The sequence below is a fragment of the Cimex lectularius genome, unplaced genomic scaffold, assembly GCF_000648675.2.
Source record: "Cimex lectularius strain Harlan isolate CLEC.00 unplaced genomic scaffold, Clec_2.1 scaffold99, whole genome shotgun sequence".
Taxonomy (NCBI): Eukaryota; Metazoa; Arthropoda; class Insecta; order Hemiptera; family Cimicidae; genus Cimex; species Cimex lectularius.
Window position 1 is genome coordinate 1,074,235 of NW_019392713.1, and position 144,179 is coordinate 1,218,413.

Consider the following 144,179-nt stretch of genomic DNA (forward strand, 5'->3'; position numbering starts at 1 on the left):
CAAGGTTCTCTTTAGAAATGGAACAGGGGTCCAACATTCAACTCGCCTGTCCAAGTAGTGGCTCATGCCAACTTGCTCCCTGTAAGGGGCCAAGGCACGGTACTTTTCGATCAGCATACTGAGCAACCTTTCTCTACAAACCAATCACCTGCGCAGGTTTTGACCCAAAAGGAGGTGTTTGTATCAGACGAGTATAGCTGATCCTCAATCTTTATTAATCTTGCATAGTGGCAATAATCATAATGAATTTCTACTGAGATGCTATTATTGCTAATTAAAAAAACTTATTGTTGAAAAAATGAAAAGAAAGATCTTTAATTGCTTCCACATGTTCTTTGAGGAAGCCATAGCTTGACTCAACAAGAATAATTTTTTAAAAGTAGTAACTCACACCCCAACAAACATAACCCTTTCTGTACAAGTCTTAATTTTGTTTCTAAATACCTTAAAGCATTAATGTGAAAAACTGTAGAATAAGTTTAAGTTTCTCTGGATGATGATAAATTGGTAATTTGGTCATTACTGATCATCCTTATCTGACTATGCTAGATTTTTTGGTCTGTTCATCGCATTTCAGTATTTTCAAAAATTTCAGTGTGGTCCATTGCCATAATCTAAATTTTCTTTGATTTTTAGACTCTAGTTTTACTTTTACAATATGATTTCAGGCCCTCTTATCATTTTTAGGTTAACACATAGTTCTGTTTTGTTTTTGTTAACTTTAATTTTAACTTTTTGTACATAAAGAATACAACGAAGTAAGGATGAACAACCATCACGGTATCACCAGTAAGTTAGAGATCAGGGATGCGGTCATCAAACAAGCAAGTTTTATAACTTAGCTTTCAACCCTAACCCTAATCATTGTGACGAAGCCCTGATGACCTCAATAAAGATTGAAAGCTTGGCATAAGTTACAAAACTTACTTGCATGATGTCTGCATCCCTGATCTCTAACTTAATTGTCATCAATAATACACTTCAGTTGAGCAAAGAAGTAATCGACAAAAATAACATGTTACTTGTAGTGAGATATCGCATTCACTAATGTTCCTAATTAAATTTTTGACTTATTGGTCGGTAGTTTTCATGATTTATGCTTGTCTGTTTTTTGTTTTGAAGTCATCACAAGAATGGCGTGTTTCCATTGTTTAGGAAAATAAATCACTCGCAAAATTGTGTTGTAGATCTAGATAAAAAAACAAGGGATTCACTTTTTATAAAAAATTGGTTCTACTCACATATTTGTTGTTTACAACTACCGGATTTCCAGCTTAAATCTCATCATCAGGTTGAAAGGATTTACAAGCACTTCTCTCAACATTAATTATAAGATTTACCTGCTGATCCCAGCGAACACGACACTCCAATGAGAAGCTGGTTTGTATTGGCGTTCAATTTTAAACGTGCGAAAAACATGAATTTCAACAAAACTAAATATTACATTAATAAATACTGTAAGAAAATAATTTTAAATTGGTGATTAATTTGTATGTTTTTATTAATTAATTAAAATTAATAATAAAAAAGTTGCATCACATTTGTTATCGAGCTCATGCCCGCAACGTTTTTGCCGATATAAAAATGTGGAACTTAAAACACGTAATTAAATCATATTATTCAGAAATAGGGTTCTATTATTAATTATTAGGTTTGTTTGACTTTATTGACAAAGCGATGTATTTGCAGTATTATAAAATGTTATTCAATAAAAAATATGCATGTTATGGTGAAAAACAGTATTTATTTACATCACATTATTAGTATTTATACATTAAAGAGTTTATTTTTCAAGTGGTGCATAATTAAGAAGTTTCTCAATAAGATCAACATGTCCAAGCAGCATTCTCCTGCAACAGTATCTTTTCAGTCCAAGGGCATCAAGGGCATCACTGAAAAATCAAATATGACGTTATATTTTTCATTTTAATTGGAAAAATAAATCTAGTATATACCCTTCAGTATATTCTGCCTGAAGAAGTCCGAGATATGATTCCCACTTGTTGCCAATCACTTTACCACATGTAAAGCATCTAACTGGAATAATCATCTCTTAAATCTGAAAACATTAAATACAAATTAAATCCATTATATTTAGTGGTCTGATTGACCAAATTACTTCTTTCGATTAATTAATTTACATTTTTATGTAAGGTTTTGGTTGAAATGAAAAAAGCTAGTGTCACAAACAGGATTCGAACCCACCAAAAGTCGTAAAAATGTTAATTAAATATAAATTTTAATGAATAATTTTGACCTAAATATATATATACGGTGAAAAACAGCCCCAGAATATTAGAAGTCACAGATTGTAAAAATAGAATGAAATGTAATTTAAAAGCAACCTCACTAAAAATTTTCTGGTAAAAGCTTGGCATGTTGCTTGATTCACTTTTTATATTTTACAAAATTTACACAAGTGAATGAAATACTCACCCCTTCTCAATTATTCCTATTATGCTCAAGGTTGTAAAGATCGATTGATTGCACTTAAGTCAAATTTTCTATTGAGACCCTTGATTTAGCAACTAACACAATGTTGTAACCAAGGGGCTTGGATTGCCCTATGACACGAATCTTCCCACCTGACCAAGCAGAGGGTCCAGCGAGGCCTAGCTGTTCCCACCTGGAGACTGGACAGTCCAGGCCCAATCCGCTACTAATCATCATGAGAGGTGTACTAATTAGTTAAATATACCTTACCTTATTATCTTATTCTGTTATTTTCTATTTTCCTTGTTTAACTATTTTTCTTGCTGTTACACGAACCTTACCTTGCCTTAGCAGCATTAAACCTTAAGCATTAATTCTTATCTTTTATGACTTAAACGAAGCCTTTTTATATTTTCTCATTTCTCGTTTCTTTGGTCTATGCCTGGTGGGCAAGTTTGGTAAAATTAATTTAGTTTTCTTTTTAAAGTTATTCCTTAGTCTCGGTATATAATCGAGAATTAATTGTGTCGTGTTGAGAGCATTAGTGAAATATTAGACGACACACAACAATAACATATCCATACAAAAAACACATTTTGAGTGAGTATAAATACTTTAATTAAACCTAAAATTTCTATATTGTGTACATCTATGTATAAATTCATTTTCGCATCTTAATTGTATAATTTAAACAATGTTTATAAATTCCAGGCCCTGAAGATGATCTCAATAAAGATCGAAATGTTGGCACGAAAAAGAAATTGTTTTTCTAAACCTACAACACACCAAACTGCATCTCACGATCTCCAAATAATCATTTACGAACTGACACTAAACACCACACATTTCTACACTAGACGAACGAAGAACATGGGATTCTGTCAACAGATTTCAACTAAATATGGACACCAAGCAAAGAGTATTCTGAAGGACTTAGCCAGCAATGAAAAGAAACTTGTATCGGCTATCAATCAGAGAACCTTTTTGTTGAAATGCAGGCAATACAAGGCCCTGAACCTCAATAAAGAAAATGGTTTTGTAAACCTACATTACTCCAAATTGCATCTCACAATTTCTAAATCTAAAAAATAAATAAATAAAAAAAAAAAAAAACCTGAACATGCCGCTTTAACTTTGATTTTTATTTATGTTTTTTAACTACGTATCCAGATCTCTCAATTCAGAGATCTTAATTAATGATTCTTATGATATCTAAATAATAATTTATAATAACAACTAATGATCATAGAGTGTAAACATGGATCATATCTGGTATTTATTTTTTGATTTTATTTTTTTTCATATTCAATTATATTCTCATAAATATTGCTTACATCCATCCTGTCTATTTGTATATTAGAGTTGTTTTTGTTTAATTTTATGTATAACTTTTTTTTAAACGTTCGTCTGCTTGGCACTGTTTCCTTGTCAATATTGAATTGGTAGGTGTTTTGATTCATGGATATGATGTGATAACCCAATACCTTGTCTACTTTGATTTTTGGAATCTAGTTTGTTGTCCTATTTGGGCATCCACTCTTTGTAGCATTTCTCCTATATATTGCACTTTCCAGTCAAATGAAACCTAACGCCAAATAGTAATAATTATGTAGAGGAATAAATTAATAACACTTTAGTACTAACAATAATTTTATGATAGTTAAATATTAATATTCTCATCATCAGGTGACCAGGTCATTTCATGTGGGTCGTGCAACGACGTTTGGCCCTGTGAATTCCTAACAGAATTATGTACAAAACTTGACGAAACGTCCCTACAATAATCATTTTTAATAATGGACACCATTGTGATTCTTAGCAGATGTAATTGCTGAAGTAGAATCCTTCTCACACACAATAAAATTCTTACCCCATAATCACCGATGTTAAACCCTGTTGAACATGCCTTTTCAAAAATTAAAACAAGTGCGAGAAAGATTAGACCGACATTGCAAGTGAACTTGCAGAGATCTTCAGCTGCAGTGTCAACTCAGTGTTACAAGTACTGACTGCACAATTACACTTTGGAGTTAATGTTAAAACTACCGGCAGCTGTTGCAGGAAGATCTCTACATTAATCTTCATATTGGAATTATAACATTTAAATGTATAAATTATTAACATTTTAATTACTTTTGCCTTTTTATAAAATGCCCACATTTTTGGTTTTCATTTGCTTGAAGTAAGGTTTTATCTGCTTGAAAAAAAGTTTCATTTGCTTGGAAAAAGATTTTATTTGCTTGAGAAAAAAGTTTCAACTGTTTGAAAAAACGTTTCATTTGACTGGAAAATGCTATTTTTTCTCAATTTTTGCAATTTATCTTGTAGATTACATGTGCTTAGTTTTCCACCTTTTCTTAAATTTTCACGTTTGAGTGTAATTGTGATATTTTGTTACAATATTTATGAATCAGAATTTTCGGAGCAAATGTACTAAATATCATATGGTGAAGTTCATTGATATTTTTATATTTATGACTTCACATTCCACAACCCGTTTAAGTTTTTATTCATAATTATTCAGAAATCATGAGATGCGGTCTGGTGTGACATAGGTTTAAAAAAAAACATTTTTCTTTATCGTGCCAACATTTCGATCTTTATTGAGATCATTTTCAGGGCTCAAAGTGTATGTGTTTGTGGAGTGGGCATGAAACACAAGAATGACACGATTACGCAGAAAACATACACCTGAAGATTATCTCAATAAAGACCAAAACGTTGACACGATAAACGTTTTTCTAAAACCTATGTCACACCAGACTGCATCTCATGATCTCAGAATAATCATTAACTAACCATCACTGAACTCACACATTTTTATTCATAGATATTCCGATTTTTGATAGCACTATTTTGTGTTCCCCCGATAATATCCAGACATTCCATAAGTCCACTCCACAACCCAGCAATGCCACTGTTTAGACGTAATCAATTCTCTTGTGTTCAAACATGCTCGGGTGCTTTTCTTGATGTGGCTCAAGTATCAATAATCAAGGAATTAGAGGTAACAGTGCATTGGCAGAAAATAAATGTAGTAGAATCGTTAATAAATTGTGTTTTTATATTAAGCCGCAATTTACTTACAACTGGAATAAACGGGGGTCAAAATGGGAAGTTTGTGGCACGGACGATCGACTTCACGATAGCTCAAGTGGTAGAATAGCTGCGTATTTAGCCGAAAGTCGTGGGTTCGAATCCCGCCTATGTCACGACTTTTTCATTTCAAAAAAATTGTGTATAATTAATTGAGAAATAAAATTTACTCACCCAAAATATACTATAATTGTTGATCTTCTAAGAAATAAAAACCATCAAATAGTTTCGGTGAAACCTCCTTCGTTTGTTAGAAAACAGAAGCACGTTTGTCGTTCGTTTTCGGTCGATCCGCTTATGGCAGGACGGTCTGTTATTGATTGTCCGGTTGCGCAGGCGTCGCCCTCTCGCGGCCGTCGGCTCAGTCTAATCACGGCAGCCCTCGGACTCGGACCCCGCGCCTTCCACCTCACGTCAGTCCAGTTCGAAAGCCGCCGCTGTCACCACGGTGCCATGCCAGCCTCGGCCCTCGTCCCCCTGTGATACGCCGCACGCGAATTTCCCCCTTGAGGGATTTTCAACGGATTGCCACAAGTTTTTCTCGAATTTGAATTCGAGGGATGGCGGACAAAGCGCAGAAGGGACACTGCAAGAAAAACAAGCATTCACAGTCCCAGGATGCGAGCGATGCTGAATCTGAATTATCGCCGGTAAGTTTTTTTTCTCCTCATTTGAACGATTTACCAGAAAAGACAACCGTGCCATTTTCAATATTTGTTAAAGCCAACAAAAGAGTCCATTCAACAACCAAAATATGATGGACAAAAATTTTACATAATATTGGAAACAAGAACGTCAGAAAAGTTACCAAACTTCTCAAAACCATACAATAATGGCGGATTTGTTAACACAGAAAGAAACTATATTTCCATATATTTTGCAAGACGGAAATCAATTTTATGAATGAATCAATACATTAATCTTCATTCCAGAGCCTGTTTGAAGTTTATTTCGAACAGGAAGTACTCTAGAAATATCAGGATGAAAACGCGAAGACTGGAGAATTATCACAATTCATAAGAAGTTACCTAGGATATACAGGTTGCAGGCCTGATACTAGTTTTATGGTAACTAAATCAAATCGATACGTACTTACATTCCGCACATTATACATTTATTATACTTAGGGTATATAGAAATCTTCATTCACAGCTGTTTGCAGTTTTTGTCCAAAAGGATTCTCGAAGTGTCTGCATTAAAACACTGAGATTGAATAATTATCATATATGATAAGAAAGCTAGTTAGGATATACATGTTGCAGGCCAGAAACAAGTTTTATGATAACTAAATCAAATCGATACATACATTCTATACATTTTTATACTTGGGGCATATAATAATCTTCATTCACAGCTGTTTGCTGTTTCTGTCCAAAAGTACTGTCGAAATGCCGGGATGAAAACGCGAAGAATGAAGAATTATGACAATTGATATCAAAGCTGCCTAGGATACACAGGTTGCAGGCCAGAAACAAGTTTTATGATTAATAAATCAAACTGATACATTCATTATACATGTGTTATACATGGCATACAATTTTATTGACAACTTGGCATAAATACTGCGTGCAAAGTATCCTCATGTGGGTGACAGGAATACCATAGACTTAAAATAAAGTTTTATGATAACTAAATCAAATCAATATATATATATATATATTCCATACATTATTGTATTCATACAGAAATCTACATTCACAGCTGTTTGTAGTTTTTGTCAAAAAGGACTCTCGAAATGTTTGGATTAAAACACGAAGATTGAAGAATTATTACAATTGATAAGAAAGCTACCTAGGATAAACAGGTTGCAGGCCAGAAACAAGTTTTATGATTAATAAATCATCCCTGACCATTAATATATCAAATCGATACATTCATACATTCCATACATTATACATTTATTGTACTTAGGGTATACAGAAAACTTTATCCCCAGCCTGTTTCAGGTTTTTTCTAACACGAAGTACTTTCAAAATGTCACGATGAAAGCCATGAAAAATGAAAAATTCTTACAATTGATAAGATACATTCATACTTACATTCCATACATTATAAATTTATTATATTTAGGACATACAGAAATCTTCATTCACAGCTGTTTGTAGTTTTTGTCCAAAAGGACTCGAAATGACAGGATTAAAACACAAAGATTGAAGAATTATCACAATAGATAAGAAAGCTGGGTAGGATATACATCTTGCAGACTAGAAAGAAGTTTTATGATTAATAAATCACCCCTAACAATTAATAAATTAAACCGATACATAGTACATTCTATACATTTATTATACTTAGGGTATATAGGAATCATCATTCACTGCTGTTTGCCGTTTTTGTCCAAAAGGACTATCGAAACTTCAGGATTAAAACGCGAAGGATGAAGAATTGTCACATTTGATAAGAAAGCTAGCTAGGATATACAGGTTGCAGGTCAGAAACTTAGCCATAGTTTTATGATAACTAAATCAAATCGATACGTACATACATATATTATAAATTTATTCACTCACTATTTATTTAAAACTTCATTCACAGTTTGGTGTAATTTTTGTCAGGATACGCAAGTTGCTAGGATGAAAACTATGCGCTTAGAATTCTTCGAATTGTTAAGAAAAATAATAAGTAAGTAATAACGAAGTATTCTCCTGTTGGTAGGATGAAAACAGTGTGCTAAGAATTTTAAAAATTGATAAGATAAGTAGGAAGTAACTACTTTCTTCACGAGAGAAATTAGTTTTATCGGTTAATAAATACATTCTACATTTATTACACTTTACGTAAACATTTGTTGATAGTTTGGTGTAGAATTTTTGTGGACGAATTATTCGCGTGTGGGTAAGATGAAAACCATGGACTTAGAATTCTTACAATTGATAAGAAAGATAGGAAAAAACACATTCCGTTAGCCAGAAACTAGTTTTGTTATTGAAGTACGGATAAATTCAACACTTATACATTGTATAATTTATGCATATGTATGTAAAACCTTTTGTTTTTATTGATGAAGAATAGGATGAAGAATTTTTACAATTGATGAGAAAGAAGGGATAAATTCTATTTTGCAAGACGAAAATTCTTTATTATTAATAAATCTTTACATAAATACAATACCTGCGTTATATATTTATTTATCTATTCTTATATGAGGAGATAGTGTTAGTAGGAAGAAAATCATGCACTTATAATTGATAAGAAAGGTAGGAAGGAACCACAATTTGCAGGATAAAATTAGTTTTCTGAGTAATCTATATATTAAAAAATTATACATATATAAAAAATTATATACGAGTAATTTTTTATAATTATAATATATATATAAAGTTTTTTTTTAATGATGAAGTATTATTGTGTTGATAGGATGAAGGCCATGTACCAAGAATTTTAATAAATGATAAGAAAGATAATGAGAAACTACATTTGGCATGAAATAAACAGGTTTTATTATTAATATGTCACTCAATACATACGGTTATTCCATAGATTTTATGTATATTACAATTTATGCAAATACATATATAAAAGTTTCAGATTAACATATTATATAATTATAAAAGAGCAAAACTATTGCGAGAGCATAAAGGTTGCAGATATATATTGTATTGAACAAAATTTCTCATTCCAGTTCAGCTTGTTTCCTAGTTAAATATCGATAGGAAAAATAGTTTTACGTATAAATCACCATATCTGGTAAAAAAAGCCTGTACATATACACACACACCCACGCACAAACCCTAAAAAAATATTGATCAATAAAACGTGGAGACTATTACAAAATATATGAATAAATTCAAGGCCTTTTAACGATAAAAACGTGGAAACAAGCTTGCCATATTTTGTTTTTCATGAAGTCAACGCATTAATTCGGTTTTTGGTAAAGTGTGATAATTTTTAAATCACCGAAGAAGAATTGATAAGATAACTGATTTTAGTACAGAATACTATAAACAAAGCAGTTTACAGAGAGATTCATATACTAATAAAATGTAAAAGATATTAACTACTAACTATAATTAAAAGAACATTTTCGTTTGTTGAATTAGAATACGTAATAAAAATATAATTCAACCCACAATAGTTCACCTTGTTTAAAGAATTCTGATTCAAGGATACAGGAAGAGCTGATGTGGTGAAAATTGTCAAATTTTATCGCATACAATTTAGTAGGTTCTCACCAAACTGGTCTAATTGTTTTAAAATAAAATGTTGCTATAATGATAACATATTATAAGTAAAAATGGCAAGAAAAACCCAAATCTGCCTAGACTCCTATAGAGTCCTTAAATTTAGCTATCTGTAGAGGATGTACGTTAAAGTATAAGTATAAACGAAGAGATTTGACAAGGATATTAGAAGGAGTCGGCAAATTAACAATTATTTAGGGAAAAAATTAAAGAAGAAGAGAACACACGCAAACACACACAGACACAAATATTTCACATATAAAGCAAAATTCGACATTGCACGAAGTTTTATCATTATTACGACACAGTATATTTGATGGGCACACAAGAGCTACTGTTTAGTAAGGAAATGCAGATTTTACTGACAGGGCATTTGTATGATAATGACATGGTAACAACAATTTTCATAATATTGAGAGAAGGTAGGCCAACTTGGTACAAAACACAAATTTTCTATTCTATAATTTTGGTAAAATTTGAAATATTGCTTTGAAAGGAATGGCCAACAATAAAAATTTAAATAAAGCTTCATAATATTATGTACATATATAGAATTGTTTTATTAGTTTGTTGGCTTAGTCGTACGAGCAAGTATATATTTATGAACCCAATATTTCAAGTGGAAAATTCATTAATGGGTTACTTTGACCAAAAAGGAAGATAAGTATGTTAAATTGGTGTTTTGCTTTATATTGGACATGATATTAATAATTCTTAATCAATGGTACGATTTAAAGTTTAATTTTGTATAAGATCGCTTGTCGGCCTTTTCAAAGTGTAGTATCTGTTCTTGTCAACTTAATCTCTGGTACGACTTCCATAAGGATAGTCCAGTAGATTAAACTGATTTTTGGAAAAAAAATTGTACATGTGATCGCTTGAGAATGAAAAGGGAAGGTTGGACGGAAACTCGAAATATTTAAAACCAAACATTTTTGTATTTGAACTATGTTGTTTATGATGATGAGAAGGATACGAGAAAGCAGGGATATACCTAAACACTTTAGCCTTTTTTAGCCTGTAATTTTTCTAGTTTCTTAGTTCATTAGTTCATTTAATAGTTAATTGTCTCGATCCATCTTTTAAGAAGTAGTAGGTCTTCTTGTCTTGCTTAGACGTCATTGCTGCAATTCTTTTTCCCCGGTCTTCTTGGTACCCTAGGTCACGTCCTTCCTTACATTGAGCGGTTGCAATTGGATAATTACATGACATTATTTTTCTATTAGGGAAAATATATTGAAAACCCCCGCTATCATGCCAAGTTATAGGACAGCGTTCTTTTTACTCATATTCATGTACCTGTCGTCCAAACAATAATTACCTTCTTGGCAGAAGATTTTAATGGTTCGCATTGCATAAAAAATTGAATGTTTCATCTCTGATGTATTCCAGCACCATCAACATGTTTGTCGCATTGTGCAGTTCCGTTATATCGGGGCGAGTTGTCGTAAGCCTCAGAAACTTGTTCTGGACAGCCTGCAGCCTGGTGAAATTAGTCTTGTATGTAAGACTCCAATAGGGGCACGCATACATGACTACCACCTTGTGGTCGGTTGGTTTTCTTGGAAATTATAGAATAGTTAAACTATGAAAAACAATAGAAGTACTCGGAAAACAACTATTAATCATGATGAGTGACGTCAAAAATCATAATTTTTTCATAATTTTGTGCCGAAGTTTATTCATAAATAAATATTTGAAAAATGCATAATTGAAATAAAATAAAAACCTAGATGCCCAAAAGAGTGGCAATAAGGATTTTATGAACGAATCAAACGAACCATCAGTCTTATTGAGCAGTAGATGCAAAAATAAATAAAATAAAGCCAATGACAGTAGTGAAAACACAAAAACGCTGTACTTCGCATAATTTTGTCAGCATCAGTGCAGAATAAATTGATGTAACCATGAATATTCAAGGATGGTAGGATCTAAGGAAATACATAATCTTCCCTAGCCCCACCCCCAAAAAACAAAACAAAAAAGCTTCCTTTTTAAATTTGAGACTATCTAAACGAAAATACAGAATCACGAACAAAATTTGAAACAGAAGCGATTCCAAAGTACTTAATACATTTTTCCTTTTGAAATACAATTATTGTCATGTCAAGCAAATAGGAAATTTATTTAAAAAAGCCTGTCGTTCCCAAGATTAAGGTTAACCAATAGGGAGTTAAGAAATAACAAATAGACAAAATTATCTATTTTTATAATTGAAGGGAAGGATGCTTTCGAAAACAATTCCTTGTCTTGTTATTCAATACCCGTTTCAACGTACAAACAAGTTGTTTTGTTACAAATAATGATATGAGATTAAATAATTTCGGAGGATATCACGCTTTAAAACGAAACAAATTCGATTTATATTGTAATTTGTCCCGACAAATCAATCCGAAATGTCATCAGTACGGATCCATCGTTACAGATTTTCCTCAGTCAGTGGCGTAACGAAACGATCTGGCAATGATTACACCACTTATACCAATTACTGTGCTCATTGAACGGTTTAGTGTATGCGATTGTTCTTCGGACGCCGGTCATATCCGAACAAGGCCCAGACGTCAAATTTACAACGATCTAACTATGAGTTAAGAGTTCCGTTTAAGAAACGGATGCACCGTTTATTTTTCCTGCTTGATAAGGCCAATTCCGGGGCAATCTATGAAAATACCTAGTAAAGTTGTCTTCGACGGGCTTGATATGCGTGTTTTATGATCGTTATCACCGTAAAACCATAGCCCCGTGCTATTTGCCAAAGGAGCCTCTTTAAAGATTTCTTTCTACCCTAAGAGAAATATTCATACAACTATCATGATTTTTTTTAAAAATAACCATAAGTCTATTCATTAGAGTCAAATTTAACCAAATTTACCTGCACCTTTGGTGCTTCGAAGGCATTCAGAAACTGTTGTGCAAAGGAAGTCTCAACTTGTTCCAAAACCATGGCTTCAAAAATTCTAGTGCTACTGTTTGATTACCCCTTTTTTCTTTTCTCGACGGATGGATCATCATCGCCATCAGACCAATCTCTAACCAAGTTTACTATGTCTGGCACCCCAAAAGTTAGTCCACTTCTCTTTTTTTTTTTTGTGGGCCTATTATGAGATGTAGGAGTGTGTTATCCTTCTGATATCCTATATCCCAAGTATAGATTATGGGCCTATATTTGATCTTGCAGATCCTTCTCTAGCCAGTTCGTCTGCTTTGTCATTACTCAGAACCCTTTTGTGTACTGGCACCCATGTTCTCAGGTCGTTGTTTTCCCAGGTTGAAGATTTTGGATACATTCATTGTATATTTTGGGTGTAACAATTTTTACGTCCTAGCGCTTTCATGGCTGCTTGGCTGTCTGATCTTATGAGGGTTTTTGTCAGTGTAACTTCTTTTAAGATTTTCTAAGGTACAAACCTTTGTAACATGTAATTCAGGTTGAAAAACCGAAGTGTATTTCACTAATGATGATGAGCTTGATGATTGATCGAATTTTGGGTTTGCGTCATTACGCACGCCCAGTGCAGGCAAGCACACATGATCCAGTTACATAGTTTGTTTTGGAGTCATCTGTATAGCTTAAACGTTTTTTTAAAACAAAAATTTCAAAAATTGGGACGAAACCTAGGAGATTGTTTTATGGAGGCTACGATAATGCGTCCTTGTCCGATTGGTGATATTTTTTCCGACGCGAAGGACGCCCGTGGCCTTCTTTGACGGCCTTTCGTGAAATGTTTCGATCTACTTTTTCAACAAGAAATGTGTGAATCGAAACTTTTAATAATTTGTAATACTAATAACACCGAAAAAACTTTCAAAGTTATTAAAAAAATTAAGCAATAAAAAATAAATAGGTTTAAAAAAAACAGACATGTTTACTACAGGCTATATTTCTATCTTTTATATTTTAATCTTTAAAATGTATACGCGTATACATCAAACTATACTCGAAATAGCTCGCACCTGTAGGAATAAGTCAGTTGACAAAATTAAATAAATCATTTCGTTTGGGCAAAAACCAAATTTACTTACATCGGCTATCAGCAATAGCCATAACAACGTATTTTATTATTAGCACGTACAAAACAAATTTTCACAAAATTTTTATTATTAAAATTTCAATCTGACATCGGGAAGTCGGCGAATTTAAACGTTCCATTTACAAGGTTATATAATGGCAAGAATATAATGGCAAGATAACGGTCCCCTATTCTCGCAGTTTCCTTCCATGACATACATTATTATTATTATTATTGTCGTGTAATATGTTAGGATGAAATCAATATAATTGCAAACTGTTATCGGATTGCTTGTAAAATTACCTAATTGCCCTTGGAATCCCAACCAATTGGAAAGGTATGAATAAAAGAAAGACTACTTGTTTTGAACAAACTATATTAGAGGATTAGTTAGGTTTCTAGAAAAGCCTTTTGAATAAATAACACCTTTAAAATAAACATTTGGTCATATATTTTAAGAAAACTCAATTTCAAAAAATAATTGCTCAATAATTAACCTTACATAAAAAATATATCTATTTCTTCCAGCTCAAACAAAAAAACAAAGCAACAATATTAATCTTGAACTTTTAATTTAAAACAGACTCGGATATTTTTTTAAAGTACGAAAAGCACTTGATTCTTTAATGCCAGTATTTTGTAGTAAAATTAATTTATTCATTATTTCACCAAAGCTTTTGAGCTCTTACTTTGGCTAATGAAAGTATTGAACTTTTTTCAATCGGCGCCATAAAATTTGAAATTTGCATAATTTTTTTAATAAGAAAACCATTTTAATGTCCAGGCGATTATCAAACGTTAAAAAACCTCATTAAAAGTGAGTTAAATTATGAATGTGCTTCTTTTTTTATTATATAAAGCCTCGGATAAGTTGATTACAATATTAAACAATAGACGTTCTCAAAAGTGGAAGAGTTCACGGCTAACTGTCAGCCTTGGGATGGCTCGGAAAATAGACGAGTTAATTACCCAAGGGGAATAATTTCGTCCTTACAGGGAAAAATTACAAGAAGGTGGAAGGAAAGGCTACCGCCGTCAAGGTTTTATATTCTCCTTTTATTTATACTTGGCTTATTAATTATTTTATTGTTCTTCCACCGTATTGTAACTCACGATTCGTATTTCCTCCGGTAAATTGTCGAGTATAACTGAAAATGTGGCTTACATCCGGGAAAACGAGCTAAAAATTAAGTTTGATTTATTGCAGGTTACTTACAAGGATATCTATTTTAAAGTTAGTAATTGAGAGTTGTTCATTTTAGGTTATTACTTTAAACACAATTATTGACTTGAGTTTAGAGGAATAGAACAACTCTCAGAAATAACAAAAATGCTTTTTTCTACGTTAGGTGAGGGTGAGTTGAGAAAGGGTGAAAGTGAGAGATGGAATTTTTTGACGTTTCGAGAATTTACACCCATCATCAGAATCTGTTGAAAGATGTCAATTTCCATTTTTCCATTCTAGATTATCCTGAGTTAAATAGTTTTTTATTTTATTCTTTAGGTTATTCCCTTGCGTTTAAAGGTATTACATTATAATTTTTATTATGTAACATGGGTGTAAATTCCCGAAACGTCCAAAAAATTTAAAGTAAAAAATATATTATTTTTAAAAAAACCACAAGGAAAAGTTAAAAAAGGAACAAATTTAAAATTGCAATCTACAAAAATAAGTAGTTAATTTCTATTCGCCTAAAAAAAAGATTCCTTAAAAAAAAATTCTCTATTTCACATTCTTGTAATCAAGTTTGATCAGGACCAAAAATACAATTTTTGGTTTTGTGGCAATTCAATTAGGACAAAAAACCCACAATTTAACGCAGAAATTAAGCTTAATATATTTTATAATTGTGAAATTCTTTAATGGAAAAAAATTATTAAAATAATTACAATCCATGTCGGTTTGAAAAATATTATCGTTTTAAGGTAAAAGTAATTGGTAAATTTATATTTGATTTTTATAATTGGAGAGAAAGGTACTTTCCAAAACATCCGTTTTCTTCAGAATCCTTTTAAAAAAGCAATTTATTTCAAATAATATCAAAAATGACTGATATCTGTGATGACTTTATCAAAGATATCGCTTTTAGAGCGAGTCATTTTCTTTAACAAAAATTGAAAAGTCATCTGTATAAATCAATGGGAGCTGAATTTCTTCAGTCACTGGCGTAACGAAACGATCATCTGGCAATGATTATGCCACTTAGATCAATTATTGTGCTCAGTGAACTGTTTAGTGAATCTAGCCTATAAGGCCCGATGATAGATTTGTCTCACTTTTTGCCAGACGACGAAATATTATAATTGGGGGAAGAAGATTTTTTTAGACGAAGTATAACATGTTCACGTTTCTGCTTCGCGACGTTCAGAAATTTCATGATTTGACAATTACTCTTTACAAAATTATACAAATGACAGGTTTTTGTGTTATAAAACAATATTTCCATTTGGCGTCTTACTTGTTGTTTTAAATTGATGTTTATTTTACACTTATTCTACGAATGATTATTTGTTTTTAATCTATAAGGTTTTTAATTTTATGTTCTATTTTCAAATTTAAAAAAATTGACCAGGTACATTTCCATACTGCAGAACGCTTCATGTAAAATAGTTGAATTTGTTCATCAGAAACGATTATTCTTTGAAATGTCTTTTTCAACCTGACACAATAAATTAAATTTCGTGCTGCAAACACTGATCAGGGGGTAGTCACCCTCTTACAATAAATTAGACGAGAAACTACCATTTAAACCACGCAACTATCAATCATATTTCAAGGGATGCAGAACAATCAATTATACATTTATCACACATACATTTTGCATACATACTCTCACACACACACACACACACTCGCATCCTCGCTCACGCTCTCTCTTTATCTTTCTACCCACCTCTCTCCCCCCACTCTCACTCTCACCAACAGAGTCTGCATAAATAGTATATATAATATATAATGTATAACATGACGTACATTATGGGTACTTACAAAGGTACAAGGGACCTAACTTTGCATGGTTAAATAAAACGTTCAATCAGTCAATCAATCTCTTCGTCTTTCTATCTATCTGTCTTTATCCCTTTCTCTACCTCCTTTTATCGCTCTTTCGCTCTCTCTTTCTCTCTCTCTCTCTTTCTCTCTCCCCTCTCACACTCTTTCTCTTACTCTCTCTTTTTCTCTTCATCTCTCCATCTCTAACACTCTATCTCTCTCCTACTCTCTCATCATCCTATGATTTAATTTTATTACCTCCTTTTTACGCTTTCAGCTTCTCTCTATCTCTCTCTCTCTTTCTATTTATTTATTTATTTCTCTACATTCTTTTTTCGCTCTCAGTTTCTTCCTTTTTTCTGTTTCTCCCTTTCTATACATGTTGTATGTCCCGCTAACGTTTACTTTTTTAATCTTTTCTGTCATTCATAGTCTTACAGTTTACCTGTCTCTCTCTCTCTCTCTCTCTCTCCTCTCTCTCTCTCTCCTCTCTCTCTTTCTCCCTTTCCCAACCTCCTTATATTGCTCTCAGTCTCTCTCTCCCCTCTTCTTTCATTGCTCCTCTCCCTCTAAAAAAATAATATGTATTTGCATTATACATGTATTTTGAATTATGTAAACTTTAATACGAATGCTCGTTGAATACAAGAAAGGGCCATCAGACCTAATTTTGCGAGCTTTTATATATCAAATGTTCGATTCAACTCTATTTTCCTCTCTTTTCAAAATATTTATCCTGGTATAGTATATTTCAAGCTGAACAAAAGGTTTCGCTCAGATCCAAAGGATATTTATTTTATTTTTTTAAATTTTATTCCCTACCACTTATCCACTTACATTTATCCACGGAATAACACGTTAAAATAACCCTTTCCCTTTCTCGCCATAATAAAGCTCTTATAACTAGCCAAAGTGAATAAAAGTTCAAGAGAGGGTGAATAGGAAATGAAAGGTGGCGGGTACGGGGCTGGAAAATGACTCAGAGATCAATACTTAGAGGTTTTATAATTACGAATGTGAGGACAATGGTATTTCGCCTCTGCAAACTAGCCTCTGCCGTTCCATTATCCTTCCCTTCTGTTCGGAGCCTCATTCCGGTGGTAAGTGGTTGCATTCCGATAGGGGATTATTTCCAGGATAGGAGGGTCAGATTTAGGGTTGGGTTTGATGGGAGATATTATTTGATGAAATCCTACTTACGAGAGGTGTTTTTTTTTAGGTACACTGTTTTACGTTTCTAGCCATTATTAAAAACAACAGAGAGGACTAAGAAAACGATTTTTAATTAGGTTTTAATACTACCATACTTATTTCTACAATGTTCTGTGTCATACTAAAATTAAAATAATTAATTTTTAATCGAATTCTATCAGTCTTTTCTTGTATGCCAGCTCGCTGATTGTCATTGTTGTTATATTTTGAAAGTTTATTTTTAGGATTAGATTGAAATACCGAAACGATTGTGTTCGTTGACCCTTTGATCTCTTGAGCAATTCCTTGTCCAGGTGGTTACGAATAATCAAAATAATTATGCATATTCATTTTACTTATTTTAACATGTTTTGATTACAATTTTATCACTAACTGAGGAAAAATTATGATATTCAAAGCAAAGAAAGATTATGTAAAATCCCTTCTCATTCAGTAGTTGGAGTAAAATATGGGTTTATATCACCATCATCCATTAAACAATAAATATATCAATAATGCTGCTGATATACATTATTTAGCATACGTTGAAAAATTAATATTTTTCCGGAAATTATTTGCTTTCGTAATACTTTATACATTTACATACAATGGGAATGTCCAATCCATTATTTAAACGTAATATTAACTTTTCTTTTGAGCTGTTGAAATAATTATTTGATGTTTATCTGTAAAAAAAGTTTATATCAGGAGGTTCAACGAATCAGTATTTCGATTTTTAATAATCAAAAAAGAATCTTTTGAAATAGAAATGTATTTGTATTAATGTAAAAATTATTGCACTAAGGCTTGAATGCTATGGGTTAATTTCCTTGTCACCCCACGCTATTTTGTTTTCCATAAAATGTCATAGAAGGAGACATACGCTTTGAAATTTATGTTGCCCCTGGCCTTCTAATATATCAATATCTTACAGAAGCTGGGGCACCAGAAAGTGAAGTAAATGTTAAGTTAAATTAGTAATTAAAAATTTCTCGTATCATTAAAAAGCCAACAGGAATTGTTGGCAAATCTGCAGAATTACATATGTATCTTTCACGATTGCGTGCTTTATTTGCAGCCTCTAAAACAGTTCGGATAAGGTTTTATAGACCAATACTAAAGCAATTGATCGTCTTCTTTGTTTTTTCATAGTATATCGAAAATTTATTCTGTTCCAGAGAGAAGACAAGACTTAAATTCGTAATTATAACAACAGGTTACTTTTCTGCCCAAAAATATTTTCATAACGTTCTCAGTACCACTTGTATCACACTAGGCCACCTTTAGAACTCAATTAACTGGAATTTAATCTTATCCTTAATCCAATATAAGCCCAATTATTCCGATCCACTTGTTTTTTTTACAAATGTTTAACGTGGCAAGTCAAGTTGTATCGTGTTTTTCACCTCTGACTCATTCACGTTTGGCCCAAATGACAAGGCTTTTTCGGATAACATTTTATTTGAGTCCTGCTTTCTTCTTTATTATTTAATGTACACAGTAAAAATATTGTAAAAGTATGTAGAAGAAATAGTATACGAATAATGTATTAATATATAAATGAAATAGTTATTGAGACAGTAAATAATAAAATGAAACAAGGTACACAGTATGAATAATTACACATACTAAATTTGAGAATATCTTCTAGTAATCCTGTAAGTATGAATGGTAATAATACGCTAATGACCAAAGGATAGTTTTAGAGAGAAGAACGTTTTGTTTACTTCTGAGCTTTTGGGTTCCTGTAGTGCTTTTAATGTATTGATACAAAACTGGTTCTAATATTGTATATTTAACCAAGTAACTCAGAGGCCACTTATGTTCAGTATAGTTCATTAAAAATTAATGAAAGTATTGAGTTCTTAAATAATTTTAGATTCACTAGTTTTCGTGGTCCGCTTGACCAATTAATATCTTTCAATTAATTAAGGTTTTTAGTTGAGACAAAAAAGTCAGTGTCACGAGCGGGATTGGAAGTTAGTGCCCGAGTGGATCGAGGTCACGATAGCTCAAGTGGTAGAGCAGCGGCGTATCTAGCCGAAGATCGTGGGTTCGAATACCGCTCGTGACACAGACTTTTTTATGTCAACTAAAAACCTTAATTAATTGAAAAATAATTGTAAATGGAAACTTAAGGAATAAGTGTTTTTATGTCAATTTTACAAGCATTGGGAGTATTTTTCTTAACATACATTGGGAAATTATCCTTTGCAATTTGACATGTATTTATAGAACGAACAAAAAAGTAGGCATTACTAATTAAATAAACTAATTTTATCATTGATGAAGCCTAAATTGTTTAAAATTAAAGTAAATTATTTCTGGGAGTGTATTATGTACATAGAGTATTTTATACGTAATTAAAGCGCCCAGAAGAGACAGGCTGTCATAAATTTAAATGACATTAAGCGTTATAGAGCTGTGAGGGCGTGAAATGACCTTAGCTGTTAAAATGCCCTTTAAATATTTAGGGTTTTCTGTGTAAGAACCATCAATGATTTTTAACCAAAGCGCTCACACAAAGACACACATTTAAGGCGCGGCTTAGGCGAGAGAAAATTTTACATATTAACAGAAATAAATTAAATGGCATGTTCGCCAGGTGGGTTGACCCGAATGAATCCATGTACTTTAAATGGTAATTTCTACCGAGCCGAAGTCTTGATGGTGGTAATTTCGATGACTGACGTCAACTCCTATTTTCCATCAAGCCACCCTATTCGCCACGGGCCGGGCATATTCTTGGTATGAATTTTGAATACACGAGGAGGAAGGAGATCGTTCTTGTTCCCAGGGCGTCAAATCATGAATAAAGCATACGCTAAGAGTTGTTGCTTGTATTTCAAGTCGAGCGACGATAGAATATTTCATTGAAATTCTTTCGTAAATAAACTTTAGAAAATCACATAAGAAGTTGCTTGTTCGAAAAAAGAATCAATTGACTTATCTAATGAGTGAAATTCAGGAAATACTGTAGAATGATCTTTAACATTTAAGTATTCACGAAAAAAGGAATTTGAGTTCTGGGAATTGAAACATACATCTCTACATTTCTGATAGCTAGACAGTATTTAAAATACAGGAATACTAGGAGAAAAAGAGTCGCATTACATTTCAGGGCTTGCCTGGTAGATTTAAACAAAGCTTTTGAGCTTTTACTAGATTGGGCTTTCCTGTTGGGCAGTTTTGTAATTTTTTCGCCATTACTTAGTTACAAGACATCTAACTTTTAATTTTGGTAATGTGTAATAATTAATTAAAGTTGTGGTAAGATATTAATACCATAAGTAAATAGAAACCTATACTAGATATCAGATCGTAGAAAATAGAGCAAATAAAAATGAAATACTAGAGAGACCAACCCACATGGATAGGCAACCCGTGATGATGATGATATAAAATACCAAAACGCGGTTGACACATGGGCACCTACTTTTGGGCCAAAGCCCGCGCAGGTGCCCCTTATGCAGAGAAAGGTTGCTCGATGTGTCCCACATAATAGAGGCGTGTCATGCCTTGGCTCCATACAGAGAGCGTGTAGGCATGCCGCCGGACTTAAGAAGAGTTCTCGAACACGGTAGCGAGTTTCAGAGTCCCCTGTTCCGCTTTTTAGGGGAAATTGGGGTTTTTTACTGTATATAATAAGTCTTATGTGTTGTGTCTATATGTTTTGTCTGAGTGCATGTATTTATTAGCGTGAGGCGAGGGGTGAGGGTGAAAAATTACGTCATCATCGCCCCTCGAACGTTGAGAGCGTAAGAGTGTGTGTTCGGGGTCGATGGCGGAATATTTATAAAAGTACTCCATCGACCCCAATCTAGATTAGTTTAAGTATAGGAAATGAGTGTACTGTATGGATGTATTTATGTGTATGAATGTGTTTATTTGTATGAATGTAGTGTTTGCAAGGTAAATAGAATATATACTTAGTTGGGGGCTGAAGTGACCTAGATATCGGAAGCCCGAGTCAAAAAAAAAAAAAAAAAAAAAAAATAGAAACATTTTGATACATTAATATGTAAAAACTTCTAACACAATATTTTTCACGATATACATATCTCAATGCTTTCACATCAAAGGCAAAAATACACCAAATTTTACCACGTTGTAAGTTAATAGTGGAAACAATTTGATCAATTCGCAATATTTTATTCTCTCTCTATTTACATCTATTATTTACATTTTATTTAGAAAGCGTAAACAACATTAAAAAAATTGAAAATGTATTATAGAGCCTAATTAATAGGATTGTTACAAACTAACAGAACTACTATTGATTATGATGAAGCTTATAGATTTTTTAATCTACTTTTCCTACTCGAAGTTATAGTTGAAGGTTGTATATTGTGTTCTTAAATTATTAGAAAGGGAGTTTTTTTCGTAATTTTAGTAGCCAAACCCATTTTTTTAATAATGTACTCCTGCACTGTAACACATCAATGCTCAGTCACAAACCCACATTATATTATGACTGTTGAGAATTTAGTGAGTAATAAATAAATATTGTGTAATTTATGAAAACTAATGAAATTTATATTTTGACATAAAAAATTCATTGTTTCACACTTTGTTCGCAGCAGCTTGAAATGTATATTTCTGTAATAAATATTTTTTTAAAATATGATTCCTTCACTCTTTGCACCAGGAAATTCTTTTTACTTCGGTCATTACTCTTAAAATACGGCCGCTGGCTGCTTTACATTTTCCTAATATATTCAAAATGGAGTCGGTCCACGTTTAAAATGCTATATTGGCCTCAAAAGGAAAATACGCATTTTGATGAATTTTTGCGTTTTTGCAAAAAATACTCTTTTCTTAATGTAACCTTTTACCTTCTTAATAAAATACTTTCCACATTTTCTCAATGAGCGACGCAGTGAATTAGATAATTTTGGCTTACCTGCGATGCCCGAGGGATTATGAACCTGTTTATTAGAGGTAAGGCAAACCAAAATGTAACGGCCAAATTACATTTTTCATTTCTCCCATCCATGTAAAGGTGAATGGTTGAAAAAAATGTTCGCTAAATCATGTATATATTAAACGATCGGAAAAAAAGTATTACATTACTTACATTAAAATCAATTCTAATTTAACCTTAATCTGAGTTGTGCAGATTTTATCATATTAAAATTGAAGTTAATAATGGTAGTTTTGGGTTCGATTCTCAGCATTAGGAATTTTATTCGATGTCTCGGGGATAAATATTTTTCCAAAGTAACATAAAGTTTAACCGCTCGTCCACAAAACCTGGACAATAAGTTGTTTGTCAATAATAATAATAATTTATAAAAAATCTGTGGTTTTACATATGGGTTAACCCTGTATTCTGTCGTACCGCGACACATTGTAATGCAATTCGTATTTACACCGTAATTTATGAAGTTGGTTAATTTCAAAATTATGTTAACCATGTCATAATTTTATTGCAATATCTTTGTATCTTCACTTTAATTTAAATTATATTTGAATATAATTCGCTCGAAGGAAAAGTTTAGTTTATATTTAGGCCGACAAAATCCAATTTATGGTTTTAAAAATTTGGATACGCCAAATCGCGTTTTAATTTTTTCTTAAACAAATCGTCTTTGCCCTCCGTTTCCCCTATTTGGAAAATAATGGTCCGTTAAGTGCTTAACGTCCGTTATAAAGGCGAAATTGTTCCTCCCGTCGTCAACAAAGATCATAATGTTCTCGAACAAAAATAAAAATTTCAACTAGCCTAGTTTTGGAGGATTGAAGTGTTTCGGTGGTTTAACGACTGGGTATACAGAAGACCGGGTTTGCTGAAGAGGTTGAAGTTTTATCACTTTGTGGATACAGAGTATGGAATCGTTCCAAGAAATAGTCATGCGTTTTGATCCTCATTCCAATAGTAACATCGCTGTGCAGAATCGCTTGACATTTTTGCAGAAAGCTTTTTCTTTTCAACGCTGATTTAATAAGCAATAATGTTTAAAATAATTGTTCGTTAGTATCTCACGTTTAAATACTATTTTAAAACCATAACCCCGTATTTATGCCGAATCTTGTACTAAAATATCAAACGTAAACTATTCTTATCATTTCGTGACCTATCGTGTTTTCCGTAGGTAAACATTCAAAACAATTTTGGCCGTTTTGAAATCGATAATTATTAGAAATTCTACACCGAAGAGACCTCTTGTCTAATTAGAATATTGTCTGTAAATTTCACCTGGCGAAAATGCTTTTTATAATAATTTCTTGCAGCAACAATAGAAATTAAAAAAAAATATTGGTCAGCGTTTAAACTGAGTTTGAACCTTTGAAGGACGAAAAAGACATGATTGTTAAAAACAATATTCATTTCTTTGTATTTGTTTTCTCCACAAGCTTTGATTCTCTGTTGAATCAACAAGGCGACAATTATTCAAATTTGCTTAAGCGTTTTTCATTTGTTTAATAAATATCGACGTGGCTTAGGCAATGACGATGATTAAAGGATCGTCAATTCAAAAGGGAATCAATCACAAATCGAAATGAACTTTCTTAACGTTTGTTTTGAAGAAAAGTTAATAAATGTACAAAAAGTATATTTATTAAAAAAAATTATAGTCTTACATTTGGTCAAAAAATTTAATAACTTTTTGACGTACTCGTCATGTCTGATTTATTCTCGCTTGTTTCACGTTGCACTCCAACTTATTTCGACCTGTTGAGGAGACAAAACTAAAGGTAAAACTAGTGAGAATAGGTGGCCCCAAAAAAATGAAAATCAGAAAATCATCGATCAACCAATACCATCAAAGTCATTGATTTATTAGTAAACATTAAAGAAAACCAGTAGCAATTTTCGTTAACATTATTTTTAATTAGTTAACGTTCTCTTTTAATAAATGACCGTGATGAGAAAAAAATTGTCAAAAACGTCTATAGACAATGACGGTGATTAAAGGATCGTCATTTCAGAAGGGAAAACAAATCGAAAACAACCTTATTAACGTTTATTTTTGATGAAAAGTTAATAAATGCTTGAAATTGTATTTATTAATAAAAATTTACAACTTTTACTTTCTGTCAATTTATTTAGTAACTAAATGTCGAACAGATTGACAGTGATCCCTTTCTGGATCAAGGTATGATCTTGAAGAAAAAAGCAAATTCAGATGTTACTGCCGAGCTTTCGACTTATTTTAAAGTCATCATTAGGGCAAAACGATCTTAAATATGTCTACAGATTGACATATTTAAATTTCCTTAAAAATGTACTCACCAAAGACTGTAACGGTATTTTTTTTTAATTAATTTTAATTTATTAACTTACTTATTACTTTTTCCTTTCAAAATTAATAAAATTTTTATAAATTGAATTTAAGCACAATTATTATTTTCCATTTTAGTACAACTTTTTTAAATTCTTCTTCTGATTAATTGAGACACTTCGTCAATTATTGCAACGTTGGATAAATTCAATTTTTCCTTATCCTTGAGTTTTGTATGTAAAGAGCTAATTTTATTCTTATTTTTGTAACAACAATTAATGTCGAGTATGTGTTTCTTTATCAAATATTTTAACTTGGGCGAAATCACTGGGACGGACGCTATACTCTTGAACTGGAAATGCTTGTTCATATCGGTTTTACACCCTTCATTAACTTCCTTGAATCTGTTAACCAATTTTTTTGGGTAGTTGTTATTTATTAAAATTCGGAAAGATCGCTTTAACTTTACTCTAGAAGCATGTCCTGCTTCGCACCAAAACTCTATGTACCAAATTAGTAGCACGATTCAGTTTTTGACCGAAAGAGTGAGAAGAAAAATAATTGAAGTATCTGACAGAATTGATTTCTTTAGTATACCACCTATGCCATCAAGGTACCCGCCGTCTAGATTTGGGAATAGAGCCATTATTTTCAACTTCATACGTGAATTGTATTTTTTCCTCATAATTACTAAAAAGTTTAAGAAAATTGTCAAAATTATCCTTCGGAAAAATCAAAAACAAGTCGTCAACATACTTACGAATGAGCTTAATATTATAAGTGACCTTATCGAAAAACTGGTCAATCAAATCTCGCTTTAGGATCTCTTTTGGGAGATAAAACGCCTCCCATCGCCACACCATGAACATGCAAGTATATTTTGTTATCTTATTTAAAATAGCCATTCATACCTGAGAATATCACTAGATCAATGAACAGATCAAGCGGCACATTGATACATTCTCACACGTTTTTCCAGCGTTTGTGTATGAGGTATATTACTATATTCAATGGGATTGAAGTAAAGAAGGATTTAATCGAAAGAAACCAGAAGATCCTCTTCATCTACATTAATAATCTTTATCTTTACTATGAACTCAATGAAATTATTGACATTGCATTTATCCTCCCACAAGGCTTGACATTTGGTTTTAACCCATTTCGAAAGATTGTGAAACAGTGATCGAATTCCACAGACAAATAGGTCTTAGAGGTAAGCTTACTTTATGTGCTTTAGGTAATCCATATATTTTAAGGATTTAACTCAATTCAGTTGTGGATTTTTAGTCTTAAGCTTTTATTCTTGACGATGCAACTATTTTCTAAAGTTTGTCGACCAATCTATTGGCCGGCAATACTGTTACAGCCTTACCAGTGTTAAGTTGTTCAAGAAAATTAGATGTAATAGACTTAAATATGTCAATCTGTAGGCATATATAAGATTGTTTTGCCCTGATGATGACCTTAAAATAGGCTTGGTAGTAAGAACTAAATTTACTTTTTTTTTCAAGACCATTCCTTGATCTAGTGTTCGTGAGTGAAAATGGTCCCTACCAATTCTAACAATGAATCTATTTTTGGGCCCGTCTACTCTCGCTAGTTTTACACTCGTATAATATAAATGTATAATGGCTGTGTTGGACATGAAGACGAAATAACAGGTACCGGTGAGAATAGATGGACCCAAAAAGGTGTAGATCAGTTCAACTTGAGTTCATCCAAGCGCAGACCAACCAACACCACCAGTCAATAATGTCTTAAAAAAATATTGAAGTAAAACAGTAATAATTTTCGTGAATATTATTTTTTTAATTAATTTGGTTGGTTCTTTTTAACGAAAAAATGACATAGTACGACTGTATTCTAGAATTATTTTTAAAAGGAAAAAAAATCTGAACAGTTCAGCAAGTAAAGTCCTAAGGGTTAGTGCGCTCCCTCTCAAAACAACTCTTGTATTGTGGCCATTATAAAAACCCATCCTTCCGTAAAGTTTAGCCGAGGGCTTACGTTTCGTCCCATTTGTAGAAAGGAAAATCGGTAACGGATCCGATCTTTTGTATAAAGCGATTCTTTTCAATTTGCGTTGTGTTTTAAAATTGGATTTAAGAAAAAAATCTGTTGGAGGACGGTAGAAACGATGTTGTAACCTTCATGGATATATATTTTTTCTTCCACAGGTGAGGTTGTTCTCACTAGGTCATGGCTGGCTAGTGCATCTCTTTCTGTACTCTATAATTTTATAAACCATCATAAAGGTCAAGGTAATTTTGACACCAAAACCGTATTAGTTTTACGCTGGAATGAATGTCTTAATTAAATTCAATCAAACCGATTTCGCCATGGTGAAGATCCTTGTCCGTTACCCCTCTTGTCGTAGTCATTTTTCATACAATTTGATACATTCGAAATGCCCGTTTGGGTTATATTGTAGAATTTCCTTCCCAGATAAACAATAGGAGACCTTTTATGCCAGTTGACGTCCTGTTTAGGAATTTGGCACACTTGGTACGTTAGAAACTTGGACATAGGTGAATGACAATCGTGAATTGTGAAAGTGACAGCACCTTAATTGGTCCTTTATTGCTTATTTATTCAAAAGTAAAAGTTGGAGGAACTGTACGCTTCGATGTATGTACAGAGCTGGGGAAAACGCGGATCAGGAAATAAATTAGAAAGACAGACCCTATGCTTTGTCCTTCACTGATTGGAAAATTGGATAATGTGTAAATAAGACTCTTTCCCTCTCATTCTCTCTCTCTCTCTCTCTCTCTCTCTCTCTCTCTCTCTCTCTCTCTCTCTCNTCTATCTACCTTTCCTTTCTCTTATAAAATTATGAAAATCCAAACATATTTATAAAAAAAACATTTAAAAGCTTTTTTTTCGTTTGGTTATGTTCAATCATACTCTGTACAACATCAATAATATTTCAAAATAAATGTATAAAATATAAATATTATTTAGATATGCATACATAAATTATATTTGTATTATACGTATTTCGAACTATGCAAACTTTATTTGTATGTACGAATGCTCGTTAAATGAAGAAAGGTCCATGAGATCTAATTTTTAGGTTTTATAAATAAAAGGTTCAATTCAATTCTATCTCTCTCCCTTTCTTTCTCTGTTATTTTTCCTCTTTCTCTGTCTCTCTGTCCTTCTCTCCCCCTCTGTCTTCGTTTTCTCCTTTTCACTTGTCTTTCTTTCTCTGTTTTTCTCTCTCTCCCTTTTTCCGGTTTCTTTGTCTATGTGTGCCTCTCTCTTTATCTCTTTTTCTTTATGTCTTTCGTTGTTTATGTCTTTTTACTCTCTTTTTTGTTCTTTCCCTCTTTTATGTCTCTGTCTCCCTTCCTTCTCTGCTGTCTGTTTCTCTCTCTATCATTATATTGTCTTAAATTTGTACAAAAAATAAAAATAAAAGTTCAATTCAATTCTCTCTCATTCTTTTTCGCTTTTTCTTTCTCTCTCCCTTTCTTTGAGATAGTTCCTTTCTCTTTCCCTCTATCCCTTTTTCTTTCTATTTCTTCTTTGTTTCAGCCTCTCTTTCTCCATCTGTCTCTGTGGATTTTTCTTAATTTTTAGGAGGTATAAATGTTAATCATGCACACATAATACAAAAACACGTTTATTGTTATTTTTTTACTTTTTTACAATTTATTAAATCGTTAAAGAAAGTCCTGATATGTATTTCTATTTATGTCGGCATAAATACAGAATGAGTGTGGAATAGTGGGCCAAAAACAATACACGGGATAAAAACCAACTCCGTTCAGATTGTTTCGGGAAGTTGGTTCGTAACTTACAATAGGATTAATGGGCTCTCTCCGAACAGGCTCAACATTTTCAAATCGATAAAGGTGCAATTAGGATTGCATTTTAATGGGGGGTTATATGAAGCCAATCGGATTTATTTTCGTACTAGGGGGCGATTTGTTCATTCGCCGCTTTATTAACGTAAAAGCCTTCCCAGTTACATTCATGCTTTATGGGGCGATGAATAATTCAGGCTGGGGAAGATGACGGCCGGGATAAGATCACTTCGGATGTGGGAGTACCCCATAATGTCAACATGAAAAAGACGTACGTAGACTAGGGGAAAAAGTACGAAGGAAACAATGTATCTATGTCCGACAGGATGTCCCATGGGTGAGCCGGTGCTCAGATACAATCAGAAGATTGTTTGAAAAAGAAATGGTGAGAACTTGTAATAATTCTTTATTATTGACCTTCCATTTAAACAAATATGTTTAGTTTTATGTTCAAACCAATTTTGGCATGGCACATCTCACTGGAACAATTGAGTATATAGTAAAAATTTTAAATGCAAAAGGAATCCAGTATGGATTCTGTAGGCCATACTTCATTTTCATTCTACCTTCCTTTATTTATTTTTTATTGCTGAGTGATTAATAACAGAGAGTTTTACTCTCTCTTTTCCCTTCAATCGCACTCACTCCCCTGTCCATTTTTATATCCGTTTGTCTCTTTCTCTCTCACTCGCTCCCTCCCACCCACCCTCTCTCTTTCTTTCTGTCTGTTTCTATCTTTCTCTTTCCCTTTCCCTGTTCCCCTCTCTCACTCTCTCGCTCTCTTTCTTTTTCTGTTTTTATCTTTCGGTCTTCCCGCTCTCCATCTCAATCCTCTCCATGTTCCCCGTTTACTCTCACTCTTTACGTTCGGCTGTCTTATATAGTAATATTAAAAAGTTTTGTTATAATTACACTATGGCCGGCTAAATTATTAAATCAGACTTACGACAAGAATCTCGATAGTTAACGCTTAAAATTGATGCCTGGGTCAACTAACGCCTTGTAACAATGAAGATCAAGAGTCAACACATTCTTCCCTTTACCAATTTCCGGGAATATTCCGTTTCTCGATCTATTTATACCACGCTTTTTTATTACCGAGTTTTATTTGTAGAACTGTTCGATATCAAATGAAATGCATTGGGACCGAGGTGCGTACGTATTCGTTTTGGGCCAAGCGGATTTGAAAAATCTGGCGCGAGTCCTTGGTGAGTGAGATATGATGCGGGAGGCCGGAATTGAACCCATGTAGGCCCATCAGTGCGTCATCATCGGCACTCTTGCCTTCTGGTATCTCATGTGCTCCTGGTAGTTAAAGGCAGATTTCATCGATTTTCTTATTCGATCCAAGGATCCACGTGGAGGGGGCACCGGGCTGCAAGTTGAAACGTTGGGGTAGGGCAGTAAGGTCGTTGCAGCCGTTGAGGCAATCAGTGTGCGTTTTTAAGTTTTAACCTCACTTGATGGCAAAGTGGTATTTCAAGATTTTACGCTACCCCGGAATCTCATTTTGAAATAAATCCTACCTGATTTACTAGTTCTACTGGTTATTAGCTCTGTAAATTCCGAGTCCTCTCCTTTTTTGAGAATTTCATCTATCAAATTAAAAGAGGCTAATGAATCCAATTAACTTTTCTCAAAAAAGTAAATCCAGGCATTTTTGTATGAATCGTATAACCGTATTGAGTTTTAAGAATCTCTACCAAATCAATCTACTATGAATGACCGAAATCATTTCTGATTTGACGCAACGTCCTCTTACATTCAGATAGAATCTTTAAATGATGAAACCACATTAAGCCACATTTTCTTTTAAACGAAACGAATCAGAACATTAGCATTTGTGTCAAAAAGTCTTTAACACCCGTACTAATTTCGTTAGCCCACGGTCTAATTAGTAACACAGACGCGTGTAGTTTCACAAATGAAACCGTGCACGTTTCAGACGGACAGTTTCACTGGCTGACTACGTTAGTCTAGTAATTTTAGTATCGATTTGAGGGCATAAATCGTTAAAACATTTATTGAATAATTCAGACTTCAGTGCACTGTTGTACAATTTATAAAAATACCTCGAAAATTGCAATATATGGGGTGTTTCTTGAACAGACGCCGATACTTCAGGTTATACATGTCAAATTGGACCAAAAAGTTTCTCTTGTCCAAAGTCTGATTCTCATTAGTGTTCGAGATATTTCACCTTTCAGGGACTTCAACATTTCACAACTTTATTACAGAAAATCCCTTGTCACTCATAAAATGCTATTTCTACTGGATTACACCAATGGAAAAAGCATCGTAAATCATAAGGCTGTGATTCATTTGTTTCTTTGTTGTAACTTAAGCAAACAAAATACACAATCTCTTAAAATGTTAATTATATTTATTTTCATTTTTTACTTTTATGATGTTCTGGACATTTCATATAATTTTTTGAAGCTTTTTGTTTTTTCTTAGATTCAATTTTGTATCAGAGAGTACTTTTTGTTTACTTATGTTTTTTCATAAAGCTTCAAAAACTTAAATCAAATGTTCAAAATTTACACCTTCTTGAGAATGCAAGCTGCCACCGTTTCCAGACAGATTTTATTGCTATATTTGTGTATTTTTTATTACTTTCATTATTTTTTACTAGAAGTTTCAAATTTTTAATGAAGTTGACATGAAGCCAACGTACACCGGCAATTCCGTAAAAGATTACGGTTTTTGAAACCATTTTTAACCGAAACGACGAAAGTACTTTGTAGATCAACAAAAGATGAATGGTGAGAATGTGTCTTTAATTGGCATTTTACCGGAAGTTTTTTAAAAATTGAAATATGAATAATTAATATTAACGACTAATTTAGTATGTTCGGGTTGAATTGTAATAAACTTAGAAAAGCGGAACAAGTAATAAGGCCATGAAGAAGTTGAACTTAAAAAAGACAACAATAATTCTTCGTTCTTCACCTATACATTTGTCGGGGTAGAAATATAATAAAACGTGGACCGAGGAAAATCCATTTATTATATAATTAATCACAATGTTTTATCGATCAGAAGCATACATATTAAGTGAACTTTTGGATTCAATTATCTTTTATACAATAAATAACAAAACATTATTTATTGTAAAAATTTAAAATATATTATAAAATAGCTGTATTTTCAGTTGAACGAAATTTCTTATCAATGCATTAATTTAAACTTTTCTGAATGTAAGGAAAAATAATTCAGTTAGTATGTCGCAATATTTTTCTGTGATAATAATTTTAATTTTTTAATCTCAACTATTACAAATATTATACTTTACACAAATATTATAAATCAATTTAAATCATTACTTTGGTTAAATAGGAGCAACTAAAAAACAAATCTGTATGGAAATAATTTTAAGATTCTTTAACTTTTTTAACGAGTGTTCTTTTCTATTAATAAAACGTTATTAATTAATTTATTTTACTTTCGATTTTGTATTTTGTCGGGAAGCCTTGGCACATTTGCAATTAAAGGTGTATCTTCTAACTATTCAAAAACGATATTTGCTTAGACAAAGTGTTGTTTAAAATTAAAACTATTTGTATAATAAAGTGATTTCTGCCAAAATTCATAACCCTATAAAAACCCAATAAAAATAAAATGGCCAAGAAAGGATGTACCCATCGCCTTGGGAACGACATTGTTTATTTGGACCACGGTTCCGACCCGGTTTCCTCCCCAAGGTCCCTGCCTGCATACAGCAACGTGTCCAACATACGCAATCCCGAGAAACGTTAATCGCCCTGGTTTAAGTACTGTTTAAGATGTTAAACCCAGCAGGAAAAAGGGTTAAATCATTCTGCAAATCTTTCAACTCGATCATTGGCTAAGGTTTAGTAGTAATGGAGGGGAATTAAATTTATGTAACTTCTATGTAACGTCATCTCGCCCTTGAAAACGACTTTTAAATATTAACTCGTCAACAACAATGGAAATTTCAATAACTTATTAGCGCCATTTGAAAAAGCATTTTATTCCTCTAGAATTTTGAAAGATGTTTTCTTTTAATATAAGACTCATTGTCAACGTTTTTCCTCAATGTGGCAGGTTTGGGAATTACAGTCTCAATTTAATTGTTTAAAAAATAACGTTTTATTATTTTAAATAATTATTTATTGGTGAAATTTCCCGGTGAGGTCTGAAGGGTGACAAACCTGTTTGGTCTCAGGCCTTCCTCGACTGCCTATCCTCTCTTGTTTTTTTTACTTGGTCTTTATAAATTTCTAATTAGCTACTGTAGAAAGTTAAAACATAGCTGTAACCTTTCCATTCCCAACGATTTTATTGTTTTATTTAAAAAATGTAACCTGTATGATATTCAGAAAGATTTGATTTATTAATCCGACTTTCTTTCTAGTTTGAAAAGAGCCTTTATAAATTATCGACTCTGTTCAATAGTGAAAAGGCGAACAGAACAAATAAAGTTTCGAATCGTTTCGTACTATCTTCCCCCATCCTGATAATTAACAGTGAAAGCAACGGAGTATTGACAGAATAGATAGTTTTTTTACGTGTTCGGTAAAAGTTGGTTGTATTGGCTGGAATCGACAGGTCATTTCCCTGGCAGCATGAATGATTTTTGTACCTCATTCTTAATATCGGGTTGTCCGGAAAATAATGCAGGATTTTAAGTTTTCATTAAAAAAAATCTATATAAAATATTCTGTTTACGTTTACAGGATTACTCATTTGTATGAATGTCAACACTTATTAATCCTCTTCCAAATGATATTGTTTGTTTACCTCTGTAGCATTCCGCTACTTGGAAATAATTCAGTCATCCTTATAATGTCAAAGCGAGAATTTCGTACGATTTTCTTTTACGAGTTTAAACTCGGCCGAAGCGGAGCCCAAACGGCTAGAAACATTAACCAAGTCTGGGGCGAGGGTTGTGTTAATGAGTGCACTGTGCAAAGGTGGTTTAAAAAATTTCGGGAGGGAGATTTCAGCCTTGAAGATGAAGAAGGTCGTGGAAGGCCTTCCTCTCTTAATGATGATGTTCTGCGATCAGTGGTGGAAGAAAACCCCAAAACAACTGTTCGAGAACTTGCAGAGCAACTCAAAGTCAGTAAAACGACCGTCGCTGACCACCTCAAGGCGATTGGAAAAGTGAAAAAACTCGAAAATTGGGTTCCACACTCATTAAACGATCGCCAAAAAAATCAGCGCTTTGATGTTTGTGCATCACTTCTTTGTCGAAACAAAAATGACCCATTTCTGGCCAGAATTGTTACATGTGACGAAAAGTGGATTCTCTACGATAACACTAGACGTTCTGGACAGTGGCTCGACAAAGGAGAAGCTCCAATACATTTTCCAAAGCCCCCAACTCATCAAAAAAAGGTAATGGTTACGGTATGGTGGGCTTCATTTGGTTTAATACACTACAGCTTCTTAAATCCTGGCGAAACCATCAATGCTGAATCATACTGTAACCAAATTAATACCATGCATCAGAAATTGGCAGTAATGAAGCCCTCTTTGGTCAATCGGAAAGGGCCCATTTTGTTGCATGACAACGCTCGACCACATGTGTCACGTGTAACGTCACAAAAATTATTGGAGCTTGGCTATGAAACTTTGCCTCACCCACCCTACTCTCCGGACCTCTCGCCTACTGACTACCATTTTTTTAGACACCTGGACCACTACTTACAACACATAATATTCAAAAATCAAACGGAACTGGAAAATGCATTTATTGACTTTATCAATTCTAAAAATTCTGAATTCTACTCAGACGGAATTAATAAGTTACCAACACGTTGGGAGAAATGTATTGAGAGTATGGGAAATTATTTTGATTAAAGAACATTGCTTTAAAGTAACTAGTTTCTTTTTTTTTGTTTAATACCAAAATCCTGCATTATTTTCCGGACAACCCAATAGATTTCCTACTCTAGATATAGAAATCTTTAGAAAGTATATTTTTTTACCCGCTGTCGGTATGGGATTTCACCTTATATTGTATTTTATATGAATAACGTTTTTTTTAAACTATAAAATGCTCAACGTAAAAGGAAAGAAAACTTGGCTCTACCATGTAGACTACTGACCTGAATTAGCTTGAAATAGTTTCCGACTTGAGGAGAGTGCATGAGTAGTTTTTACATATTAAACTCGTTGCTCTCGTTTATAAAATCGCGTCCATCGCTCCTCCCAATCTTTATTAGGGCAGAAAATTGAATACCTTATGGACAAGGACTACTTCCTGCTTGTCATTATCTTTTCTGCTACCGAAATAATAATAATAAGCTAACTAATCGCTACTTTGATTAATGTGTTCTTACATTTAGATAGTTGTACAATCTGTATGTATAAGCAGTACACATAATTTCTTTCACACGATTCGTTCGATTTTATTCAAAATTTAAATCACTCTCGAATGTTAAAAGTTGCGTTATGATCTTGAGAAGAGAATATTTGTTTAAGAAAAACAGGGGAGAAATTAACTTTACACAAAAATTATAAATCAATTCACTAGTTTTCGAGGTCCGCTTGACCAATTAATATCATTCAATTAATTTAAATTGACAGTAATACTTTCGTTCTTTCTGTCTTTCTCTCCCTCTACCTCCCCCTCACTCTCACTCCCTCCTCCCTCCTTCCTTTGCTCTCCTCACAACTCCTCTCTCACTCTCTTCTCTCTATTTATTTACTTATATGAGACATCGCTCTATGTCGGTCTGACTTTCTTTCTTTACCCCTCTCCCTCCCTCCCTCAAACTCTCTCTCTCTCTCTCCCTCTCTCTCTCTCCCTCCCTCTCCCTCTCCCTCTCCCTCTCCCTCTCTCTCCCTCCCTCCTCTCTCTCAAGCAAACAATGTGTAACAAAAGGAAGGAGTAGCATCATAAATCATATATTCAAAAATATAAGGTTTGCTCATGCCTGCGGGAAATCTTTGTTTATTATTGTGTCCTTGCATTAAATCGTTCTATAATCAAGCTTTTTTCGAATTCAACGTGTTCGAACTTTAAAAAAAAAAAAACTACTCAAAACAATAATGATGCGTTGCCGATCGCATCCTACTTCGAAAATGGGAATTGATTAGTAATACGATTCCCTTATTTCAACTGTCTGCAATTTGGAAAAATATTACGTCCTCAGTGTATTCATGGCATGACCTCATCTTTTGTCCATTCTCTCAAAAGAACGGGAATGTTCATAACGCCTCCTTGTCTTCAAGAGGGCAATTTCCATGTAAGTGGTTTTTAAGTATAAAACTTAAAATAAAAAACTTAAACACCTCCACATCCGAAGACTCAACTGTTTAATTCGGTGCCTTTTGTTCGTCAAAATGTTGTGGTTTGGGAACAACGCCCACTTTTCAACTTTACAAAAGAACAACAACTGCCCAGTCACGTCATTTTCATACAACCGTGGTTAATCCACTTGGAGTAATCTTTTTTATTAATCTAATTTTGTTTCTTTTGTTGTATTTAACTATTGCAAAACTATTCTAAAAACTCGAAGGAAAATATGACGTGGTCACTATGACATGGAAAAGTGATCTGAATGATATTTCAACACGGCAAACACATAAAAATATTAAGCAACTATTTAAAAATAATTGTCTGTAATTTTATTTACTCTTATATTGGAAATTTAAAGCGTTTCTCTCTCTCTCTCTCTCTCTCTCTCTCTCTCTCTCTCTCTCTCTCTCTCTCTCTCTCTCTTTTATTGTAGTAATTTTATGTACAATATTTATTCCTGTAGTAGAGCTGCCTTAATAATTTAAAGCAGTGACAATATAGCGTTCGAAGTGAGGGATCTTATTCCTAATTAAGCATAATGACTTTTTTTTTCAATCAAAGTTTGAATTTTGACATCGATATTCTCCATATCAGGTACGATTGTTTGCGTAAGTGGCCAGCAAGAATGGTACTTGTAAAAGAAATGTTGAGGTAATCCATGATGGAGCCCACACGATCAAACGGTCATCTATTAGCTTTTTTATGTCCATTGAATGCTCCAATCGCGTTATGGGAGAACGGTTTTTCTAATGAGATAGCCAAGGCCTTTTCTCCCACACTATTTTTTACATATTTTTAAAAAAAATTAGTTTTCGTAATAGCATTATGTAAGAGATCCAAAGATTTTTTGTATTTGTGAAAACTGACTTTCCAATCCGGAAATACTTTTTAATAACATGAAGGATTTGGCGGGATTACTATTTTCGAATGCCGTAATATTTGACTTCTTCAGCGGTCTTCGGGTTTACAACATTCTTCAAAAGGGACACTTAACACCTGTCCCATTCTCAAGGATTTTACTAACAAGGCGAGTTTTTCGACCAACAACGAAACCTATTACAGTAACATAACAAAAGGTTGATTCAAACTAACGTCTGTCATACATATGACATATTGACAATTCATGCCAGGATGACTTTCTTCGTTTTTCATAAGTAGAAGAAGGTTTCACAGAAGAAGGTGTGTGTCTGGATGCAGAGATAAAGCATGTTAAGAATAAAGACACTTTCTTTCTTTTTTGTTGTCATGGGTGAAAAAAACTCCATGCCAGCTTATAACATTTCTAAATAATTAAATATTACTGTTTTGACAAGAATACTTTATTAATTATTAATCAAAACAGCAACGTAACTTAAAAGAAGATAAGTTTCAATGACAATTCATATAGCTGTGCTGGAGAATCACGACCAAAATTGTCGATAACGACCAAATTACATTTTCAAATTTAAATTGTGACATTTTTCCGCGTTGTCTGATAGACGGTGAACGTGTAATGTAGCTGCCACCGATAATTTTGGTTTTTTCTATCCTCGATGCGTTGGTCGGTCATTATCTAAATGTTCGACAACGACCGAAGTAAAATTTAATAACCAAAGATCAAATTTAAATTGTGAGATTCTTCCGTGCTCTCTGCATGGTTATATACCTGCAATTTGGTCGTTACGGATCTTCTAACTGTCCTAGCCGTGTTGTTCTGTCATGATCAAAACGATAGGTAACGACTAAATTACAATAACATATTGAAATTGAAGGTGAACCTGCGATTTGGCTTAATTTTGGTCATTAGCGATATTTTTGGCCTGTCTTTGCTATACTGTTGTGACAAAATGATCCATAGCGACGAAAAGTTACAATATCAAATTAAAATTACACAATACTTCTTACTTACTATGAATACGATTATTTGAAGCTGGGTCGTTTTCTTAGCGCCTTTTGTCAAATTTAGGCGAAGGATATAAGCAGGGAGAGGCAAGGCATAAGAAGCAAGTGCAAGGAGATGTCTCAATGAGTTAATGAAACAAATATTTTCTTTTTAATTTTTCCTAGCGATACTGAAATTTACAGTTAATTCAGTATATATTTTAAACGTGCTTGAAATTTAAATTTAAGTTTTTTCAATTTTCGACTATTTAAACTGATTCCTTTCATTTAAGAAAATGGGTCAAGTGTAAAAGAATTAATTTTTATTTTTTTAAAAGTTTTTTTGTCTTTAAGCTAGTAAAAAGCTTTCAAAATAAAAAACGTTATACTTTTTTGTAAAATGAATTTAACTTATTAAAAGATTTTTTTCTTTGTCAAAATCTCAAGCCTAAAGTTAAATTTGAAAGGCCCTCTTTACGATCTTCGCACCCCGACCACTATTGGCCCATTGTGCTCTTCGTTAAGCTTAAGCTACATTACTAAATGTCAAAGCTTTGTTAAGGGCTGTCGTGAATACCTCCATGCCTAGGCTTTTCCTCTCCAAGGAGTAAGTATCTCAGCCTGCATAGACCTTCGCACCATCAGTAGACATGTTCTGCTGTTCCTTCTTCTTACAGACAATCACCGTCTTGTTTCTGCTACTCCGACCGTGCCTAGTCTGCAATTCTCTTTCATTCTAATCCTAACACGTCCTAGTTCATGAGCTTTAACGAACTTTTTCGCCTGGAATAATAATTTATAATAAGTAAATTATTTAGTTTTTTTTATTATTATTATATTATATTATATTTCTTGGTTTTCTTATTTAAGCATTTTTTAAGAAAGCCAAGAAACCTTGAGTAGAAGATTTTACAATTTTATTCCAGAGATTTCATGGATATTTACATTTTTTAACAATAAGGAACTACTAAATTATAATAATTTCTAGTTATTACATTTGGCATTTCCCAGGTTTCAAGATATTTATTTATATTTTATTTGTTGGTTAGCGGGTCGTTCAAGCAAATACTGTAACAAGATAGGTCTTAAGATAGATCCCTGTTGATGATTAAATCTATTGAAAATTTGCATATTGCACACAAAGCATGTTTGTCTGTAAGAATTTATCATGAACATCCTTGGTCCTGAACTTGGAAGGCATTTATAATTATTGACCATTTAAAACAGTTAGATTAAACGACCCTCGTCGTTATAAAGATAGGAAGCCCCTAAACATTTTTAAAAGGCGGCTTTGTGGATGGGTGGCTATCTATTTAGAAGTGGTGGTCGTAAAAGAATCAGCTTATCAGAAGAACTCAATACGAGGAGTAACTAGTAGGATGAAATTTATGTAAATATAATTAAGTTCTTTTCCTTTCGTTTCACAATCGGACAACCCAACTTTTTTCGCTTTCCAAGTATATTTATACACTTTAGTATGTATATATAAAGTATATATTGTATATACTACAAATATATAGTATATATATATATGGTAAGTGTATAAATATTTATATATAAGAATATGCATCGTATTTTATATATTTTAAACGTTGTGTGAAAGAGTCCGATTTTATTTCTCCATGTTACGAAAAAGACCAAAAGCAGGATTGTTCCCTCACTCCCTGAAACTGGTAACTGGCGTAGGAAGCTATTTGCTGATGAAACGTCAAGGAAATCGTTTGCGTTGGGAAATGTTCTCAAAATCCAAGGGCGATGAAGCCGTTTATTCATCTAATACAATACAAAACCATTACCAAATTAGCCGCATCTTTGAAGATTTAATGTCTAAATTTAGGCGGATAAGCCTAAGAATGCATGTTTAAAAAAAGTTCATATCTTTAAGCTGATAAAAAGCAGTGATTGAATCTGTTATAAAAAAAAATATATTGAAGTTAGTAAAACCTGTGGGATCGATAAGTTAAAACGGTCACTATCAAGCTAACCCCCCCCCCCGATTGTCAGCAAAGTGCCATATGACAAGGAAGGGCGCAGATGGGTCAAATCGAAACAGAAGGGCCGACGATCCCTTCGTCGCCACGTGGCCTTTGAAATTGTTCTTACACCTGGGGGGGGGGTTAAAATCCAAGGAACAGATGACCATTTTTAAATTTCGCTTTGATAAATACGTTCGCTTTTCATCGTCCTCGATAAAAATTGAAACGGTCCAAGGGATTTTACGTAGTTAAATATTAGATTAACGAGTTTTGAAGAAAATTAACTTCGACACAGCCCAATTACTCAATTATATCCGGTCCAAGAGGGGGAATATAAGTCACTGAATCCAATTATGCTGTTATTGTTCGTGATTCGTTTTAAATCACGTACTCATTTTAGACAAAAACGTATAATGCGGTCGCGATAATGACACTTCCGAGTCAGATAGATCATTTAATTGAGTGTATTTTGTTTTCCGATTTGCTTTCACTATTTTAAAATTATGTGGGACCCACTTACGGGGTGGCGTCGTGTTACTGATTTCTGTTGGGAACACCGACAATACGGGTTGATCGTGTTTGACAGTTTGATATCGTTTTGGGATATCAGACGTTGATCGTATCAGGCATTATTTAACTTGAAAAATTTATAGGTTGATGAAAAATAGTCTAGGTAGAAAGCAATGTGTGTATGTATTCCTTAATTAAATACAGTCCTTCTTACTATACATATATATATACTTTTAGTTTATTCGGTTTAGCCGCCTTAATAAGCATTGTACATGAAGTACGTACAGATCTTCAAAGCTCCTCGGAGCCAAGGTAGCGATGACTGCCTTCATTCCAATATTTTTTCCGTCTTGATTTCCAAACACTTTCTTCTTTCCAAAAATTGTTCCCCATGTTTTTCCAACTGTAGGCATTCCAATATTACATGAGAAGGATTTGATGGACAGTCATAAGTTGGGATATTGTGGGACGGGTTTAACCCAATTGTCATATTCCTTCCCTAAAGGCCACGGTCAGAGTTTAAACCAAAAAAAGTTGACTTTGATTTAAAACTAGTATTCCTCATTTATATTTACAATTATACAAACACACATTGTTTCATCTCGGTGAAAATTATCCCTCATACGGTTTCCGAAGCCTAACAAACCTCATAACCTTCCATCATCACATCACCCTATAGTTTATTGCCTATAATGGGCAAAATTCTAGAAAAACTTCTGCTTAAGCACATTCTTCCTATCATTTATCAGGGAAAACGTTCATCAAAGGACCATTGCACCAACTAACGGCAGAAATACTGAACCTAGGACGTGTTAGGACTAAAATGATAATAGGACGCCTGACTGGACATTACCGACTCCGGAAGAATATTTAAGCAAATACAAGAAGCAGATATTGCCAGAATGAAGAGGAAACAACGGAATATGTCCCCTGTTGGTGCGAAGGAACCAAGAATACCCACCAGAGCACTTAACGAGAGCTCGAGATAAAAAAGGAGATTGCACAATAGCATTGATTGCGGTGCGTAAGGCCTTAAAGAGTATCCTTTTAAACTTAACCTGAGTCTTCATTCCCGCCTACTTATTCCTGACCACCACATTGAGTACAGACGTTCTCATTCCACTATTCAGCAGTGCCAGCTTCTTCTCTGAAACTTAAGAGAGTCCACCCCGTGTATTCCATCTGATGGCACCGGAGCGTCTCTGGAAGCTTAAGAAAATCTTTCCTTTGACCTAGGGATAAAATACTTCTTAACCAACAGGCACATCAGTGACTCCTATCTAGCCTCATCAATACCCAAAAAATTATTTTAGCATCCGTACTCGACACATTATACACATAGGCATTTCTACCTTTCCCGTACAAGGTTCCAAATCGATTGGCGTAGTTGTGTGAAAATTAACACACGTAAGAAGAGTAGTATTAAAAGAGTTCTGTCTTTCAATTTTTAAAAAATATTCATAGTGCATTTTGTAGTATTAGTTATTACAGGTAATGCCGTGACAGTTTGATAAACTTGACGGTCGTGACAATCTCGTAAACGGACTCACGATATAATCACGTATGACGATTTGCTTAATATTTTCCCGCTTGTGTTTTCAGAGAATATCTTCGATATTTTTTTCTTTAGTGAAAAAGTTCATAGAAATTTCCAACCTTCAGGTCCAGATCTAATCCATCCATGAAAGTGAAACTGGGCTTGGAGACAACCGCAAGGACGCAACGGGCTAGTGATTCCGTTAGCGAAAAATCTTTTATTTTTTATGTTATTACAATACGACAGTTATTACAATACCACCGCAACATTATGGTATCCTGCGGTCGTGACGCTTGTCTGATGAAACGTCAAATTACGACAAGTAGGGTCTGAAAATTCTGTTCATTCGCGACAACTTCACCGGGTCTTTGAAAAAGTCGGTGAAAGATGCGATTGCCACGGATCGGCTTCGGGATTATTCACGGAAGGTCATATTTCTTCTCCCGGCTGCAGGGAGGACATGCGGAACTGGGTCTACGTCTGACGTGAATAATAAAACTCGTGGGGCTTCCTTGATATTGCCCAATTCGCATTCACTGATTCAATTCGGTTTCAAATTTAATTGATAATACTTTCTCGGATGCGCGGAGAATAAATTACATCCTAGAAATCTCGTCCTGTATAAAATAGTAATAAAGGGTGTTCGGCTACTCGTGTTACAAACTATGCCAGTAGATTCTATATTCAAAATGGAACCAAAAAGTCCTAAACTTTGGTCCGAAACTCAACATTTTCGGAGTTATTCCCTTTTTTCTGATTTTTTAAGATTTCACGACCTTACTTAAAATAAACAATAACTCCAAAACTGAATGATTTTGGACAAATCTGTTGATATCATTCAAAATTACGTTCAATTTCCAATGAGATATGCTCAGTGCTAAACTTGTAAACGTTAGTGAAATAAGCGTTTTTGTAGCCAAAACTTTGAAAAATAATGTTTTGTTCAATGTTGAAAAACTTACTATGGCGATTCTAAACTACTATTTCCAAACCTAAGGTCCAGCAAATTTCAGATAACGTACTCTATTTAATATCCTTTTTAGTGGTGTAATTACTCTTTTAATTACTTTTTCAAAGAAGAAGAAATTGATGAAAGAAAGGTAAAAACTTAAAAACTTGTATAGAGCAATTGTTTACTTATTTACAAACTCGACTGCCACTTTGATTAAAGGATTATTGTATTATTATTCCCTAAAAAAACCAGTTTTGAGATTCAAAACGGTTTTAGTTCATGCATGCAAAATTTCCTTAAATTTTTACATTCGTTTTTTAATTTTCCACCTTACCAATTCGTCAACCACGGTTTTCATCTTTCCTTCATCAATTTCTTCATCTTTGAAAAAAGTAATTAAAAAATCAATTACACCACTAAAAGGGATATTAAATGTAGTGCGTTATCTGAAGTTTGCTGGACTTTAGGTTTGGAAAATGTAGTTTAGAATCACCACAGTAAGTTTTTCAACATTGAACAAAAAATTATTTTTCAAAGTTCTGGCTACTAAAACGCTTATTTCATTAATGTTTACAAGTTTAGTATTGAGCTCATCTTATTGGAAATTTTACGTCGTTTTCAATGGTATCAACGGATCAACGGAAGGTTTTAGGTGAAATCATAAAAATCAGAAAAAGGGGAATAACTCCGAAACTGTTCCGAGATTCGGACCAGCTAAGTAGGACTTTTTGGTTCCATTTTGAATGTAGAATCTACTGGCAAAGTTTGTAACGCGAGTAGCCGAGCACACTGCATTTTTCTACTAATATTGCATTTTCTTGCCTTTTATAAAATATGTATTAAAAGTTTTACTTAATCACTTTCAGAGATAAGCCAACAGGGTAGTTAAGTCAAAAATGTTAATTCATTAATTACGTCCAAACAACAGTTCAAAACACACGACTACCTACTTGATTTTCTATGCTAGGAGCTTTTAAAGGGAACAAATTCCTGGTTCTGAACGCCTAAACCGTATTGTTTTTGTTGATCGCTCAGTCGCTAAATAAAAATCGGTAGCCGCAGTAATTAAGTGGGAGCATGGAAATCGGCAGGGCTTTTAGTTTCTCTTTCGATTACCTCTCACGAAAGACCTTTAGAAGGACGATGTGGGTGCCTTGCCCACCTTGCACCGGCTTGAGTCACTGAACGGGACCCAGGCCCCCAATACATTCCTTAAGTCCTTATAAAGCAAAGATCAAATTCCCCTTCGTACGAGAGGTGACTTAAACGTATAAAAAGTTATAACTTCGAAGAATTGATTGACATTTGTAATCGACTTAAACGTATGTTGACAACTTGGCACTTTCTCCTCGTCATTATTATTATGTTGTTTTTGGAATTTGACGGTTATTTAAAAATCACGACTAAAGAACTCAAAGGAACTAAATATAAGTAACGTTGCATGGATATATACATTGGAGTTGATCACTATCATCGACTTCTTACTACAGTAACCGTCGTCGGTCACGTATATGCAACAATGCTAAATGCTAACGTTGAAAATAAATCTTCCCCGTCCCACTAGTTAACTTTCACTCTAATAAATTCGCAGAAATAAATTATTTAAAAAAATATAATAAATCTTCCATAGAACTCTATCGCTTTGGGAGTAAGTAAATTTGTCAAATTAATGATTAAACTAGCTATCTTTTAATCCTAATAATCTTGAGTTAGCATGACAACCACATAATACAATTACTCACTTTACTTTAAAATTACAGCTTCAATATATATAAGATATTGAGGTGACCTATTTCCCTAGTGAAAAGGATTGTAAAAACTCATTTTCTAATCATTTGAACATCTTTTAACCAAAGGGCCCCATTTTTTTATCACTCTACTTTATATTTTATCCTATACAACGGAAAAATCTATCAATCGAAAATAGCTTGAAAAGGACGGATTTAGTTAATAGTCTTGTTCAGACACTCAGACACTTCAAAACGTCAAATAATCAACCTTTTTTTTCCAGTTACTCTACTTCTCATTTTTGCTATGAAAATTTACATCCCGTTAGATCTAATTCACGCGCCGTCTTCTCGATCCAGCGGGATAGAAATCTTGACAAACAAATCCTGTTTGCTGTGGGGCGCGAGGCGTTAACTTAGAAGCAAAACTGGAAGTGAAACCGCTCAAGACCCACCGTTTAGCACTTCCTTTCCTGGATTATGTAAGAAGCCGGCCCGAAAACTTGTCACCAAAAGTCTTCCTTGGAATTATGCACAACTTTCTTCCAATTACAGCCAATGATTTATTATCTTTATAAATTTTAGAAAAGCCTAAATTTCTTATTCATTTTTGTCATGTATCCTCTGAAAAATCACTGATTATCCGCATTTCCGCATTGGTTATTGGTATTCCAACAATCTTTTAGATTTTGATTCGATTGAAATCACCCACAATAACATCCACAAGCTATACAAATAGAAAAATAATACTTTTTTCCCGATAATTATGTCGACGAAGAAATTATTTTAATGGAATCTTCAAAACAAATAAAATCTCGACTGCTCTCTAAAACTGCAGTACCAGTTTTGAAATTTATGCAGGTAAAGAAGTTGCTTTCATTTGGAAGCCTTGAAAAAAAAAATCTATATTGCTGTTCCCACCCCAGGATATTTCTGGTCCCATATATTTTTATTGAAATGACAATAGTAAAAGAAAGTACTTCAATTAGAATCCTAAAAAATAAACAAAAAACCGCTACTGTTGCCCTTATTAATGAATTTATATTGAAATGACTGCAGTACAAGTGCTTTAATTACAATCTTCAAAAATTAAAAAAAAACCGCTATTGTTGCCCTAAAAACACATAGTTCCCATATTTTTTATTGAAGTGAATTTACATAGAATTTTTTGAAATGACCGTAATAAAAGAAAGTACTTTAATTAGAATCCTCAAAAATAAACAAAAACCGCTATTGTTGCCCTTAAAAGCATAGATCCCATATTTTTTTTATTGAAATGAATTTACATTGAATTTTTTGAAATGATCGTAGTAAAAGAAAGTACTTTAATTAGAATCCTCAAAAATTAACAAAAACCGCTACTATTGCTGCCCTTAAAACTGCATAAAACACATTTTTTTTATTGAGAAGACAATAGTAAAAGAAAACACTTTAATTTAAAAAAATTAAAAAACTGCTTTTGCTGTTAAAACAGATCCCATAATTTCCGCCGAAGTTAATGTAATAAAAGAAATATTGATTGGAATCCTTGAAACAAGGATAAAAACACTAACATAAAAACTTTTTTAGATTTCACACTTTTTACTGAAATGAAAATTTAAGAAAAGAAAATATTTTAAAAATACTTTAATTAGAATCCTAAAAACTGTAAACAAATTTTTACTGTTCCTCTACAAATTGCCTGGATCTCAAAGTTATTGCTGAAATGAAAATAGAAAAAAATTTAATTAGAAGCCTAAAAACAAGCAAAAAATCCCAACTATAGCCTAAAAATTGCCTAGAATGAAAGTTAAAAAAAAAACGAAAACAGTTACTTTATCTGAATATTTATTGAATATTGATCTCATATTTTTTGCTGATATAAATGTAGTAAAATAAAAAAAATAAAAATTAGAATCCTACAAAGTAAATTGAAAAAGGTTGACCAAAAAAATCGCAAAAATTCTATCAATTTCGCAGAAAAGTGCGCTGCAAAATGAAAACAAAGTTCGATTGTTGGTTCCTTTTGTGTTAAAAGGGAAATTTACTGAAATTAGCATTCTCCAACTCACATAAAAATCAGTTAATGGTTACTTCATTATTTTTTTTTAAAAATAGATCTACAAAAGACATTTCTGTATAATTTACTTGAACATCCTCAAAGTTATGTAAATGTCATAAAAATAAAATAGTTCTTTGTAACTGTTTAATTGTAGCTTTTGAGTTTTTTAAAAGATGCGAATTTAGACTAACGTACAATCTCAAAAGACATTTCACGTTCACTAAGTGCCCTAAAAACGCTAGTAAAGTTTGTAGAAAACTGAGCTGACAATGAAATTGTCGGTCTAAAAACTGGCTCAAGAACTTTTGTTGCAAAGGATATTGCCAAAGTGATTGCTCCAATTTGTATTGCTTAAGTCGTTGCAGGTGCATTTTTATTGTTGTAAGCACACTCCAGTTAAGGAAATTCAAAGTGACAAGGAGCCATATTTCATTGTTGCTTGATTGTGGGAAACGTCAGTCCTCGGTTTAGCCCTGGGAATTTCTGGCCCGTGAATACAGTCATCCCGTTTACATTTCAGTATTCAATTGCTGTCCCTGACGGTTCATCTAGTTTAATTTCGACAACTTTTATGAAGTTTTTATCCTTAAGGATCTGGAACCTATTGTGTAATGACATTAGAAACTAGAAAAAGTTTTATTAAGTTACCAATGATTAGTGACAAGAAGACCAAGTAACCAGACATTACAAAAGCGGCGACCAGGATTTTATTTTTATAATTTTAACAAGGGAATTTCGAATAAACACCAATTCTTTGAAATGTATCTAATTATGCACAAAACGATTATGATTAATCAGTGTTAACAAATGAAAATCTTAAGTGACAAAGAATGAATATGTTAATGTATTAGAATTATTTTTTATCAAATATTGTACATTAATGATATATATTTTTTTTTTCAGGTGAGTGGATGTTTTAATACATAATGAGTTAAGCATATTGCCGAAGCCAGATTATGAAAAATTGAAGGTAATAGTAAAATATAATTATACAAAATTGGCCGTTCTTATTCTTATCTCGTGACTTTTGTTGTACTTGGTTTCTCATAAAATTTGAAATGTATGGTGCCAAAAGTCCAATTGTAAAAGTTTATATAGTATGAAGATTCACCAGTGAATGATAATTTTTTTCAATTAAATAAAACCTTTATTTTGACCTGCTCCCCTTAAAGATTACTCAACCGATTTCAGAGGGCAAAAAATTATTGATACTCTAGTCATCTGGAATTAATCGTTAAATTATATAAAATAATATGCTAAATAGGGAGACTAAAATTAGCAATATATCAATCTGATACACCACGTGAATTATCCCGTTTATTGGATACGCATTATTATTTTTATTGGATACGCTTAGAGGTAAAGTTTAATTAACACGATTATTAAAATAAAATAATTCAAAAATATTGTTTTTTCTAATAAAAATTAATTAAGCGAAATCCGTTTGTTGCTATTCTACCAAAGGAAGACAGCAAAAAATAGATCTAATTTCATGTTTTAGGCTTACAAGTTATCAAATCATTGCCACTCAGACCCAATTAGTAATCATCACAAATCACAAATATTTGCAGCGTGTTCATGTTTGTTAAATATTAATTGTATTTACAATATTTAATCAATATAAGGTACGAGAGAGAGAGAGAGAGAGAGAGAGAGAGAGAGAGAGAGCGGAGAGAGAGAGAGAGAGTGTGTAAAAGAGATTGTGAGAGAAGAACAGCAATTGACACACAGAAATAAACCAAGGACAGATGGATATGATAGAGACAGAATGGAGAAAGCAAGAGTCAGGGGTACAGGGTGTACTAAAGAAAAAAGAGTAACAAAAAAAGCGAGAGTTGGATAAAAAGGGAGATTGATAATTGATAGGAAGAAGTTGTTACAAAGAAAGATAAGAGATTGATAGATAATTTTGTATTTAAAAATCAGGGATAAGGCCAATTTGAAATAAAATAAAGCATTCATTTCCTTGGTCCAAGTTTCAAGAAATTTAGCTCATTCATCAGGATTTGGAACCTATTGTTAATTAAATTCACTAATTTCGTGGTCCGCTTGACCAATTAATATATTACAATTAAATAAGGTTTTTAGTTGAGATAAAAAAGTCAATGGCACGAGCGGGATTTGAACCCACGATCTTCGGCTTGATACGCCGCTGCTCTACCACTTGAGCTCGTTCCACTCGGACACTAACTTCCCTGAAAAATGTTCAATGTTTAACAAATAATTTTCAATAAATTTCCTTCAGGGGAGAGGGAGAGAGATAAAAAGAAAGGGAGATAGATAGATAGAAAGATAGATAGAGATAGATAGATAGATAGATAGATAGATAGAGAGAGAGAGAGTGAGAGAGAGAGAGAGAGAGAGAGAGAGAGAGTGAAAGAAAGAAAGAAAAAGAACCAGAAAGAGAGAAAAAGAGAGAGGGTGAGAGTGTGGGTGTGTAAACGAGTTAATAATCAAATTAATGAGAGAAGAAAAGAATATGATTTAGAAAATTAATGAAAGCAGAAGTTGGATAGAAATAATGATGATGATAATGTTAGCTATGTTACGTCTCGACGTCCCGTGGACCGTAACGTGGGGTGTAACGAAGAAAGTCTTTGGGAGAAAGATGCCAATAGTAAAACAAAGATAAATAAGTATAATCGTGAAAGAAAAAGGTTGTGACACAGAAAAACAAAGAATAGCCGCGTAGGATAGAGAAATAGTGTGGGGTAAAGGATAAATGAAGATAGAGAATGATGAAAAATGTAGGTGAAGGTGCTGGTACTCAGAAATACAAGGAAAAATAAGTTCATTAGAGGAATAGACAATGGCAGGGCGAAGGAGAGAAAGAGTCAGTTCGGTCATTCCATCTTCATGTTTTAATCATAGGATCCAGTGATCTTTCTTTCTACAAAAATCTTCCTTATATTGCTTGAACGTTTGATTTTGTAGTGGGACAAACAGGCGGTAACAGTTTCCGGTTCGCAATCAGATTTTGGAACAATCCTTTTTCCGTCCCAGGCCTTGACCGAGAGAACTAATCGTTAGCGCACTGTTACAAAACCGATGCAGCCAGTGATAAAGTACTGGGGGCCTAAATTTAGGCCGGATTCGGGACTCGTTGAAGAAAGATTTGGCAACAATCTCACTGCCCTCGATTCGCAGATTAGCGTCTGGCCGTTGAAAATAGTCGAATAGGAAAAACTGTTCCCATTCTGCATATACCACAGGCAATGTTTCGAATAAGCAGTGAAACGCAGTCCTATTCATGTCCACCAAAATAAACGGATTTATATCAGGGGGTGTAACCCACGTACAAGTCCGATCGATTCGGCCTTTTCGGCCACCTCTTCGTTTCTGTAAGGTAAGCTGCAAAGCTCTTTTTGAAAATTTAGTTCCTATCTAAAAAGTGAAAAGTGGTTTATGAATAACTAGCTTTTTAACCCGGCTTTGCCCAGGGGGATAATAAAAAGTGTTATTTAACGTACTATTTTCAGTATGCATATATTGCAAGATAGGGGCATATATATATATATATATATATATATATATATAAAATAAATGAACACAATAATTGAATGTTTGATATCCATGATTGTATTTAGTTATGATATTAGATATTTATGTACGCAATAATAATTTTGTTTTGGATTACATTGTATCAAATTGTAATCCATTGCAATGCTCTTGGATATACATTTTTCTGCTGATTCCATTTGGCATACAGGGATGCCTGTTTTTAGATGGCCCGGTTGAATTTCTCTTGAACCAATGACACTATTTAAAATAAGCCTAGTTTAAAATATTTTACCTTTTTTTGTAGAAAAATTATACAAGGTACTTCAGGCCCAGTGCAACTTCAAAATTCCAAATACTACCCTTTACATCCTGTCACACCATTATGACGGATTTTTTACGCTATAAACAATAGTGCAATCGGATTTTAAATTGGTTAAAAAGTGGCAAAGTTATGGCAAAAAGTAAAAAAAAAAGTCATTTGGTGTGCTATTTATTAACCACATTTCATCTTCCAACCGCCTGCCTTGCGTAAAGATGCAAAGATTTGCTATTTCTAACCAGCCTTCACCGGTGGTCAGAGCGATAGAGTCAGGGGAGATGGATTGACAAGCATTTTCTATCCTTTGCTGGAGTTCTTCAACTGAGGGTGCTGAGGTATGATTGGCGTAGACACTGCTTTTTATTAAATGGCCTCACAAAAAATAGTCATTTGGAGTTAAATCGGGTGACTGAGGAGGACAGCAGAGCGGGCCACGAGGTCCTAAAAAGAAGGAGTCTAGGAAGTACTGAGATCTGAAGGAAGGGGAGAGCAAGGAAAGATCCGAATACAGACTAGACACCCGGGACCCCGGGGGGGTGACGAACTCGAATTTGCCCCAGCAGTTCATGATGCCTTCAGGCGCCTGCTGTGCCCCTCCGAGAGACCTCCATGCCACACAACTGTAATCGTAGAAGGGAAAGATAAGAGAAGAACTAGGAGTTTACGGTTGGTGAAGGGTAAGACATCGAGATAGATATATTGATAGAGTGATAGATTAACAGAGAGAGAGAGAGAGAGAAATGTGGATAGTGAGAGGGCGGGAGAGAGATGGGAAGAAGATAAAGGTTGACAGAATGAGAGAGTTAGATGGGAACGGAGAATGAATGAATGAATGCGGTTTTATTTAATGCCGCAGAATTTGGTCAAAGACTGATTACTGGTAAGAGACAACAGGACCGATGGAATCGGTTGAGGGAGGCTATACGGCGGCGGGAAATGTTGGAAATGTGGGGGTGCCAGGAGATTTTGGTCGAGGATAATCTCTACGTTTTTGACGAAGGAACGAAAGGAGATGGGCTGGTTATTATTTTATAGTGAGAGAAAGGATATTGGGAAGAGATTTGAGGATGCGATGATTACGGCCAAGGGCATAGATGGATTGGGATTGAGGGAATTTTTATGGGTCTATTCGTTATTAAAATAAGGCCATTCTGGATCTTTAGGATGGCCAATTTAGCTCTGAGGAATGGAAGGATAGGTGAATTTTGGAGTCGTCTGCATAAAGGTGGTAATTACAGTTCTGGATGGAGTCGGAGAGGTCGTTAATGTACATACTAAAAAGGATCGGAGATATGCTAGAGCCTTGGGGAACACCAGAATTTAATGGGAGGAAGGAGGCTGTACGTCCGTTGGGATAGTGACGGCTTGCAGACGATCGGGGAAATAGGAATGGAACGAACGGACAGTATTATTGAAGAAGGAATAGGATTCGAGTTTGGACAGGAGTGATGAGATGGAATCAAAGGCTTTGTAAAAGTCAAGGAGAATTAACATAGCTCTCCGTTGGTCCATTGCGGTGTGGATGTTATATGCTCATTTTATAGTATAGGCCCGATACTAATAAAAATCAAGTGTGAAAGTTTCATCGAAATTTCAGTAATTTCGTTTTAGCATTAACACACATACAAAAACTCACTTTTTTATATATAGAAGATTGGTAGATGTTGTGTGCTTTTCGGCTTTTATTTCACAAGGGTGAGTCATCGTGTTATCACGGCGTTCGTAGGCTGAAGTATAATTGTTAGTCGTTGCTATCGTGTGTCTCTTCGTAAAAAAGCCATAGTGCTTACGTGCTATCTTTATAATCGGTTATTTTATAATTGAGCCCGCTCATCTTTTAAGACCGAAAGGCGTAGTGTAACTTTTACTCAATTCAGTTTTCACTGTGTAATGTTTTTCTATTGTTAAATCCGTGAATGGTCGTGATGAATGAAATTATGTTGTTCTTTGAAGGTACTTTGAAGCTTGACCAATCGGATTTATTTACTTCCAAAAAAAAAAAAAAAAAAAAAAAACTTCCAAAAAAAAAAAAAAAAAAAAAAAATTCAAAACAGAACGGTACATATTAAATAAAATCGAATGTGATTTTTTAGTTGTCCTATCAACCGAACTAATTACATTATTATGCGAAGTATGGTTAATTGGAAAAATTAGTTTCACGAGCGGGACTCGAACCCAAGACGTCCGGATTTAATAAAATATTTATAAATAATAAAATGAACTATGTGTTTTTATATGTCAATGATATATAAAACGATACTGGTAGTTTGCGAGTTTTTTGAACATCAGCCTGATTGTAATCCGAGTTTAATCATTGCAAATCAAACATACTTGGTTATTTTTTCTATTACCCACAATTTTAGCATCTATAGAACTTAAAAATGACTTTTTTAAACACAATTTAAAAGGTATTTTAAAGCTTGTAAGTATTAGAATTAGTTCAACTACCTGGGTAAACTAAACCTTTGGAGCAATCACGCAAAATCAGAATTAATTAATATTAATCAGTCGTTGCGGTTGGTCCATGGGTATAATTAATGTAAACACATTAACGCTAATTGGTTTCTGTAAATTAGAGAAAAAGCTTAGCGTTTGTGTGGCCGGGTAAGTCGAGCTTTAAGCACGTTACCTGCTTTGGTTGCGCTTCCATCCCAATAAATCAACTTCACACACGCCGGACTTTCTACAAGTATCGGATATCCTTTGCTGCCAAGGTTCATATTGCCCCAGGGCCAATTGGATCCTGTGGGAATCGGTTTCAGAAATTGACCCTCCCTCCGCAATAAAGCTCGGGGTATTTACGCGAATGGAAATCAGCCTAGGAAACTGGGAATTGGAGAAATCCGCAAATTCAAATTGACAAATTATTAGTTACCGTGCATGGGTATTAAGTGCGCCTTTCACGTTAAGCGTCAAAACAATACTCAAAATTCTAATCAATCGAGCAAATCAATTAAATCTATGGCGAATTCGCCTACTGGTTTGATAAAGAAGAAATGTAATAAAAAGTTAAAATATTAGCGAGGTCAGCCGCTGGAGGATTCCTAGGAATTGTACGGAATGTTAAAGTCTAAGCCCTTTCACGAAAGAAGTATCACGGTCATTATGAGTTCTATGATTGAATATGTATATGTATATGGGTGTTTGCTATTTCTTCTATATCGTCCCATCAGTTTACTTCTAATTTTTGTAAACTCCAAATCAGTAAATATAATCCCCTACCGTCAATTTGGATTTGGCGCCTCCATTTTACTGCTCAACAGTGCCACGTGTTGTGGGCATCATCACATGCTCACTTGAGAAGAAGAATGCTAGTTGGAGTCTTTCCCGGTATCGAACAGTCTTTCTGGTACTTGGGTAGGTCTAGAAACTTAGAGTGCCCTCTACCCACGTCCTCCTCCTTGACTCTTTACTTGGCATGTTCAACACCCCAAAATCACAAAACTTTCACCTCCCATCGTATCACTCTACCCCAATCTGTAATAACCTAAAACGTCATCCATTATTTTGGGTAGTATCTAGATAAGCGACTGACCTGGAATTCCCATACACGACTCTAATGGGCAGAACTGAACCGACGGTTCACATTACTTAAAATACTACCTACCAGCCAATTGATCTAAACTTTCCCTCGCAAAAGAATCGTGTCCAACTCACTCGGAGTTGGAACTCACTCACTGAAACCTATGGACATACGACATAGAATTATGGGGTTCAGCCAAAACTCTATCAGAATCCAATGACTCATCTCTATTACTCATGAGCGTAGTATTTGTCTCATCTTTTTCAAGGATAATCCATTTCCCCAAAACCATTTATGCCGGTCATTTATCAGAGATCAAGCTAAGAACCGATGCTTCTAAATAGTGAGGAATTATTAGCAGAAAGTCCTATAAGATGAGCTGGTAGTCTGAAAAGTCTCTTGTATTACAAAAAATAATTGCTTATGAAGTTGATGAGGATGACGGTATACTATAGAGCAAGGGTTTTGTATTTCTGTAGCATTGCAGTCTCTTAGCTTATTCCTTATTTTATTTACTAGTTCCTTAGTTCTAATTCAGTTCAATCGACTCAATCCTTCTCTTAAGAATAATTGAGCTGCTGCACTTTTTTCCCTGGGTCTTCTGGATACCCTAGGTTATGTCCCTATTTAGTGCTAGCGTTCATTCGAAGATAATATGGTTGGCAGTTTCTTCCTCCTCGTGCTTAATCTAAAATGGAGTCCTAATTTTACATAACCATGAAGTGTAGGTGTTTTCTCAGGTGCCAGTGAACGGCATATAATGCTATTACTCGCCAGAATTTTACCCTCTGTAGTTGTAACAATATACTACATATTGCAACTCTACAAGTTCTACTCTCTTAATATTTTTGTGGACCTAATATTTTTGTGTAGGACTGTATTTGTCCTTGTTATATAGATTCTGGTTATACAGTCTTGCAGATCCTCTGGTTAGTTTCTGCTTTTTCATTATTCAGCTGTGTCCTGTAGAATATATACTACCTACTGTTTTCATGCACAGCGACTTTTCAACACCTTAGTATTGTAAGAGCGTCCTTGTATTGTCTCCTAGTGGTCCTGGGTTCATACCTTGGCGTTGTCCTTGAATTTTTCTCCGATAATTGGTATGCTGATGTTATTATGTACGATTGTACATAATTGTCTGGTAGATTGAAGTCATGTAAAATGGTCTGACAATTCTCAGCAACACCTAACAGGTATTAGTCACAAAAGCCTTATTGTGGGATTGAAATTACTTTACTTTAGCTTATATGTTTATATCGAAAACACCTGAGGTGAAAGACAAATTGCAACCTATTGCATAATCTTAGTCGCCCTCGTCGGTATGTTTGCTCCTTTTTTTTTTTTACTTTTAACTCTTGTGCTTTAGCCTTCAGCTCACAAATTGCGATAGAATCAACTTTCACGTATTTTCGTTACCATTTTTGTCAAAGACCATATTGGCCGTTCAATCCCGACTCTTCTTTCCGAGATCTGACCCCCCGTGAGTCTAACCGGTGAACTTTTACGGTTAAATTGTTCTCTCTGAGGTCCCGCCGGCAAACGATTCGTTCTGTTCGTTCTAATCCAAAAACGGATGCTAGGGTAATTGACTCGGTCCTCCCGAGTTCCCAGGCGGCTCGACACGCGAATAACCGGGAGGACTTGACATTTAAGTCGCATTCTCTGGAATACAATCGTATCGCGTTTCCCAAGGAGAATTTTTTCCCGTATAGATAAAGGAAGAGGTTAATTCAGATTGGGTCGACTTTGAAAAAAAAAAAAATCATTTAATAATGAAACAGACGAGGAAAATTAAACCGTGCTCCTTCGCTTTAATTGGATAAATGAAACTGCTTTTTTTTTACTTAACGGGTTTATCTGAACAATCTGTTGTCTTAGAAATCAACTTAATTATTTACTTAATTATTATGCACCTTTAAATCCACATGTCTGCTATCGTCTCATACTTCTTCATCCTTAAAGAAAATGAAAATTTATATTCTAAAGGAACGAATAATTTTAAAACATTACCCCCAGATTGCTTTTTCTAAGTAGATCTGGAGGGTAAGTGCTTCGGCTTATCTCTTATCTTCCTCAGAATTTTCTCTTTCGACCTCTGGGATATATTAAGGTGTAGTCACTAGGCCCTGAAATATTTGCAAAAACAGGACAACACATACTCAATTAACGAACAGATAAGTCTCCCTTTGGGAATGGTGATAACGCGTCAGCCAGTATCAGAAAACTCAAAAACCAAATGGGCCCTCCTATTTAACTCGGAACGGACCATCCAATAAAAAAGCCGTTTATGGTGTACGCATTAATACTTGGCCTGAAATTGAACTTGAATGGTTCATCATTATTATTATTATCAGTCCCACTGTCGTAAAACAATGGCAAATCTCACTGAAACTATTTAAGTTGAGCTCAAGGCAAAAATTCATATTTATCAGAGAAAAGTACGGATTTTATCCAAGCTGGAAGCAGCAGGAACATGTGGATACTGGAATATTTATAACCTTGTCGAGAAGGGGATATAAACCCGAGAGTTGTTCGGCCATTTACATTGCAATTAAGTCATAGGAGATTACGAAAAAACTGAAACCTATTTTGAACGATTTATGCCATAGATGGATATTGATAAAATCTACAAAAATTAATTGACACGAGAAAGATTAGGCGATTCGAAGACAAGAGCTATTATTTACTTCTATAAAATGGGTAGAATGAGTTATTTTCTCTAATTTAAATTTTAAAAACTGGTTTACACAAGAATAAAAATCATATCCATACTTATTCAACATCCAACATAACCAGGTTTTTTCCAATGTTTCCAATTGAATAGGGAGTTCCCCAAATTGGAATTTAACCTCTCAGCTTTTCACCATAAGATTTTGTAAATGTAGATCTTTACATATTTGCAAGATAAAAGTAAAAAACAAAAAATTACAATAAAAATCATTATTGATTGATCTTCCTGCTTCTTAAAGTGGGTGTAAAACGTGGTTTAAACTGCAGTACTAAAAATGTTTGTGACGTTTAATAGGCTACTATCAAAAATCTATGATTACCAACCTTTCTAAATTATTTAAATCTGAATTATACATAATTGAAGTACCCAAATGCTAATTGGTACAATCACACCATGAGACAATAATGACAATTTTTATTCTTATATCATCTCTACAAAATATTGCCTATATATTTTAAGACTGTACGTGACATCTTAAACTATTTGCTAAATAGTTCTATGCTGAATTGTATCAAATTACATAATCAAATGCTTTTAAAATTTCCCTTCTTGAATTGAACCAGGCTCAGGTAAACTTTTTCCAATCCCCACAGTCTCAATAGGGATCATTTCCAATAAAGCAACTGTCAAACCACCAGTTATGACATTCGATATTTAACACCTACAATTGCATTTATCCTCGGTCCAGTCCATGACATAACCCGATAATCGGCCATCACGATGATACAAGCAATTTTCTTCAAGCCAAAGAGACTGTGATATGTAAAACCTTTCAGGCGTACAATTAAATCTGTGAGTAACCTAGCAGTAAAGTTGAAAATGACGACATATTATTAGATTAATGCTCGTTGATGGGATCAGCGGCTTAACGCTGGACTTAACCACAGATGAGAAAGCTCAGAAGAATACTTATAATAGTGTACTCAGTTGTTGAATACTTACTGATCTTGACATATTTACAAAAAAAATCTTTTTTAAAGTTCATAATACATAGATTGAGGTATTAAAACAAGAAATAAACCTATATATTTTAAATTTATAAATAATATTTATCTAAAATTTTAAAATATTTATTACCGAGATATAGTGCTATCTAGTCAGATTGTAGTTTACTTATGTACAAACCTTAGAAAGAAGACATTTCGTACTTTACTGTTCAATTAAAGAAAAATCCAGACTCAATATAAACATTCCAATACATTAATTCATATAACTAAAATAATTTTTACTAATATGACAATGCTAAAAATTGTAAAGGCCCCGTATGTCTATATGCAATCAACTATTCCGTAAAACCGTAAAACTTCAACATAAAAACAACCATACGAAACATTGTAATTCAAAATTTTACAACAAAATATGAAACGAAAAGATCAATCGATGAAAACACAAAAATAATAAACTTAATTTTCAATAAAGAACTACTAGCAATAAAAATAGTATAGATAGGAACAACGCTGAGCCGGTATACTTTAATTCAACTCGTTCAAAACAAAAATTGCAAAAACTATATAATGGCGATGCCAATTTTATCGGTGAAACACGACGTCTTGAAAGAACAATTATTTGTCCTGCTGGAATAATGACCCAAGATCCAAGTACGCAAAACACCTCGGACCATCACAACCTCTTCCTGAACAAATAGATCCTCGTTTTTCCACGGGCGTTAGAAAAAACAAAACCACTAATTAAAAAAATGAAAATTGGCCTACATATAGGTGCCCCTTTGTAATGAATGAGTCCTAGTTTGAATAAGACAAGAATGATAGTCATTGGATACTATAAAAGTCATACAGGGCTCCCCAAAGTCAAGAACACAGCAAAATATAATAGCAAATCCAACAAAAATTTCGACTTCACCACTCAGAGAAAGCTCCTGCGTCATAAACACAACATAGCATTCGACAAAGGTAACATATGAATACAAACCTCCAAAACCTGAAAAACATAACAACCTGACTATACCTTCTCCTTAAATGAATTTTTACTCACATTTTATTCTTTTTCAACGATCCGTATTTTAAGCATTTAAGATCGTCATCTATGGGTAGTAGGTAGTAGGTAATGCAAGGAGGAGAAAGAAACGGCCACCCATATCTTCCAATCCGAAGGACCCATTCGATAAACACAACCTAGGATACCAAGAAGACCACTGTAAAAAGAATTACTGCAATAACAGTCAATGACCTGCTACTATTAATACAAGAAGTCGAGTCAACTGAACTATAGAACTAGGAAAAGGACAATAAACCAAATAACTGCGATGCTTGCGGAATGGCAAACCTTGCTTCCTAGTATCCTCATTCATGTAAAGGTCATCGACCAGCTGTTATTCAACAATAATTTGGTAGGATAGGGTATATGGTCCAATGAATGTTCTGTTGTTGATGCTACGCTAAGCTTTCGGTGGTTGATTTCACCTTCTTCAGGGGTTTACATTCTGACTTTGTTTGTGATAATAGCTTGTAATAAGTGCCATTTATTTATTAAAAACATTGTATTTCGTCTAAGAAATGACAAAAAGAGAGAAAAAATATCTATACATGTTGATAAAAGAAAACGATTTTTAACACTGACAGAGAATCTAGCCCTGAAGAAGGTGAAATAAAACACCGAAAGCGTAGTTTGAACACCAGAACATTCATTGGACCACATCCCCGATCCTACCAAATATATAGTATCTTCATTGTCATCATCATCTTCATACATTAAATAGACTACATTCACAAACATAGAAAAAAGAAAATAATGTTAGGCTTAAAAAGCGGCAAATGCCGTGAGGAAAGTTGTGAGACAAAAGAACCAATAAAGAGGGAGAACAGAAAATCCAATTAGTAGGAGACCATGAGGAAATAAATAAACGGAAACTTGATCCAATCGAAGTGTACAGAGCGCACATGTAACAGAAGAAAACGTAGGAATCTCAGGCAAGATGATCGACCAGCTGTGTAACATTGAATTTTGGTATCAGGATAGACATAAACACAAAAAAACAACTTATAAACATTAAATAGACTAAATTTTCTCATATACAAATGAAAAAAGGCAAACAATAATTAATTTAATTAATTCAATTTAAAAATAACAACCATAGAATCAGGTTCTTAGACCAACAAAGACTGAACTCTACAAAAATGGTGCACAACACGAAGCCCTTGAGGGTATAAGAAAAGAACACGGGACAAACTATTAAGGACAGATAAAAAACACCGTTCATTAACGCACGTTACACGCTGGTGTCGCGGGTTATGTATGGAGGAATGTAGATTGAATACAGTAGCAAGGTGAGGTGGATATCTGTGATATTTCGCCGTCAGTTTTGTTCCAGGTACCGTCAACACATCTAAAAGGAAGGTATTCTTGAATTTTAGAATAGTCTTGTCGCCTTCTACAGTGGGTTGTCGATGGTTGTCAGAAACTGTATCTGGAGTATCTCTTGTTATAGTTTTCGTTTTCTTCTTTCGTCGTTAAAAACGTCTCTTGAGTGATGGATACCTCGAACAGTGCCAAACTTGTGTTGGATACAATGAATCGATTTAGTTTCAAATTATCCTTAGGCAATGAGAATTAAGATGGAATGGAGTAAATGTTTGTTTAATAGAAATAAATAGTTCGGCCATTTACGGTCGTTTTACTCTATCAGCGGTGTTATGGCCTGTCAAACGAGTTTCAGCTTCTCGCCATCGTCGGGGCAAACTGCAGATTCATCACCCCAAGAAATAGTAAGGGGAAATATATTTTACAGTAGAAAGAGTGGTTTGATATAGCGGTGGGATATTGTGGGCCTCAGCTTTAATACTCTGTTTAGGAGGTTGATGATATCAGGCGACAATAAATGTTATTGTGGCTTGATATCATCACCCACCTAAACGGAGTATTAGAAAGAGTGGTTTTTATGTTTATTTAATAGACAGGGGTCAATTGTTTTCTAGGACCATGATTTTCTTGCGTTTACCCTGAACCCAAGCCCACCAACGTGTCGTCCAATTGGGAAAAAAAGAAAGTAAAATTTTCAGCACGTCCAGTTAAAACTTTTTTCTCCGTCATGTTTATGCAAAGGCGTAATGTTATTAATTGGATTGGTGGGGATTTTCCTCCGTGGGATGTGAGGGGATCGTGTGAGCGGAAACAGGCCTGTTATTGTTTTGGCTCCCACCCACGGCATAGTCCTGCCGCGGATTCGGTTGAACAGAGTCGCGGGATGAGCTCTCAGGGAAAACAGCAAGAAGCCCAAAACCAGCCGGCGACCTTCGTCAGGACGGGTACACCCAGGCCGAGGCGGTACCAGAGGAACCAGTTCGCCCTTAGGGTCGGTTCGGGAAGGGCGCAGAAATACAGAAAATTTTTGGTGAGTTTCAACTCTATGAAATCTTAGAAATGATAAATGGTGGAGTGAGTGAGTTGTTCAATCTTTTTAAAAGATAGGTCCTCTGCACAGTTAGTTGTTTTCAAAAATCCGGATTTCAAGCTTATAGCTCATTATCAGAGTCAAGGATTTACATTAAATCAATTTATTCTTTATCACATTGAATTATTATTATTTAATATGTATTACATTATTCATTACATTAAATTCTTTAAACCTGATAATGAGCTATAAGCGTAAAATCGAGATCGTTGAATACAATTAACGGTCAGTTGGATTTAAAATTCACTTTTCTCCTTAAAATTAGTACTTCAAAACCAATAGGCAATCAATTTGTATTGGCAAAGGCAAAAAGTGGAAGGTCCAATCTTTCTCTCTTAGAAGCTAGTCTACAGGGTGTTCTTTTTCGCTGGCCCGGCTGAAATTCACTTGAACGAATGTCGCTATCAAAAAACAAAAAATACCTGTTTAATATTTTTTCGTGTAGTTTCAATTTTTCCCTTTTTTGGAGAAGAATTACTTCAGGCCCAGTTCAACTTCAAAATTGCAAATATGACCGTAAACATCCTGACAAATAATTGTAAAGTATTTTTCACGCTGAAAACCATGGTGCAATAGGATTTTAAATTAGTAAAAAAAAAATACATGGCAAAAAGATAGCAGCGTAATTACGACGAGAAGCTGAATACTTCACTGTATGTTCTCGAAAATCCGATTTGCTCTCCCCGAAATGTTGGAACGGTTTTAGGTTTTAAAAAAAATAAAATCAGAAATGACTCCAGACTTACAATTTTATGCCGTATTGCTCCCATCTTGATCAGGGACTTCGGGACTCTAATTATGACAAGCGTCTAACGTTCCTTGCATAAATCTCGATTTGGGAGGTTGAAGAAAACATTCTTCCATACTTCCTATGGACTGAAAAATCCAAGATCACCTCTGATAGCATACTAAACCGTTGGAATTTTCTTAGAACGAGGGCAGCGGAAAATCCGAGAATTTCTAACTCTTGTCATCATCAGGTGGCTCGCAGTATCAACGTATGTTTGTACTTTTAATTGGGCCTTATTTCTACCTCAATTTTTTGGTGGAGGTTTTACCAATTATTAGATGATGTTCTTCTGAAACAAAGACAAAGAATGATTCTCCAGCTTGATGGATGCCCTTCACACAATTCTTTGCAGGTGGATAGGACTTCGGAATAGGTGATGGCCTGATGTGTTTGCCTCTTCGGTCATCCAGTTTAACTACACGTGACCATTTTCAGTGAGTCCATTTAAAAAACAGTGTCTACCTAATCATAACCCAGCAACCTCAGTTGAGGAACTACGGCAAAGGATAGAAAATACTTGTAAATCCATCTCCCCAGACTCTATCGCTCTGAGCAATGGTGAAGAATGGTTAAAAATAGAAAAGCTTTGCATCTTTACGCAAGGCAGCCAGTTCGAACATGAAATGTGACTAATAAATAGCAAATCAAATGACCTATGTCATTTTTCGCCCATTTAAAATCCAATTGCGCCATTGTTTTCAGAGTAAAACCTTTAAAGTGATGTGTCAGGATGTGTAGGATCATACTTGAAATTTTGAAGTCGAACCGGGCCTGAGGTACCCTGTATAATTTTTCTCTAATAAAAGACAAAAATTTGAGTCTAAATTGAAAATGTTAAACATTTTTTTATATGTAGCATCATTTGGTCAAGAGAAATTCAACCGGGACATCTAAAAAGGACACCCTGTATAAAGGCTTTTTGAATTTCAATAAATCCAGTAGTTTTAGTCGCTAATTGAAAGATATTTAGTTTTTATTAATTACTTTTTAAGGGAACTAAACCAAGGGACGTAAGTCATATTTGTCCCCTACAAGAAGAAATTACATGTATTTTTTTGCACAATGAGTTGAAGCGTGTATCATAAAATAAAAGCACTGGCCGAGTTGTTCATATGAAAATGATCCGGTCGGAGCGACGTCAAAGACCCCATGAAAAGGACGAGGACTGCGTAACCCAGGTGTCAATTAACCCCGCATCTCGGAGGTTTCTCGTATGTAAACAAGTGTCCACCGTGGCTCATTGCAAACCAATCAAAGCCTTTGTGCCCCGGGTCTTTCTCAACGGACGCTCCTCCATATGAACCGAGATGGACATGATACAATTGATTATCGATGGTCAAATTACTCGCTTACCAAATTGCGAAACTTTGTTCCCTTACTTACTTTTTTACTATTACATACTCACAACTAAACAGTTACGTGCTGGTGAATAGTCACGACCTAGGTTCAGCCTTCAAACTACAATAAAAAAACTAAATTCAGACTTGAGCAGGAAAAACTATGTCACGTGAAAGTTTGCAGGGAACCTAGCTTTAAATAAAATCGAATGAAATTAGTCGAAACCATTAAGTCATATCAATTGATATCTCTAATGAACTACCCAACGCCCATTTTACATCACCAGCATTTCAATTATCTGGCTTAACCTCGCACAAGTAATTAAGAACCCCATCAAATCCTGTCATTGTGAGTAGCAGTTAATTTTGAATGGCGACAATAATTTCCTAAATTGTATTTTAATAACAACTTTTCTACATTTGACTGACCCAAAAACCCAAATAAAAAGTAAAAATTAAACTAATTCATGTCATAAAATAGAGAGATTACGTTCAAATACTAGTTTTCTATCCTAATTTATTTAATATATTTATATTATATTATTTTCAATTATAAAAAGGTCACTGCCGAGATTCGAACCCAGAACTGCTAACATATCAAAATACGAGTCGGATCTAACTACTCAGCTTCATTTAGTCCCAAACCCAAATATACTTGCCTGATAAAACAAATTCATCCTTTAAATAAACTTTCTTTATTCAAATTTACGGAAAAATTGATTATAATTATGTTTGCCAAATGGGTAACTGATATTTCTAAATTTTCTGTAGATTGGAGTTGGGAACCTGAAATTTCGTTGTTTCTCGATGATTTCTGTTTGACTATCCTCTTTTTTGACATAAGATTTGTCTTGGAGTGCTGGGTTCTGAATGATTCGGCAATTATTGAATTTTTCGCGAAAGATGATGAAAAAATGCATTTGACTTATCACAAAAAGCACAAATTAACGGAACCGAATGGTTTTATCAATTTAATGTGAAAAAAAGATTACTTATTGTATCGACCTGAATTAGCATCAAAGGCCAAAGAAATAGAAAGTTCAGTGAAAATCGCCATAATATTTATTAAAAAGAAAAATGAATTCTTCTACTCAGGAATAAGAAAGTCAATTAAAATGTGAACTATCATCGCGCCCCTTTGTAGAAACTGTGGGATAATTATAGCTTTATTTACTTTTTTCGTGGAATATTGTCCAGTTGTTTGTGGTTTTGAATATAGAACGTATTTACATATCAGACGGGTGATAGTTATATGTTACAATACATTTAAAAAAAATAGTCTTGGGAAAAGTGAAAGGAATACATTTAGAGTAGATTCTATCTGTCACATAAGAACTAGTAAGCAGGAATATTGAATTCTGTAGAGACAAACTTTCACAGTTTTTACGAGATCCGGTTTAAATTTGGAAAAAGCCTTTCTATCTAGGTTTTTGAAGATTGTAAAAACCTTGAAAGCCGCATTCCTCTGGTCTTACGTTAACTTTGGCTATGTTGAGGCTCTGAGGCTCTGTTAAACTTTTATTTTCTATAAAAATCCATTGTGTTCCATTTTTTTACCTCGATTGCTAATAATCTAGTGAAGATCAAGTAGATTGACAAGCATTGTTACATGAAGTTGAAGGGCCAACATAAAAATAAAAAGGAAAAAGTTCAAAGCCGCCTTTGCCTTGTCACCAGCCTTGAAGAGATTTTTCCGCTTAACATTACAGGCATATTTGAATCTTCCGAGTCACTATGGGTGGGTAAATAGAATTAGGGACTTATTGTGCTTCAAGAATGTATAATGAATGCAATTCGCCGACAATAAATATACTTTTGGAAAAAAAATCCGATTGCCCGAAAAACATTGTCAAGTCGATTTTCGTGGATTAAAAATAAAGCTGGGCTGATTAAAGGTTTATCTATCAACGTGCATATTTGATCCTTATTAAAATAATTTCACTTATGAACTATCTCGTCGGATCATTGTCATACTAGTATGAGGAGTGCACTAAGTCGAAAATAATAAAGGTCCCCCCCTTCGGATCGCTATTCTTAAACATAGAGGGTTAACTCCAGCTGTTAGGCATAAAATTTCATTATCGAAGGGATGAAATCTACCTCCATCTCTCAGATTATTTATAATTGAAATTATGAAGCCGAATATCTTAAAAAATATATTGTTGAAATGTTTTTATCACGTCAAATAAACATTTTAATGTCCTCTTTTTATGGCAGGCGAAGTTTACCGTGGATATTATTTGCTGTATGTTATAACCCGGTGTAAGCATCAAACAAAGTTATCTCTGAAATGCGATAACCTAACTAGAGAGGTCTGCTTTTCGACGTAGCATTTGAAGGGCAAATAATATCCCTGGAAAAGGCGATAAAGCCCTTATTTAAACAACCTTGGCAAAAATTAAAGACGAGAGTTGACCGAGGCCGGTTTTGTTTTTACTCCCTGTCCCATCTTCTCATATTTTACGCCGGAAATTCCAATCTAAAGTCGAATGCTTGCCAAGTCTTTGATTCTACGTATTCACAAAGGGTCAAGCTATCCTGATATTTTATAAATTATGTTGAAGATCTTGAAAGATAGACAAAGATAAATAGTCTCTATTCACACCTATCTTTTGCGTATTTCTTAGCATTAATTACAACTTATAAATCCTCCACTGCGGTAGAATTCCCGTCAGATGTTACTACATATTTAACTGTTGACATCTATAATTAAACAACTCAGCTTGTAGTTCGAATCCGTTTCAAAAAATTTAAGGGGATAAAATATTACCGACCGGTACAACCTGGTAAAAATTAGTGCTTCTTATCGACCAGCACAATCAGACTAATTAAATTTTATCCGCCGCGTGACAATCGCTTTTTCTGTTGGAATTAAAAGGACCTGCGTTATCTTTTACATCAGTAATTATAAATGAATCATCAATCATGAAAAATAAATTTCAACCAACAAATAATCAAGTAATAATGTTGGAGGCAAACATTAGTAATTGTGAGGTCGTCGCAAAACCGAAACTCGCCTTAGACCGAAATGATCGGAAACGAAAAAATGCACACATGCGCATGCACAAATTGACACAATGATCATTTCCTAGGTAAGGTAGGCGGCCAACTTCCAACATTAAGATCCCACTGCCTCAAAAGATTGTCGGAATATTTGTTTAACTTTTGCATTTCAGTCACCCATTAATTATTAGTTAATATTGAATTAGAAATTATGAATTGGTCTATTAATTTTCCCTCATATGAATAATTTAAAGTGGCAATAAACAAAAATGTAAACCACACGAGCAAAACGTAAATTTACTCATGTTATCTCAAATAGCAAATTGTCGGAAAGCAACACATGTACAAGAGTCAACAGGGTACACATTCAGTCCCAGGATAATTTAAAAAATTTAATCCTTTATTCCTATAAGAGGTCTGGTTGAAAACAAACCATAAAGTAATATAAACTGTTTAAACCTTTATAGGAGTAAAATTTTGTAATTTTACCAGTCCCCGATCGTCACAATGCTTTGTGCTGCTTTATGCCGAAGTCAAGAATAAAGCGGGAGACGGCGGGCCAAGTCGGTGGGGACGATCAATCTAATGTATTTCAGGGTTTATTTAACCGATTTGCTAAACCCCCCCCCCCATATACAGGGTTTTGTGCAAAACGTCTTTTTTGGCATGTTCCCTTAGGATGGGTATTAATTGTTGGTTAGTTGATTGCAATTTCATGCAGATTCATCCCAAGAGAGTGAATTATGTAACGATAGCTCTAACCAATTACGAAACGCGCCTCCTCTAATGTGACAGAAGTTTATTTTCAATTTTCCTCGAGAATAATACATGAAGGAGTTGACATGTCGATCAAATAAAAAGTGAACAGTTACTGATTTCTAAGTAATCGTGGAAAAATAAAATATGCCAGTGATTTAACGGCAGCCGAAATAATGTCCCGGCAATTCACGTACACATCGGCGCTGATGATTCAGCTTTCACTCGGTGGTTGAAGAAAGCTGATCTAACCGCTGAAGGCACACATTGCGTAAAGTCCGCGGACTTGCATAAACCTATAACTCTATTCCAACACGCGAAACCGCAAATCTGGCCAGTATGCCGTGCTGTACACCGTGTACCATGTACACGCGGATAGATTTGTTTTGTTGCGAAACGGCAATAAAAACCTCGCCCGAAATAACACCGGCCTCCGCGCTCAGGCCGGCCGCAATCGTTATTTTTTACCTCATAATTCGTCTCAAGCTCAACTCTGAACTCATGGTGCTTATAAATAGGTGAAGTTCGGGTTATTCCTGAACTCCGCGGCGCCTGCATACCTCGAGGAACAAGTTGCCGATGTTTTTGAACACCGGGATTTCCAAATAAGCCGATGTGAGTCACGTCGAATAAAAATGCTCAGTAAACGTTAACTAATTGGTTGATTATAAGATTATATTGCCTTGTCACTCTCTCNTCTCTCTCTCTCTCTCTCTCTCTCTCTCTCTCTCTCTCTCTCTCTCACACACACACACACACACACAAAAAATTTATCACTGTATTGTCAGTATGTCTATCTGTTTGTCTCGCTCTTCTTTTCTTCTCTCTCTCTCTCTCTCTCTCTCTCTCTCTCTCTCTTTTTCCTGCTCTTTCTTTCTCGCTCTCTTTCCTGCTCTTTCTTTCTCGCTCTCTATCTATCATCAGTTCAGTTTCTCTCTCTCATTCATTCACTCACGCATTCAACCTTTGTTTTCATTCTCATATTCATTCACTCTCTCAAACACACTCAATTCCCTCTGTCCCTGAAGTTTGCCCAATTGCCGACCCTGAAGAAGAGGCTTTTACTTATTTATTAATTATATATGTATATAGTTTGTATGTATGCATATCGTGTAATGTGCAATGTGTTTAAGTTTTTACTTTGTATGTATAAGTAACAAAAAACTGATATTTTATAACTATTTATACAAGTTATAACTATCTAAATGATTATGTCCCTATGTCTCTATAGATCCCCTGAAGAAGGCAATAAAACTTGTCGAAAGCTTGGGCGTTGATATAATAACATTGTATGCTTGAAGACCACAATCCGAATCCCAATCAACATCGTATGAAGGCTGGTTGATCGCACAACAAACATTATTATAATAAGAAAAGTTAAGATAACGACTACTTCCTTTTCTTTCTTACAATAAGACATACTATTATCAAATTTTGACTATATCTTGTTTCCACTTTATATTAAGTTTTGTTGCTAGTCATGTTTAACAATAAATAAATACTGAATCAACTTTGCCTTTTTATATATTTAAAAAAAATCAAAATCAAATATTAATATTTGATCATCACAAGATTATTTTTTGGGAAAATAAATTATAATCGTAGGATATCTTTCTTTTTTTCTTGCCAGCCCAAGACGTAGGATGCAATAACGTATTACGTAAGAAGAAAATTGTTGACAACTGTGTGAAAGTTTGTCGGAGCATTGCCTAATTCTTGTGTCCATAAACTTTTACGATATGAACTTGTAAGCTTATCTTAACACGGCTGTTTGACGACCTTTCTTTATGCTTGGCTGCTGCAATAAAATAGAACAATGCTCATCGTCGAATGCTTACTGACGTCCTTTTACTGTCGATTATAGTAAAACTGCCTTTATATGATGACGGCGGAAGGGTTAAACGTAAAGTTGGATAGATTGATATTTGATAGATCATTGATATTTGGTCTTTAAAACCGACGAAAGGGGGGAAATATCGTTTAATCATAACACTCTCTATACAATATGACGTTTTCATACTTCAGTTTGATTTGAGACTGTTTTCTATAAATATACAAAATTTCGATTATTTAATACATTCAATAGCTTAAAAGATTACCTAATTCGATTCTTCGACTTGGGGGAGCTTTAGGAGGTGATATTATAGTTCTTTTATTAACATAATTGACAGTATGGCTGGATAAACAATTTCATTTTGTGAAAAGAAACCATTTCGGGGAGTTGGCATGGTTTGGTTAGTCTTAGAGTTAGGTATGGGTTAGATTAAGTTAAAGCAAGATAGAGTTAATTTTAGGGTCATTATATATTACGGGTTAGATTATATATTCACGAGTCCAACCAAAATAGTCAAATCTAAACCATCAGAATGTTGATTGGATGGGGGTTGGATCAGTATACTGAAGCCATGCTATGATTTTATAGGTTAGGTAGGTTTAGCGATAGTTTTAGCGACGGATTAGGTTACATATCTACTCCATGATTTAGCCGTGAACTGGAGAAAATATGCGATTTTATTATATTCAAGCCTTCCTCAAGAATAAGGCGACTAAGTGCATAATTAACATAGCATATGCCTTTATTTGAAGAATACTCCCTGAAAACTCGTCCGAGAAACCCAACGTTAACGCATCATCTATGACAGGAATTTACTTTACTTACTTTACTCACTTGAAACTGTTATGTAAAACTATGGTTCAATTTTTCAAAAGGGAAAATTGAAATAAACCAATATAAATAATATTAAGGTTACAGCTATTAATATAACTAGTTAACCAAACTATTATCTACTATTAAGTGATTTTTATTAAAAATTGGTTAACACATGCTAAATTCAGACATTTTTCGGTCTTTATGTTCCCCTTTCGTACATAAAGTTTAATGGAAAAAGGACGATCTTCCTATTGCAAAACCATTTCCTAATAATCACTAGAAAACTGATTTTACGTGAAGTACATGTCAAATTTAATAGGTTTCGTCGTGGATATAAGATTTATATGACAAAGGAACAACTTCCGCCCACGATCGGAACTTTAAATTTACTTTTTAATTCAAATATTTATACTATTATTATGTTTTTATATCAGTTCCAGATAAACAAATAAAAGCGTTGAAATTCACAAGAAATGAACAAAAGGTAAAAAAACTGTGGTTTGATGTTGAATATAATTAATTTAAATGATACACACATTAGAAGTTACAAGTTGTATTGACTGAGTAGAAAAAGTTTTGAAAAAGCTAATTTAAACTCAAGTTTACCTTTTTAGCAATACAAGAAAATTAGGAGATTAAAATAGTAATAATAACTATGACGTGCTATAATGACAATTCATTGTTTTGTTTTAGGTGAGTTAACATCCGGCAAAAGAAAACTAACAACCGTAAGTAGGGCACTAACGGTGCGGAACAAACATGAATCGTATTGAAGAGGTTTTTTCACGAGCCATACCGGCTAATAGTCCGTTTTAATCCATATCTTGATCATAAACGATCATTAGATGGTAAGATGATGGCCCTAGCGTCATCAGAATAACAATTTAAAAAGGGCAGGGGCGGGGGAATTTGTAAATTTTTGTTTTACACCTTGTACACGAAAATGACAGCGTAGGCGAATAAATTTGTAAAGTTTTATCATTTCGTGAATCTGGCACACTCACACGGCCTCCCTCAGTCTACCTTTATGGGAAAGTTCTTTCTGTTTTCCCCCTGTTTCAATTTTCATAACAAAACACCGAAGTAAGAGCGGGAGAAAGTTGGCGACAAGTCGTGACATTACTGTTCGGAATGGAAAACAAATTGTGTTCAAATAAAAAACACATTTTTCCATTGTCCCAAATTGCCGAATGGTGACATCTTATAAAGAAATTACCTCCAACATTAAATCGGTGAGATTTCCTAATAAAAATATTTTCGCTCTTGAGTTTATTATTGTCAAAATCCATTATGACTCAGAACAAATATCCATTGCGTATTTAAGCGTGTCGACTTCATTTTAGAAACAAGGCGTTAATATTAATGATTAAGAATCTGTATGACAACAGCTTAAAGCAAATAATTTTAAGAATATTAAATAAGATAAATATAATCAGAATATCAAAACTATATGTATCACTGGGTTTCTTAAGAATCAGGATACTTAAATTTAATAAATAGAACCATTGAACAAGACCTAACATCTCTACCGCTCTCCTTTCCACCAAAACCATTCAATGAAGTATCCCATATCAATAGCCTGGTTTCGGCCTGATCACCGCAAAAATCCATCGCCATCTACCTAAAAAAGCTGTAATTTTCATTACCTACCTTTATAATTCCGTCCTTAGAACAACATTTTCCCTCATCCGAATGATCCCAAAGTCTAAAAAATCACCATCCTCCTACCGACCAATAAGTCTGTTGCCTATAATGGGCAAAATCCAAGAAAAACTCCCGCTTAAAAAATATTAAACATATTTTCCTTGTCTTTCATTCTTATAACCTTATCCCTGACCACCAGTTTTGTGTTCAGACGTGTTTCATGTTCAGCAGTGCCATCGCTTTGTAGACATCGCTACCGCTCTTGAGCAAAAGGAGAGCTGTTCCGATGTATCCTAGATGTGAAACAAGCCTTCGATCAGGTACGGCACTCGGGTCTCCTCTGGAAGCTTAAGAAAGTCCTCCCTTTCACATACTACCTCATCCTAAAATCCTACTTATCCGGCAGATACTTTCAAGTCATCAGTGGCCATTCTCTATCAGCCGAGTATCGCACAGATGCAGGAGTACCACAAGGAATATCTTAAGACCCATCCTCTATATTGTATATACCGCAGACATTCCTACTCTTATCCGCCATCCTTTGCTCCCGTAAAGACCCTGTCATTTCAAGCAGAAACCTACAAAGCCATGTCATACACCCTTGAGCAGTGTTCAATCAGTGGAAGATGACAACATACAAAAATGTCACTTTCACTGTTCAGAGAATTCACTGCTCCCATCTATTACAATAGTATACCTCTCTCGCCAGCTAATGTAATCCGCTACCTTTGGCTATACATTGATAGCCGATTTACATGGAACCGTCACACTCGATTAAAAAGACAAGAGATTAACAGACGATTTAGACTTCTCAAAAGATTGCTGGATAAACGGTCAAAACTGAGTTTACTATGCAATATGTCCTTGAAGTAGTGAAAACCGGTACAAGAAGTTTGAATTATCCAATCACATAAATCCTCATATCAGAAACCTTTCATCCCGCACTAAACGACAGTGAATGGGATTACTGTTCATATATAAGAGTAGTTACTCTTTTTTCTGTTTTATGTGTAGTTTTTGTTATTTTGATTTGTTTTATACTTTAAATGCTGTTAAATTTACTTAAGCGCAACAATTGATGCAGGTGTAAATAAATAAAGAAAATACAAAAATTTAAACTTAAAACAAAAGATCAATTAAAGTTTACAATTCGGAAGTTCTTTGCGAAAACGAAACTTACAACATTCCACCGATCATTAAAGAGCTTTTGAAAACGAATGGCCACTTTGATACAGGGGTTTATTTATCGTATTTTGAATATCACGAAAGGAATCTTTGCTTCGAGATTAGAAAAGAAAAATTCCAAAGCACCATAAGAAAACTCTTGCAAGACAATAATAAATATCCGTGTGAAGTTGTAATTTACATCCTATTTAGGTCTTCATCTGATTTCGAGGGAAATGTTCAATCTTTTCCTTGCCAAAGGATCTGCATCGAACAGATGAGATCATACCAAATAATAACAGTAGTAGCTAGGTTGACACACGGACACTTACTTTAGATCCAACGCGCATCGCATTTTGAGAAAGGTTGCTCGATTTGTCCCAGTTAATTCAATTTTCATTCCTTGGCTCTATCAAAAGAGCAAATAGGAAGCCGCCAGTTATAAAAATTGTATTTGAGCACGAGTCTTTGGTTCCTTTTTTTCCAATATTTAGCGGAAACAGGGCAGTTATTTTGTAAACAGTATTTATGTGCTTTCTTTTGTGTACACTGAATGTATTTATGTGCATGTATTTATTATTATGTATGTGACGAGAATATGTATGTGAATATAGTGTGAGAAGGTCGAAGGTTGAAATTGGGGTGAAATCGCCTATTAATTAGATTAGTTATATAGTATGTATAAACGGGGTGTGAAATATCGAATACTCCATTACCCTACTTGACCGAGGTATGACCCCGGATTACTAAAACACCGGCAACCCGAGAGAAGTCATAAGCTCAATTTTGTATATATTTGAATGTATGTGCAGAATTTAGTTTATATAAATCAATCAATTAATCGTTGCTGAACTGTTAGGACTTAACATCTCGACTTCACTGAATTGCCATTAATGGTTGATTTGTACACATTCTAGTTGCTGTGCTTAGTAATTAAGCTTAATTTTTTCGAGTTGTTTTGTATTTGGAGAGGGCAAAGTGCAAATCAAGTACGAAGAATCCTAGGGAATTTACATTATTCTTCTTATTTAGAGGAATCGTTCTGAATTTAAAAGAACTATTATGACGAACAGACAAAGCGGAAGTAATCAAGACGAAATTACAACTTAGGGTATATTAAACGTCTAGGTGGTTGGAAGTCTTTACGTATTTCGCCTGATTTCTGTTTATGATTCTCTTTCAAAGAGGATAGGTAAAGATGCATAGAACATTGCTTCTAACAGGCCGAGGAATGCACATGATTGCAAATGAACAAATTCTGGAATGTTCGTGGTACGGGATTCGATGAGATTTTCAGCGATTTGTTTAAACCTAACAACCACTTTCTAAAAACGAAACAGGGTTAAGAGAAAAACTTAGAACCCACATTTTTCCTCCGTTTCACGGATAAATTGAGTTGTGGATATGTATTCATTACCAAACTTAAACCGTCCTAACCCAACCCAATCTAATTTCGGTTAATTAAAAAATGTTTTCCCCACACAAACATGTTAAAAATAAAATAGATTGAGCTAGAATTGGATATCAACGAACAACATAGACATTTTGTCACCATATTGAAGGCATGTTTAGTTGTAAATAATGTAAAAAAAGAAATACTATGGGTTTTATTAACAATAGTAATTTTCAGGGAACGCTAGTCAAATAAAGGTATATTTTTATGACTTATATGCACTTAGCCATCTTTTTCTTGAAGAACGTCTGAATATAATTAATAAAATTCGCTTCACGGGAAGACATTAAATCAGGAGTAACGTAACATTAACCTTAAACCTAACCCTACCTAACCTAACAATACTCCTACCTAATCTAACCTAACCATTCATAACCTAACACGAATCCCCATCTAATGTAATTTGTGTTAAAAAGTGTGTCTGTCCCACTGGTACTGATACATACAAAAAATAAAATGCTTAATTTGGTGGGCAATCCAACAAGTACGTAACAATGAATCACCCCAACATAATCTAACTCGTCCCAAACCTACCTTTACCCATCCCTAACCCTAACCTATCCCGACACATACCTTCCCCTAGTAATGCAAAATTAAATCAATAACGTACTCAACTGAATAAAGACCCAGAATATCACCTTTTACAACTCTTCTATTAGAATTTATTTATATCATCTTTTAAGCTAAACTTGTTGTATTTAAATAATTCAAATTTTACCCTTCATACATTAATTAAAAATAATGAAGATGGAAATGATTTGAAAAACGAAACAGCGTTTAAAAAACCTTCGCACTCCACTTAACGGAAAAAACATTGAGTCATGTATATCTAAACTAACCCATCTCTAAGAAGAACCCTAAACTTACTTAACCTAACAATTTATAATCTAACCTCACCTAACCTAATCATTCATGGCCTAACACAACCCGACCTAATTCGTGTTAATTAAAAAATGAGCCCAGCTCAGAAACATATTATACATGTTTAAAAAAATACGTTCAAGTTGACCGAAAAGATTCAGCTACAGTTGGGTACGAACAAACAAATATCCAACTTTTGTCACAATATCGGAGACACATTCAGTTGTTAAAAATGTACAAGGAAGACCCTTTTAGTCACGAATGCTTTACCCCCTAAGGAAAGTGAATGTATAAATAATAAAATCGATGAAGGTTCTCATCTGAATTCCACTAAGTTTTCTTTATTATAACGAATTCGGCGGGTATTCCATCAATTTTTATTGATAAAACAAGAAGAATTTTTTTTTGGCCTTACTATTTCAGTACTGGCCACAGTTATGTCGTTAGGTAGGAGTGTCAAGAAAAGACCGGGCGGAGCCGACCCGGCAGCATCGTACGAATCGGCGGAAAAAGCGGGCTGGTCCTTTCTTAAATAAATTCAATATATGCAATTACTTTCCGTACGGTGATCCCTACGGAGACGTGGATAAAAACCATTTACATCGAAATATCTACGGAAAAGTTCACGTCTCCTAGACCACCGGAGCTATACATGCTCAGGGAGCCCTCCTCCACCTCCCGCCCGACAGCACAACCGCACCGACACCCCACAGACCTCACCTAACACTCCCTCCCAATATCTCTCTAAATTTACATTTTCAGTAAAGGCCGTTTACCGATCTTGTTATGTAAGTAGATTGCATTGATGCACAAAATTCACTATATACATGTAAACCTTTTCATCTTTCATTTGTAACAGTTTTCATCTTTCGTTTTCTATCTACAGTTGAACTAACCTAATAATAATAGTACAATCCCTCTTTGACCATTTGACATTGTGAAACCAGGGCTCTTCGTTTATATTGGGATTAATGGAAGTAAAGAAAGCTAGGAGTGTCAGTGTTATATACACGCCATTTTTCTATCATTTGGGATCTGATTATACTCCGTGCATCAACGTCTATGTCCCTTCAGTGATGGCTCGTTTCACCAGACTATGAAACACTGAATTACCCTCTATACCTGAATGGCCCCGAACCCAAAGAAAGCGGATGTCAATGTTTTTAGTTTGTTTAATTTCCCATACATTTTGGGCTACCCATATTACTAAATGATTTATATCAGACTTAAGTTATGGTTCCCTAAGCTTTGTAACGGGAATACCAACACACGATTTAGAGCTGATATTGACAGATTATTCTTTATATCTCATTTAGCAAAAGCTACCATTTCTTCATCCAGTGCCAAAATCCGGGCTTCAATCGATGAGTCGTATAAAGACATATGTCGTCAAAGTATTGTATAACTTTAATGCAGGGGTTGATAATATTTGCGAGATCATGCACATAAATTAGAAACAATACAGGACTCAAAATCCCTCCCTGCGGAAGGCCCTGATATGTAGTATACGGGCCAAATGAAGAATCATTAATGTTTACAATTATTTTCCTGTTTACTATAATATTTAAAATAGTATGGATTACGGCGTGAGGAAGACCAATTTCAGACATTTTCTGTGATAGTAGGCCCAAATCTACAGTATCATATGCCGACGTAATATTAACAAATAGCGCTATTAAGGATTTTGAAATCGAAAAAGCATCATATATATCATCAATCAAGTTTGCTTGAGCATCCTGAACAGCAAACGCTTACGGAATCCAAATTGAGATTCTGAAATTAACTTATTTCTCTCCAACCACCATTGTAACCGGTGTTTTATCATCCTTTCATAAGTTTTCAAAACGCACCATGTATGAGCTATGGGTCGATACGTCGTCGGTACACTAGGGTCTTTGTTTGGCTTAAGGATCAACGTTACTTTAGAAATTTTCGACGCTTCGGGAATTGGTAAGCAACCCTCCCAGATTTTATTGTATAATGCAAGAAGGAATTTTTTGCTTCTCATGGAAAGATTGCATTGCATAATGAATATTATCAATCCCAGGAGCGGAATTATTTGCGCTTTTTAATGCTTTTTGAAGTTCTGTTAGGGAGAATTCACGCGTCAATGCCGGGCATAGATGCTCATTTGTCAATTTCCAATTTACAGTTGGGCCTTGAGGGCACAAATTTTGAATGAACTCCTCAGTCCAATGTCCTGCAACAATAGGCAAACTAGGGTTTGAGCGATTTTTTAAAAACTTTTTAACTTTCACCATACCACTGACAATTTTGAACATTTCTTCAAAGTAGCACAGAAATCTCTCCAAGACGGCCTTTTTGCTTCCTTTACAGCCCTATGAAATTTTGCGTTGAGCCTTTTATATTCCATGTAGGTATATAGTGAAGGGGAATTTTTGTACGCAACCAGAGCGGCCTTTTTCTTACGTAGATCGGTTTGGCAGGTTAAGTTCCACCAAGTTACCCGACCATGAGCTTTCCTAAATTTGGGAATGGATAAATCGGTAGCTAAATTAATCATGTTCTCAAAACATTCATATGAAGGTTCCTCAAAAGTTAATTTTTTAGACAGCTCACGTGAAAACCTCTCGAAACTAAGCCAGTCAGCTTTTTTAAGATTCCACTTGCTGTAGGAAATACTACTTGTGCAACTTCAACGTCCTTAATTTTCAGTAAGATGGGAACCCATTGGGTCGTCCAGTGAGTGCCATGATCCTTTTGTAGAAATGTCTGAACTTAAAAAGGTTATATCGACTGCAGACTTTCTTGTGTGCCCTAATCGACGGATACCCATCATTTAAGTAAACTAGATTTTGGTTTTCTAAAGCATCTATTAAGGCGCGTCCTTTCGCATCGGTCCATTCCGACCCAAATACCACGTGATGTACATTAAAAGCACCCGCGAAAATGCAAGATCTAGGCAAGCTACTTAAAAACGAATCCCAATCCTGAGATCTAACATTTTTTTCGCTGTTCTAAATTGATATGATGTGTAAAGGTAAGGGGAAATGTTTTAATTGGATCTGTATCGCTGAAATCATTATGTTTGCTATACTACAATTTACATTTGACGGTAGAAACGGAATGATTTTCCTAACAAGCACACCTACTCCTCCATAACCATCCTTTCTGCCCTGAAGCACAAATTGGAAACCTGGAAAATTAATTTTCTGATTTGGGTTCAGCCAAGTCTCCGAAAGTATAACAATGTCAACCGAAAGTTTGTCTATAATAACTTATAAATATGAAGTATATATATACTCTGTCTGTATTATTAAATTTCTGCATTTATACGCTTCCATAACTTTAGAAAAAATATCCTCGGCTTTAGCACTTGTTTTATTTTCGATATCGTTTAAGCTCATTTGCAAAATATTTACGAAATAATTTATATCCTCTTTCGTATGGTTTGCGAACGGATTGGCCTTTGGGCCTGATAATACTCTTTTCCTCCGAGGAGAAAGAGTATTTTTATCTGACTCACATTTAACATGGGTTTTTATGTACTATCTAAAATATTGTTATTAACGATGACTTAGATGAATTTCCTGCCTGTGCCTATAAGCTGACAAATTCTGTGCCGAACGAGATTTCAAACAGAATTGATCTGATGGTGCAGGAGGAGCCAGATGAGGAAACTCAGTCAGATTTTCCAAAATATTGAACTTGTTGGAAGTAACGGTTGAATACAATGCAGCTGATACTACTTTATTCTTTTTCATAGACAAAAGACGTTTATAATCAGGACATGCTTTATCTGTAGCCCTATGATTACCGGAGCAATTGAAGCATTTTGTAATATTGCTACAAGTAGAATTACCCTCATGGTTAAGACCGCAGTTTTCGCACCTAGGTTTCCCTCTGCACTGATCTTGAAAATGGTTGTACCGAAACATTTTCGGCATTGACAAAGGGAGGAACATATGCATCAACTTTACATCGAGTGCCATAAACTGAAACAGCTTCTGGTATTGCTTGGGAATCAAATGTTAGAATACAGGTACCTAAATTAATTAGACGTGAAAGATAATTTTTGATATTCTCCTAACCGATTTAACTCTTATGGGAATTTAATTGTGTCTAATATTTCCTTTTCCGTAAGCTCCGGATCTACTCCTCGAATTACACCCATTTTGAATATGAGAAACGAGGGGATATACGCATAAAGGTTGAGCACTTTTAGAAATTGTGAGTCAATGATCGCATTAGCTTCTGTGTGAGTTTTAAACGGTTTAAACCCGAAACTAACATGTTTAGTATTTCATCCTTAAATTTAAACTCAGAACTGAATATAATTTTACCCAACTTCATAGGATGCATTTTACCTACGTTTGAAACAGTGCTTTCTATTTGGACTATAAAAGGCCCGTGGTCTTGAGACTTATATCTATTTAATGGTAAAGAAGCAAAGTTTTGCGATCCATTTTGTTACCATCGTTTGAAGTATGTTCATCAGAAAGTAACCGTATTTTATTATATCCTTTTTCTACTGTTTCAGCTGGCCTCTTTCAATTATTTACCTTAGATTCCACCATGTCAACGTCGGTTTTCGTATTGTAACTCAATTTTATTTTCGGTAATATCAGGTGGGTCATTCCCTCCCACTTAATTCGGACATATTGAATTAAGGACTAATATCTTGATAAATTGGATAGTAAAGAAAGGGAAGCAAAAATCTTAACCTAACAAATAAATAAGTAACAATAAATAATAATTAATTTAATAAATATAATTTACATTATCATGCAATAATCTAACAAGAAGAAAAAATGAACAAAAAAAAATTTCATGCAATTTTACTCCCTGAAATCCGTGTTGAAGTAATTGCGAGTGGAACAAAAACAAAGGATCAGGTCTTGATCCTTCCTCGATCACTGTTCAAACACGAATGAAAAAGAAAATGCATTCCCATTCTCAAATGTTGTTGTTGCTTCTTCTATAATGCCGTTTTAGAGGAATAATTTAGTAATCCTGTTGGTAGATTTCCTGAAGATTATTTATTGTTATGGTTTTAATCGCCCTTCCACCCAGGAAATTTTCCCCCCGTTAAATTGCTCCACTCGGTGTCGCCACATCTAGGTTCTATGTTTCTTGCCCGAACGATCAGGTCGGTATTGATCCGATATCTCTCAACAATAAGAGTTAAATTATCACGTAGAACAAAAGACGTACATTTATGATTGAATGGAGCCAGAAACTTTTGACCTGAGCTGACAACAACGGGCGTAATCAAAATTATGAAACTAATGACAACGAACCAATCATACTAGAACGTCCTTTGCATACGTTCAATATTGTTGTTTGAGTTAAGCGAACACATTATACGGTTTGTTAAGATGATTTATGTTTTAGTGGTGTGTGATTTTCACGTTTTATTAAAAATGTCCTAAAATTATAATGGATTTTAGGAAACTACACGATTTTCTTTCCCTTGAACATTAGAAAATGGTAACATTGATCTACTATTAATTTTGTACGTCAGTTCGTAAAAAACTGTTTAGGCATGTTAGGCACGTAAGAAAAGCAGTGTGAAGTTTAATCTAGACAAAAAATATAATATTTATTTTAAAATGAATATTGTGTAAGCATAGTTATATATAACAAAACATAAATATGTACAAATTTGAGAAATTTCCTCTCGCGTATTTGTATATTCCTTCTAAAAATAATATTTTAAACGGTTCACTGGAGATTGCGTCTCACCGATCAAAACATTCGGAGGATAAACTGATCAAAATATTCGGAACCGACCCAAACTCCATTTAGAATTTTCTTCTAATAAACAAGAAAACTTTCAAATTTGTAACTTTTTTTGTCGTTTGAAATAATTAAAACTACATCCGACAGAGATCCTAAGAATAGAAATCCGAAAAAGTACTTCCTTATTGATCTGCAGCTGTTACTTTGTCCACTTGCGTGGCTTGAGGAGTTATTTTAGTGCCAATAGGCATATAGTTAAAAGGCCGAGATAAGTTCCGACAGTGTTCATCACATTATGAACCACTATTAATCCAATTATGGAAATAAGCCATTTCTCGATTCACAAATCCGAGATATCTCGGACGCAATGACATCGGACAGCTATCCGTTTGGGGAGGCTTGGGAGGTTCTTGCGAGGAATTAATCTTTTAACTCTTGTTACCAGGAGACCATTTGACTTAAATAAGCTCAGGGCTGATGCTTTGAAGGCTTAATTGTCCAACAAGGCATAAAATGAGACTCTCTGACTCCCTGCTTCGCATCATTCGCTTGACTGAGACTTAATTAAGCCCGACATCTTCGATCCGTTATGTGCAAAAATGAGCAATTCCAATCTTTTCTAAATTCACTGACAAGAAAAGGATGACTTTGGAAATGTATTTATTGTCTCGTAGGCCAAAACACGAAAGAAGGTTAAAATATGTTGTTTGTTTTTTTAAGCAAGAAACAGAGTAGACATTCGTTTTATACACCTTAAAAATACCCTGAATACAAATTTTTGGGAAAATAAAAAGTATTTTTTTTTAAAAGTCTTTTTCGAAATTCACATAAATCTTGGTTATTTTGAAACTACTCCATCGATCCAGAGGAACTTTACAGGGGTTTGCAACCTGTAAGCTACACCTAATGGCACAAACCTGGCCTCAGTAAATTAATTAGTACCTACATAAAATTAAACGTTTCTGTGTCTTTTTTTTATTTAATCCTTATTTCTCTAGAATAGTTGTTATAGTAAAGATATAACAGCGTTGCGTAGGCATAAAGAAGAAAAATTCAGCTTTAGGCAAGAACTTAAGAAAATCGTAAACGCTTATATACTATATTAAAAGACAGATAATTGAAACCAATAAACAGAAGTGAACTTTTCCTGATTTGACTTGATCATAACTTGTTTTAATAGTCTTAAGTAGTTTGAGATCATCAGCAAAGAGGAAGGAGTTGAAATGTCGATAATAAAGCGAAGAAACAAGATTTGACCAAGATATGAGCTTTTACAGACACCTGAAGAGACATGCAGTTTTAAACAATAACAATACCGAATTGTAATAATATGATGCCTATTATTTAAATAAGAGATAATGTAATAAGAGAAATATGGCACAACGTTACCTTCAGTAATATACTGATGGCTCCAAAACAAATGAAAGGGCTGGATCAGGTATATTCTGTACAAAGCAAAATATGAGCTATTAAACTCATTAAGTAAGGTCTTTCATGCTGAATTACATATTATCAATGCTTTTGCTATAGAAAATCTTAAATGTGATAATACAAAAAATCCTCATAAGATCAAACAGCCAAGCAGTCATAAAAGATCGTAACAAGGTCACTTCTAAAATAAAATCGAAGTCGCCAAAGCTTAGGAAAAACACAGCAAACCAACCAGCAGGACACAAAGGTGTTCTGGGTAATAAAAAAGCAGACACACTGGCCAAGGAATTGCAAGACCACCAAAAGACAGGGTGTTCTTTTTAGATGACCCGGCTGAAATTCTCTTGAAACAACTATGTTATAAAAAAAGTATGTAATATGTTTTAGTCTAGTTTCAAATGCTTACCTTTTTTGGAGAAAAATTATGCAGGATAGCTGAGGCCCTCAATTTTAAACACAACCCTATACATCCTGATACCTCATTTTTAAAGATGTTTTATGCTGAAAACAATGGTGCAGTCGGATTTTAATTTGGCCAAAAAATTACAAAGTTGTGGCAAAGAGTTGGGAAAAAGCAGTCATTTGGTTGCTATTTACTAATCACATTTCATGTTCACCGGTGCTCATAGCGATAGAGCAGGGGAGATGGATTGACAAGCATTTTTTATCGTTTGCCGCAGTTCTTCGACTGAGGTAGCTGGGCTATTGGCGTAGATTAAAATTATTTTAGTAGAAATAAGGCCCAACTTTTACTTAAAGGGTTTTAGGTTTTTCAAAAAATAAAATTATTAAGAGATGTACTCCGGACTTACAATTTTAGGCCATATCGCTCTCGTCTTAACGAGGACTTCGTCTCTGATTATGGCAGGCGTCTAACGTTCCCAACAAATAAATGCTTTGGGAGGCTGAAGAAAACGTTCTTTCATACATCTCTCTTAAGGACTGAGGAATCCTCGTTCACTTCTAACGTCCATCTACGAGTGGGGCGTCGCGTAATAAAGAAGGGCCAATTCCACAATAGATCTTTTAAGCCGCAGTGGAAGAAAAAGAGACTAAAGGAGTAATCCTGAGAGGAAAAACGCGGGCTTTCATATTTATCAATGCAGTGATTTCTGCAATTTTTGTAACTGGGATTAGCAACGGGCTTGGATTAATGAAAGATAATCCACTTTGTTATTAGAAGTCGCATCTGAGAACGAAACGCTTAACATTATGGAATGTGAAAATGGTTATTTTTAATGTTGCAATTATTTATTACCGTACGATTAGTACGCGGTGAATTCGCTAAGGATGTTCGTTGCACCTGGTATATCCAAGGCCTCGAAACCGGCACGTTATGAACCAAAGATGAAGATGTTTGTTTTACTGTTGCACAATGCAGAGGTCGAAAGATGATCCACGATATCGGGATGAAACGTGTGCGTGTGACGAGATCCACCTGCTGCAGAACTCACGGGCAGGTGCTCACGAAAGACTTTCGGTTTTGTTAAGAATCCAGGGACAGCTGGGAGGCGGTGGACGGCGATTTCTCGGTTCCTTCCTGTGGATGCACTAATGATATTAATCGAAGGTCTTTTTATCTGTGGCCTTTAATTCAATAACCACGTAAAATCCACTATAAAGAAAAAGACAAAATAGAACTTTACCAATTATCTTTAAAGCTCTAGTCTTCCGGTTTTAAGTATGGAACTGGATTTAGAATCCTTCTGTAAAGATGTTTCAAAATAATATTCTTACGTCGTATTTGACACACTAATTATGTAACGGAACACTAGGCAGCGAGGGTTTTCTATTCTCAAGCAATGCAGCCTTCTGGCTTAAGATAGTTCTCTTAAGAAATATTAATCATTAAATGTCATTGCTGCAATTCTTTTTATAGGTCATTATTGATATCCTACGCAATGTTTCCATTAAGAAGTTGCTTTGGGTACGAAGATATAGAGGGCTGGTTTTTCCCCCTTGCACACCCTAAAAATTTGGCCATTATTGACCATAGCCGTGTTGTGTAGGGTTTTGCTCAGATGCCAATGTCCAGGTTTATACTCCACAGAGTACCCTCTGCGCTGTAGCAATTGATCTGAGATCCTCCTTTGGCCAATGGTCTGCTTTTGCATTGCCCAGGTCCTGGTTCCTAAGGTATTGTTAGTTTTTATATTTTCCCCAAGTTTTTGAGGTTTTGGACGTATTCTCTATTCTACATGTGACCTTTTTACTGCTCTTCCTCGTTCAGTTGATCATAATGTAAAAAAATATGTTTGGAACCAGTAACTGTTTGAACAGGCATGAACTTTCCTTAATATGCCGCTAATCGGTAAAGTAGAGCTTGATGACAGTTAACAGACAAATTCCAAAGTTGATTTATTTGCTCTGGCTTAAGACTTGTTCAACACCTTTTCTTCCTCTTATTTAGATCAACGTAATTTGAAGAATCACTTGTATGTCTAACAGACTTAAAATCGTTCTACAAAATAGTATAGACTGTTTTTCCTCGATAGCCCACCTGTTGGTTCTGGACTGTGATCGCCCTAAAAGCATTGCCTTCCAATCCCAACAAAATGATACTAAAGTGCGTTTTCGGACGTGGTTAGAGGCCGTTTTGCGTTATTTATGATCAAAGTCGATCTGCATTGCCTGTACCTTCGAAACTGAACAGAAATATGCGCCCTCTTTAAAGATACTCAACGGTAGTTAAAATTTTCCTATTAACGCTTTAAGATTTCTAAATGACTGTTTGACCACCGGCGAAACTCGTTATAACGGGCTGTACGTAGCGTTATGGAAATGTGCTATTAAGAAGGTGGCGGAACGGAGATTCTTACCCGCTGCCCATAACGATATCCATCTGATTTCAGTTATTGTTAATTGCCGGGGTTTTGAACTTGTGCACAGTTTTCGCCTCACTTTCTTGACCGCTAGTCTAAACCTCGGGGGGAGAAAAATATTTACAAGAGTCACAGGGAAAGCTTCTGGGGTTTCAATTATTTATTATGACTGCGTTGTAAGCTCGGAATACACCTGGTGGCTTTATTTTCCACGCTTTTTTTCCATCTCCATCTGCTGCCGGCTGTAGCCTTTTATAAGGCTTTCATGACCATTTCTTCATATTGGCTCTTTCTTTTCTAAAAAATACAAACAACAGGTATGCATTTTCCCTTAAACCTCTATTATTACAAGAAATCACAATATTAACTATCAATTACTTGTTGAAATAATGACGAGATTTTTGTTTTCTTTAAAAATCCTTTAGTTCAGCTCCTTAATTTTATAAATAAGGCACGTATTGATCGGTCGTCATTCCTTCTAAGAATCCTAACCATTAAAGGTATAATGCATGGTGTTGCTAAGAGGAACCGGTTCTACATGGCAGGTTTTAATATGCTGATAATCGTATAGAATAAAATAGAAATATAATTGTTCAAAATATATAAAAAAATTAATCATATTTGTATAATACAAAAATATTTCTACAATTAATCAACCGTTTTGTTAATTTTATAATTAATTTTTTTTTACAAAATAAACGTTAAAGTTTGTTAAGTGAAAACTGTATAAAAATCTTTCCCTTGGAAGAAATAAAATTAGTTCAGACGTTTCACTAGAGTAACAATGAAACGTTTTAATTTCGATAAAGTCGGTTAATCATAGGTTCTGAGCTCGAAACAATTGAAAAAGAATTTAAAAAACTTTCTTTCAGATAAGTCTGATAAGTGATAAAATGTAATTAACTTAAAAAAAAAAAATTAAACAGCTTAGTATTAGAACAGGGTTATTTGGGCAAAAGATGAATGAAACTTATTAGTTAGCACAAAGAAATACTCAAATGTTTTAAGTGAGCCCAATTTCTAATTAGGGAGTATTAGCCCAAAAAGTAATGTAAGGCTTTTAGACCAAAAGTGGAGGTATTATTGCAAAAAAAGTCCTCAAATTCTATATGCAAATTGCTCTTTATTAGAACAAAAAATTACTCATTTGTGAAGTGAAAAATTGCGTTAACGTTTTAATGTTAAACAATAGATTCTACATAAGGTAAAAATACGTTATTCCTGGTTTGTAGGTCAAAAGTGACAGACATATTTCATAAATATCCCTCGACTTTTATAGATAAATTACACTTTTTTGAATAAAAAATTACTTATTTGTTAAACACGTAAAACGTCTAATAAAAAGCGTTAAAATTGTACCGTTAAACAACCGTTTCTAATAGCGCAAAATATTTATTAAAAAATTTCTAGCTTTTATGTCAAAGGTAACGGAGATATCTCATAAAACTTAGATTTTATGGATTAATTATTCTTCCTTATAATAAAAAATTATTTATTTTTTAACATAAAAAATGCCTAAAACGTCTCGTAAAAAACGTTAAAATTGTACTGTTAAACAAACAACAGTTTCTACTAGCACAAAATAAAAAGTAAGTATTTTGAAGGTAAACTACCTTTTTAACAGAACAATTTTACGTTTGTTGGGAGAAAATTATGGAAAATGTATTACAAAAAGTGTTAAAGGTTTAAACAATTGCAATTTTCTAAACAACACAGAAAATTGAAAAAATTGATCTTGATTTTTTCCCGAAAGTAAGAATATGAATAAAAATATACTTTATGATTTTTTGGGACGAAAATGATTGAAACCGCTTTATGAAAAGTGATAAAAGTTAAAAGAATAGTTTCGAATAAATAGCATAAACTAGAAAAGTTATTTTTGGGTTTTTCTCGTCCAAAAAGGAAAAATTTGAACACAAACTACCTTTTTTTTACAGATCAAAAATATTAATTACGATTTTTGGGACAAAAATGATGAAAAGCTGAAAACCTTCATTAAAGTCTAAAGACTTAATTAATATTTTAATTACATAATTTTTTTCTAAATTTTTGGTGGTAAAAATTACAACTTTTTGTAAAAAATGGTTTTATAAATCTTAAATGGTTAATACTTTTAATGAAACCGTACAGTAAGAGCGTTGAGACTAGGTTTTAAGTGAATATAGCCGAACATTTCACGAAAAATATATAATTTTAAAGTTAAAGGGCTGAAAAAATACAACGAAATTGTTTCTACACTTTTAGGTAAAAAATTTCAAGTAAACTCTCATAGAAGACGGTTTATAGTTTTAAAGTTAAATGGTTAAAAGCTTTAATGAACGAGGTTGGTACTGAGCATAAAAAGTAACGGAACATTTCCCATGTAAAAACCTACCAAAATTTAAAGTTAAACGACTTTTTAATGAAAGATTCTTTTTAGGACGAAATAGTCGGAAAATTTCTCACGACAAAAAAGTTTAAAGTTAAAAAATTTTAAAAGTAAGATAGCTTTTAAATAGATCGGTAGATATTTTCTGAGGTATTTGCAACATCTTACAGTTATCGCCATGGTGCCGACATCCGCAGAGAACTCGACAAAAATTACTCATAAAAATCTTAAACTTTAAAATTGATCAAATTTTTAATAAAATGTAGTACTACAAAAAGTTCTTCTTTCATGGCTAACATCAAAATTGACTAAATAAGTGTTTCATAATATTTTGTTTACACTTTTAAATTTGAAGAATATTTTTAATATATAATGTACAAAAAAATTTGTTCCTGGGTTATTAGGTGGAAAGTGACGGAGAAAAGAGGCCTGAAATTTTTTCTAGCTGTTTTATGAACTATGATATGAGAACTTATTATTGAAGGCCATGATGTACTTGCAGTTTAAACATCCTAAAAAAATCTATTTGGTCCATGTATTTCCGCGTTATTGTAACAAACAAGTACATCAAACAATTGTGTAAGGTCAAAGCCGACTAAGCCATTTATTATTTGAATATATTTTAGGCACAGGATTTCATCGTTTTTATCCGTTAATAAGTCCGCTGAATGATTCTTTCAAAACGGTTTGAAAATGAGGCAGGGGTGGTTATTATTGTCGTCATTACATTTTTTAAATTTATTGTTCACCCGATTATTGTAAATAGGATGAAATAATCATGATCAAAAAGATTCTCGGAAGTAACGGTCCTAATTGATCATACAGTTTCCTGTTCGGTCATGACCGCATAGAAAATGTTTCTTCTTTTGCGTTCAAAATTCATGAAGGTTCACAAGATTCGTCGTTGCGAATACTTCAATTTGCAAACAAGAAAAATAATAACATTTTCGATATGACGATAGTTTAAAGAGAGGCTGGCTAATAAGGACAGGGTATCCTGTAGTCCTTACAAGGATATGCGACGTGTCCTGCTAATGCCTCCGGTCCTGGTCTTATTAGGTTTCACAGAAATAAATTATTCTGGGCATAGGTGTTATCTTCCGCCGCAAGAATATTTATTAGGATGATTCACGTCATTATCGACCTACATTTATTACGTCAACGTTATCTATACGTCTTTTTATAATATTGAAACCGCAAAAGAAAAAATCAATATCGGCTGGCAAAAATTGTATCCTATACAATTCAACCTTTAATTTAGCGAATAGGTTTGGAGTTGATCATCATAGGGACCGCTTAATCTCGCTGATTCTAATCTACGAGAATCTATGGAACAGGTAGAAACGGCCGATCTGTTGATCTAACAGCCCTGTTTGTGATTAACGCTAAATGCTGATTCTTGTTATTTGACCACTGAATTGCTTAATGATCAATAACCAATCTTCAAAATATTAATTCTAGATTAATTGAGGAAACAATAACGTTCGAAAAAATTTTACTCGTTAAACATAATTGACTGGAATGCTGTAAAGGCTCATAAATTGCGATGTATTTCAGTACATATAACAGAGGATGGTAGGTCAGATTTAATTCCAATTCCTCGGTAATGTCCATTCCGACGACGTTTGTAAAGAGGTCGAAACATGTTGAACGCGTATTCCGGCTAATTCCAAACTCGCCTTATCTTTCCAATTTGCTTGTTCCCCAGAAAGAAGTAAAATAGACACTTTAGATTGTGACGGATAGTACTGAAGACGAGGCAGTAGAATTGATAGATATTAATGGACAAGATCGTCCATGGGATTTCGCCCTATTATAGGAAGATTCTTTTCATTTATTGCTGCAGACATCTGCTCAACAGGTCGTCAGGTCAGGACAGAATTAAATACAACAATAGAACCTTGAAAAACCTTAGGTTGCACTTGTCTGTGATATAATTGCAAGGTTATGTTTGATACTTTGAACGGGTCTGTATGAAAAAAATAAACGCGAATCCTTGTTGTCCCATTTCTTGCTTCTAAACCTTTTGAATATGAAAACAAAACATTACTATTCCTTCTTTAACCTAAAAAATAATAATGTTTAAATAAATGTAAAAAATTGAACGTACCGTCCACCACATTTTTACTAATATTGCTAAAATCGGAATGTAATTGCTGCTTAAAACTGCATCGAAAAAGAATACTTTTAATGTTAAAATATACGGTCTAACTAAACTTTCTTCGTTGCTAAAATTTGAACATACCAGGGTCCAAAATTTCACCTCAAAGCAAACGTTGAGTAATGATTTCTTAATATTTACATTATATTAATATATTCAAATATATTTTCATTCATTAAAATTTGATGAAAATTTTTTAGTTTGAATATAACTCCGCCCTAACTTTAATTCTTCTGCTAATGATATCTAGATAGTTATACAGTTAGCTGTTAAACAGATATAGGTCTATTTTAGATATTCCTAAATTTCACAAGGTTCTCAGAGGGTGACATTCTGAATTTCGATCAACAATAAATATTTCTAGTGCTTAGTTTCACTTGGCTTCCATCAAACCATCTTCAATATTGCTCAACTTATCTATCTCGGCCCTATATTTGACCTAAACCAATATTCTTAACATTGCTACTACTCTTGATAGTTATAGATCTGTTTTACTTCCCTTAAAAGAAGATTCTCAGAATGTAGACATACATCTTGGATATCGCTCAACCCTAAATTTTGCCTGCCAAATCTTAAGTCTGTAGATTATCGTCTCTTTCAGCTGCATCAAATTTGCGTTTGATTATTAATTGCATCTATCACATTTTAATACTCTTGACATATAATTGTAAGGAAATAAATCCGTTTTCGAGAAAAAGGGTTTTGTCGAGGAAGTGGGGATTAATTAAGCCCTATTTAATTTAGCTTTTTGACCCCGCTAATTGCAAAGTGGGAAGCCTCTTTCCGGCGAATCCCCTTGAAGGAGAGAAACGGGCTTTTATGAAAAGATATTGCTCTTTTTGCTTGGTCCGCTTCCGAAATTAACGCCCTCTCTCGTTCAGAAATGCGGATAATTCAAAGAATAAGGATTTCTCCCCTTCCCTAAAGTATTGTGCTTATATTATGACATTTAATTATGAATAGGGTTTTATTTAGGTAAAAACGCCCTTTGGAGGAATTATTTAAGAGATATAATAAAATATTAAAAGAGATTTCTTTTTCTTTCCGACTGGAAAGTAAAAGCATTGCTATCCGTTCACAAAATATTGTGATATTCGCAAGTTTCTACAGTTTATCTTTTTTAAACAGATTTAATTTAATCTTTCATAATTACAACAATGTTAAAAATCACTTTCAACTCAAACAAAACGGAATTTTTCATATTTCATGTGAACGGCCGTATCGTGACCAATGAGCCTGATTTGACAATTCGTTTCGACCAAAAAGTTCGATCTGTTTCGACCCAGGATGTTATAGTAGTTTTTTTCTGGTTTTAGTATATTTATTGTTAGTTATTTCTAGTTATGGTATTAGTTACTAACTACTAACTATATCTTAATCTATCATGACATAGAGATTCACATTAGCAAATCATTAGATCATAGTGTATTTCCTAATCATACCCACAAATTAAGAGATTCATTATTGATATTTCAGTTTTTTTTTTTTTTTTTTTTTTTTTTTAACAAGGGTTCGCAACAACAGAGGTCATATAAACCCTCAGGGTGCCGGTGTTTTAAAAAAAAAGCCCATTTGTAAGTATGTCGGTTTCGAATGCAGGGCCGCTGGATTCGAACCCGGGACCTTTACTTACAGTGATGAGCGCCGTTTCAAAGACTTAACCTTGCGGGCACCGACGGCCCCGTGATATTTCATATTATCTGTCAAAAGACTATCGCACGAAAACTGGCAAATCGGAGCTTAACGAGTTAGGATACCATAGGTTAACAGAACAGGTCATAAAAGGGAAATTTGAAGGCACTGTCAAATCAGATGCCAAAAGCTACATGCTGTAGGAAGATGGTGTGAGAAAAAGAGTTTAAATATAAACCTTAAGAAAACATATCTCATGCCTTTCACAGAAAGAAGGAAGCTCAATATAAAAGCTCCTGCTATAAAATGTGAAGCCTTAACTTTCTCCAAAGAAACAAAGTTCCTTGGTATAATCCTTGGCCAAACGCACAAATGGAGACGACACACGGCAACATTCTGCACAACGCTGGCCCTTGGCCAAAGATTATACAGAAAAACTGGAGAATAAACTCCAAAATGGCGTACTGGCTATACATCAAATCGGTCAGACCCTTGGTAAAACATGAAGTTTTAGCATGGTGGCCAAAAAAACTGAATAACGAGACCCAGACCAAACTACAAAATCTTCAAAGATTAATGTGGCTCAGTATTACAGGCGCAATGCATACCTGCCCCGATAGAGCAATGGAAACAACATTAGACCTATTGTCCTTACATGTATATGTATAAAAGTTGGCTTTTGAGTGTGTCAACAGACTCCTGAGATACAAGGAAATAAAACGAGATCTAAGGAACCACTACAAAATTGTAAGACTTACAATAAATCAGATGGCTATAACTGTATCTGACAAAACGAGAAAAGCATGACAGACCCATCCAAGTAGACTGGATAGATATACATAATAGAGACCTTTGTAAGAAAGGTGGCCCCAGTTTTCAAGAAGGGGCCCTAATATGGTATACAGATGGTTCGAAAAGGGAAAAGGTTAAGGGTTAAAAGGGCCGAACTACACCCTAGCGAAGCCCCTTGGACTAACACCGACGACTTTCCAAGCTAAAGTCCATGGAATACTTTGTGTAAAGATATACATATACTGTCAGACAGCCAGGAAGCCATAAAGATACTAAATGCGTATGATCCCAACTCCAAACTTGTCTGGTGGTATCTAAACTACCTAATGACTCTGGGAAAACAGAATAAGATTACTATAAAATTGGTTCCCGGATATGGGGCATAGAAGGAAATGAGCAGACGACCAAGTAGAAATAAATGGGCAGTCCTCTCACCCATAGGACCAGAAGCACCACTAAGTACTGAGGACTTTGAGCTTAAGTCGGAACTGGAAAAATAGATTGAGAAAGAAAAACTCAAAAACAGGACAGACGCACCAGGTATGAGGCAAAAAAGAGATTTATAAATTTCTTAAAGTATCAAAAATGATAGGTATCTATATAGGCCGTTGCCCTCTTAAGTATCATCATAAGAAGATGGGCAAAGCTGAGATGGAAACAGGCCGACTCTGTCAGGAGGAACCGTCACATATCCTTTGTGAATGTAAAGCATCAGTCCGGTTATGGTACAGACACTTCGGTAGGACTTTTCTCCCACCACAGGAAATCCAGGAGGCACAGAGGAAAGAGCGTAGTTTTACAAGAAAAAGCGCACTTTCGAAGGTTTGGACTATAAGCTATAAGGAGTTCCACAATAGATCTGCTTAGGTTGTAGTGGAGGAAAGGGTCGTCATAATCAATCAGTTATCTAGACCTCAATTAGGCGTAGCCTGGAGGTGCAAAGTCTGGATGAGACGCAAAAAATATTCTGCTTTATGCCAAAACCTGCTAAAAATATTAGAATGGGACCTTGAAGTTTCAAGGTACAGGTTTCCTCAAATTGAAACACAACCGACTGACCACCTGTCTTCATGTCGCTGAAATAAATGCCGAATATGGCTCGGTCACATAGTCGTAATTTGGCGGACCCAGAAGGGTAAGAACGGCTACATTTATACATGTGAAGTGCAGACAAAGTTCACAGTGCACTCAAAATGTTGACCTTTCAATTTCACCTAATAAGTTTTAATATTGAAGCGTTTTCAACAAAAGAGGCAAACTGGAATATCTTTGTTTAAAAAAAACATGGTTTAAAAGCCTCATTAATATTCAGATGGTAGTATTAGAATGCGAAATGGAATTACAGTCTCTCAAGCCATTAGAAAAATTGAAATAAAAGGTCATTATTTTAACTCATTCCATTAGAGGGAAAGTCAAACAATTCCTACTACAATAATTAATATGTGCGAACGGCTCTACGCTATTAAAAATACAAATAAATAATCCCCAATGTCCTCAGACCAGACATTGTTAAATTGAATATTCTGAAAATCAAACCGAGAAAAGATTTACAAAATGTAATCATATTTAATTTATATTATTTAACGTGTGTTTTTAAGAACGTATCTACTAAATATTTTTAAGGCATTTTTCTCTTAAAATTATTTATTTATTAGCTTGGCATGAAAAGGCTTCGGCTATTGAGATCAAAAGGCTAGGAATTACAAACTAATAAATAACTATTATCCACTCGGACAGCCAGGTGGCATCGAAGGCGATTGATTACCTCATCGGGAGCATATTCCAGAACCGCTTGGTATTTATTCAAATCCTGTCAGACATTGGGTAAAACAATAAAATTGTTCTTATTTGGCTACTAGGGCATACAGGGTAGAGAGTCAACAAGAAAAGTTCATTGACGGACAGCCCTATACCATCCATAGACCCATCAGACAATTGGTTAAGAATAAGCCCTCACTACAATGGGATTTTATTCCAGATTTCCAGGACTGAGGCCAGTGAAAAGGTTTATTAAACGACACTCACAGAAACCAACTGCGAAACTACTAAACCAAGGATGTGTTAGGGCTAGAATGATAGTAGGTCTGTGACTGGACACTGCTTATTCCGTGGTCCGTATATGGATCTTCAGAAACAAACCTGTGCAGATATTATTGCCAGGAAGAACAATAATCAACAGAACATGTCCTCTGTTGGTGCGAAGGCCTGTGCAGGCTGAGATTCCTACTCCTGCGAGAGAAAAAGCCTCAAGGCCTGAAGGATGGGTTCTGACAGTAGTCCTGTACAAAGCTTTGGCATCTAGTAAAAAGCCTTAAGCTTAACGGAAAGCTGTATATAAGTATGTATTAGGATCTTGCACAATTGACGAATATTGGTCGCGTTGCGTAAGGACATAAATAGGACCTTTTTAACCTTAATGCCATTCTTCATTCCCGCAAACCTTTCTGACAACTAGTTTGATTTCAGACGCTTTTCCCTATCCAGTAGTGCCCGCGTCTTCTCTAAAACTTAAGAGAGTCCTCCCTTTTATCAACTACCTGTTCCTAAAATCAAAATTGATCAACATCAAGCCATCAGTGGCTCCTTTGTGTCAGCTGACTATCACAGATGCAATAGTACCACAAGGTAGTATCTTAGGACCATACACTACATAATATACTACGCAGATCTAACCTTTTTGAAACTATCAATAATTCACTTCTATAACTGAATGGGCCAATCAACAAAAAAAAGTGAACCGTGTGAGTCAGGACATCACGAGGATTTATATTTTTGGTCCAAACAGTAAATCTGCAGTTTTGTCATTTCAGCTTTTCACCACCATTAGTGATTAATGAAAATTAAAATTAAAATAGTATAACTAATTTAAAAATGCTATGATATTTCTTCATGTGCTTTATCATCGTTGGTTTGGTTTGTTAGATGTGTTTAGAGCTTTGCCATGTTTCCTTGCCCTCGCCCTGCTTATACCCCTTATCAACCATGTACATAGGGAAATGAAGAAACACGTCTGACAACCAACGAGGGTAGGCAGACCAAAATGATCACAGATGGACTCGTTGCAAGTTCATTACTCTGCATATTGCAAAAAAAAATCACAAAACCTAATTTACTCTTTGTTTACCCACCATTGATAAATTATTGAATTATTCTAACACTATAACAAGCGAAAATGGATTAAATTATCTTCCAATAGCTTTGAATATAGAAGCAAAATGTAACGATGAACTAGATTATCGACCTGCTGGAAACATGAAGTCTTTTCGGAGGATCTACGGAAGAGGTCAAACACAGAGACAACTTTCGACAGTTTTATACTGTCATCTTCAGGGCCTGTTTTATTATCACATAAAAAAAAGAAACGCACTGTGATCGCATGTACCTGAAAAACAAAGAAAGGAAGATTTTACTGGTTTTTAGACTTATATGAGGTAACCTTTCTCGACCACGTTTTTAATTCTTATTGTAATTTTAGTTGTAATTTTTAATTATTAATTTATTCTATTTAAATAATGTTTAGATGCTGAGCCCCAAAAAACATAATGAACTTCTGAGCCCAAAACACCATGTCGTTTAATTCCCCATTAAGGTTTAAGTAAGATATTCAATTTTTGTGCAATTTGTTTTTTTTCATGTTTTAATTGTTTTTTTATGTGATAATAAAACAGGACCTGTAGAAGCAAAAGTTAATCTTGAGTCTAAAAATGGGAAGAAAATTGAGGTAAACATAAAAAATATTAAATTCACTAGTTTTCGTGGTCCGCTTGACCGATTAATATCTTTAAAAAAAATTCTTCCTGTTCTACACCTGTAATTAGATACCCAACATTGGATAACAAAATTAAGACTTTTTAACAGAAATTGAAACAGGTTTGGAAACTTTATAATTGGCCATTTTCACTTGGGATATCTAAAAGTGATACGCAGCGGACGGAAATTAGAGGAGTGAACACCCCCACACATCGAGGCGTATTTTATGCTGTCCGGGTTGGTGTTTAACCCAGCGAAAGTGATCACTTTCACCATTTTCGACTGCCGCGTCAATTCTGACAAACTGGGGTACCGTCCCGAATCGTCCCTGGCACGCATAGCGGGACGTCATTTCCGCGACTTTTCTCCTTTTTATCGAATGCATTTGTATAATGACACGTCAAAAAAAATCGTTTCTAGCAGTTCGGGAATTCGGAAATGGGAAAACTATTAATATTGAATAATTACAGCCGGACTGTTATAAAAAGATTTCCATTAGTCGAAAGGTAACATTCCGTACATTAACAAGGCCGATTTTTTGTATACTTAAATGAAAACTTTTAATTTCATTATTACAATTATAAATTGACCAAAATATTGTGATTGTTTCAGTCCCAAATTCTTGAAAGAGTCAAACCGGACAGGGTGACAGTTACCAAACCTGAAGAAGATAGAAGAAGAAGAACTATAATTGTGGAGAAAAACAATAATTCTTACGGGTTTACACTACAGGTAATTTATTTGATATTATATTAATTTTAATTAAAATCGCAATCAGTGTTGCAGAGGAAACAGAGACACAGATAGTAGATAGATAAATTGATAGATAGATTAGATAGATTGATTGATAGANGGGTGGGGGGGAGGGAGGGAAAGACAAAAACGTCGTTCTCAAATGATTTCTAAAGTAATTATCTGGAGATATAAAAAGAATGTTAGTACGTGCAAATAAACAACAAATATTTGTTTAAATTCAAGGACCATTTTTGTGATAATCACGGTCACACAGTTAAATGAAATCACGTTTCTATTATTGAAAGATTAATATTGTTTATTAATTGATTTATTTTATTTTTATGAGGGTTAGCAACAACAGAAGCCATATAACTCTCGGGGTGTCGGTGTTTTTGAAAGGAAAAAAAGAAGCCCATTTGTAAATAAGTCGGGTTCAAATGCAGGGCTGCTGGATTCGAACCCGAGACCGTTAATTGATTGCATATATATATATATATATATATATATATATATATATATGTCGATATGCCCCACGCCTCATTTTATTAATTTATATTATTAATATTGTTGTAATCTCTATAAATCTCCACTTGAGTTGGCCGAAATATGCTTGAGAAACCAAAACAGCCAGAATGAGCAGACCCACCTCAAGGATAATTCACAATTAAAAACATACCAACATGTGAAATTTATGTGTCGCCTAGGTTAGAAAAAGGGATTGTTTAATGCTTCGAACTTCAATAACCGGGTTTGCAAGAAACGTCATCCTGCTTTGCATAAGATATGCATTTGTTGTGCGCTTAGTCCGTAGCATACATTTTTCATGACTTCTGTTTCCCTTCCGGCTCTTTATGACATGTGACCTATGGAGTCGTACTCCCTGAATGGTCAACAGAATCCATGTCAACAGATCAAAATGATGACTTACAGTGTTTGAAGGAGGCGTGTTGAGCGTCTTGATTTATTTATCGTCCATGAGATTTAATAAACAAGTTTCAATCGTTCGTCAGTGACAATTTAAAATAAATAATTATTCTTCCATCTTGGCCATGGAAAGCTGTTGGCAGATGCAAGATGGGTAATTTTGGGGGGGAAATACAAATGCATAAATTTCGCCTATTTCGTCAAAACTGATATTGGCTCGGTTTATAAACATATTTTTTTATAATTTCAATCTTGTCTATTATTTTTTAACACTATATTATAGAAATATAATTTAAATAAAACTGCACTCCCAAGAGCAATTAGCATAGACAATTATTCGGCAATGTTACGTTTGTCATATAAATTCCATAGACAGTTTTCAGACAGACAGTTCCTGTAATCTGCTCATCGTGAATCCCAGATCTTAATCAAATTCCAAAGAAAGATAAAAATGAACTCATCAAGGCATTCCTTGTCGTTTTGCTTTTTGCCAACTGGTCTTACCAGAGTGTGCTTACAAGACATCGACCTAAGCTTGTTTGTTCATTTGCTATCTTTTCATTTGATAAAATAATACAAATTGAGCATTATTAAGAAAACAAATGTTATCTTTTGTAACATAGTATGTTTAAGCGAATATTTTATTAACAGACAAATTTATATTTTCAGAGTTATGGGATCCATTATAAAAAAGAGCAGGAAATTGAAATGATTACATATGTGGACTATGTTGAGTACGACGGTCCTGCATATCGTGCAGGAATGAGGGAAGGTAAATTAAAATTTCTTTAAGGCAGTATTTAAACAAAAAACTTTTTTTGGCCTAACCATCCTTAACCATTTTCCAGGCGATGTCATTTTGTCAATAAACGGGCACGACATGGAAAAAACTGACCATAAAACATTAGTGAATTTTATCAAAAACTGTGATTCGAGAATGAGAATGGTCGTCTTGTTTGAAGATTGTGTTAGAAAGGTATTTTCCTTTTAAAATTATAATTAAAAATTATCAATATATTGTGTATAATAATGACAGGTTGAGTTGCACATGAGGTACATCCAGCTTCAGAGACTCCTTCAGACGAAGATGTCAGAATTGGAAAGGATCTGCGTCAGAGAGAAAGAACTCATGGAGGGAAAATGGAAAACGCACAGTCTCCCGGCTAGGAAAAAAGGTTCAAAAGTATCCGAGTCATCCCCACAAAAGGAAATAGGTGATTTTTAATTTTTATATATTGAGACATAAACATTTCAATTTAAAAAATAAATAATCATACAGCCTGATAAAATGCTAATTATTTTTAAAGGAGAAATTGCCGGCTACTGCAGACCAACTGTTTCAACAGAGGATGTGGCTAGGGCGACGCCGCCTCCTGGTTACGGTCCACCGATAATTTTAGCATATCGACCCTATCAATATGTTGATCAACATGGAAGAGCTTATATTATACAAGGTCCTCATAATTCTAGTGAATATATCGCTGGGTGGCCAGGGTAAGACACTATTAAAAAAAAAGTTTTTGTTGCTTAGGTCACTTAAGCATGGTAAATTACATACATACTTTCCCAAGTGAGTGCTCATTGCTACTCAGCTTCTTAAATAAAATTTTCTCAACAAGTTTCTCATCATATCGACGGACAATTTAATATTAAAAATAATATTATGTGCATATAATTATTACATGAAGTACAGTAAAACAGATTAGGTCTGAGCCCTGTTTATATTAGCTGAATAAAACAGAAGCAAGCGGTAAAACGGGTCTGATGGACAATTGGATATATGTGCTATTCACATGCGTACGTTGAAAAATAGGTTGGAACTTTTGAAGAAGCAAAGAAAAGATAATAGTGTAGCTAAGTCGTGGATCATTTTGAACTGCTGATTTTTTGGCTTGTTGGGTGCATTGCGGTTTCTTGCTATAATTGGTTTTTAATAATGTTGGTTAAAACCCTCCACTGAACAAGTTGAAACGCATCTGACAGCCAAAATGATCTGAAACGACCAAACTACAGGTTCATCACCACAGAGGCCTCACAATTTTTGGATGAAATTACAGTGTAAAATAGAAAATAGAAATGTGTAGTGTTTTGGGCATTCTCAACACGATAGACAGGAATGACACATCTACACGAAAAACAAATACTTTGAGCCTTAAAGATGATCTCAATAAAGATCGAAATGTTGGCATGATAAAGAAAATGTTTTTCTAAAACCTACGTCGCACCAGACCGCATCTCACGACCTCCAAATAATTAATAGAAAATAGAATTTGGAGTGGGCAAAGCAAAAACCTGACCATTAATACTTTTAAAAAATCTTTTGACTCCATGACATGTTGAGAAGTTCTCTGAGATTTTTCCCCCAGTAGATTATAGTAAATATTAATTTTTGTCTAATAAATAATCTTACTAGTGTTTACATTATCCTATTTGTCAAGTATTTATTATATTAATCAAACTTTTTACTTAAAGCTTATCAATTAAACAGCTTATATTATGAATTGATTTGGGTGATATCAGCATTATTACTATAATAGTACATAGCATTTTTTCAATCAAATTAACCCTTTTTGTAAAGCATTAAAAAAATATATGGATATGGTATGAAATATAAGCATATAAAGTAAAATTCCTTTATATTTGAGGGATATTGAGCTGTCATAATTTGAGATTTTTTTAAATATAAAATAGTTGATCTAGAAAATAATTATTTTATATTTAAAAGATATCAAATTTATAGAAGAATAATTTATTTGTAAATCAAGAAGTTTGGTTATTTATTTGAACTAAACACATAATTTTTTTTCTCAAATAAATAATCAATATTCTTAATTTAAAATATTGTTACCACCAAATCAAGTAAATATTAATAAAAAAATAAAATTGGAATTTATTTTTATATTTAATTTTATATATCTTAATTTTAATTGTAATTAATTTGCTTACTGTCCAAGAATTTTATATTAAAAATTATCACAATTATTTTAACGTTAAACTTTAGAAACGTTAAAATTCTCCCTTAAGAGCAATCAAATTAATTATGTAAAAGATCATTCTTGCAATTAAAATGGTAAGTTGGAAAGAAAGAAAAACAAATTCATTCATCAAGCTTGTAAGGAATCACCTTCATTAGGGCTTTGAATCTATTTCTAATTATTAAAATCGGTAACAGATATGTATAAGCATCTAATTAAAATAGTAAAAATAATGGCTTTATCAATAACACATTTATGGAGTTTAGCTTAGTAAATTGAATGAGATCTAACACTAGCTCATTTGGTTGAGAATGAAGCCATAATTTTTAATATTTTAAGGTCCTGTGATGAAGTGGATATATTCCTTGGAAGCTTGAAAAGGAACTAAGATTTTTCTTTATTTCAAATTTACCTTATTACTGATTTATTTTATTTTTATTTTTTTAATATAAACAAATTTACTATCTTTTTTAAAGTACAAAATAGGTTTAGCATTACAGTACACTTTCTGAGTGTTGTTTTTCTCCTATTAAGTACATTTAAATTTTAGTGGGTATTCAAGATCTGATGGTGGCAAAGGTATAGTGAGGAGATGTTCTGCTACCGGGGTGCTCCATGAAAGTCGTGGATATCACCAAACCAATGGAATGGCTGCTGCAGCCAATGTAAATTCGACCCCGACCAATGGAAGCAAACAGTCAGGAAAAGGTTTGTTACAAAACTATAAAATTAAATTAAATTAAAAAACAACAAGATAAGCATGGTTAAATTTTACAGTTTTTGAAATCTGTGAAGAAAAAACGAAATACCGTATCTTAAATTGTTGAACAACACATGTACGTTTCATAAAAATGTTTATGGCTTGATTCTATTATTCTCAAATATATTTGATTTTTTCATATTAAGATTTTTTTCTGGAAAAACAGAATAGATTAAATATTGTTTTTTACATTTTAATCTTATTTAATTTGAATGAATTATTTCGTTACTCCTAATTCAGACAGTCACAGCTTTATAGTAGAAAATTTCAGCTTCAAAACCCAGAAAGCCAATTACAAAAATTTAATGATATAATAAAACATTCAAATTCAACTATAAAATATTTTTATCTATATGTCCTATTTCAATTATATTCATAAAATTATCATATTAATTAAGGAATCTAAGTTATTTTTATGTTAATAGTAATTTCTGGCTATAATTAAAAAAGGGATGTATTTTTGCTAATGCATGATTAGTAGGAAAGCGAAAGTAGAGTACTAAAAGTTCTAAGCAAATATAACTTATAAGAAGGCATATTTCATTCCATTTAAGACAGTAGATTAGTATGTAACATTTGATGTATGACATTTAAAGGGTAACAGAAACAAAATTTATATTATTTAACAAAAAGCCATGATTCGAACTTTTAAAAGGAACCGAACAAAGCGAAGAAAATATATTCAAAATAAACGGATAAAACGGAAACATCGAGAAAAATTGAAACTCGCAATTTGACATTTGATTCTTTTTGATTGGTTTGCGTAGTAAAAAGCAGCAGTTCGCGCCATCATTGCAACCCGTGCATACAAAGTGCGACCAGCCCACAGGATAATACAAGTCTTGAAGCATACGACTTGGCAAGTCCTTGCTGTAACTCACATTGTGTCCCTTCGAGGAGGAGGCGACACCACCACAAGCCAAAGAAGTCCACTAGTGTCGAAAGTGCTAGGGGTATGGAACAAAAACGTAAAGGAACTGATGTTTACAGCATGGCTTAGGCTTTAACATAACAATTTGTTTCTGTTATATTTATTTTTTAATAGAAAAAACACAAACGCTTCTAATATCATTGTACAAAAAAAGTGATGTATTGGAAACGTATGACCCTGTTTTAGCATGACCCTATTGTTTGATTTTGGCCTTATTTTGTTTGTCTTCAAAGTATTTTTTAATACACCATATTAGAACTAGGTAGTAAATGTAGATTTTAAAAATATCATCTTTTATTATTGTATTATTATTTATTACGAAGATGATTTTAGATTTTTGTAGAGAGAAACGTGTATTTGTTTAATGATATACTCATTTATTTTATCTTGTTAAGTAGTTACTAGGTTTATAATTTAAGTAATAAGTTTTTTTAATAAGTTTATGTTGTTCTTAAAATAGTACGTTTTACAGGATCTGATTGGAAGGAAAAAAGCTGTAGTAGATCAACTCAACCATCTGGGTACGTTTCATCTGGCGGATCCCACAATCCTAGCCACCGACATCACCACCATCATCATCAGACAGGAAGAAGGTGATATTAAAATTTAAAAAATATTTTATTGTTGGTTGTTTTAAAAACTTTGTTGACATAATTAATTTATTTCAGATATTTCAATCTTGTGAGTCAATGCAGTCTCCATTCATGTACATCAAGCGAAGTTAATAGTGGACATGAGAAGGGCCATGGAAATGACAGTAGCACCGCTTCGTATACAACATCACTCAGTACAGACACTCTTTACTGGGAACCTACTAATAATGAAATCACCCGGCAGCACTCGGTAAAATCCAACTCTTCATCACACGAACCTTCTAAGCCCAAGTCTTGGGACAATTTGACAACAAAAGCATTTGGCGGCTACGGTTTCGGCTACAGTTACATGGATAGAAATCAGAAGCCTCAAAGCACAAAAGCCAATGCTCAAAAGCCGCCGAAGTACGTTCAGCCGACGAAATCATCTGAATCCCTTTTACTGTTACCCGAATATCCAACACTGTCTGACTCGAGCCTCAGCTGCGAGTGTTTAGATGCAACATCTCCAACGCCGAATGCAAACGATAAAAACAGGTTTTACACTTTGCCGCAGGGTGAACAGTATTACCATAGAGACAAGGCTAGTCAGACGGAGCGGAGGATCGTAAATGTCCAACAACAACCTGAAGTAACGAGACTGTGATACCACCAAATTGAATTAGTCAATTCCACTACTGTCTAGTCGTAACTGTGCTTAAACGGAATGCCAAAGGAGATCTTAACATTTTCAATATTTCATGTAATCCATTCCAATTAATTAAATTTAAAGGATTGTTGTACATTTAAGTTAAAACAAAAAATGGTTCAAATAGTTAATTTAATAGGGTCATTTTTATTTGTATTTTGTGTGTAATAGTAAAACAATAAATTTCATTTTGTATAGGTGATTGTTTTATTTCCTCATTAGATTATATAAACATGTCTACGTAATTTGTTATATACCTAGATAATTATACAAACATGAAATTTCTTGAGAGGAAATTTAAAGCACAGAACCAAAATAATAATCACTTTATTTTCTCTCAGTAATTTGATATAACAATTAAACAATTAATATGTAGGGGTATTGCTTATAACTATAGTCATCATAATAGAAGCAAGTAGAATATTTCTAACTAAAAAATTAAATGAATTTATTAAACAAAAAACATAGTGGAAGCCAAAGATTGTGTTAAGTACATCAGTTAATTTTCTAATCAAAGTTAGTGGTTTATATTTAAATAGTATATACAAGTTGTTTTTTTGTTTTTTTTAAATTCCTTGGACTAATAATAAATGTATGGCTGTTTAATGCAAAAAAAATATTTACTTTCACTGCCAACAAAATTTCTTCTAGATGTAAAAAATTGGAATAAAAGATATCAAATGTAATAACGTTTTAATTAAATGACTTTTGCAGGAAAATACAAGTGTTTTGATTTTTTTTCTTTAAGCGTTTTATAATTATTAACCTTATTTCACAATAATTTATCTAGATCTCTAACTCACAATACAGACTGACATAATACTGACATCCTTATAATAAGGATGAGACCAAGGTCTGATCCTGGATTGCTGTGTGAAAAGCTCAATTATTTTGCGCACATGTGGGGAGAGTTGAACTTGAACGAATTGATTCAATAATCAATCAATGAAAATAATAATTATAATATGATAACACAATATTATATTAAGGAAAATTACTCCCCACAATCCTAATACAAACACTGACAAAACAAAGAGCTAAACTTGGCTCCATTTTTTCTTTCATCAGAAAGCTTAGAAAATGTAGAGACATTTACAGTAAGAATGGACAGCCTAGGATGATCAGAGGACAATCCTGAAATTGTCTTGTTATAAAACAAAAAAGTAAAAAAACAATAATAAAAAACATGACATTTTTATTGGAAAAATAAAATACCAATGGATGAGACAGAGCTGGCAACATAAATCTTATGCTAAACGAAGTTTGAATGAACTCTAGTGAAAGGCAGGTGGACTGTGACTTTCGTATTAAAGGGTGTGTGGTATGATGCAAGTAAGTAGGCAATTGACACTTGAATTGAAACTGGTTAGTTATGGAAGGTGCAACCTGAAAGACTGATTCAGCTTTAGTTTCTTCTTGGCTAAAACTCAGGATGTAGTGACTGCAATTTTTTGTGGCCCTGAGAAGTTAAGGGTAGTACTAATGGTGGAAGTAGGGGGGCCACGGCAGCCGAGTGGTTAAGGCGACAGACTCTCGTCTAGGAGAACCCGCGGTCGTGGGTTTGATCCCTACCAATCGCCTCTGGACTTTTTCTGATGCCTAAGGGGACCGGTGGCCACAATTGAAAGAAATTGACACGGCACTCATCAATGGAAGGAGCGGGATCAGATCTCAGCGACCCTGAATTTGGTCCCAACCCCCTTCAAAAATGAGTTTCTTCGATGGAAGAACACCGGCACAACGGGGGCTCAAGTTCACATTTGTGTTGCGAGCCCTCCCCTAAATATGGAACCAGGGATAAAGTACAATAAGCTGAACAGTTCAGCTGCAGTGCTCAGGAGGGAACTTCCAGTCCCTGGTATCCATTTAAAAAGAAAAAAAAAAAAAAGCTGATTGTAGAATAGGTTGCAAGAGAAGGGACTCTTGCAGCAGACAGCCACATCGACTGTTGAGAGTGCGAGAGATAATGCTACAAGTACCTTTGCTGCTGTAGCTAGTGCTGACAGCTTGCTCCATTAGTGAGAGTTGAATATATAACAAAAATTCTGAAATAAGCGAATAAGGATGGCAAAGGCAATTGTTGAAGCAGTGGTGAACCAGATTTGATGTGGAAAACATTATTCAGAATAGCTTGTGAGATTACTTACTACGGAAGCATAAACATCTTGGTCGAGGTACGTATGATTGAATTAGTTGGTCCACTTCCACCATCTGACATATTCTTTTATTTGCTGTCAACAGACTGTTTTCTCTAATTGAACAGAAGGAATACCACTTAAGAGTATATCAGAGGAGGCAGTTTGCACGCTTCCTCTTGTTTTTGAGGATCTTGAAGTTTGAAATTCCCTCCATGATTACACTATTGTAGATTGGGAATACTTCATTGTCCTGCCAACTGTGCTCAGTAGTGGTCTCTTTTTACTTTCCTGTGCCGAATGATTTCATCTCTCACAATCTGGCACACAATCTTAGCAACATTCATGGGGGGTTGGTCAGCATTCTGCTAGTGTTTATATGCTCTATGTCCAACTCCTCAGGGGCAAGCTTTAGGCCAAAGCTTCATGCTTGTGACTAGCCTGGAGGGTATTTCACCAGGTCGCTTGGGTGTATCCCTCTTATTTCAATTGACCTACTCCATAGGTCTTGCTGATTAAGACTAAATGATTTGAGAGAATCTTTTTGATAATAAAATGTGTTATCACAGAATGTGATCTTACGCATATCACAGTTCACAGAATCACATACTAAGAAATATTACCAAAACAACATGATACTGTTGTTTAAATAACAACAGGATAAAACTAGCAAGATTATGTACAATCTGTATTGTGGTAAGATAATAAAAACAATCAATTTCATATGTAAAACATCTAGAAATATATAAATCAAATATAATTTGGATTATTAAAATCAGTGTTCTTTGGTTTGAAAATGGTACATTTATATCTTATTGAAAATATAATTTAAAAATTACTATCTTTTCTGTATACTGATTAAAATTGCATACCAGAATCCTTTGCGTGAAGAGGTGTCTTGAGACAGAGAGGGCCATGATTGTGCCAACAATGTCTTACTAAATAATCGTTTTTGTAGAATTTAGCATGACACACCCCACATTTGTAACGTGCTTGGAAAACAAATCCTTTGTGCTTTTTCTTGAGATGGTCGAGAAGTTTGGCATTGACGTGAAAAGATTCTGAGCAAAGTCCACACTTAAACCGACAAAGCTGTGTGGCCAAATCTGACACTGATTCTGGGTCTTCCAGGTTTTCTTTGTTTTTTTCTGCTTTGACAGACCTCTTGAGCTTTTTAGATTTAGAAGAAAATGCCCATTTTGATTTTTTATTCTGGTCATCCCTTTTTTTCTTTTTGCCAGGGATAATTTCATTCGTCTCTGGAGAATCCGGTAAATTAAATCTCAATTTTCTTCTCAAATTTTTTGGGGGGACATTTAAATTGGCATAGACCTGAGTCTCATTTTGATCAGCAACACATTCAGATTGATCTAAAGGGTATGCTGTTTTAGCCTTTAAAATTGGCCTCACCCCATTAAACTTCTTTCCTTCTTCATCATCATTCGTACTAAGTTTTAACAAATCCACGCTGAGACCTGGTGATTCATATCGCATCGCACTGCTTGGTTTTTTTTGTTCAAACAAATCCTCCATACTCTTTGTTATATTTGAATATTTTGTAATGACATATTTTTCAAAAAGAGGATAATGCTTTTTTTCTATGTGAATTATCAGCAACTTAAAATGTTTCCTCATAATTTTATGAGGGCAGAACCTGCAGTAAACATATTTTTCAGGACTAAACCCACTAAACATATTTACAACACACATTTCATGATTTCTTATAATATGCTTGGGCAGAAGGTGACGGTGATAAAATTTAGACTGACAGAAAGGGCACTGGTGAAAATCTATTACCCCCGGTGCAGACTGTAAAACTAATTTCAATTCCTTTTCATGCGTCTGTTTGATGTGGTCTTTGAGTAATACTTCAAAGCCAAAGTCAAAAATACAAAATGGACAACATATTCGGACGGGCAAGTTCGATTCGCATAAAAATTTATTCACTAACAAACTTGTGTCTAGAGATGCGTTCAAAAGCTCCTGCGTTTGAAAGTCAATAACAGGTGCTGGAGGAAATTCTTGATCAGTTTTAACCATTAAGTTTCCGAGGTTGTTAATACTACTCGACTCTGGTTCCAAATCTTTTGGGGCAACAGTCTCAGCACTGCTATCAGCAAAATAATCTGCTGAAGTATTTGGGCTGTCCATTGTGTCCTGAACAAATTAAAAATAATGATTAATACACATATCTATACTATTAAACAACGAAAATAGTAGCAGAACAAAAACTTGCATATAAAATTATCTGAAACAATAAAAATAACTACTATGCTACCCTAGCCTATTTTTTTATTATATGTCTGCAGTAAAGTTGGAACTCTGGAAGAGAAAGGAAAGAATGAAAGCAAATATCAACACATCCCGAAAAGGTCACAGCATGAAAGTAAAGTTTAAATGAAGATTTTAAGGATTTGTGAGAGGGAGGGAATTAAACTCCTTGTAAGTCTTGTCCTAAATTTTATAATTTACATCTGATGAATTGAATGATATAATTAAATTTAATGAAAATAAAATAAATAATATAAACCAACTAACATGAGAATGTACTCTATTTTGTTATTCACTCAAACCTTTATTTCTTCTTTCTTGGAGTTCTGTAAATCAACTGTAATGTTTGCAAGTGAAGTTTTTGAATTAATATTATGATTTTAAGACTTATAGAGTTTATTTTTTATAGTTTTTTAAAAGTTTATTTTTATAGTTTTTTAAAAGTTTATTTATAATTAATTTTCGAAAATATAGCTCTATATATCTACATTGTTGTTTAACCTATTTATTTGCAAGACAGTGTGTTGTTAATAAATATAGATGATTATATGTAATTTTAATTTCTAAGGTTTTCTTCTATTGCACAGAAACTTTTTTTACTGAGTGTACATGTCTCTAGGAGAAATAAATTAATGTACTGTTCAACTTGCTTAGCAAGAAATAGAGAAGTTTTCACCCTTTGACAACTCACTACAACAAATAAACTAGAGAGTTGAATGAACATGTACATACCAACTTTGTTTAAGCTGAAGCATTTTTGACAATTGTTTGGGTGAAAGGTTGCTGTGTATTAAGTGAATTTAAAAATAAACAGAACAACCCCGAACCAATTCAATTATTAATTTCAATTAATGATTCTTTTTATGTAAGGTCTTGGTTGAGATAAAAAAGTCAGCGGGATTCGAATTTATCTCAACCAACACCTTACATAAAAAGAATAATTAATTGAAAGAAGTAACTTGGTCAATTGACCACTAAAACATAAATAGATTAATTATTAATAATTTTTCGATGTTCATTACTGTGGACTGAATATGAAAATTTCAAAATAAAAAATAGTCACTTATACAAAAGATGCACACCTACTCAGACTACGATATTGAAAGGTAAATAGAAATATATTTACAAAAAAATTAAAACATTTTCACAATAAGAGTAAATAAGAGGTTGAGATTAAAGTAATCCAATAAATTAATACCCCAAATGAACTTGGTTGTTAAGATGAGCTCCCTTCTTCGTAAACTCAATACAAATTTTGTCATGGGCACCTGCTTTTGGGCCAAAGCCTGCGCAGGTGCCCCTTAAGCAGAGAAAAGTTGGTCAATGTGTCCCACATAATAAAAGCATGTCAAGCCTTGAATCTATACAGAGAGCAAATGGTCCAAAATCTTTGTGAACAGGACCAAGAGATTTATGCAGGACACGTGAGCCAACCAAGTCCCGGACCTTTTAGGGATGGGGTACGAGTCTACCCAGGCATTTAACCCCTCGGGTCTTCGTCGCCCACCCTGCATTATATATATAGCATGTAGGCATGCCACCGGATTTAAGAATGGTTCTTGGACATGGTAGCTTTTTAGAGAAATTGGGATTTTTTATTCCATATAGCCATCAAAATTTGTTTTGTGTTTCTGTGTATTTATTAGAATTAATGGGGAGGGTCTGATGATGAAATAGCATCCCCATTGCCCCTCAAGCTATGTACGTGACTTGGGTCAATGGGGGAACATTTATAAAAGTACCACCCCAATTAGATTAGTTTGTTATTGTATACAGGCAAATGAAGGAATATTGAATACTCCATCTAACTAATTAGAATGAATGCAATGTATCTAGGTGTGAATGTATATATTTGTGTGTATGTGTATTGAATATGTGTTGTTATGTTTCGCATGCGATCGAGGCTGAAATGCCCCTAAAAAAACTAAATAATGAATTCATATAAGGTTTCATTCTCACTGCCCTAAAATTCTCGATTTATCTTGTTGAAGATGTATGTCACTTCATGGCTGAATGTTCGATCTTAATCTTAATTGATCTTCTTACATTTTGCTGCTAGTGGATTAGAGAAGGAAACGTCCAGATGGTAAACGCTTCAGATACTCAGGTCCTGCATAATACCAGGAAGGCTTGGAGGTACGAGATTATTTTAGATAATAACATCACTTCAGCTTACATTTTCTACTTACTAGAATGTATGCAATGTATATAGGTGTGAATGTATTTACTTGCATGAATGGTATTTATTGTGTGTTGTTATATTGTTATGACCAAGTTGTCAGATTCCCCCTCCCCAAAAAAATTAATTTAAAAAAATGTAAACAAATTTTTTATGTGCAATTATTAAAACATATTCTAATTTTATTAGTAGAAGTGTGATTAAGTGAAGAAAAGTAGACAGTACTGCAATAAATAAAAAACAATGGTAAAATAAGAGTATTGTCTAGTTTAAATTTTAGTGCTGGAGAGATAAATTTATGATATTTCCAAAGTTAATTTAAAGTCCCATTCACCTTTCTAGCAACAAAGCCTAAATAATAATCCCAAGATAATCTGGTATTAAAAGTAATACCAAGGTTTTTACCTGGTAGAGAAGGGTATTAAAGAGCCACCAAGAATAAAACAACTGGAGGATATGCCGGTTTGACCAACAAATGAGTTGATTACTGAAACTGTTTGAACCAAACAGCATATAACAGATAAATCAAATGACAACTCAAGTTTTCAGGCTACTGACCACAAATTTAATAAATTTTGAATGAAATGCTCGTACGATAGCCATTAATTAATTCTGCACTGAAAGTGCTAAAAAGTTACGGAAGTCTAAAACTTTTTGCTTGTTGATGAATGACATAGCTACAAACCACAATGTACCATTTTGGACCCGTCAGTATGTAATATGTATTACGGTGTTGTTTTAATAGTCAAAACATTAAAATCCCTGGCAAAACTGTTTAGGCGTGAGTGGAAACAGATGTATACAACGTACCTGTACTAAACCGGTCGAGAGTGGTATGCACAATACAGTCCAGGCTATTAAAATGTTTAAATAATTTACTAAGTATAACTTCACAATTTTAAATAGCGGTTGGGCATTGGACTTGGAACAATACAAATTGTAACGGCCGGATGATATGTCCTTGATATTTGATAGCCGACGGGTTGACACCGTTTCGTTCTTTTGATGCGTAATTAATTAAATTATTTTAAATGTTTTTTTTTGTTGAGAAAATTGAGTTTTATATGTGGTAATTACTTTTAGTAATTATCACAGTATAAGGTGTTTTTGTGCGGTGGGAATTCATCAGGCCGTGGCTGTGTTGATTCGGTTCCGTCCCCTTTCCAATCTCGCTGCATCGGTGCCCGTGTTTACAATTTTCCGACCGACGAGGATTTTTCTAGACTGGGCAAGTGGCGAATTTGACGGAGGGACAGAATAAAAGGCCAGACTCCAATTTGAGATGTTATCCGCCCTCCCACGAGAATTGTGGACCCGGCTCGTGAGACGTGACACCGATTTGTGAAATGTCAAAACGCAATGTCTCTTACATCAAGCCGCAAGAGCCAGCCTTCCTCGCTAGATTAAAACAGCAGGTCGGCTACAAAGAAGGCCCCAACGTCGACACAAAGGTGACCTTTTTTCCTACTTCTTCCGCGTCTCGTTTTTGGTACTAAACCGGCCTATAAATACTTGAAAAGTTGAAACCTCCCGGGCGGGAATTTCGGATTCTGCCGCTATTCTTTTTCACGTTTTCCGACAAGTTTTCTTCCTTCTGGGGTAGTTCTCGGACTTCGTAGGTGTCTAAGTCCTTGCGGAGTACCCACCGTCTTTACTAGGCTTCACATTGATATCCAGTACGTTTTAATCCTTTCTCCGACTCAACTCCAGAGATCAGTTCCATCCATTTATTAACACAAAACGCTTAACGGATCAGAATGAGTACAAAAAGACAAACTTTTCTAATTTTTGAGTAACTTAAATTAATATAAATAAAACATATATCGTTTCAAGTTTTCTACAAAGTGTCCCGCAGCATCTGGCAAGATTTGTCCAAATAGTTCAATGAACATTCAGCCTAATCTTTCCGCCATGTTTAATTTAAGACCAAAAGTTAAAAAAAATCGTTTGTTTAAACAAAATAAATCATTGTCAAGCTAATTATGCTTTTTGAATAATATTTCTATATTATTTTCCCCAGCTAAACCCTTGCTTTGGCAATATTCATGCATTGGTCAATTAACTGGATTTCTATTTTGGATTAATTAAACCCAACTTAATGTTGGATACAAAAATCCTAAACATTCAAGTTTTTAAAAACTTTCTTATAAATCCATTTATGTTTAGTGGTCATAATTGACCATATTAATTATTTCAATTAATTATTATTTTTATGTAACGTCTTAGTTGAGATGAAAAAACTAGTGTTGCAAGCGGGATTCTAAGTTCGTGGGTTTGAACGTGGGGGTGGGACATTTTTCATCTCAACCAGGACCTTGCATTAAAAGAATGATTAATTGAAATTTCCTATAAATTTTAACCAATGATTATTTGGAGATCATTAGATGCGGTCTGGTGTGGTGTAGGTTTAGAAAAGCATTTTATAAACCTACGTCACATCTCATCTCAGGATTTCTAAATAATCATTAATTCACAATCACTGAATACCACACATTTAAACAGTGAAAGATTTTGAAACCTGTAATTTATAAGGTGCATGTCTATAAGGTCTTTGCTTTGCTTATTTTATTTTGGTTTGGTGGTAGTTAAGAGGGCAGTGGTAAGTAAGGAGGCCTATAAATTTCAACAAATCTTGCCTATTAGGAGGAGTTGCTTTGCCTTCCTTTTTGGGAAATTTATACATCTCTTAGCTGTCTGGTGATTCTAGGTCATGATGCGTAGGAAATCGATTGTCTTTTGCACAATATTCATTTATATGACAGACGCATTTCAGTCTATTTCCTACCCTTTATTTTATTATGGAGTTCCAGGGCGTAGGTTTTTGTCGCTTTTCCAGCTCCAACTTTAGCAAACTATCTGGTGTGTTAGTTGTGGTTTCGGTCCCATGGGTAAGAGCACAGTGTTTTCTTTGGCTAGTTAGACAGCTTCTTCGCTTCCTTCCATCTCTTTATTCTCAAAGTAATTTTGTTGTTTCCCCAAGGCCATTAAGCCAGTTACGCATTCCCAGACTAGTTTGGAGCTAAAAACATACACATGAAGTGCCATTATAGCTGACAGATTGACCTGCTAATGCCAATCCATGCACTTTTCATTTTCATATTCTTATATGGATTGTCTGGACTCTTCTTGGAAGATAGTTGTAACAGTCCAATGGCTTTTGCTAGGTTGTAGTCCCTTTCACCTTCACCGACTCACTGTTCCATCAATGTATCTTCTTTTTTTTCTCTTCACTATAGTATCCCTTTAGTGACATAGGGATACTAAAGCTCCCCATGTCATTAATTACAATACACTTACTAAAAGTTTTATAATTAATGAAAAACCATTCAAAACTGAACTAACACTTAAACAATTTACGATTCCTGAACAATAAGAATTTAATTTGTTTATATATAAAATCAATTTCAACAAACTGATTGATGTAAAACAAGTTGAAGTTTAAGTTTATTTATTAAAACTTTCAAAGACTGCAATATTTTACAAATCAAGTGGCTCAGTTGTAGCTGCCATGGATCTCTGTTGAAAAACCGTATTCTTCATAAGTTGGGGATGTGTTGATCGTGCAGTGGATAATCGAATATCAAATGCTCCTAGGTGTTGATGATCTGAGGGTGGTCTCATGGCATGTGCAGTTGCCATCTTCTTCTAAATGTAATCTGTATAGATATGCTTTATGCTTGCCATGGTTGCTTAAAGCCATTTTCATTTATCATGTGAAAGTTTAGTCTGCCTACAACTCACAGTGGGAAAGTTTTTTTGTGTGAATTCTTCGGTAGTATTATTTTTCAATAATGTACTAATAGCCATCTTCTTAAAACTTGGGGTTACCTATATTCTGATTTATCTATGACCAGTTTTTCTCTCATTTTGTCAAATGTCATTATAACCATCTTATTTTTTCTCCAGAATTTTATTTTGCTTCTCTTTATATCCGGTTTTATTTCCTTTTTTCTCACGAGCCTATTGTCAATCTCGAAAGCCTCCTTTTGAACGTAAATGTGAGGGTTGAAGATCGAGTGCAGTTTCTCTTTGTTGAGGAACAAATGTGAATAGCCCCTGTTATTTTAATTCACACTGGTCTGTAGACTTGGCAGTTTGTTTTGTGTCTCCTTATGCAGTGTTTTTCGCCACCATACTAGAACACTATATGTGAGACTCAGTGGGTGTTCGTGCACACTCCCTGTTAATTAATTGGTGGACAACTTATGTTAAAATGTGTGGGTCCCCCCTAACAGACAAGCAGTTGTGATGGCAATAAATGTGTAGTCTTTTAGCTTCAAACAATTCTTGGAATATCAAAATTGTCCTAGAAAAACACATCTACCTTAGTGTGGGTTCCATCACATGAAAGTATAGAAGGAAAAACAACCTCATGATCTACTATCCAAAGAAGGGGCAGCCCTTCATCCCATAATCACACTATGCACATTGGGGAACCTTTGGAAGAAGGTTGGAGCTGAAAAAATGGCTAAAGACAAAAGAGTCAATGATTTGACAAAAACATGAGGCAAGCTATGAAGATCATGAATAAAAAACAAAACAAAGGAACTACTCTCTCTCAGCAGGCTAGATTTAAGGAAAGTTATTAAGTTAAGTTGGCCTCAAATCTTTTGTAACAAAAAGAAGTGCGTGAAGGGACACCCGAGTAGTGTCGTGTAAATTTTGTGAGAAAGAGTATGATTTAATCATAGGAGTCCACAATAGACCATTACATCAAAAAAAGTCTAGCTCTTTGTCCTTGGTTGATTGATTTAAATATGAAATAGTTGTGTAGGTCTTCAATTGAAATTCTTCAACCGTTAATTAGTTTTTTATTTTGATGCATTTTGTGGTTCAGCGAAAATGCTGTTCCATAACTGAAATCCATGGCCAAAAATAAACTAATATAATGGTAGAAGAATTAAATACCTAACTATATTAAAAAAAAAACACAAAACATATTGCTTATTATCTATTAACTTCTGTAATGGTGATATTTAGTGATGTGTCTAATATCCATTAGGGACAAAAATTCACCGTCAACTTACATGTTATGTTTCGTTCATTTTTTAATATGGGTTAGATTATATAGTTGTTTGATATTTGGTGTATGTCTATTCATACAGTTTATACATTACATGCATTATCAAGTTTATACTTAATAATTTCGAAATTAACACACATACTCAAATTAAGTGTCAGTTGACAACAATTTTAGCATAGTTTATTCATAGAGATATTTAAGGTGGAGTGAGTCTCAATTCACTGGTTGTAAACGATAGTTCTACTTAAAAAAAGTTTTTGTTTATTCATTTTGATATATTTGATCCTTTAAACATGTAAAGTAATTCCCTTATCATCACTTAACGCCCAACCACCATTTGGGTGTTGAGGATGAGGGGTAAAACTATTTTACCCCACACTTTTGATACCATTATTAATTAAAAAGTCATGGGATTTTGAACTGGATTTGAACCCAGAACTGCTAATAGCATGCCAATTACTATATTCAATATTTTGTGCCTGTCAGAAACTACAAGTTCATCAGCCCCCATACCTCAAGAGATAATACAATTTAAAAAAAAAGTATATTTTTTATTTCAGAGGGAGAAACTTCCTGAGTATTCATCGGATGAGAGTGACGGAGAAGATCTGCCACAAGTGGTAGTTTTGAACCCTGGTGATTTGACTGCAGAAGAAGCTGCCGTTGTTAAGAAAGGTAGGTTGAAATATTTTTATGTTGAACATGCCCAATTAAAACCTTTACAAACAAACCACATTGGAAATTATATTAGTAGTAGTATATTAATTAGAATATTTACCACTAAATTAATAATTAAATTATATGATAAATCACTTCTCATGTTAATTAAATTTTGTTCCTTTTGGAAAATACGATTATTTTTAAGTTTCTAGTTCCTATTAATTTTTTTTTGTAAATTTTAAATAAATCTTGTAATATTAAGGCATTATCTGCTAATATAAACAATATCATCCATATATGTTAGCATGTTGGTATTTTTACCATATTATGTAGGCACTTTGTTAGATCATTAATAAATATCTTAAATAGGTGAAATTGGCAGAATGTGTCATTAGACGACAAACATAAAAAAGTAGAAAGTAAACATAGTTACTATTTCATTGTATTATTTCTTATTATTCCAATTATTTCTTTCAAAAATTATCTAACTTTAATAAACTAAAAATAAAAAATTCCACACCTTTTGAAATTGACCTAAGGGTGTTCTTCAATATTTGTAACATATGTTTTTTTATTATAGGATTTAAAGTTGAAGGTTTATTTTGAGTAAATTTTGTAATATTAAGGCATTATCCACTTAGATAACAATATCATCCATACATGATAGAATATTGATATTTGCACCATACATTTTTTAATCACGCCTAACACTTTGTGAGATCATTAATAAATAATTGAATAGGTGAAATTGGCATTGTCTTTAGACTTAGAAGATAAAGAAAGTAAACATAGTTAAACTATTTTATTATTTCTTATTATTCCAATTATTTCTTTCAAGGTTTAGCTCTTTTATTAAACTAAAAAAAAAAAATCCTACACCTTTTGAAGTTAGCCTAAGGGTGTTTCATCGATATTTGTAATGCATATTTATTTCATAGGGTTTAAAGTTTGAGGCTTATTAAGTTATTAATATTAAGGCACTTTTTTATTATTTTTTTTTTTTAATTTATTTTATTTTTTTTTATTTTATTTTTTAGGGATGGTTAGGGTTTAAAAAAAATTAAAAGGGTGGATGGGTATCAGTTGTAGAGAGCCACCCTGGATGTAGAGGCCGCTGGAGCTGGTGAATTGCCATGGCTGACTTCATACCATTTGAATAATGGCATAGGCGAATTGGTAAATAAAGGATCAAAAACGTGCATAAACACATTTCCAAAAAAATTTCAAATTTAAAGTAGCTCAAAATTTTTTAAAAATAAAAAAGAAGAGGGTCAAATTTCTCCTTTGGGGCCAAAATTTGGAGTCAGGACGTTTATGAGGAGAGGAGGCCCTTTTTCCCCCTGATGTCACGATATCTGTATCCATCTCGGTTTCCGGGAGGCAGTCGGGCGAGCCCATGTTCTGCAGCGGCGGTCGTGGTGGTGGCCCTTCCCCGGCGCCGTTCACGTCCCCCTGCAGCGGCGTGAATCGGCTCGCCCAACTTTCCATCTGAAGCCGCCATCTTCGCCTTTTTACAAACTAACGCCGTAATTTTCGTCAAATTGGTACCTGACTGAAACGGCCAGAGGGTGGGGCCGTTGGCATGGTGGGGTGAAGGGTGCCAAGGGGAGGCCATCGCCGGAACCATTCCAGCTTCTACTCTAGGGCGGAAAATTTAGAGGAAAAACTTTTCTCCAGTTGTTTAAATAATTTTCCATACGATCCTTTAATCTGCCAATGGGAGGGGGCATCGCAGTCGTGTCAATTGACAACCGACAATTTGCCGATAATGGACTTGAAACTTACAAAACCGTTGTCCATTTATTATAATCACAAAACCAACCAAATTATACTTAGGTGGAAAAAATTCTAATTCCAACGAATACACTTCTTGTGACTATCAACTATAGATTTATGGTCTCCTTTTTATTTAGACCATTCTCCTTCATCTGCCATTACTGATAATTGTTATTGTAGGTTTCATTTATTAAGGGCACTTTAGTAATTTTTTTGGAATTATCTGTAAAATGTAGCCTTCTGCAAGAAAATCACCCACATGGTGTATTGTCACCTTTCTTACTCTGTTTTTAAATTTTCTATTTATATATTACAAAGTTGTTTCATTTTCAACATAAAATTGTTAACACTGTCATATTAAAAAAAATTTAATAACGTAATTATCAAATATTTAATTAAATTATAAAAATATTAGTATTAATTATTATGATTTAGTAAATTACGTTTCGACTATATTATTAAAAAAACACATTTTTTTAAATAATATAGTTGGAAATTTTGTCTTCCATAAACCAACAAATTTAAATATTAATTTTTTTAAATTTGAATAAGTTAAAAAAATCCGTTACATAGTAAAAAGTATTTTTTTAAATGTTTGAGTGTCTTACAAATAGAAAAACTATTTTTTAGGTAGGTTTAACATCAGAAATGACCACGAAAAAAAGAGTATTTTTATAATATAAATTTATTCTTCTTTTTCTTCATTTTGTTATTCTTTTTTCTTTTTATGAATGGTTTGATTTTTCTGTTTTGTAGGCCTTTAGTTTGAAAAGGTTTAAAAAAAAATATATATAATATATTATACTAACATACTACTATATATATATAATGTATATATATAATATGTGTATATGTATTTATTTATTTTTAAAGTAGGTTCGAAACAGTGTAAAAATTGTTCCATTAAAAACAAATTCTGCACAATTTTTTAAATTTTACCGTATTATTTGTAATATACGTAATACTGTAACACAACACAATATTATACAATTAATTAAGGTTTTTAGTTGAGATAAATAAGTAAGAGATTAATTAGTCAAGCGGACCACGAAATTAGTGAACAACACAATATATTTAATGCTTCATAAAAATAACATTTAATTAGGAAAATAAATGAAGTATTTAAAAAAAAGGAAAGTTAAAACATTTTCCGATATAAATGGTATATATTTATAAAATGGCACAGGATACATACGTCGTACAACTCAAAAAAAATTTTAACACCTTAAATTGAAATGCCTCCGAACAGAAAAATACATGTAAATTTATCATTGTACATAAAAAAATCAGGGATCAATGCGAATTTGAAAGAAAAAACTCAGTTTGTTCGTCAAGTTGTACCCCTTGATAAAGACTGAAACTATTTATAATTTCTAAATACCCGGTTAACGAATCTAAACATTTATTTACAAGCGTTCAAAATTATGACTTCCACTATAATGAATTTATAAGTTTTAGCTTATAAGCTTTTAGTTTATAAGAGAGGACGAGATCTAATACCCGTCCATTCTGCTTTAATTGTGATGTATAACTCAAAAATTTGAAATAGTATCAAAGCTTTTCTGTCTTTCAAATTGACCTAAACCCTGATTTGTTTATATACTATTATAATATTAAGGTTGAAATGAATCACATCAATATAAATTTAATCCAACGCCACAAAAATGTAATCATTTGTTTAGTATTTATTTCCCCAGTGGTAGTGTTGTTTTTCCTCTTATGGTCGGGGGGGGGGGGGCATGAACCTGCAGTTAGGAGTTTTTACATCATTTTTGTCTGCCTAACCTTGCTATTTTGACCTATCAAACTTCAGTCAAAAATGACAGCACTTTGCGTTTTGGTATTTTTTTAAATAAAAAAAACCTTACGGTACTTAGTAAATAATAGAAAATTAATTTTTGAATGAAGTTTGGGATTAACGACTGCGTTTTTAGAAGGGCTATTATTTACAATTATTCTGTCTATATGTTGGCGCAGATAAATATTGACAATTTATCTTAACCCGTAAACATAAACCACCAGAACCTAATACATAGAAGAGTTTTAAACTATTTTATTTACAACTGTTTTTATTTGTTTTGTTTAACAAAACTGGTTATTTGGAAATTTATCTTTTTCTTTTACTTCATTTATAATTTTAGACTTTGACTGAAATTTTAATGATGTTGCATGGTTTTAAGTTTTAAACTTGGTCCATTTATAATAATGTAAAAATTGAACTGACTGATAACACGTTAGAAAAAAAATCATTAACTAAGAATTAACATCTTAACATATCTCTTATCAGTTATCACTGATTTTTTTCTAACTAGTTGATATAAGAACTGAGCTTGCGTTTTACACCAAATCTCATGTGGCCAATAAGATTTTTATAAACTCGTCTGGGAATGAATTTTGAGAAAAACCTTCTTTTAAGTTTTATCGAATTAGATGGAAATTTTTATTTCCTTGTAGTTCAAAGAAATCATCAAACCAAATTTCACCGTAATCGATTAAATCGATACCCCATTCAATAAAACCTTTATGAATTAAAATTTCATTTGTTATAACGACGTCCATACACTTGTCATGTCGATCTTCAACCGTAGGTTGAAAATACTATTTTAATTAATAATTGAAAATGTTTGTCATATTCAAATCTTTTTTATGTCATGCTAGAAGTTATTTAGAAGAAGAAAACGTAAAGCTTTTTCCTTGATATAAATAATTAACGAAGAACTTTATTTTTAAATTGCCTTTAAAAAAAAGTTGTAGTGTATATTTTATCGTCCGTTGTTCGGAGACAGTTTGGGGAATGACCCATTGGGGATGTGCCAAATGAGCCCAAAACGTGCAAAATAAAGAAACGAAATGCCACGAAACGCTTGGATTTTCTTTTCTCCACCAATCATGTAAATAAAAATCGATAACCGTAGAACATAAATATGAATTTAAGAAAAGTTAAATTGTTTTTAAAGAAAAGTATAATTTTTCATCTGTAAATAGCACGATTTGTAAGTCACATATCATTATTTTTATTTTGCAATTTCCAATGGTTATTATGTTTTCTGTTAAACCTATTTGGCCCATTTATAATAATTACATAACCGGATGTACTGGGCATTTTTGTTTAGTTGAAAAACGAATATATACAAATCCTATCACAATTCCTCACAGAACTCGTTATGTCCAATATCGAGAATAAATAGACTCCTGATATTTATTATTTTTTAAAATATATTTTCCAACTCATTTGACAGTCTAATTAGGTGAACAACTAGCTTTTTGTAAATATCAATAATCGTTATCTCTTGTACCTTTACGAAAATAATTTTTTTCCAAAACATTAATGGAGAGACGGTGGTTTGCATGTTTTACTCTCTCATTTTTTTAATACAATTATTACATATGTACGTCGACGACCTCTGCTTTCTTCCTTTTGGTGAAAGACCTAGCGGAGGTCGGAGGGGTTTTGCAGCTGAGGTTGAAGAGCCGAGGAAACCGGATTCGCCTTCCCTGCGTCGAAAACCGTGTGCGTCCACTTTTGTAGACTGAGGATGGCCCTCGGCTTTCCTCTTATCTGCCTAGAAGCGGCGCGATAAGGTACGTAGAGTCGACGAGATTCCTCGGCCTCACATTTGATCAAAGTTAAGTTGAAGCCACTTTGACGCCGTCGAGGTGAAGGGATGAAAAGTTATAACGCTTTTATTGTTCGACGGTCACTTCAGGTGTGGAGCGGACATGTTTCCCATTGGGGTTCGCAATGTCTTAGACGATGAGATTCTTTAATGCGTACCTGGCTGGCACCTCACCACACGCTTAGTTTCTCAAGTTAAGAGCGACTCACCTCCGCTCACGGTAGATAGTGTGAACACTGTGAGGTTCGGTGTAGAAGCCACCACATCCTCAAACATCTTCCGAAACGCGCCTGCGGGGATCTATAGGCTCTACTATCAGGGTCTTCGAGCGGTCTCCGGCCCGTTAGCCCTTTGTACTGTGAGTGCTATCGTCCATGAGAGAGTAGCTTACACTCAGCTATGCGGCGGGGTTTGTTCCATGCCGGGACATCTGCATTGGATGCGATCCTTAGATGCTAGTAGAGCAGAATATACAAGAACCTTTAGACCGGGACGTGACCCCCGGGAATACGCTTCGGCGAAGCTTTAAGGAGGGGCGGTGATGACAGGGTATGTTACTCGACTTGGCGGACTACGGCCTGGGTACTCCCATAAACGGACGCTCGTATCTTCGTTGTTGATTTCAAACAATATGTATTTTTGTGGATATATTGACTGCAACATGTTTATTTTAATGTAAACCGAATTAAACGAGATCAAAAATTCATGAATTGTAATAAAAAAATATTTATTTATGATGATTTGACAGAAAATTTATCAAAACACGTGAATATCATTTAGTGATAGAATGAATTTAACTAGAGACGCCTATTTTCACATGAACCTTCCTGCGTATTTGTGTAACGTTAAAAAAATAAAAAAGGCAAACAAAATAGTTCGAATTACAATCAAGTAGAAAACTGGAGAAAAGGGATATAAGATTCAAAAGAATCTAACATTCGGCAAAGTCTGTGTTTGTTTATTAACAATTAATAGTCCGAATTAACAAAATTTGCCGAGGAAAAAAAGGTGGCCTTTTATATTACGACAGTTCACGGACCGTTGGAATTAAATGACACCACATCTATAATTAAATTGCTGGACTACACGCGGTGTAATAGTGGTAGAAATTTCACAAGTGTTGGACAAATTATTTTTGTATTTTCTCGATATATTTGCTTTTTACTTGATCCGTGTGATTCGAACGATATTTGAATAATTCGGTGTCCAGTTTCACTAAATAAATAAATACAACTTTCCCAAACCTGGTTTTCGATGTCGTTTTTTCCTCTAATTTAAATCCGTCCATTTCACAAAAATGTCAAAATGTCTGAAATTTGTATTTGGTTTTGAACATCGATATCCTCCATAATAGGTCCAATAACCTCTAAAACATCTTGCCCTTTTAATTTCTGAACTCGGTGCATTATTGCTTCTCCATCGTTAAATATGTATATTAAATTGGGAGTGCTTTTAACACTTATAAGACTTGCAGCTGTGAGATTAGTTGCACCTTGAATCCGAATGGAATAAGGACTTCCTTTTATTGCTGCATTTTAAGCATTGAATGACACAAAAGCGACTAAATTATTATAAATTCGAATATTTTCCCTAAAATATTTGTTTATGTCTTTGGATCCTTATAAAAAGTTTTTAATTCATCAACATTAACAACAAACCCCTATGGCAACAATTACTATCCGATCGACAAACTTCCCCAACAAACGATGGAATACTACGACACCCAGAGCATATAACATCCATTTCTCCTACATCAAGGTATTCGACATCAATCGTAATTCCCTAATTTCGTGGTCCGCTTGACCAATTAATATATTACAATTAATTAAGGTTTTTAGATAAGATAAAAAGTCAATGGCACGAGCGGGATTCGAACCCACGATCTTTGGCTTGATACGCCTCTGCTCTACCACTTGAGCTATCGTGACCTCGTTCCACTCGGACACCAACTTCCCATCTCAACCGCACCTTTTCAATTTTCCCTTATATAAACAGAGGCAAAATTGAAAACAATATTTTTGACAGGTTTTCGTTCAGTTTGGCGATTGGAAGTTTTCACAGTTTATAAGAACTAGAATGGAATAGCCAATCACACCTCTATTGACTTCTGTATACAGTTTATACGTTGTATTCTAAATTGATTTTATCCAAGTCTTCAAATTTAACAGGATGTTCTCCATTTCACCATTTAACATTTTGTCTGCTACTATCCACGACATATAAGGGTTTTTATGGTTCAGACCAGCCTGTAGAATGTCTTTAATAACTTTAAAGGTTATATGCCAATCTACTTTCCGTCCATACGACGTGTAATCCATTGCAGCCTATACACAAAAGATAATTGTATGCGAACATTTTTAAAAATTGAGTTTAGTTAATTTTAGAGGAATTAACATTAAATGTGTGTATACACATCCACAAGACTCTGAATTATTAAGGAAATATTTTAATTCAATTAATGTTCGTTAGTTTACATTACCATTACTATGGTGAAAGTCAATGTGTCCAGTGTAAATTAATAATTATAATTTAACGGTGTGTAACACTGGTGTAGATGAGGCACCTTGAAAGTGTGAGGTCCTCGAACTAGAATTCCAAAAATTTACAGGTTTCAGCAAAATAAAACAGAAAACCCATTTAATAATAATTCTTTTCTTCATTTCCCTGAATTAGGCTGAACATGGTGCGTATACAAACACACACACACACACACACACACACACACACACACACACACACACACACACACACACACACAACTTAATTTGACAGAACTAGTGGTGTTAGTGTAAAAAGGAAGACTGAAGACTGCTTAACGTAATTGAAATTGTTTTATCAATTGAGTTAGAAAAAATAAATTTAGTCTAATCTTAAGGGCAGACAATAAAGTGGAAACATAATAAAGCATTATTGCGTACTTCTACAAACTAATACGGTATAATTATGCATACGTGTAATATAGTACGGTAAAGTAGTATACAATTCTGTATGCTCTACTAATTATAGTATTGTATTGCTATGTATAATTATAGTACGGTATAATTAGTATAATTTAGGTTTTGTTCAACCCCTTCAAAGCTTTAATATCAATCAATCGATCAGTTAAAATTGAATAATTAAAATGCGAATATTTGCAAGAGTTGAGCCTTAAAACAAAGTTTTGGCATAGGAAATGCTCGTTCCGACTTGTAAGTTGTAGTCTTAAGTTTTTTACTGTTTGTTTAGTTTACTCACATTCAACTTTCGTCGCGTTGTATTTTTCTATTTCGATTATAAAGGAATCCATAACAGGAATGTCATTGGATGAAAATACGCTAGTTTCATTAATAAAATATATGTAAACGGTAGAAATCGCAAATGTACACCTTGCGTATTTCTTTGACTCTTATTAAAAATATGACAGTCGGAAAAGAATTTTCAGGAATTTTCATTCTGTCTGTTTGTCTCAACCGAGATACTCAGTCGATATAAAAGAGTCCTTGACCCTGTCATTTTATCTCGTCCTGCGGTTCATGTGTGTAAGAGATGTTAACGAATTTCCATCTGTAAATTTAATTGTAGGCGTTATCGGTTGTTGTTTTAATCATTTTATGGTTAGTATCATAATAACCAAGCGTTACTATCACAGAATCATGTTGTTAATCAATATAGGTAAAGATAATTTTTTCTTTCAAATTCGGTCACTCCTTGAAAAATTGAACTGTTCCAAATTAAAGAAAAGTTTATAACAAAAAATAGAGAAAAAATACAGAAAATCCAATCGTTAATAAGATTTTACGTAATTCTTTTTTGAAATTATAAACGAGAAAATTGAAGATTGGCTATTTAATTACAGTCGGGCAGTTTGGTAATTTTTTTAAACGTCACACAATGTGGCTTTTGTAAAAAAAAATCTTGAATCATTTCTCTATTGATTGATCAAATTGTATTGACTGAACTACTTGTATTCTAATCGTAATAATTAAGTAGTTTGGACTTGTTGGAAATTCATTTAAATTAAATTGGTAAATTTTACGTGTGTGCAAGGTACATTTGAATTTTTTAAGAGAAAGCTTTTAGAAATCTATAAAAACCCTTCAATGTATAATGTAGTATACCTTTACAGTTTTGTACGTCCATACAATATTATAAATTGTAATATTGCCCTAACAAAATATTATAAATTTTTAACTTAAATAACGACGGATTATTACTTAGGTATATCATTTCTAATCGTTCTTTCGTTGATGTGTTTACTCATTAAATATGCTTTTTTTAAGTACTGGTGTGATTCTCGCTTTCATTGAATTTTTACCATAGCCAAGATGCTTTAAATATTAAGTTTAATCCAGTTTTTCATCGGAATAACCATCAACTGCGGATTTAGAAAAAAAAGAAAATTCAAGAAGAATTTCGTTATTTTTAAGTCAAATCGAATAATTTACCGTACATAGCGAAAATGTTAGAGAATGATTGGGCTCAGGTGGTATGCCAGGTAAAAAAAAAAAAAAAATAATAATACACGGTTGGCCAGAGTTAAAAATACAATTCAGCTCCAATCACGGGAATGGCCAAATGGATCTCCATAACCAATTCTAAGGTCCGACAACAGTCCGGGATCATGTTTTCCATTTACTGGGATTGGAGGGAAATCCTACACTAATTACTCTTTCCAGAGAGAGGTAACGGTCAATTCTATCAAATACCCCTGCAACACCACAAAATGCAGCCATAATAAGCGGACTTAAGTTAAGTAATGAATTTGAAGTCGCGCACGACGAACATAAAAGTTGCTGTAGATTGGTTTCGACCCTGCAGTTTCCAAGACCGTCCTCACAGATATTCGGGAAATCTATATACACTTCATAGGATATTACATCAAACTTAACTATACCAAACCCAAAGTTAATTAGTTAGCGATGCGTATGTTCTCTCACGTTTAGAAATGTCTTATGGAAGATGATTTTTCTGTCATCAGTTCAAATGGCTTTAAGCCTCCTAGCTAGCTTAATCTGACTTTTTCTCCCAGCTGTTTCAGCTCTGCGCCATCTTGAGTGAGTATCAGATAATTTTCGGTCATTTGTTCGTAATATTGCAATCATATTAATTATTTCTGCCATATTATAAGAAGCGATATATGACCAGATTTCCGGTTGGGAGGCCGCAGTATGGTAATTTGTGTGGGGGAGTGAACAACCCATCCCTCGTAATTCACAAAGCATCACCAATGATTTTGTCATTTGACCTTCTTGAATTTAGCCTTTGAGTTGTCGATGCCTTGGTTTTGTGTTTGTTATATGTGGTGTATTCGGCTTTTATTGATCCATTTAACAATTTATGTTTATAAGACTAATGTCTTTATAAGGAATTTTAAATGTTGTATAATATTTTCATTGTAGTTTAATTTTTAGTGTTTTCTTCTTTTAGTTTTTTCTTTAAGAAATCTTGAATTCGATAACTTATTATTTATTTTTTACTGTTGAATGATCAACGAGAGTAGTTAATTACATTTGCCCTACAATATGATAATACACCGACGCATGTATTTTACTAATTAAAAGTTTCCTGCTGTGTTAACTTGTGTTTTGATAAAAAATAGTTTCCCAGACGAGGTTTTACAGATTTTTTTTCAATAAAAAATGTTTCAATTTATTGCCAGTGAATTTATCACGTTTAATTTTTGTAATTGTTTTTCAGTTGATGCATTGCAAGTTGTTTAAGTCAACTTCATTTTTTGATTAAATTTATTTTTGATCAATTTTTACGATGTTTTTAAATCAACTTCAAAGTAAGGTTATCCACATTGCTCCGTGTAATGTCTGTTAATTTATCTATTAATACTATATCTGATATGAACCTTTTAACGTGGTAGCAAAAGGCTTTCAAGTATAATTTTCAAGTCTACTAAGAAGTTGCTATGGCGACATAATGTTTTTCCTCTGGTATCGATTCACTATTTGCTTCGCACCCCAACTTTTTGAAAGCGTATTTCGTCAAACGGTTGTATATATCAGATGCGCCTTGAGGACGTTTTCCTTTCGTCGTTTTAGATTTTCTAATGCATGTGATATCTTGAAACGTCTAGGAGTATATTTTTAACGGTACCTTTTCATGTACATTGAATAGGGGGGCGTTGTGAAAATCTCTTATGCGCTGCTAAAAATAATCCCCCTTTCTAATGTCATACGTAAACAATTTTCCCTCTGAGGTTGAGGAAATAAGGATTTATGGTGGTGTAGTTTAACTGTATGCCCAATTAACGTGTATAATTTTTTTAAGGTTTATATAAGGAATTATATTTAGTGTATTGATTACTAATTAGTATAACGTATATTAGAAAATATTTTCTTTAGTTGCTTAGTGCGGTTTTTGGAAACGTGTTGACGTACTTAGTTAACACATTTAGCAGGTAAATATCAAGAATTCAACTCAATTATGTACACAATTTTTGGGATCGGGATTTACTAATTCATCAAGTTTACATTGTCCCGGTTTATAGATAACATACTGACATCTTCTATTATTCGAACAATGCCTTCTAGTTATATTTTTTAAATATTTGATTGAACCAAAAATTTGGCGTACTTTTTCAATTTGTGAGTTTATTCGTAAAGGAGCTTTGTCCGGCGATTATGGTGGGTGGGGTACCTCGCCGAGGCCCCTAGTAAATTTTAGCCACGTCAACTAAGACACATCGGCCTCGCAGTTTTCACGGAGTAAAAGGGCTCATAGAGCAAATGGCTATGGTATTCCACTACATACGTCTCAAATGTTGAGTTGGGCGAGATCTTTATTTATGCAATCGACCGTTATTCCTCTGGCAACTGCCATTAAGGACCTCAGATCCCATCAAATGTACCTTCTTTCTTTGAATTCGTCCGTTAGAAAGTTGTTTTGGCTTTCCCCTTACTTATAAAAGGACGTATTTTTCTATTATATGGAATCCACATTCTGACAATCGTTTTCACAAGAAATGCCAAGTAACCCATTTGAAAACATGTCATAAAAAGAAATGCGACCTCTTTAATTTTTCTGACCATTTAAATTTAAAATAGCTTACTGAAAAGTGGTATGGCACAAAGTGGTATAGGGCATATGGCACAAACGCTTAATCGCACACCTACATCATATACCTCGCAGTTCGTCCCTCATTAAGCACATTTCCGTTAACAAAAATAGCACAGAAGATATATTTAATCGTCACCAACCGTAATAAAAGCTGAAAATCAGAAACTGAAGGTAACCTGGAATTAAAAATAAACATAATTCATTATTAAATTAAAGATAGGAGGTTACTAATTGGCAAAAATACTATTAATGCCTTTTATTGGTTCTAAACGTTTTCTTTAATAAAGAAAACACAATTCCATATTATTTATTAAATTGTGATTGAGAATTTTATCGGAACTGAACTTTTGAAAGTATGCCCCCTCATGGAACAGTTATCCTTTTATGCCGTTCTTTACCGGCTCGAGTTCCGTTTGTTCTCCTGTCCTGATAATTCCCAATCCATTTAAAACACGTTTCTCTTTTTATATTTCATACAAACTTGCTCATGTGCTCTAAAATCCAGCCAAGTCTTTTTTTAAATATAAATATATTTTATGTCGTGTAAACAGGGTTGTCCCAGTTGTCCAGTTTCCTCCTATCTGACTTTTGTGTGTTAAAACAATTTTGATGAATTTACCGTAGCAATTTTGTGATGAGTGGTTTGTTAGTTAAGTGCTTTTATTTTTGTCGGCTGCGTAATATAGCGTTAAAACTTATAAAAAATGAATTTTCACTTTATACCAACTACTTAGAATTGAAGAATTCCCTGTGAAAAATATCATTCTATATTATTAATACTATTTAAAGAATTATATCCTTTTCTCATTGAAATTATCTCATTATGTCATGTTTTAGTCGTGTCAATTGCACCGAAGTCTACTATCTTCAGCATTTTCTTAATAGTAAATAATCTCGTGGTTTTAAGATACATTTTAAAAAAAATTAATTTTCTCTTATTTAACATTTAGTCAGCAAAAATTATCGATATCGAGAAACTAAGTATGAATCTACTGGGTGTTACAAAACCTCTTGAATGTCATGCCTGATTTATTTAATAAATACAACTGTACACTTCTACTTATAAACTATTTGCTATTACTTTAAACATATATTTTTCTTTAATTGTGAGGCAAAAATATTATTCTTGTCTATTTTACCAAGTTACACTGACAAGTAAAAGGTACATGGCACTAGGTCAAAGATGTAAACAGAGAGACTATATGTCTTTACAGTCTTTTCAAGTTCCTCGTTTCTATGTGTGTAGAACGGTTGTGGGTTCGATTCTCACTGTCGCCTCGAGAATTTTTGTCACCTACCATGTAAAAAACATCGGCCGACTAAAAAAGATTTGAATGGCGCTTTCTGGAATAAACTTAAAAGTCTAATGTACCTTCATATATCGTTTCAACTAAACACAAACCACTGCAGGTTAAAAAACAAAAAGTGGAACAAATTATGTCCTAAATATGGTCAATTTTTTGTTCGGAAATTTGAATTTGGCACTGTCAAATCAAAATCTTTTTACTCACATACAGATCTAAATTCGTACCATTATATCCTATGTACGTAAAACTATGTTGATAAAATGCTCTATATGTGAAAATGTGCGAAAAAATTCATATTGATATAATCCTCAATTTGCAAAATTTTCCTGTTATTTTCAAAGACGGTAAAAGGACCTTTAATTGAAACAAAAGTCATAAGCATTGACCTGCTAAATAATTGATTGGCCCTGTGGGATCTCCCAACCAACGGTTTTTGTCCCTATTCACCCTAGAAGGATTATAAATAAAATTACTTAAATAAAATAAATTTGTACAATAATTTGGCCTTAATCGATCATCCTCCCAGCGAGGGTAGGTACACCAAAATAATCGGTAACGACCAAATAACAGGTTTCACACCCCTCAGAGCATATGGAGTAATCTAACAAAATAAATTTAGTTTATAAAAAATAACGTTAATTGTTTTTTTTGTGCAAAAAATATCATAATAGTTTTTCAAGTAAGAATGTTTATTCGAAATAGTGGATTATCCATCTTAACTATTTTTATAAACGGTACTGCTAGTTACTCGACATTTCCTTTGTCTTGTCGCCACATGTGTTTTTCCCCATTTCTTACAGAAGTTCATTTTAAGTTTAACAATTTCCTTGTCGAATGATGAATCTCTGAGTCGTACTTATTTCTGGGAAATTAAGCCATAAACCGACAAGCTGTTCAAGTTAGGCAAAAAATTGTTGGACCGATCGATATGTAGGGGTTGAGATTCACATTACCCTTGAGTTTACGTCTAGACCAGTGTACGTTGCAATTTGGCGTGTAATTTGACAATCGAAAAACAGTTTTAACGAGAAACCTCCGACCGCAAAAAATGGTTTACACCTATCAGCTCTAACGTACTATGACGCCGGTCAGTTTCTATTTCTGATCTTTACTATGGCGTATTTTTGGTGTATAACGAAAGTGCACTTTCTTATTCTGGCATTAAAAAAAGATAATGTTAAAATACAAAATTATCTTAATATTAGTTAACACTGAAAACTAAAAGTGTAAAAATGACACACCTGAAAATTTAGAAATACATACATAAACACAACATATCCAGCAACAGTAGTCAAACATGTAAGTTATACACAAAATAAAATTGAATTATCTTTTTTTAACAGTCATCTCCTCGATCAAATATAGATTCATCTTCTTTAACTTATAAAATAATTTTCTTACTATTGTAGTTTTCTTTAACTTATAAAATAGAAACACACAAGAGAAAAGCACACAGCGAAGTCAATAAAGGTGATATGTCTAAGCGTGAGTAGCTATCTGGATACTCAATTTCTCGAAATAACTCCAGTCCCTGTCACTTTTTAAAGTGTTCTCGCATTAACATTAAAAAACATTTAGCATCAAAGTTATCAGAAATATCAGCGACTTCATATCGTCCGCCTGTAGGCAAATATTTAGTGCAGTTGACCTCTGTTTGCAAACCACTCCATCCAACCTATGGAACGTCTTGAGGCATCAGTATAAAAACAAAATCTCGACCAATTTATTTAGCATTATTATGATTATGACGTAATGTCACAAGCGAGAGATGTGTAAACGTATTTTGCACAAGAACAAACATTTGGTTTGAAGCATTAGTCAATACGAAAGACTACGCTTTTTTTAATGAAAAAATTCAAAACTCATTCTCCAACTTTTCCTTCCTTTGTCTGCATCTCACCCAAAAAATAGTCTATAAATTCGATAAGGATAGTATAATTTAAAATGGATAATAAATAAGGCTAAATATAAAAAACAACTATTGTTTTTTTTATCATACTGACCTGTCATTCTAAGCTTTTCCCATTAGTCACGATAATTTATATAACAATTATGTCGGTTGCCTGGCGCAACTTTGAAAATTTTAAATTAAACCGTTTTATGTTCACAAAATGAGTGTATTTTTTCAAGAAAGATGAGCTTCTTTTCCGAAAGCTGGAATGTTTCGTTTAGAAGTTATCTATTATTTAATATCATAAACACTATTTTTAACATTCTTTATTTAAAATTATTTAATTCTCATTTTTTACTCATGCAGATTCTATCTTAATTTGTTTTCGTAATTTTACCCCTAGCCGTTTTTTAAATTTTTTAAACGCCCAGGGCTCACTACTTTATTTTAAAAAAAAGAAAAAAGAGGTAGATAATTAAATAGACCAAGAGATATGACAAAGAAAAAACAGATAAAGGGATAGATAGATAAATGAATAATAGATGGAGAGAAACAGCAATAGCTTAAAATTATTGTAGATGATAGGATTTGGTCTGCGAGTCGGTGAACTCATGTTGAATTCGGCCATTGAGGAAACTGACAGTTCCTCACTGAAGATGGCGCAATGCCGAAACGCGTTTGAATAACTCAAACAAACAGCGAGTGAAGACAGGCCTAGAAAGTGGTCATACGCCGGTTAAAATTATTGTCTAAAATTGACATAAGGTCAGTGTATAACGAACAAAGCCAAGCGTCCATCATGGTGCTAGCAATAATTGATTTCATTTTTGGTTGCATAAATCCGTTTTACTCTCGGAAGAATAAACGGACCACGGCAATCACTGATCAGACAATAAGATCAGATTTCATAAATTTTCTTTAACCATTAAACATTAGTTGTTTTAAATGCATTTAGATGATAAGCATATAAAATGTGGTGGAAAATGTTTACCAATCTGAATTACGACTATATTGCCAAAACTTCAATCAATTTTAAAATCAAGTTTTGATAGGCGTGCGACCAAAACCAGGCCCGCCTACTCTCGCTGTTAGTCTGGGGGTCATTCCTCAGACGAAGGTCGTTGGGTTCAATAAAATCAAGTGGCTTCGATAGCAGGAGCGTCATCGGGCGAAAACCGTGGGTCGCGTCGGCGTGAAAATAAAACCTTGACCCTGCCTTCGGCCGAAGGAACATTAAAACACTTAGTATGACCGACCTCCGATTAAGGGGACAAGGCGTTAATAACAATACAAATTGGCTCGATATGCAAATTAGAGAAGCGAGGAGGTGCATTTGTTGGGTTTACAGTGAGAGTGAACCGCGAAGGTCAAGGAACCGTTGAAATGATTAATCCTCGTAAAGATACACCGTGTCGTAGTGGGGACCGACCCGGTTGCGAGAGAGGGAACTCAACGCCGGCCCTCGTTCAGTTGCCACCGATTTGTTGGCTTGGTCAGTTGTTTCTTGCTGGGTTTTATATGGGAATTTCATCTTTATTTGGCTCTCCGATATTCAGTTAATGCCCTATGACTCCATAGTTGTCTAGATTCGTGGCCCAGACTTCCTAATACTCGTAAATTAGTCATTATTCCACATCTCTCCTGCATCTCTCTCTCTCTCCAGTCAAAAACAATTCTAATACATTTACTTACTAAATATACTACTTTAAAACGTATGTAAGTAGCTTATTAAATAACATAAGAAAAAAATCATTTACAAAAGTAGCTTCATATTTTTGGTCTTATGTCTCTTTGACCTATTTTGTTGATTTTTTCTGTCATTGCAGTACATTCGATTTGTGTGAGTAAGAGTAACATTTTAAGCCTCCTGCTTTACTCTTATGTTGCGTTCTTTAGTCCATGGTTTTGTTCCATTCGATTGTTAAGAAATTATGTATTCTATTGGTTGTACTTAAATGTTTTCAAATAAAATGTATTAATTACTATATTTTCCAGTGCGTCTTGAAGTTGTTTTTCACTGTAAATACCTAATTTAAAATCCGTTTGAATTTTCCACCTCTACGTTTAAAAACATAAACGCAAAATTTTTGCACCAGATCATTATATCTAAAATTTCTATTAGACAAAAAAATTGTTCCTAATTGCTGTTTCATTGACTATCAAATTGTTAAGCATACAAATTTTGTTCAATGTCAAAAAGTTTAACATTCCTATTTTTCGTTTTCCTATTTTTAATTTTTAATTCCCTAACTTCTGGATTAATCCAATTAAATTATTGGTATGTAATCTAGAATAGTACTTTAATTTTATTAATACTTACGTATTAAGTGTACATTTATCTTCATTGTCCAATAAATAAAGCGATAAAATAGACCCCAAACATAATAGCACTGCACATTATCTAGATGTAATAAATAGATTAAATTCAAATATATTTTTATTGATGTGCCGTAGCTATACATATTTTTTCCATCAGTTATAAATATTTTTCCTTACCAAGATTGAAGGCTACTCCCCTGTATGTGTATTTTAAATGTACCACGTGAATTGTAAATAACCTTTGTAAATTTAGAAGTGTAAATACCTAAATAATAAAACTTTATCTCAAAATAAACTTGTCACCACCCAAAACTGCCGAAAGTCGCACATAGTGCACGAACTATTGGATAGTGTAATATGTAATGCTGAACCTGTCAACTTAAATCTTTTGAAAAAATACAACCTGAGGGAAATTATTATTAACATATATTTGCATAGGCTTTTTACAGTGCAGATGAATTTTTCGAAAGTTCTAAATAACATTGTATTGACCAATATTTGTTTATTGTAAAATATTCATTTATTTAGTACTAGTTAAGTACTAGTATTTAGCAGTAGATAAGTGTAACCATTATATTTCATAAACACATATATGAATTATCGACAATTGTACACTTACTCCATTGTGGTTCTAAATAAAATCTCTCCCCCTCACTCTCTCTCTCTCTCTCTCTCTCTCTCTCTCTCTCTCTCTCTCTCTCNCTCGCGCGCGCGCGCGCTATTTATCTATCTATCTATTTTATCTCTCTCTCCCTCGCGTACACGCTCACTATATATATATTTTTGTTTTCATTTGATAATATTCTTCACTATTATAATATTTAGGATTTTCAAATGTTTATTCAGGTTATTTTCGAATGAAGCTAACATTTTTGGGACAATTCGGACGAAACGTTCTCTGGTCTGGAAATCCAATTAAATCGACTTTGAATAAAATAATAGATTACTGCTACTATAGAATGCTGAAAATCCTCCTTCAACAATAAATTGCCAATGTTTACGTTGAACATATTTGGAAATTCCTAAATTTTGAACACAATCAATTAAGCCACATAAACGTTCAAAAAATAAATATACCCGGTGTCAACAAACTTATGTTTACTCACCGTGATTTATTCAGAAACTTCTCTAACTAGGGGGGAAAATTAAATACGTTTTAAAACCAAATGAACTTGACGAACCTACAAATGAAAATTTAGGATAACATTTGAAAAATGAAACGTTCATCTTACAACTAGGTTGAGTAGTTTTTTCGGTAAATCTAGGGGGGGCACTAGTAAGCTCATATCACGTACAGATTAATTAATTACAGACGTTATTGTACGCTTTTGAATTGTATTGCTGTTACATAAATAAGATTTAACGAATATGATAGTCGTATACCTACTATACCGTAGTACCCGGTATACCGTATACCCCCTAAGTAATGAGAAAAATTATTTTGTTGTAAAACAATATTATCTAACTGCATATTCCGAAAGTATGCAAAATATTCTTTACTTCCAATACCGTCATATAACCAATTGTAAATTAGATTTTATATCCTTTTCTAACTTTGAGTGCTTTTTATTAAAAGGATTTCCTTTCAAACTGGATCAGCGTGTAAAAGGGTTGCTTGTAGAATACGTTTCGGTCGGCTGGGGTATTTTATTCATTATGTTGGCAACACTTTTTTTATTAATAAAAAGCCTAAACTGATTTGCGCGTCTTGAATACATGTCTTTTATACTGTCCATTTGCTTATTTTTAACCTACAACAATTATCTTTCTATAAATATTGTGTCATCTTTTATGCTTTGATGACATCACTGATATACCGGAAAAAATGTAGCCCAACCTCTTGAGTGCGTAGAATTTTATTTTCTACACATTTGTTTTATCCAAGCAAGGTGTCCTATAATATAATGCTCTACATCAAAATAACCAGATTGATCCAATTTATTCGACTCTGTTTGAACATCATAACTGCCATGGGTAAAAAGCGAAATTAGACGAACTATAGATGATCAAACTGTTGACATTTTTAGACTGTTTAGTGTTGGAATAATCTACTTGAATTACGGTATATTTACTAATGTTAACCGAATTTACAAATTAAATGAATTAATCTTAACACGATTAAGGCCTAAGATTCTAACAATAACGCTTCTAATAGTTTATCTTTGGTTGGTTTTAAAAGTATTATTGATCAAGCAGCGTTGAATAACACGATTTGGCATTTTGAATGTCAGTTATTCATATTCATTTCCCTTGGTTTGTATTTTTATGGGGGGGGGAACGGATCGATAGTTGCTAGTCTTTCAACTGATAATAACATGTAGCTATTATAACTGCAAGAAATGAATTGTAATATAATCTACTATTTTCAGATATTATTGTTAACCTACGCATTGAATGAAATAAAAATATTAATATGGTAGTAACTAATGCTTCCATTATTGTCAAGTTTTTGAATGTCACAAATTTATTTATATTTGATACGCCATAGGGATGTTTTATCCTCTTTTAGACCCTGTCTACTTGGCAATACGTTATCCAATAAAGCGCCATTTTCTTTGGATTATTTCTGTAATTTTTTGCGGCATGATAATATTCATTAATGTATTTTTGGCAATGTTGTTGACGTTAAATGTCTTTAACTGATGTGTATTTGTGTATGGGTTGATCATATAAACCTTTGATGATCTTCCTCTTTTCAGACATTCGGGTGTATTCAATTTTCGTCTTGTCAATTGGATTTTTCCACATGTTGGCGGCTGGTGGAATATGTTAAACAACCGTTGTATGCTAGCAGTGGATATATTGATTCAATGGAAGCAACGAGAAAGGCGTGCCCATTCCCATGGTCCCACTTTTCCCTAGTTATTAATTGGCATCACTTATGTGAAAAGTTCTGGCTTTGTGGCCAAATAATATTAGATTTCTCTATAAATAAAGCAGACATTATATTTTGGACTTGTTAAAATCCTATTGAAATGCATTTCGTACTTTCTACTCTAATAAGTCCGGATTTTTAAAACCCGCATTATGTATAAATTAGAGCAAACCGTTTTACAAGATGGTGAAAGGGCTGAGCTTTTTTTTTTCTTATAAAAATTAATAATGCAATGTCAAGTTGATAAGTTGATCTTATTATATGAAAAATCAAGCGATTTGTAGAGGTGCAGTACATAATTATCAATATTTCCATTAAGGCATATTAAAACGTAAAATCAAACTCACCAGCTCAACAAACTAAAATAATTAATCTTTATAATTGTTATACTATAAATTATTATAAAAATGTTTATCAATTTTACTCTTTAGCAAATTTTTTTCTCTATATTACCAAGCTTTCGTCAACATTTGAAATTTGCAAAGATATTCATTTGAGCCAAAACCAGAAAGTTTGTTAAACAAAAAGTGCCAGTGATTGAAAAGACCGGATATAATGTTGGAATTATAGGTAAGCTAGGAAAAGAAAGGCGTTGACTACATTTTCTGTGAATGTTGGCTGTATAGTTACAGCATCTGGTTGGATGTTCTAATTAAAGTTCAAAACATAGTTCTACCAAACTCCATTACTGGCAAATATTAGTTACGCATCATTTCTTACTGTTTAGATGTTACATATTTCCTTTTTTCAGCACTTACTTTATCTAAATGATAAATAAATTCTTGTCCTTATTCAGGAACCCAATTTTCCCAAAGGAGGTGGTGTTGACATCACTGATATATCGGAAAAAATATAGCAAACAATTTTGGCCGATAGTCTTCGAGGAAACAACTCTTGGTTTAATATCGAATGATTCAACATAATTAACCTATCAAGCATTACCTTGAAGCTAGCTAAGCCTTCAGCAACGACTGAACCAAAACTCAGTTGCAAATCTTTTCACCACTCAATTATTGTATTTATCATTACATTATCCCAACAGTTTCCAGAATTATAATTAAGCATAGATATTTTTTTAGAATAGTGCAATATAAGCAAGAACGAGCATATATTCGCGAACCTGGCATTGGGTGGATATGTATAGAATACCAAAGAACCCACCTTTTCGTTTGTTTCCATTTTGTGTTAACTCCTGCGTTAATAAAAAATAAATTTTTATTATCAGAGATAGCAAATTAATCCTTTATCTTGCATCCATCTTGAAACATCTGTCGATCGATAGGACTATTTCAGGTGTAGGAAACAAATTGTTTCCCCACTCCTAACGATTGTTCGTAAGTTTTGTTCCGAAATCGCTCGATATTCGAACAATAGTTATAAAATCATATAACAATCGATCTGATGAGCACTTGAAACTAACTGCATTGATTGTTTCAACCGTGGAATTAATCATACCGTTTCTCTGTTTATGGACATAAAAAATCCATGGCAGTTAGCAGTTAATTCACCAATCGATAATATTCACTGCCCTTAATCTTAATGCTAGTCGAACAAATGAAAACCATTCCCTGTATAAAAAGGTAGATTTTCTAACTCTTATGAAAGATGATACGCGCTTTATGTTTTTTTAGGTAGTTTGTCAAGATACACATTTTCCTTTGGAAGTCAGAGATTTTCTACGAGAAACAGATTTTTAATGGAAAAGAACTTGAAGTCTTGTAAAGAAGTACGCCTGTTACACAGTTGTTTCTTGTTTACTTTCTCAATAGCTATTATGGTGGGGGGGGGGGCGTAAGTGAACGGCGTAAGGCGTTGACATGGCGCTCTTCACTCTAAGGTAAAAGTGTCGGGTTCGAATCCAGCAGTTCTTCATTCGATCCGGCCTACTTACGAATGGTTCGTGCAGTGTCATCTTGACATTCCACGTGAAATCTTCCAAGGGTTGATTGACTTCATCCGAAATCAGACTTAGTCGGATTTGAAAGGAATGTTGTATTGCTTTTTATCTGCTTCACAAAAAAACGGCCAATTCCATCAAATCCGTTTTACGTTATGGGGAAATAGATTCAATTATTTTCTAATCCACACATCCAACACATTAATCTAAGTTCAGCTTAAAAAAGTACAATTTCTGAAGCAGATAATTAATCGAGATGTTTGGGCAGAAGACAATTATAAAAGTAAATATGGGCGAACAGTAAGTTGAAATCAGTTTTAGCAGTGTTTGAACGAACGGAAGTTCATACGCAAATAACCTAAACGTCTTAGGCAAAACAGACAGTAATTGACTCTCTCCTGATGTCATTAATATGTGCTTGCCACGAGAGGTCGCAGGATGATTTTACACCAGGATTTGTCACAGAATCGTGAAAAGGGATAACGGCATTGCTATGGATGATATTAGGAAGATGCATTTTCGACTCTGCCTCTAAAAACAATTAAGGCCTGACTTTTTGAGGATTTATATTAAGATGATTATCATTAGTCCATGGAGAATGTTCAAAATTTCATCATTAATTGCACCATTAAAAGCCACTCAACTCTTCTACACTATAGCAAAACGGAAAAAATATAATAATTAAATGTAATTAATAAAAATACATTTTGTGAACTAGAAAGTAAAACTGTCTATACCTCCTTTGCTCGATGGTGTTCCTCAAGGTGCCAACATTGGACTATAACAGCCCTAGGCCGTTTGTGTCCTGGAAAAATTTGTTGAAAGTGCCCTAGTCTCAGACAAACAATTTGTTCCGGTTGAAACAACACTATTGAGTTAAATTTATACGAATAAATATTATATAACACGTTAATGTATAGTAAACCTAACTTATTAATGAATAATAAATCTTTGATGAGGTTGCGTAAATCTTACGAAAAAGATCGATTTTGAGCGATCGAGGAAAAATAGGATAATTTTCCCATTTATTTTCAACAGTATGGAAGAATTGTTTATAACCCGAGGTCTCAAATGTTGAGAGAGAGCCAGCAAAAATTATTGAGCATGACCAAGTCTCAGCCATACCATTTGGTCGGATGAAGAATTTTTTTTAGTAAAATAATTCATTAGTCAATATTATGAAGAAATCGACATCAGAGTAAAGTAGATTGCAGTACTAATCCAACAAAAAAACAACCTATGGAAAAATATATGATGAAAATAGTGAGGAGCGGTGGTCAGAGGAGATGTATTTCAGAAAAACACCATTTGCCGTCGTCTGTAAAGCGTATAGTATATTGCTTTCTTGTAGTGTCATGTTTGTTCAGTGTATAAGAGGTGAAATAGTTGTTTTTCTGGTCTTTGAACATTAAAGTGCTGAACAACACTATATCGAAAAATGGGAGTGTTTATGAAATTGTATACTTTTTGTTTTGTCTTATGATGATAATTATGTTAACGATGATGACGACGGAAGTCATGTAGGGCGCTCCTCCTTCTGACTTATACTTTTTCTAGGTAGTTGTTCTTGGTTGTCCTATGTAAAACACGAAAATTATTAAAATTTCAAAAAGCATTTCTCTATCGAAAGTTGAAAGACTATAAGTATTTTGGAAAGAAAGGGTAACTCATTTGTCGATAGATTCGTTTGCAGTTGACAGTTGTCAGTATTTCATGACTGATTTATTCACAAAGTTTTACCAACAAATTGAACACTGACTTAAACAACTTATAACAACAATTTATTATAAAACCTGTAATATTAACTTAAGGATACTTAGTAGCTACTTTTATGTACATTAAGGTCAATACAAAGGTTAAAACTATAGATATATATACAACCAGAATAATTTTCTGTGGTTGTATTGAATTTACTTGAAAATATAAGTAAGTTATCGATAAAATTGGAAGGATTGATCAATAAAAGAATTGGTTTTCGTTTACGATCATCCTGGTCCTTATATCCTCGCTCAATAAGCTGTCAGACCGAGAAGAGCTCACACAATATATATTTATGCTATTTAAAAGCGATTCATCCAATATATATCCCAGGATGGTTGATAGGCTTTGCTTCGAAACAGATTAAAATGGAAAAATAAATGTAATATAATAAGGTCTTAAGGTGTATCTTAACCGTTATTCCGTTCGTTACATCATGGAGCAGGTTTGAAGTTATGTTATTGTAGTTGTGAGAAATCAGGGAATGTTTTTCATGATTAATTATGTTTTTTGAATACTAATTGCAAATTGAACGGATAGGATAATAAAACTGGAATAATTGAAAATTAACCTAGAAAATTTACTAATGAAAAATCAGCATGTCAGTAGTTAAAATTTGCCTCGTTAATTACTTCATTTACGTATGTTCTCTTTCCCTTACTTAGTATGGGCTCGTAGATTCTACATGGTGTAAAACCGGAACAGCCAGGACAGAACTCTAGATCGATTATATGAAAATTATAGATACCTGAAGTCATTGACTTTTCTTAAAGCTCACCCGATCTTTTCAACAACGACTACAACCAAACTTGGAGAGGCGATTAATTTGATGTTATTTCATAATTGCAAAATTTACTTTTGACAGGATCTCGTTTTTTGACGTTTGTGTACTAGTTGAAAGAACTTTCCTCTGTATGTTGGAAGTTAAGAGAACAGGAAACTTGTTTAACTTATTGTACTTAAAGGCGCTTTATGTTTATAACCGAAAAGTGTTTTTGGCTTGGTTTTCCTGTTTTTATTTTATTTTTTTAAAAATTAATTATTATTTTTTTACTTTTTTTATTATTTCAAAGATGTCGATTTAATAACGCAAAGTTAATCCAGTGATAGTGGCATAAGTGTCTAATCTTAACTCAATTATGAAAATGTTATTTTTTTATTAAATATATACTTAAACTTTTTTAAAAATTAAATATATACTTAAATTTTGATGTTCTTTAATTCGTTTATCCCTAGGTGCAACAATTATTGCAAAGTTGTGATTCAGTTTTTTTATATCTATTTTATTTTTAGTTGTATAAAATGATCATAAAATGTTGTGAGACGTTAATGTTTTAAATTATTTATGAAGGAAAAAAATCAGTCCTAAAAGGGATGGACGAGGCAACGCAAGGTCATGTTTCATTGTTGATGCGGCAAAATTGATGCTCTTTTGCTGTTCTGACCTTATATAGATATGTAGTGGTATTTAGTTTTCTTTTAAAGGTATGCCAGAAAAAATTTAAAAAATTCAGCATTGTTATTTCTGAATAACCCTTGTGTTATAACAATAGTTATTGATATAACTCTGGAATCCATTATAAACGTTAATTTTAAATGTGCATAATTCAATGAGGATGTGAGAAGATGTTTTATTTGGTATATATCTGTGCAATGTTCTATTATTTTCTTATTTTATCTTTAAACTCTTGTCAGTGCTAAGTTGTTAAATAACAACAGAGTAAAATAGTAAATGTATAACCTCATTTATGTTGCATTTTTCTCTTTAAATAGCTTAGGTAGTTTTTCCAGGCCTAGAAAATAAGTATGGTGTAATAAATAGATTTTTGCTATTTACTTAAGTTAGAGTACAATTATATTCATTTCACTGCTTAGTATGATTAAGTCGACTGCCAGAATTTTAAAGGTTTGACCTCACAATCTACCACATTGTGAGTAACAGAAATGTTTAATTCCGCGAATTTTAGGTTTGCTTAAATCAAATGTAGTAGGGAGAGATGAAATGTGGGGAAAATAAAATAAGCGGTTTATCTTTTTATATAAGGTCGTAGTGAACTGAACGATCGGTACCGAAACCGATCTAACGAGGGATTTAACATAACTATTCTTCCTAAGGATTTCGAATTGCAGTGGAATTTTAAGATTGATTTTGAATTATTTCAATTAATCACGGTATTCCTCATAATTCTTATCGTAAGTAAACATATATCAACAGAAAAAAGTCTACATATGCCATTCTTTAAGCTCAATAAAATTTGTGTATATAAATCTTCCTTACTTTCTTGAACTTAATTTTATTTTTATAACTTAATTACTACACGGTTTTGCTAATGTACGGGCAATGATGTATTACACATTTTATACCTAGTTGATGTAATTGTTTGCAAAATGAATCTCTATGCACCCATATTTTATCTCTTGTCTAGTTGCATCAATTTTATGTATTTATACAGTTAGAAATATCAGGTTTTTTCTTCAAACTGGAAGGTTCTATTACTTACAATTTAAAAGTATAGAAGCTTCGCTTGAATTGGGAAAACTAACACTTCATCTTACACGATGGAAAATCTTGTAGGGAAACTGGTAAAACTATTATTGGAAGTGTGTTTCGTAGTGACCTGTTGTTTCATAAAATTGTTGAAGTCGTGAGGAGCGGCCTAGAATGAGGTAGTTTAGAAAACCACTTTTTTCCCGCCGTTTTGAACTTTTAAATGAGGAGTCATCTTCAGGATATAAAGTGTGGTGCTCTTCTTGCGGTGTCATTGGTGTCAAGTGTTGTGACAACACGTACACAGAAAACCAATATGACACCACAAGAATAACACCACACTTTATACCCTGAAGATGACCCGAATAATAATCGTCGGCAAAACAATGAAAAACACGACGTCAACAAATTATTAGAAGTTGGACTGTGGTTCGAATCGTTATTATTATTACTACCGGCGAACCTATTTAATCCAAAATTAACCAAAATCCTTGGAAAAGCGTTTAAAAACAGTCCCGTGACAAAGTTCTGCTAGCTATCCAAAAGTGAAAAGGACGATTACGTTAGACCAAAATATTGGTATTTATACTGGTATAAAAGAAAAAAAACTAATCTCACAAATAAACGAGACTTCAAAAAATTATACATAACAACTCAAATTGGCTGTTCATTAATAATGTTACATAATTTTGAAATTATATTTGCTGTTTAAGAGTAAATTTTGTTTTCGTGTACGTAGATTTTCCAGGCATATATAAATAAATAGAATTAAAAAATAAAATAAAATGAAAAACAATTTTAAAAAAGCTTTGTTGAAGTGTTGTGTAGTGGTTAATAGCACTTTTAATTATCTTAAGTCATTTTTTTTAAACCGATTGTATTATATTACGACACTTATAATCCCGTGAAAAACAATTTACTATAAATTTAGTTCATTATTTGATACCAAAGGCCATATGCATTAATTCGGCAGAGTGAGTGATTATAAAGTTAACCGTACCAGCGTGATGAGATAAAATTTTATATTATCCCCTCCTTTGTCGCATTTTTACTTTAATTATGTGGGGAAAAGTTTAAAGTAAATTATGAAGAAAGGGATCGCGTTCCGGGTTTTTATGTTTTTACCTGGTTTGTACAAGAAAATCGTATTGGCTTTATTAGCATGTCCTGCTATGCATTTTTGTTATAAAGTCCGAAAAATGTTGTCTAATTATAACAATTAACGGTGAGTGCAACAATTTCATTTTGGAAATGCGTGGGTTCGCTCTGCACATTTACTGGTAAACAAACCAAGATGGGCTTGATATATGTTGTGTACGTTTTTCCTTTTTGGATATGCATACATTAACACTAGAATGTTTAGTGACCGTTAGTTAATGATTATTTGGAGATCGTGAGATGCGGTCTGGTGTGACATAGGTTTTAGAAAAACATTTTCTTTATCGTGTCAACGTTCCGATCTTTATTGAGATCATCTTCAGGGCTCAAAGGGTTTGTTTTCCGTGTAGATGTGTCATTCTTGTGTGTTCGTGTTGAGAGTGCCCTACGACACACAAGAATGACACATCTACACGGAAAACAAAGATGATATCAATAAAAATCTAAATGTTTGCACGATAAAGAAAATGTTTTTCTAAAACGTACGTCACACCAGACTGCATCTCACGATCTCTAAATAATCATTAACAATTGAAATGATAAAGAATATAGACAG

General features: G+C 33.8%; 4 protein-coding genes and 1 pseudogene across 9 annotated transcripts; 3 read left to right on the forward strand and 2 right to left on the reverse strand.

Annotated features, from left to right (window-relative positions):
• Window positions 1-1,724: 1,724 nt before the first annotated feature.
• On the reverse strand, window positions 1,725-5,810 carry LOC106663243 (DNA-directed RNA polymerases I, II, and III subunit RPABC5). Of its 2 annotated transcripts, none has more exons than XM_014387936.2 (3): window positions 5,704-5,810; window positions 1,956-2,059; window positions 1,725-1,892 (listed from the first exon to the last, which is right to left on the reverse strand). In XM_014387936.2, exons 2-3 carry the CDS (start codon window positions 2,048-2,050, stop codon window positions 1,784-1,786), a joined length of 204 nt encoding a protein of 67 aa, XP_014243422.1. In that variant the 5' UTR covers window positions 2,051-2,059; window positions 5,704-5,810; the 3' UTR covers window positions 1,725-1,783. The 2 variants fall into 2 exon arrangements, with proteins under 2 accessions (XP_014243422.1, XP_014243431.1); XM_014387945.2 differs by lacking the exon at window positions 5,704-5,810 and adding an exon at window positions 5,521-5,617.
• Window positions 5,811-5,916: 106 nt separating this feature from the next.
• On the forward strand, window positions 5,917-103,964 carry LOC106663217 (SH3 and multiple ankyrin repeat domains protein 1). 5 transcript variants are annotated; one of them, XM_014387907.1, is made up of 10 exons: window positions 5,917-6,179; window positions 96,229-96,348; window positions 97,945-98,047; window positions 98,124-98,251; window positions 98,312-98,489; window positions 98,583-98,769; window positions 100,801-100,958; window positions 101,778-101,978; window positions 102,414-102,534; window positions 102,610-103,964. In XM_014387907.1, the coding sequence occupies exons 1-10, from the start codon at window positions 6,090-6,092 to the stop codon at window positions 103,178-103,180; spliced, it is 1,857 nt and encodes a 618-aa protein (XP_014243393.1). In that variant the 5' UTR covers window positions 5,917-6,089; the 3' UTR covers window positions 103,181-103,964. The 5 variants fall into 5 exon arrangements, with proteins under 5 accessions (XP_014243393.1, XP_014243376.1, XP_014243384.1 ...); XM_014387890.2 differs by lacking the exon at window positions 5,917-6,179 and adding an exon at window positions 61,078-61,239; XM_014387898.2 differs by lacking the exon at window positions 5,917-6,179 and adding an exon at window positions 61,078-61,239 and having other exon boundaries at window positions 101,778-101,963.
• Window positions 10,464-10,577, forward strand: LOC112126746 (annotated as a pseudogene).
• Window positions 103,965-105,052: 1,088 nt separating the features above from the next.
• On the reverse strand, window positions 105,053-110,295 carry LOC106665861. Its single transcript, XM_024226462.1, has 2 exons — window positions 110,213-110,295; window positions 105,053-107,514 (listed from the first exon to the last, which is right to left on the reverse strand). Exon 2 carries the CDS (start codon window positions 107,506-107,508, stop codon window positions 106,216-106,218), a length of 1,293 nt encoding a protein of 430 aa, XP_024082230.1. The 5' UTR covers window positions 107,509-107,514; window positions 110,213-110,295; the 3' UTR covers window positions 105,053-106,215.
• A 643-nt stretch (window positions 110,296-110,938) lies between these two features.
• On the forward strand, window positions 110,939-117,554 carry LOC106661929 (uncharacterized protein KIAA1143 homolog). The gene is made up of 3 exons (XM_024226463.1): window positions 110,939-111,258; window positions 115,391-115,505; window positions 116,528-117,554. The coding sequence occupies exons 1-3, from the start codon at window positions 111,154-111,156 to the stop codon at window positions 116,542-116,544; spliced, it is 237 nt and encodes a 78-aa protein (XP_024082231.1). The 5' UTR covers window positions 110,939-111,153; the 3' UTR covers window positions 116,545-117,554.
• The last annotated feature ends 26,625 nt before the right edge of the window (window positions 117,555-144,179 follow it).

Bases quoted from the DNA above. Each gene is read 5' to 3' on its own strand.
- LOC106663243 (XM_014387936.2), bottom strand. From the start codon at position 2,050: ATGATTATTCCAGTTAGATGCTTTACATGTGGTAAAGTGATTGGCAAC. The intron at 1,893-1,955 runs GTATATACTAGA...TTGATTTTTCAG, and splicing joins CAGGCAGAATATACTGAAGG to TGATGCCCTTGATGCCCTTG.
- LOC106661929 (XM_024226463.1), top strand. From the start codon at position 111,154: ATGTCAAAACGCAATGTCTCTTACATCAAGCCGCAAGAGCCAGCCTTC. The intron at 111,259-115,390 runs GTGACCTTTTTT...TTTTTATTTCAG, and splicing joins GCCCCAACGTCGACACAAAG to AGGGAGAAACTTCCTGAGTA.
- LOC106665861 (XM_024226462.1), bottom strand. From the start codon at position 107,508: ATGGACAGCCCAAATACTTCAGCAGATTATTTTGCTGATAGCAGTGCT.
- LOC106663217 (XM_014387890.2), top strand. From the start codon at position 61,093: ATGAGCTCTCAGGGAAAACAGCAAGAAGCCCAAAACCAGCCGGCGACC. The intron at 96,349-97,944 runs GTAATTTATTTG...TTATATTTTCAG, and splicing joins CTTACGGGTTTACACTACAG to AGTTATGGGATCCATTATAA. The intron at 98,770-100,800 runs GTAAGACACTAT...TTTAAATTTTAG, and splicing joins TATATCGCTGGGTGGCCAGG to TGGGTATTCAAGATCTGATG.